The 139,963-nt window shown below is 40.6% G+C and overlaps 12 protein-coding genes across 17 annotated transcripts in view; 8 read left to right on the plus strand and 4 right to left on the minus strand.

The window, feature by feature from the left end:
- The first annotated feature begins 3,277 nt into the window (after nt 1-3,277).
- fam107b (family with sequence similarity 107 member B) lies at nt 3,278-23,777 on the plus strand. Of its 3 annotated transcripts, none has more exons than XM_087797415.1 (4): nt 3,278-3,431; nt 17,923-18,094; nt 21,822-21,978; nt 22,634-23,777. In XM_087797415.1, exons 2-4 carry the CDS (start codon nt 17,967-17,969, stop codon nt 22,751-22,753), a joined length of 405 nt encoding a protein of 134 aa, XP_087653541.1. In that variant the 5' UTR covers nt 3,278-3,431; nt 17,923-17,966; the 3' UTR covers nt 22,754-23,777. The 3 variants fall into 3 exon arrangements, with proteins under 3 accessions (XP_087653541.1, XP_087653539.1, XP_087653540.1); XM_087797413.1 differs by lacking the exon at nt 3,278-3,431 and adding an exon at nt 16,623-16,765; XM_087797414.1 differs by lacking the exon at nt 3,278-3,431 and adding an exon at nt 16,652-16,765 and having other exon boundaries at nt 17,956-18,094.
- Nucleotides 23,778-26,759: 2,982 nt separating this feature from the next.
- LOC148073788 (glycine cleavage system H protein, mitochondrial-like) lies at nt 26,760-29,755 on the plus strand. Its single transcript, XM_087797150.1, has 5 exons — nt 26,760-26,919; nt 27,094-27,176; nt 27,252-27,315; nt 28,740-28,871; nt 29,408-29,755. The coding sequence occupies exons 1-5, from the start codon at nt 26,769-26,771 to the stop codon at nt 29,503-29,505; spliced, it is 528 nt and encodes a 175-aa protein (XP_087653276.1). The 5' UTR covers nt 26,760-26,768; the 3' UTR covers nt 29,506-29,755.
- A 609-nt stretch (nt 29,756-30,364) lies between these two features.
- Nucleotides 30,365-36,177, minus strand: LOC148073789 (uncharacterized). Its single transcript, XM_087798223.1, has 8 exons — nt 35,761-36,177; nt 34,374-34,914; nt 34,013-34,306; nt 32,896-33,068; nt 32,511-32,828; nt 32,259-32,453; nt 31,168-31,393; nt 30,365-31,106 (listed from the first exon to the last, which is right to left on the minus strand). Exons 1-8 carry the CDS (start codon nt 35,977-35,979, stop codon nt 30,577-30,579), a joined length of 2,496 nt encoding a protein of 831 aa, XP_087654349.1. The 5' UTR covers nt 35,980-36,177; the 3' UTR covers nt 30,365-30,576.
- An 8,847-nt stretch (nt 36,178-45,024) lies between these two features.
- Nucleotides 45,025-62,677, minus strand: LOC148073790 (zinc finger homeobox protein 3-like). Its single transcript, XM_087798220.1, has 11 exons — nt 62,204-62,677; nt 58,330-60,049; nt 57,712-58,250; nt 56,910-57,123; nt 56,184-56,285; nt 55,536-55,651; nt 55,064-55,174; nt 53,444-53,585; nt 48,785-53,340; nt 48,053-48,712; nt 45,025-47,988 (listed from the first exon to the last, which is right to left on the minus strand). Exons 2-11 carry the CDS (start codon nt 60,011-60,013, stop codon nt 47,872-47,874), a joined length of 8,241 nt encoding a protein of 2,746 aa, XP_087654346.1. The 5' UTR covers nt 60,014-60,049; nt 62,204-62,677; the 3' UTR covers nt 45,025-47,871.
- On the plus strand, nt 61,127-70,639 carry gtf3c6 (general transcription factor IIIC, polypeptide 6, alpha). Of its 2 annotated transcripts, XM_087798229.1 has the most exons (7): nt 61,127-62,104; nt 69,195-69,230; nt 69,476-69,556; nt 69,783-69,846; nt 70,124-70,168; nt 70,248-70,352; nt 70,444-70,639. In XM_087798229.1, the coding sequence occupies exons 2-7, from the start codon at nt 69,207-69,209 to the stop codon at nt 70,518-70,520; spliced, it is 396 nt and encodes a 131-aa protein (XP_087654355.1). In that variant the 5' UTR covers nt 61,127-62,104; nt 69,195-69,206; the 3' UTR covers nt 70,521-70,639. The 2 variants fall into 2 exon arrangements, with proteins under 2 accessions (XP_087654355.1, XP_087654354.1); XM_087798228.1 differs by lacking the exon at nt 61,127-62,104 and having other exon boundaries at nt 68,646-69,230.
- Nucleotides 70,640-72,143: 1,504 nt separating this feature from the next.
- calub (calumenin b) lies at nt 72,144-75,880 on the plus strand. Its single transcript, XM_087798227.1, has 7 exons — nt 72,144-72,191; nt 72,835-73,078; nt 73,277-73,470; nt 73,557-73,723; nt 74,018-74,078; nt 74,654-74,853; nt 74,954-75,880. The coding sequence occupies exons 2-7, from the start codon at nt 72,858-72,860 to the stop codon at nt 75,056-75,058; spliced, it is 948 nt and encodes a 315-aa protein (XP_087654353.1). The 5' UTR covers nt 72,144-72,191; nt 72,835-72,857; the 3' UTR covers nt 75,059-75,880.
- A 1,760-nt stretch (nt 75,881-77,640) lies between these two features.
- Nucleotides 77,641-83,439, minus strand: LOC148073793 (uncharacterized). The gene is made up of 14 exons (XM_087797773.1): nt 83,179-83,439; nt 82,309-82,365; nt 82,124-82,216; nt 81,971-82,057; nt 81,785-81,895; nt 81,526-81,696; nt 81,351-81,441; nt 80,303-80,409; nt 80,029-80,229; nt 79,811-79,942; nt 79,060-79,138; nt 78,798-78,988; nt 78,704-78,724; nt 77,641-78,567 (listed from the first exon to the last, which is right to left on the minus strand). The coding sequence occupies exons 1-14, from the start codon at nt 83,413-83,415 to the stop codon at nt 77,641-77,643; spliced, it is 2,505 nt and encodes an 834-aa protein (XP_087653899.1). The 5' UTR covers nt 83,416-83,439.
- A 5,221-nt stretch (nt 83,440-88,660) lies between these two features.
- Nucleotides 88,661-112,523, plus strand: kcp (kielin cysteine rich BMP regulator). The gene is made up of 45 exons (XM_087797539.1): nt 88,661-89,234; nt 90,168-90,700; nt 91,622-91,694; nt 92,592-92,884; nt 92,965-93,133; nt 94,967-95,040; nt 95,116-95,209; nt 95,956-96,038; nt 96,105-96,198; nt 96,256-96,335; nt 96,404-96,489; nt 96,557-96,647; nt 97,448-97,547; nt 97,733-97,818; nt 97,938-98,031; nt 98,134-98,354; nt 98,418-98,511; nt 98,601-98,774; nt 98,837-98,919; nt 99,001-99,094; nt 100,579-100,761; nt 100,843-101,013; nt 101,080-101,253; nt 101,320-101,402; nt 101,475-101,565; nt 102,422-102,504; nt 102,578-102,751; nt 103,430-103,609; nt 103,720-103,984; nt 104,040-104,122; nt 104,187-104,280; nt 105,413-105,586; nt 105,697-105,779; nt 106,607-106,727; nt 106,798-106,880; nt 107,633-107,732; nt 107,813-107,901; nt 108,661-108,763; nt 108,830-108,972; nt 109,033-109,205; nt 110,163-110,274; nt 110,339-110,440; nt 110,494-110,658; nt 110,721-111,021; nt 112,032-112,523. The coding sequence occupies exons 1-45, from the start codon at nt 89,150-89,152 to the stop codon at nt 112,250-112,252; spliced, it is 6,252 nt and encodes a 2,083-aa protein (XP_087653665.1). The 5' UTR covers nt 88,661-89,149; the 3' UTR covers nt 112,253-112,523.
- A 1,586-nt stretch (nt 112,524-114,109) lies between these two features.
- Nucleotides 114,110-121,448, plus strand: LOC148073795 (uncharacterized). The gene is given in 16 exon segments (XM_087797774.1): nt 114,110-114,241; nt 114,303-114,395; nt 114,449-114,618; nt 115,510-115,685; nt 115,754-115,892; nt 115,987-116,094; nt 117,072-117,191; nt 117,264-117,384; nt 117,422-117,530; nt 118,102-118,271; nt 118,331-118,499; nt 118,556-118,860; nt 118,917-119,192; nt 119,270-119,368; nt 121,152-121,243; nt 121,379-121,448. Coding segments are annotated over 16 exon segments (2,349 nt in total).
- A 30-nt stretch (nt 121,449-121,478) lies between these two features.
- On the minus strand, nt 121,479-126,427 carry dnaja2b (DnaJ heat shock protein family (Hsp40) member A2b). The gene is made up of 9 exons (XM_087797430.1): nt 126,139-126,427; nt 124,733-124,792; nt 124,422-124,648; nt 124,233-124,313; nt 123,443-123,576; nt 123,181-123,377; nt 122,970-123,114; nt 122,774-122,901; nt 121,479-122,630 (listed from the first exon to the last, which is right to left on the minus strand). The coding sequence occupies exons 1-9, from the start codon at nt 126,214-126,216 to the stop codon at nt 122,442-122,444; spliced, it is 1,239 nt and encodes a 412-aa protein (XP_087653556.1). The 5' UTR covers nt 126,217-126,427; the 3' UTR covers nt 121,479-122,441.
- Nucleotides 126,428-127,225: 798 nt separating this feature from the next.
- Nucleotides 127,226-137,793, plus strand: ppp6r2b (protein phosphatase 6, regulatory subunit 2b). Of its 3 annotated transcripts, none has more exons than XM_087796824.1 (24): nt 127,226-127,610; nt 128,851-129,006; nt 129,078-129,176; nt 129,522-129,708; nt 129,837-129,974; nt 130,034-130,099; nt 130,174-130,286; nt 130,350-130,463; nt 130,542-130,662; nt 131,684-131,845; nt 131,907-132,095; nt 132,166-132,230; nt 132,302-132,417; nt 132,480-132,565; nt 132,628-132,705; nt 132,771-132,868; nt 132,935-132,989; nt 133,548-133,675; nt 133,735-133,889; nt 133,958-134,111; nt 134,260-134,324; nt 134,402-134,591; nt 135,012-135,116; nt 135,179-137,793. In XM_087796824.1, the coding sequence occupies exons 2-24, from the start codon at nt 128,879-128,881 to the stop codon at nt 135,213-135,215; spliced, it is 2,649 nt and encodes an 882-aa protein (XP_087652950.1). In that variant the 5' UTR covers nt 127,226-127,610; nt 128,851-128,878; the 3' UTR covers nt 135,216-137,793. The 3 variants fall into 3 exon arrangements, with proteins under 3 accessions (XP_087652950.1, XP_087652951.1, XP_087652952.1); XM_087796825.1 differs by having other exon boundaries at nt 133,551-133,675; XM_087796826.1 differs by having other exon boundaries at nt 127,227-127,610; nt 135,036-135,116.
- Nucleotides 137,794-138,939: 1,146 nt separating this feature from the next.
- The window catches only part of LOC148073798 (MOB kinase activator 2), an 8,190-nt gene continuing 7,166 nt past the window's right edge, over nt 138,940-139,963 (plus strand). The window contains exon 1 of the mRNA XM_087797660.1: nt 138,940-139,355. Within this exon, the coding sequence (XP_087653786.1) occupies nt 139,273-139,355 (83 nt within the window). The 5' untranslated portion in view covers nt 138,940-139,272. The remainder of the gene's footprint in view (nt 139,356-139,963) is intronic.

The raw sequence follows: 139,963 nt of genomic DNA on the forward strand, positions 1-139,963 counted from the left end.
CTCTTAAAAAAATTTCTGAGAAGAATAAGAATCAGTGGAATGTTCTGCCTTTTTTAAATCTCAATGGAAAAAGTTAATGACGTTGTTTCCAGTAGGTCGTTTGATGAGATCTACTCCGGCTTAAAGCTCAGCTACTGTACGCCTGGATATGAGGGTGACATGTCACTACAAGAACTTGGGGGGGCTTTGATGAGCCGATTTAACAGAAGGATGGTGGATAAGCAGATGCACCACCACCCTTGATCAGTAAGAAGATTACTCTTTATCACCAAGAATGCTGGGGATGTACTGTCCACGGCAACAACAGTGATGTGATTAAAGTGAAGAATGACCCGACTGACCTTGAAACAATCAAGGATGGAGGACTTATCTGGTGGAAAATCTCCACTCTTCTAAGAAACCGTTAATTATGAAACGCTACTTTAAAGATCTGAAGAAAGAATCCATCAATCTTCATATGTTGAACGGCACTCCCGTTATTATTATTAGTTGTATATGGAAAGCTGACATTGAACGTCTTCCACTTCTACATTGTTTACATCCTGCACTTCCTGTGTTTCTAAATATGAACGCGGCGTCCAATAATAATTTAGCCTTGCAGGGGGGCACACAGGAAGCAGCATAGAAGGCTGAGGATATTCCAACCGCACGTATAAGCGGTACTTTCTTAAACCTCGGCACAAGTACCTGCATACTATAAGTTGAAAAAAAATCCAAAGATTATTGAAAACGTTCTCAGGCAGATGTGACATGCTATCAGTTGCATTGTAAGTAGTAAGTAAGTAAGTAATATTTATTTATATAGCGCTTTTCGAGACCAGGGTCACAAAGCGCTTAAACAATCAAAACAATACTCAAAAAAGTACATACTTTAAAGATCAAGATAATACTGAGAACAACACAGGAGTTCGAGAAATTCAAGGAAAAGCCTGAACAAATAGAAACGTCTTAAGATGTTTCTTAAAGGAGTCAGTAGACTCCATCAAGCGCGGAGAGAGAGGAAGATCGTTCCAAAGCTTAGGAGCAATTGTATTAGTTAGATTTAACATTAACATTGCAGAACTTGATTTGAATTGTTCGATTTACAAATAAGACCAAAAAAAGCTAAATGCTAACTGTTAGCCTAGTTAAAAAGCTAAAGGACGGGAAAACAATTCTTAAGTAAGTAAGGAATTTGTATTCATATAGCGCTTTTTCAGACCAGGGTCACAAAGCGCTTAAACAATCAAAACAATATTCAATAAAGTATATAATTTAAAGGTCAAGATAACACTGAGAACAACACAGGAGTCTCAGATAATCAAGGAAAAGCCTGAACAAATAAAAACTTCTTTATATGTTTCTTGAAAGAGTCAGTAGATCCATCAAAATAAAATCTAAAAGATAAAATAAAAGGACTGTAGTAGTAAATATCTTCATAAAAGAGCTTGGTTCGCATGACTTTGTCAAAAACATGTAATCGAATTGAATCTTTGATGAGAAAAAAGTCAAGGATTGAAGAATTTAATCTTTTAGGGCAAAACAAGTCATGTCGAGACATGGACTCTACTCAGCGTAAGATAAGACATTCCTTAGTCCCACCAGGGAAAATTCTGCTTACGCCACAAAAAAACAGAAACACAACAGAAAAAGAGTACAAATGTGAAATGGTGCTTTCAGGCAATAATAAATGCACAAATGTGAAAAAAAAGGATACCATATAGTGAATACCTAATGGCTATGTACATTAGCTCCACCTTGGTCGACCAGCAACCAACGGGTCCTTTTTTTGAACAAGTTGGATGTTTTCCTTCATAGATCTGCCTTTAAAGTGTAGCAGATAAATACAGCAGATATAAAACAATCAGTTGCATCCCTTGTTCCCAGTAAACATGTTTATAGCTAATTCTGTAGGACAAAATCATGTTTTTACATATTATTTTTTGTGTACTATTACAAATGCCTAACATTCTGGGCAGCAGGTATAGGACCTATGCTTTTTGAGTGAGCAAAGCCAAAAGCCATAAAAGTGAATGAGGATTTCTTCAAAAACATCTTAGATCCTAAGACCAAACACAAGCATTTCCTAAAAATCAACATTGCCTCTGTCAGAAGCAATAATAATTTGAATTGAATTTTCACAATAAACAAATAAAAAAACGTCAAGTCATAGTTTGAAATAAGAATGATCTTTTCATTATTATTTTTAGAATTATAGGAAAAAATGTAAGTCCACTTACTAGAGCGACTAGAGCTCAGTTGTCGTCTTCATCTTCGTCACAAAAACACACACTTAAAAACATCCAAATATCTCAATGGTACTTTTCTGTAATGTCCATCTTGTATTGAAGCCAGGACATCAATTGTTCCGGAAAAAATTAAGTCATATTTCAAGCTTGTTGTTTAGCGGATGCTGCTAGGCTAGCTGCTAGACCAGCCGCCAAAATCTTGAGCGGCCGCTCTAGCACTTGTAGTTTGTTTCTATGAGGAAAGACGTCAAGATGAGAGACTGATAGCGTCCTCTTAAAACAACCTCAATATAAATTAATTTAAGTTTTTTTTTCAGGACAATTCCTCATGTTCAATTACAATTTCAGTTAATTTAAAAGGAAAATGTGTAGTTACATAAAAAAAAATGACTGCACCAGATTTAGCACAATACTACTTTCTATCTGTAGTCAATGCTTAAATATGAGATTGACATTAAAGACGGTCACTATGGAGTAAGTAAGTAAGTAAGTATTTTTTATTTGAATAGCGCTTTTCCAGACCAGGGTCACAAAGCGCTTTACTAATCAAAACAATATTCAATAAAGTATATACTTTAAAGGGCAAAATAAAACTGATAACGCAACAGGAGTTCTAGAAAATCAAGGAAAAGCCTGAACAAATAATGGTATTTGGATGTTTTTTTAAATGTGTCTTTTTTGGACTAAAATGAAGAAGACTATGAGATCCAGTTGCTACGTTAGCATGAATGTACATTTTTGTAGTTTAATGAATTCGAATTTTATTTTTTAAAAGTAGCTTTTCAATTCTTTTTTTTTTTTTTTTTTTAATATATATATTGAAAGAGTATTTTAAATATTATTATTTTTTAAATATACCGCAATATAGTATTTGTGTAAAACATACTTTTACTGATACACTTTATATCCGGGTTCACCCCGCCCTGGGCTCGCCGGGGCTGCTGAAGAAAAGAAGAAGAGGGGGGAGGGGCCGCGCTGTGACGTCACACAGGGCCGTCCCACCCCAGCTTAAATTTACATTTTCTATGAGTCCCACTCAGTGTAAGGGAGACCAAAGCAAAGCCCACCAGAGCGAGCTCGCAGGCACAACCTCGACCCCCCCCCCCCAAGGGAAGTGAGACCGGGACCTGCGCCGATGTGTTGTGGACCACTTTAGTCCCTTCAACGGTTCTACACGCGGAGTTGGAAAAGTCGACTTTAGAGGTAGGTGTGTGTGTGCGTGGACGGGGTTCCCACTAACAAAAGCGGTCCACGCTGGGGCTGTGTGTGTGTCCACGTCGCTACGTGCAGCAGGTTATTTTTATTTTTTTGAAGGTTTAAACAAAAAAAAATGAGGAGAAAAGAAACTTTAAAGGGTAGACGAGGGTGACGTTTCATGGGAAGTGTAGTTTCATTGTGTGCTTTTGTTGTTGCGCCTGTGATAGTGACGGGACAGAGAGAGAACACACAGCAGCTCCTGCTGCACGTCCACTTCCATTGACTTCTGTCCGGTTCTTCTGCCTGTGAGAACAACAATATCATGTTCCTGGGAGATGCTGAGAGTACAGCAGGACACGTCTAGACGTCACCTTGGGAAAACCATATTTAAAGTCATCTTCATATTAGAGAAGATTTTGTGACTCGTCACATGATGATGTTTATGTTTTTTTTGCATTGAATTTAGCTGTTGGTGAATACATCTTTTCAATTATATATTTATTTGCTTTAGTCTTTTGTTGTTGTTGTAAACAGTCATCAGTCACATGACAATTTCATCACCACCCTTTGTTTATGTCAATATTGCTTTAGACTTAAATTGTTTTTTTTTTTTAATAATAGTTCACTATAGCTTATGGCTATTTGACTTTAATCTATTAATGAAGTGTAAGTAAGTCATTTTTATTTGTATAGCGCTTTTCCAGACCAGGGTCACAAAGCGCTTAAACAATCAAGACAATATTCAATAAAGTATATACTTTAAAGGTCAAGATAAAACTGATAACACAACAGGAGTTCCAGAAAATCAAGTGTCATTTATTTCCTAAAATGTCGTTTATATGTGACTATATAAAAGTACATGAAAGAAATACTCAAAAGATGTTGAGCTTTAAACAAATCTGTTGGACCATGTGATCAAGTGTACTAGCTTCTAACGGTAAGTATGCAAACTGATCACCACTGATGTGTGAAGCGACCACAGGGTGAAACTTAAGGTGCGGTGTGAGAAAAGGGTGGCAACGGACTTCCCGTAACACAGAAACCTGCTCATTTCAGTATTGTACTTAGTCACTAAAGACTTGTTTTTTCTCTCTATAGTTTTGCTTATTGAAAGTTTTGAGTAGATCTTCCTTCTCTCTTTGTGCTTGATGGAGTCTACTGACTCCTTCAAGAAACATCTTAAGACGTTTTTATTTGTTCAGGCTTTTCCTTGATTTTCTGGAACTCCTGTTGTGTTATCAGTTTTATCTTGACCTTTTAAAGTATATAATTTATTGAGTATTGTTTTGATTGTTTAAGCGCTTTGTGACCCTGGTCTAGAAAAGCGCTATACAAATAAAAATTACTTACTTACTCATAGGCAGGTATTGGTGTGCACACTAACGCCCCCCCCAGGCTAACCTTCTAATACTTTGTTTGTTTTTTGAATCGATAACACAATGTCCAACCTGTTACATAAGACGTTCAACTGTATTTATTCTTGATTCTTACTTCAATCTTATACTGTTTTTTTGTTTTCTTCGATGCTTTGCTGTTTAAATGCAGAAGAAAGTGAGAATTGACTAGGAATCAAAACCGGTCTTGATCTTGAGCACTAAACCATCTCTGTTTCAACACGCATCAGATAATTTAAAAACAAGACCAACAAGTTTGTTTTTTTATTTATATATTCTTTTTTTTTTTTAGATTTATTTTTAGAAGAGGCGGTTATTGGTTTCACTGAAACACCTGGTATTCACACTTATTTTGTAATAACACTACAGCAATATGTATTACACACTGCAACACTTACAATCAATGACATTTAAAAAAAAAATGTTTTCTTTGTTTTCTGTGTCAGACGTGTTTTTCACATGCGGCTCGATCGGAGAACATCTTTAATAGATGAGCAGTTGCTGAATTTATCATGTGTGAGTAAGACTGCGAGTGCAACAGCAGAGCAATGACTGTGTCAGCGCAGCACATGGCTTTACTCAGAGTTGACGCACACACAGGCTGTCGTCAGAGTCCAGCAAACACACATGCCTATAGATATACGTTCTGATTGTGTGTCCTTTTTTTGTCCTGTAAGAACTTTCATAAGAACCACTCGAGTGTGTGCTTTACTGGGTGGAGGTGAAGCAGCTGCTCGGTAAATAGAAAGCTCTTGCATGACCAGGAAAAAAGTCTGCATCAGGTGTGTTTAGCTGGCGATTGACATTAGCAGGTGGTATGAGTGAAGATCTGCCGTCGTAAGTCCAGAGTGCTTGTGTAAGTGTGTGTACAGGGAGGGGAAAGTTCTTTCACATATGTTAGTCATTTAGAGGGGAGTTTGCTGAGCATTTTACATCTGTTTTCTGATCTTTGAACCCCCCCCACCCACCCTTACTGTTTCTCTCACTCTGTCTCACTTGCTGTCCAGTGTTTCCCTGAAGAGTCAAAGCTGTCACTGCATGTGTACGCTACAACCCTTAATAATACTCTCCGGGGATTTAAAAAAAAAAAAAAAAAAGCAAGGCAATGTCCAAGTTTCCGTTATAAACTAGCAATGTTATCACTGGTGGTTCTGGTGTGTTTCTCCAACATATTATTATGGAATGTGAGACTTAACCTGACCTCGGGAAATCAAGGTATTTTCTGACAGAACTGGGTGTGTGTCCAGGAGGGGCACCAGATGTGTGTCGACAGAAGTTTGTCGAGACAGTCGAGCCGGTCTCGTCTGTGGGCACCAAAACAGAGATGTCAGCAGAATGTACTGATCCTCAAGGCCCCGGTCTGCACGAGAGTCTGTTCTTCTGTTGAGTTTCGTGACCCCCTTTTTAAAGTTGTGAAGTAACGCCTCGGAGCAGATGTGTTTTCATAAACTCGCTACTCTTTGATGGTTGGCTAAATGAAAAGTGCGTAGTAAGTGGCATTCCTCTCTGTTTTTATGAGGAACACAACCAAGGGTGCAACTGCAACACCAGATTAATGTGTAGCTAGCTATTTAAAGTTAATATACTGTGAGGATGGAACTTTCAAAGGGACCAATCCTTGTAATATTTGTGTATTTATAGGATTCGGCATGAAACATTTGAAAGAAAAAACATCTCAAAAAGTTTATTTTACTGTAACGACGGCACTTTTAAAGGGTAAATCCTTGTTATATAGGTGTATTCCTATATGATTTAACATGAAATGTGTAAATCCCTGAAAAAAAAGGCTGTGTTAAGTAGCTTAGTCACCTTGATGGTCATAATGACATGTTTAATACCACATGTTAGCAAGCAGAGGTAAAGAAGAAGAGTACCAACTTGACAATACACTGTATTTTGAAGCTCCAAAGAATTGTACATTTTGCCAAAAATTGGATACACGTTGATTTTTTTCAACTGTGCTGTTGTAAAAGTGTGTTTCCCCTCTGGGGATGAATAAACATTTTCTATTCTATTCTATTCTAAAAGATGGACCCCAGACGTCACATTACTTTCAGTTTATTAATGGAAATATCTGTAGGTTGGATGTGCAGTACTGTGCAAAAGTTTTAGGCAGGTGTTGAAAAATGCTGTAAACTAAGAATGCGTTCAAAAATATCAATAATAATTGTTTATTTTTATCAATTTACAAAATGCGAAATGAGCGAATAAAAGATAAATCTAAATCAACTCAATATTTGTTGTTACTACCCTTTGCCTTCAAACCAGCGTCAATTCTTAAAGGTATGTTTGCACAAAGGGTAAGATTATAGTGAGGTGTATGATCAACCAAGTATACCACATGGGTGCTAATCATCATCAATCAATCTTCATGGAAAAGTTGCAGCCAAAAAGACAAGTAAACAAGGCCAGGTCAGGATTAATAGTATCTTCAATGCTGAGAAATACAGGCAGATACTTATCCATCATGCAATACCATCAGGGAGGCGTATGATTGGCCCAGGATGTATTCTGCAGCAGGACAACGACCCCTAGCAAACAGCCAATGTCATTAAGAAATGTCTTCATCGTAAAGAAGAAGAATTCCTGGAAGTGATGGTATGACCTCCACAGAGCCCTGATCTCAACATCATGGAGTCTGTCTGGGTTTACATGACGAGACAGATGGGTTTGAGAAACATCAACAGAAGATCTGTGGTTAGTTCTCCAAGATGTTTGAAACAACCTACCAGCCAAGTTCCTTCAAAAACTGTGTGCAAGTGTACCTAGAAGAATGAATGCTGTTTTGAAGGCAAAGGGTGGTCACACCCAATATTGATTTGATTTACATTTCTCTTCTGTTTATTCACTGCATTTTGTCAATGAAAATTAACTATTAGCGCTTCCATTTTTGAAAGCATTCTTAGTTTACAGCATTTTTCCACACCTGCCTAAAACTTTTGCACAGACTGTATATTTGAAAAATCACCAGTAAAGTCATTATTTTTCTTGGGTTATTAACACTCTTTAAATGTAATTATTGGAACAGCTATACTTTAAAATATATATATGCTAGTGCATCTCCAGCTTGAAAAATACTTTTCCAAATGCACATTTATAGATTATTAAAAGCAGAACTGTGTTATTTAAGAATTTCAAAGGTAAACTGAGTGTAAATAGGCTTGCTTTAGTAGCATACTTCCTGAATGTAGCAGCTGTTGTAACCTCTTTTACTATGTTGCAACCACCCTTTTTTCTTTCGTGAACCCCTTGAATTTGTACCATTTCCTGTAACTGCATAAACCAAGCTTTTAGGTTTCATCTTTTTCTTTAGGGTCCCTTTTTTTTAACAGTCACAACTGTACCTCCTGGAGCTCTTTTCTACGGAGGCTTGTTCAAATATTATGATGTGATGCAATTGCAGACTTCCCCCCATACTATAAAGGGAGCGTTTACGCTTTGCTTCTGTTGCTATGCTTTGACATTATGACATCAGGATTAAGGTATTGAGTTTCCCTCCCAGGCAGCTGGAGTGGTGTACTCCATACGTATTACAGGAATGACCACGTGTGGGACAGCGTCCAGCTAAGACTTCAGTCTGACATTTATTTGAGTTGCTCAGTACTTGATGTTGGTTTCCCTGAAAGAAGATAAGATAAGAAGCACACACAAAGGATAAAATGCTCAGTCCCCACCTACATACGAGGGCCTTCTCGGAGAATATCATTGATTTTTTTTCTGATGTCACGCTCGAGCTTCAATCACAATAAAGGACCATTACTGTACCGACCACTCTGCAGAGTCGTGGAGAATAGATGACACAAGCAAAGAGACTCTCAATCTCCTCCAACATCCAATTGCTTGATTTATTGAGTGACTGAAATTAGAATTGAATTAAGTTCCTTGTAAAGCGGACAGAAGACGTATATGATCTCTTGTTATCTTAAGAAACATGCATGTCATTTAGTTGAAGACCTCTCAGTACACTCAAGGTTGACGGACATTGTCACATACATGTGCTCTTGTAAAATGTTGACAAACAAATGTTATATTATACAAGTCGACTGGTATTGCCTGTCTACATTTTACTACCATTTTCAAAGGCTAACTCTGTAATCCTTTAGACTTTAAATTGAGACAATATCACACCTAACACTGTTGTGTAAAACAAAAAGTATTTAAGAAGTTACCAGTTTATCTGTAAACTGATACACTAATTTGAGTGACATAATACTGTTTAGAAAAGCTGTATTCTAGCTTATATTAGGTACACTATATAATGCCAATGACTCTAGATGCAGAAAACACTTTTTAAACATACTTTTAATACACAATCGTAAACATTAAAATAATATTGAAATCACTGATCTAAAGCCAATATTCCTTTTGATATTGTTTAAGTTGACAAATAAAACCGGCTTAATGTATTCAAACATCAAGACTCTATTTACCTTTTAACAGCCTTTCAATAAAAAAAAATCCACTTGATAAAATTGTTTTTCTGGCTAGGAGACTAAGATCGGTTGAACAAAGACGTCTTGTCTATTTGTGTGCATGGATCCGTCCCTGGTGGTGTGTGAGAGTCTGACTGTAGATCTTACGGTTGCCCAAGGTAACGCTTGTTGTTGGGTTTTCTCTACAGGCATGTAAACAAAGGAGACCCCTTAAATCTTTTCCAACGTTATTGACAGCCAATGAGATCGGAGCTGCCAGCTGGGCTCAGCCAGTAGACGGTGAGGGTTGGGGGGGGCGGGGGGGTGCTCAGCACGAGGAGGAAAAACGGCAGGCGAGCACAAAGCTACCGATCTGAAACCATAACAAAGAACCTGCGTTTATGGCCCTTTCTTCACCGACCGAAAGGACATTTTGTAAAGGAGAGATAACTGCAGTCCAGTTAAAAATAAGTCAGGAATTAATGATAAGTGCTAATGGAATCTGGTGTCCGACCCATTTATCGCCTCCTAAATGTCGGCCCACCTGTCACGACCAGGTCTCACGTTGGACGTATAGTACATGTGTCATGGTCAGCTGGGAGAAGGGATAGACCCGCCTATTGTATACGACTGGCAGGTGCAAACCCCAAACTGCGCCCCTAGAGCAATTATTCCACACATGTGTTCAGAAGTGAGTCTGACTTGGCACTTTGGTTTTTTACCTTTTACAGCGACATGACCTCGGTGTTTATCCAACTGTTGCCGTCACTTGGAGAGTTCGCCGTGTTTGTCCGTACATGTTCTGTGGCTTTGAGCGTCCAAAACTGATAATCGCTTTGCAGGTTCATCACATTCCCACAGAGTGACTCAAAGTGTTGTCTCTGCTTTTTCAAACCGTCCCATTCATTCGGTAATCTGCCCGGAGCTCACAGCGTGTGCTAACAGGACGACGCAACAGCATTCGATGACTTTGCTGAACATGTGAGCAGCACAAGAAGTCATTCACTGTTATCGGACCCACAGCCCGCTCTATATAAGTGAAGGAGGCAGGAGTATTGTTAGATTAAATATGGAGACCTTGCATACATTTATTTAGCAAAAACGTTTTGCATAATTTCATCAAGTTTTTAAAAGTAAATAAACCCAATTTATTTAATGTATAATCCAAGAGAAAAAAAATGTTCCCCTTTCATTCGAACAAAATATGGATGTCACACCAATGATAACTCTGGCAAAACACTAGAAGTCTTATATATAGATATATATATTGGTAAAGGGCTTGTGCGCTGTATAAAAGTTTTATCTTATTATATGTGGCTCTTGACAAATTAAAAAGTTGGTTTATTATGATTAAGAAGTAACAGAAGATTAAGTGTTAACATTTTTCAGTCGTTGTATAAAATAATATCTTACGCAGTAGTTAGAAACATGTATGTTTGTCATTGGCACTTTCTTATTCTTCATGGAAATGCGTAGTTAAAGATTCATATAAATTAATTATAACAAGTAATGGCATATCTTGGTGGGTCTTTTCAAATGATGCCAACTTGAGTTTAATTTTAGGTCATAATCCTATGAATTATTAGTCTATTAAGGGCTACTGTATTCATACCGTAGTCATATTTTGTCCCTGGTCCAGGCTTTGGATATGCCTGCTGGTTTCATAATAGAAATGGAGTGGAATCGATTTACTTGTTCAGGAATGCTATACAAAGTTTGTTTTGTCAGACACGGCAAGTCTTCAAAAGCCTCAAATCTTGCATGAAAGAAGGAAGTAGAATGCCCTCGTGACATCGCAGCAGCACGTCTCCCTCACATGACACCCCACATGTATCCTTGTGAGCATCAGTTCAGTGTTTCCTGAACCCTTATGAGCTGGACTGTAACTTCCCACACCCCCACATCTCCCTGGTGGCGTCGTGTGGTGAGAGCCGAGTGGGTGTCACACAGGGTCAGGACATCATGTCGTATTCTATATAGACGGTCGCACAGGAAGCGGACGAATCAGGCATGTTGTTGATGGATGCTTGAATATTTCTTAACTTTCCCAACGGAGTCAAAAGTATTGGAAGTACTGGCGACAAGCTCTGTGGGAAGTTTGGCAACATTTGTGTGGCCTATACAGAGACTTGTTTTTGTGTATTTAATAGTCTGCGCATGTTTGGCTGATTGGCTGCTTCTTCCCTTGGATTTCCCTGGCAGGCCAGTTTCTTTCCTGAGGGTAGCTCGGGGGTCATTTGTGCTCCCATTGGTTCACATTCATTCCCTGCCAGCACTCCACTGAAGAGGAATACTGTGGGAATCTGGACTGCCTTTACTCCTGGCCGTCTTCGGTTTGCCGTTTTTCAGGACTCCTTTTGTTTGTGTCAAAGCTCTTTAAATCTGTAGAGTACGTCATTGTGCGTCCCACTGTTACGTGTCGTCACCGAGGAAGGGTTTGTAAAGAAGCATGTGCGTTTCCAGGCAGGGCAAGTACGGGAAATGAGCTCATTGTCGGTAGAAGACCCCCCTCCTCCCCTTTTAAAGTCCCTGCCTGTCTTTCACTTTTTCTGGCACCCCCGACGCCCCCTCGTCCATCCCTGTGTTTTAATTAGGGCCTCTTCTGTTTATAGCTGAATGGACGCTTCATTAACAGAAAGGCTAGAAGAGGAAAACCCAGATCTGTCCCGCTTGTAACACACAGGAAAGGGTATAGTGTTTTGGGAAGGAGAATTGGGTGTGGGGGTTGCTCAAGGGGTATTGATGACGCAAGATCCCTTGAGGGGTGGACCTCCCATCTGTGAGTGAAATGGACAGAATATGGTGTGACATTAAAATGTGACATTTTTTGCCTATGTGGGTCATGTTTATCAAGTACGATCAACCGTTAATTTTTTTTTTTATCCTTCTATAAACACATTTTTAATCAACAATATGAGACAACATGTTGCGCAAGCCCTGGTCTCATATCTTCATGTCATATCTTCGTAGATTTTTAAGTAGTCGAATGTACCGTCGGATTACAAAGACTGATTTACTGGTAAATCCGACCCTTTGCACTTTCCTGCTGAATCCTGATTGGGTGGGTGTGGTCAGCCATGTGTTCATAGACAGTTGACAGGCCAAGCCCCGCCCTCGTGGGCTCGCTCTGGATGCTTCACATTGGTCAGATGGTGATGCAGACCCCCAGCTGTTAAATTCATCCTCTCTTCATTTCTAGAAAGCAGCTGGAGAACGAACTCTTGTTGACGAACAATTGTGACTCATTCGTGTTATTTAAATCTGTACTTTGGCAAGTACTCATTCATCTATGTCAGTGGGCTTTATATAAGTTGACTTTGATTGACCGTAGCTGGCTTAGTGTAGTGGTAAAATGTATTTTCACTTCATGTTACTATTTTGTACCATTTTATTTACAGAGTTCGATATTAATTTGTTGTTTCTAAGTCAACAAAACACATTAGTCTCTGAGCGAAGAGACGTTCTAGTCACAGCTCGATTCTAGCTTCTGGTATTTCACCATAAAAAGATATAAACTGTCTTCTGAAACCGAAACCTTTTTCACCTCCAAAATCAACACAATCTTTTAATGTGACTCATAATCATAATCTTGATATGACTGGAGGACTTTTGCGGGTTTCAGTTGCAGTATTTACTTTAAACTAGTTCTTCAATCACTTTCTTTCTTGGCCCCGGCAAGGACATGCACATAACAAGAGACGGGTTTTGTTTGTCTCATTTCCTACATTTTAAAATATCTATTAACTTACTGTTCAGCCATGATGGTAATGAAAGCAACTACCGTCTCCAGCCAACTTCTTGTAAACGGTTGGTGGACAATCAACGAACCTAGCTAGACTAAAAATATATGGGGGTGATATTGCAAAATCCTATTTAGTGGTGCTTTTATATAAATGTTTGTCATAAATCTGCCTGAAATATTTCTTAAATAGATAAACAACAATAAATTAGAAACTGATTAAGTCGATTTAATAGAATGTGTTGTTGATTTAACTTGAAAATGGTCTCATTATAGTTGTTTATTTTTGTTGTGTCATTTCTTCCATACGGTTTGAGGAGCGGCTTATAAGCAGACGTGCTGCAATCAGTGGTGAATATTAGATGATGTTTCTGTCCGAACATTGTGTTTCCATCCTTGGTCGTCTTTATCTCTGCAGCCTGTTGTAGGCCTTTGATTGTCAGTGTTGCATCAGCTCATTCCACTTCCTGAATGCTGTGTCACTACAGCAGGCTAAGTAGGCGTGCTGGCAGGTCTCCATGACGACCATGGGAAACCGACGGATGACGAGTGAAAAATTGAGAAATGAATTGCGAAGGCAACTCTGTTCATGGCGGAATGCCCAAAATATACACTTTAGCTAATTCAACTTACTACATCAAACACACACACACATGCTCGCACACACTCACACAATTAATTGATTGTGTTTCATTATTTATGAGAAATATAATTTTGCACATTGTGTTCCTTAAATAAGGACATTCAGAAATAATATTGAGAGAAAAATGTAGGTGTTAATATGATTATGTTTGTGATTCTAAAACAGGGGCGTGGCTAAATTTGATTTTGGTCCACATTTTAAACTATGACTTTTGTGAGGGGCCACCAAGCCAAAAGAAAGAAGGGACAAAGAAAGAAAATGTTTAAGTTGTGTATATATATATATTAAGTTAAACAAAATGATAAAACTGGTTCGTTCCAAAACATAATAACAAAATAAGCTAAATGTTGTCTATTGGCGATCATTTTATTTCTTAAAAGAAATGTAAATGTGATCATAAAAGCAAAAAACAACAACTCCCTAATGTTCCTTTTTCATTTTCACCTCTTTGTTTACTTCCACTTTCTTCTGTTATCTGTAACTATACGACTGGCTGCATATATGGGTCAACTTTTTGAGTTGAAAGTATCCAAGACCATCGTTAGGAAACTCATTACATTTCTGTGCGTACGTGAGGTCTGTAATATGAGTGTGTTCCCCAAAATCCAAACAATCTGCTTTAATGGGTTTCCTGGAAAACAGTAACTGTTGTAGCCAACAGTCTGTTGCTGAAGAAATGGAAGTGAAGGCGGGAAATGATTACGCAAATATTGAAGTGTTGTCTTGAAATGAGGAACATTCGAGCTTTTCAGCGGAACAACAATTAGTCGCAGTGTTGTTGAATGTATTAAAAGGATGGTTTTTAAATGCATTTTAGTTTGATATTTTTTGTATTTGTAGTGCTGTCATGGTCGTTTGTGTCTTGTTAACATTCAGCCCGGATGTTTTCTTGGTTACAGCCAGGGCATCTCGTGTCAGACCTCACCTATAAACTAAATTCCCCCAGTCTTACTGCGATCCAGAGTTTACCAGCAGGTTTTTTAAACAGAACCAGGACAGACTTGGAATAAAACGAGGAGAGCCTGCAGTGATGGGTCCTTAAACCGGGCTCCAATTTGAGGTTGTAGAACCCGTTTGAACTCCCTATGTCACTTCCCCTCTCCCCCCGGGGCACACAGGAAGTAGGAGCATATGTGTTAGACTAACGGACACTTTTGACAACACTACCAGCCTTTGAGTCTCTCGACCCCCCGGAGGACTGGCGAGAACAAGAAGCACCTTTGATGCAGCCGGCATGTCTGTGTTTGCAGGAGGGCTGTTGCCTCACCTCTGCTGTCACACAGTGACTTATTTCTAGTAAATCAGGAATAAACTGTCTTTGTTATTACAAGTGGAATAATATGTTTTTGTGCTTTTCAAATGTTGTTTTGATGCTGGGTTTGTGATTTAATCCCATTTTTAAAAATTGTGATAAATCTCAGATTAAGTGGGATTATGCCCTACTTAATCTTATGAAAACAGACTTATTCTTGTCAACATCGGCATCGACGTGTTAAATCTTTCCGAGGTGGAATTTATCTCTTTGTTCTGCAGTCAAAGCGGCATGTTTATCTGAGGGTTCTTTGTTATGTAACGGACACGCGAATGTGTCGACCTCTAGTGGTGGACGTGGATCATTGCAACACGAGAGGATGTTTTGATTTTGAGGACCCCCACCGCCCCCCCTTCACCACCACCTTTTGTTTCCTGCACGTGTTGTGTCACGCTTTGTTTTTGTTCCAAATCGTCAAGGATTGAGTTAAATATACATTCGGCTCTTGTTTTAAAGCCTTTAACGGGAAAAGAAAAATAGAAAAGAGGCATTTTTTTTAATCATGATTTTTATTTGGATGTAGTGTTTATATCTATGAATATTTATTTCCTGTCATATGAATTCAATAAAACACAGACAAAATAGGAAATTTCAAAAATGACCACAAAACAATACAGAAATTTTCTTAACACATAATTTATCGAATTTTAATGGATTTTGCTATTCTGGCTATTTTTGATCATCCAACTGTGTGATTCAAAATGATTTATTTCGTGTTACCTTTAGCATCGGTTTCATCTGAATTTTTTATTAAATTATTAGATGTAAATGCAATTTTTGGGGTTTAATCTTTTTTATCACTGTATTGTTTTTATTTTATAACATCTCTAGTTGTCTTGTTTTGGTTCTAGTTGTCCTTTATTTTTTTAGTTAACTTGATCTGGGCTTTGTATTTGATCTCAAGTTGTTTCCTAGTTATTGTGTGGTTTTTATTGTATAGTTTTGGTGTGTTGTTTTACGTTGTCTTTTCGTTTTGAAATTACGTGTTTTCTTTAATACGTGACACGAAAAGCGAGAACATTTTTCAGTATTTCTCTGTTCAAAATTCTTTTGATGTTCACTGAGACGAATATTTAATTTGTATTTAAAATTGTCTGGTTGTGGCTACAAAGGCTAATTTTAGGTTTACTATTTCTATTATTATATCAGTAAAAATATCATTTTTGTGATTCTGATTGTTATTTTATTTTTCTTTTACTTCTGAGAGAGCTTATAAAAATGTGTTTTATACCTTAAACTTTGTTCACTTTTATAATTTCATGTGCCATATCTAATTGTCTTGTTTGGTCTTATTAAGTTATGATATGTCTCGTGTATGTTGGACAAAAAATGAAGTAAATGTACCAAAAAATGTATGTAAAATTGAAGTGATATTCTTTCCTATTGAACACTGTTTATTGTTAACCAGCAGCTTTTGAATTTCCTTATTCTCAAAACAAGTTTTAAAAGGACTTAACCTATGATACCCTGACATCAAACACACAAATACTTTCAGATCAAGTATATATATTTATGAATATAGAAAAGCAATCCTCTTATTAAGTCAAATCCGTGACACGCAACTTGACTCTGAGGCTCTTTATTATTTATTAAAAGGGGTTATTTTTGTTATTGAGGTGGAGTCAGTGAGCTAGAGGTGGGAGGGGGCTGTGTGTGTGGACGTAAGCGGAGCTATAAAACAGACTTTGAACTCCCACTAGCTCAGAAGACTTCTACAGTCAGACGCTCTGCAACATCTGACGCTCTTTAATAGTTCTTCTCTGGAGGGAAACCGATTAAGAGACAAAAAGAGCAGCGATGGCTACAATGTTCAGATACCCCGTCTTTCCTCATCTGAAGAGTGAGTTGACATGGTTGTTATTTAGAGTCGTGTGTGTATCTGTATGTATAAGGACCTCTCTTTATGAGGACTTTTTTTTTGTTGAAATCTTTTTATATTTGCTCTTTTTTTGTCTAAATATAAGTTTAAGCCAACTGCTGCTATTTTCTTTCTTTTTTGATATAGCTTTGATACTGTAAATGCTTAACTTAAATTGTAATATTACCTTGATAAATTACTTCATCAATCATCATTCATCATTTGTATATATAGTGTATATTATGTATTTATATTGATATCTGCTTAGTATATGCATATATTATACTATATCATATTATGTAATATAGACAAGAAGAAAAATATGCTATAGGTACTTGTATATATGTTATATATTTATATTGCTATTTGTTTAAAAAAAAAAAAAACTTGGCAATCTTCCACAAACTAAATAATACTTAAAAAGGGGTAGAAACATTTAGAAATATATATTTTTAGTTCTTCCTACTTACTTACTACAGTGTTTTTGTTATGATTTCTTTTTATTTGGCTTTATTTTCATTTGTATTTCTACCTTTTGTATGTACAAATACTACAGATGTTATACATGTTCAAAGTAAATGGTTTCATTTTTATGAGCCCAATTATGTTTGTATAATTTACTTTTATTTGTTTGTTTATTTCAATTGTTTTTTTTGTTTTTTTTAGCAAAAACCTTCTAATTTTAATGATCCGTTATGTTTATTTAAAATGATGTGTTGCTCATTTTTATTTGTGCAGGCTTTTCCCTGATTTTCTGGGACTCCTGTGTTTGTTTTATGTGTCTTGACCTTTTAAAGTTTGTATTTTAGCTGTGTATTTTTTTTATTGTTAAAGCGCTTTTTTAACCTGGTCTAGAAAGGCACTTTACAAATAACCTTTACTTACTTAGTTACTTACTTAATTTTGTAATATATTGTTGGAATTTGTATTTGCACATGGTGTTCTTTCTCTGAAATCATAGAACAATTATGTAACTCCAGCGATGAGCCCACTCATCACTGTTCTGTTCGATAACTTTGTTCCAGACTGTCATGTTGATCCTCCTCATGTCGGTGATGTAAACTTGTTACATCCCAACAGGATAATGTGATCCACATGATTCCAGATGTTCGATTTAATGACATCACTTGTTCCCACAGATCCTTGTGACCCAGGTCTGGCGCTCTCACCAGGGAGGAGCGTCATGGCAGAGCCGGACTATCTGGATGGAGACTGCGATGAGCTCATCAAACCCAAGAAGTTGATCAACCCGGTCAAGAACTCGCGGAACCACCAGGACCTGCACCGAGAGCTACTCATGAACCAGAGGAGGTCAGAGGGCTTTTTCCACCCCCGTTTTTTTCTTAGTTAATGTGTAAAAAAGCCTGCAGCGAAGATCAATGCACAACTTCAGGTGTTCTTTTAAGCAGACCTCAAACAAGGAATTTATATTAACCAAGACAAAACCGTCTAAACCCGTTATTGAAGATACGACACAACTCCAGTTTAGCCAATGAAAACATCTGTGTTTGTATCGAGGCAGACTTTAGGTCAGACCATCAGTGGCGTTATATAAAAGTCTGATGATAAATCATTCATACCAGCTCTTATATGTCCCTGCAAATGCATTTGTGGGTCAATAATTTGTTATGTAAATGTCCGATGTCAGATGGAGGTGATGGCAGCGATGGTGGGGGGTGAGATGTGGGGGGTGAAGGGCCAGCTGGCCATCACTTTACAACAACAACAAACATGGGAAGACAAAGAGGCAACTGCAATGTGGGGAGGATCAATATAGCAGATTGATTTGGAGTTATTTATTTTAATTTTATTATAAAAAAATAAATATTCTTGCTGCTGTTTATTTACTTATTTGTCATTATTATTAAATTACACTTCAATCAATTGTAAATTAAAATCAATTTTAGTTATTATTATTTTTCTATAATGTAACTGAAATTATTTCTTTATATTTGTATGTATATATTTATTGATAGCCCTGGTCTAGAAAGGCGCTATATAAATAGAGATTATTATTATTATTATTATATATATATACACATACATTCATACGTACATACGTACATACATACATATGTGTGTATATTATGATCAAAATAAAACGTATTTCTAAAATAACTGAACTAAACAACAAAGAAAGTAAAGCATGGTTTAATATTGAAAGAAAAAAAATTAAGAAAAGTGGTAATGAAAGGAACAACTCTGGCAATAAAAAATGTTGTTTATCTTTTTATTAGTGGGACACGATGCTCTACATGGATCAGCAGTAAGCTCTGATCTTCTCTGCATTTAGAACTTTGTATTAAAGAGCTTTAAAATCAGCTTTAAATTGTGCTTTTTTTTAAAGAATATACTTAGGAGGATTATTATTATTTTATAATACAGAGCACCTAATTCCTTTGATCTTAAAACTAAATGTTACTGTCATTCATCAGATGGTCTTTAATTATTTAAGTTTCTTTCTTCTTTTTTTTTTGGAAAAATGAAAATGGAACTCTGTGATCTTATGAGAATTAAAATTTATTTCACATTTGTATTGGAAAAAACAAACAACAAATGGCCTTAAGGAACACCTTCTGCCATCTAGGGAGATGAGAGGTTCCAGAGCCAGACTACTTTTCTCGCTACTGATCAACTCTCTATGAGCAGAGTGTTCTTCCAGAAGAACTTGTGCTCGCCTCAGCGTAACCCCAGAGAAGATCTCTGTTGTGGCCGCCCGGCCTCTGACCAGCACTTTTTGACACCGAACGTGTTCATTGTCTCTGACTGACTGCGGCCTCGACCCCCTTTGTGGCGACGCTATAAATAGCCGGACAAACATGCAGACGCTGACACTCGTTACATCACACCGAGATGCTCTCCGCAGGTCAGTCTTTTCAGTGATGGACACTTAAATGAATTATAGAAGAGTGGACGCAGATGCCAGGAAATAAATATAATAAAACAAAGTGTCTGCTGAGACTCACACGGACGTCTAGACGCTGGATATTGCAGGAGATCCAGTGGGTTTGATGGAGGAATGAGCTTGTTAGCAGAGGGATTTTTCTTTCTTGCTCTGTGCATAGTGGATTAGTCACGATGATGGCGGGGAAGAGAGGAGAGAGGGGGATGCATGGAGGGATGGAAGTATGAAAAAAAATGGTTATGTAATCAAGATTACAAAACACTTTGTTGCTGAGAGCATTTTCTCTGCTGGTTTGCTACCTTCGCTGGAGCGTCCTACACAAACACGTGCGCAGGAATTTGAGAAATTCAGACGCTGAACAAGCGAGGTGCGAGAACAGAGGGAGTTTCCGGGGGTTTATTCGTACTCATCGCCACCGCTGCAGGGAGGCGTTGATTATATAAGCACAATATAGACACAGGGACGTCTTTTACGACCCGCCTGGAGACCTTCACCCTTCCTCCCTCTCCTGACTCCCTTCTGCCGGCCCGAGTGCCTCCACGAGACCTTCACAGTCAGAGTCATAGATTGTGTAGCTCATTTTTTTTTTTTATGAGGAGCCAGTTATGTAATGCACACCATTAAATAATGTATTTAATTAAGGGCTTGTTGTGTCAGGTGGGCACATTGTGCGGCGTTTGAAGGAGCCTACGCAGGCTGCTGACTAATGGAGAGTCAAATTCCTCATTATCTCTTCTTCCAAGGGAAAACTAGTGTGGAGGAAATCGCAGCTTCAGACTGAACGCTGCTTTTTCTGTTTTAAGAAAGTAACGCATTGAATAATGTAAATACAAAAACATTAGTAAAAGGTGAAATATTTTTTTAAATGAAGAAGTTCAAGAGATTTAAAGTATCGTTTTTGAGAACATTTGTATTCTATAATATGTTAATATCATTTCTGCCAGTCAAGATTATGACAAACCTAAAATTGTAAATTGAATACACAATCTTCTAGACAAAATATAGTGTAATTTAAAAAAAACAATTGCATGTATAAATATATTCCCCTCCAAAAAGGTATAATGACGGTCAGCCTAACAACAACAATGTAGTGACGTTGAACAGATGGATCATTTTACGGCGTTAAAAATCGTTATTGTCAAACACCCGGGGGAAAAAAGCAGACACCATAGAGTTTAATGACGGGATCTGATCTATTTCAATGTCTATCACATTTTTAAAGCATTGCATATGAGTAAGCATTACAAAAGTCCTTGAATGCACCATCACTCACCTAAATGTTTAAACGCATTACTAATATGTACTTAAATTTGATTCTGTATTTTACACCTTTTATATACAGACCTGGGGTTTATAGTCAAAATGGGATTTGATTTGGTCGGTTTTTTTATTTTTAAATTCATTTACATTTACATATTAGTTACTAACAACCACAATATAATGCTTATGTTTAAAAAGATAATGGCTGTTTATAGTTTAGTTAACGTAACGTTCTGCCACATGTGTCTCAAACACTGCATGTAGGTTTAATAAATAGTTTGTTTATAAATGTTCCACTTTGCTGTATTACATTTCCTTCAACTACATGCTTTCAACTCCTCTTCTCTCACTTTGAGCCTTTTTTTCCTGCCTTTTCTGCTTCAATCTCAATTGGATTAAGTTCTCCTAATCTCAACACTCCTCCTCGGCTCCCACCCTTCTGAAGTTTTGGAAGGGTTTTGCATTGCATAACATTTTTTGTCTTGTCTTTGCGAGCCACTAATATGTGCCTGTCATCTGGACTCTGGAGGGTTACGTCATTCCTTTTCTTAATGTGTGAGCTCATCTATTCGGGGAAAATATGGGCGGTGATGGTTTGGAAAAGATCGGATTTTCCCCCTTATTTCCCCAACAGATTTCTCTATTGGCAGGCGATTTGTAAGCAGATGTCCTATTGGCTCATTTACTGCCCTTTCTGAACAAGATTGACATATTTAATCCAGTCCAGGACTGTTGAACAAGGTCACGATCGTCATCATCGTCATCGGTTACACAATGTGGATATGGCGTGTAATGTGTGTGTGCCACTCCGGCTGAAGTTGTTATGTAACCTGTGCCTATGTTATCATCGGCTAACATTGGTTCTCTCTGCAGGGGTCTGGCTCCTCAGAACAAACCAGAGCTCCAGAAGGTTCTGGAGAAGAGGAAGCGGGAGCAAGTCCTGAAGGCTCAGAAGGAGGAGCAGGAGGCGCACAAGAAGAGGAGCGACTTGGAGATTGAGCTCATGAAGAGGCAACAGAAACTAGAGCAGGTAGCGAGTTTGTTAAACTATATTAAGTTATTGTCATGAATAACTCTAGTGATGAAGCTTCATGAAACAGCTGATGAGGTATCATGATACAGTACATTAATTTGAAAGGCCACTAGATGGCACTGTGTGCTCTATAACATTTGGCTCTGATCGAAAAGAAATCAATGAAACCCTGTCTTATAAAGTGATGACACTGCATCATGATACCTCATCAGCTGTTTCATGAAGCCTCATCAACCCATCACTAAAAAGTTCTGTATATTTTCACGTTTAAACGGAAGAAAGTAAAAGAAACATTTATTTAAGCAGAACTACAGAAGTTTAACATAATTGTTGGGTCCCCTAGTGTTGGAACAGTGTAACATATCTTTTGTTGTCTTCCTTAGAGTACTTTTTAAAAGCTTCGTCCTTAATCCACGATGGAAATAAATGCAACCACCGTCTTCCACCCACAGTGAAGATGTTTGGTAGTCATGTGTTGACTAGGCTGGTTGTCTTTAATCTGTATTATTACTGGTGTTGGTAGTGAAGTGAAAAACACAACCTGAATGAATGATTAATCCTTATGATTTATTATATAAAAGAAACGTGACACTGTAGTGAAGCATCTGTGCCTCGTTCTGGATCTAAATTCTCGTCACCATGTCCGTTGCAGCTGGAGTTGGAGAGCCAGAAGATCGAGGAGGAGCAGGAGAACACCCCGGAGTTTGTGAAGATGAAAAGCAACCTGCGCCGGACCAAGCAGGAGGCGGGCGGGGAGGAGAGAAGCACCTAATCACCAGCAGGGGGTCTGGCTGGCACAGCGACGTCCATGTGCACGAGTGCGTGTTTGTTGTGGGCGGATCGACCGCGGGTCCGAGATGAACTTCCTGGCTTTTTTTTTTCCACCTCGGTTGTTCCTACCTTGCAGTGAGGAGAGAGAGACTTTACAGACTTAAAGACCCCCCTCTGTCTGCCTGCCACGGACCAGCCAGCGCTCATCTCCGCTTCTCGCACCCAATCCACGCTGCACACGAGGGTCCGCATGTGGACATGTTTCACCCCCGGAACAGGAGCTTCCGATGAGCTCTGATGAGACAGTACCAAACACACACAGGAGTTGCACCTCCTCCTCCTCCTCCTCTCTCTGTTTTCTCTCTTCCGTTGTCTGTGTCGTCATTGTTGTTGTTTTTGTTTCTGTGTTTTCATCTCCAGAATCAGATAAAGTGGACACTGGATGGACTCTTGAAGCTGTAAAGAAGCCAAACAAACTTTTATTATTTATGTTTGTAGCCCAGATTTAGGAGGACCACTTTTAGTTCGACAGTATAGTTCATGAAGCCACAACAGGACAGTTGAGAAGCTCTCATTTCTCGTTTTCCTCTGTTCTTCAATTCATGTCCTTTTTTTTGAGCAATAGCAAAACTCCCAGGCATGAGAGCGATCTCTCCTCTTTTTTAATGAATAAAGTGTTGCTAAATAAATCATCTAAGTTCCGATGGCTCGTTGAGGTTGTTAACGTTAGATCAATGTCGGGGCAATAATGTGACACGTCTGTTAAAGGTTCTCTTCGTTCTCGGCATTTATTGTTCATAACAACTTTTAATTTAACGGTCAAGGCGTTCAAAAAGTGCATTTTTAATAGTTCTGTGACAAAGGAACTGTCCACTAACTCAATCGGCCTTGCTGGACTTTATTTGTGAACTATCCTTTCTTTTGCATTTATCTTTTAATTTTATTTGAATAGAAAGATTTTAAATAAAATCAATCCTGTGTCTTCCTGATGCAGAATCTTGTAAATAAACTTCAATTTAATGTTACTATTTGTCTTTGTTTTCTTTCTCTTGTACACAAACGGACACAAAGTCCTCATCATAACCATGTTTTGAAGTTTCTACTTAATAAAGTTCGCAGTCTGAAATCTCGGCGAATGAGAGGTTATGAGAGTGACGCCCATTATGATGTAACAGCTTCACTTCTCCAGCCAAATGTAATCACACCCCTCTTTGTTTATACAATGAGTGCCTTGGAGGTGAAGGCTTCCAGGATGGATGACACACTGTGACAAACCTCAATGATTGACCAATCACAGCAGACTTATGATAACCAAGATGTAATCTCCAGAAAAACAAAGTGTTTTCAGTGGGCGGGGCTTAAGAACATTTTCTAATGTAAGTAAGTAATTTTTATTAATATAGCGCTTTTCCAGACCAGGGTCACAAAGCGCTTAAAAAATCAAAACAATATTCAATAAAGTATATACTTTAAAGATCAAGATAAAACTGATAACACAACAGGAGTTCCAGAAAATCAAGGAAAAGCCTGAACAAATAAAAACATCTTAAGATGTTTCTTGAAGGAGTCAGTAGATCATCAAACACAGAGGAAGAGGAAGATCGTTCCAAAGCTTAGAAGCAACAGCCTAGAATGTATATATTTCAATGTAAAGAGAGTCTTGTACAAACATACAGATACTGATGAGTACAAAAGAGTCCAACATCTATTTAGGATTGATTTGTGTGGCTGCTCAAATCCACACATTAGCTGCACTTTAAGTGACCATAATGTATGAAATAGAAGCATCTTCCTGAACCACAAAGTGCCTTTGAGAATTGTATCTACTCTCAGCACAAAACACAATTGGTGGTGTGAAAATAAAATGTTTTTTTCTTCTTTAAGTCATTTAAAGTGAGAAATACTATGATAAGTAATAAAGAACTCCCTTCTAAATATTCACTCGTCTATTTTATAGAGATCGTAAAAGATAAAATCTTGTTGTTTTTTTTTTCCTTCTCATCTCATTGTGCTCTGTGGACATCTTAGAATCTTGGCTTCAACATGTTGAACTGGCAGTAGAAATATAATATGTGATTAAAAAGGAATTACACGTGAGGAAGAAATTGCAATAATATCATATACAGCATGTTCAGCATGTTTTAAAGAGTTTAAATAGTACAATGTGTTTGACAGATTCGCACACGATGATGACAGTTAAGCAGCAAAGGTGGAGAATCCAACGACATAGACATTTTAAAGACGTAGAAACATAAATAAGAAATAAATGATTATTTAATAAGAAATAAATTATTATTTAAGGTATTAACAATTATCCAGGAGTTGTGGAAATTGTATTGTTAAAAAAACTTGTACATTTGATTTTATAGTTGCTCTTGTAAACAGAGTGTTGTGTGATGACCTCACTAGGGTGACATTGAGCCCTCAACAATGATCGACTTGCAATAATGGTGGTTGAATAACGGCTGTAATATCTATTCGACCTCTCACTGGATCAAAGTCATTCTCAAGTGTTACGGGATGCTCCATTAATAATCCTTTATTCATCTCAGCGATCTTCTCTTTAGGTCTTACAGACAAAAAGTCATATAGTTTTATTTGTGATTGATTGAATTTATGATATAGTTTGTTTTCTATCTTGACTCTTTTAACTTTGATCACCAGAGCTGCTGCAAAGACGGAGCCATTAATGCAAGTGAAAACCACAACAAAGACCATTAAAGATATGTTCATCATTATATACACTGTATATAGATTAAGACCAGATGCATTGACTATGGGTCGTAAAGATACTGTATACAGAATTACAACTCAGCCTGATTAAAGTCATCTTTGTAACCAACCTAAGTTCTACTTCCTTGATTTAGAAACGTTGCTTTTTAAATCTACAAATTCACTTAAATGCAAAGATGTTAATTCCCTCAGACCTGAAAATATGATATAGACACGGAGAGGACCAACAGTTATTAGGAATCTGTACCTCCTCCATTTCGGCTGGTAGACTTTAATTAAATGTTATATTGTATTTTTAGACTCTGAACACAGAGAGAAGGCTGCTATATTAGTAGTAGTAGTCATAGTAGTAGTGGTAGTAGATTAAGTAGTAGTTAATTAAGTAAGTAATTTATATTTGTAAAGTGACTTTCCCAGACCATGATCACAAATAACAAACAACAGAACAAAGTACATACAAATGTAAAAACTTTAAAAGGTCAACACAACTCTTACTTTCAGAGCTATTCATGGTCAGGCTCCTCCTTACATCACTGATCTGATCCAGCCTTACACCCCAGCTCGGGCTCTGAGGTCTGTGGATCAGAATCTACTTATGGTTCCACGCACACGACTCAGGACCAGAGGAGAGAAATCTTTTCAGGCTGTTGCTCCTAAGCTTTGGAACAATCTTCTCTCTCTTTGCGCTTGATGGATCTACTGACTCCTTTAAGAAACATCTTAAGACGTTTCTATTTGTTCAGGCTTTTCCTTGATTTTCTGGAACTCCTGTGTTGTTCTCAGTATTATCTTGATCTTTAAAGTGTATATACTTTTTTGAGTATTGTTTTGTTTGTTTAAGCGCTTTGTGACCCTGGTCTGGAAAAGCGCTATATAAATAAATATTACTTACTTACTTACAACACGGCAAACATAGCAGCTCTAAGATCATTAAGAAAAATCCTTCACAAATAAATAGGTCTTAAGATGTTTATTATAATTTTATTAAAGTAACTTTAATCAATTGTTAAAAGCAACACATCAAATTATAATACTATTTGGTATTCTCAATGAAAATATATTTATAATATAAATATATTGAAACAAAAATTTAAATACGTTGTTATTTTTATCCTGCTTGATTTACAACCGAATCCTGTAGATTTTAATCATTTAAATTCAAATTAGAACGTAAAAACAACTTCCTTTATAAACACTTGCATTGACACACAGAGCCACCAGGTGGCGTAAATATGCATTTATGACAGCGGGTGAGCTCACATTGACTCGAGAGAAGAAGAAAGATGGCCGCCTGTGGTCTACTCCGCTGCATGACTTCTAACTTTTCCACAGTTCTGCCTCTCATACGGCGCTCGGTGCCGCTCGTATCGTCGCGGTTTGGTCCACATCCACACTTGAGAAGAACTTTAGCAACATCCTGTAGATTTTCAGCAGGTATTTCCTCGTTTTTCTAATGTGTTTAAACATTGCTCGCAAGCTAACGGTTTAGGCTAGTTAGAGGACATCAAAGCAGCCGCTTGTTTACCTAAAATGATAGCAGACGCTAAATGTATTAAATACATTTAAACTTTCTGTTTATGTCCTAAATATTTCTTTCTCATCCCACAGCACTTAAATTCACGGATAAGCACGAATGGGTTCGAGTAGAAGATGATGGACTGGGAACAGTTGGCATCAGCAACTTTGCACAAGTAAAAAAAAACAAAAAGAAACGGAAGTTCTGTTGAGGTTTGAGTTCTGACACTTTTCTCCTCTGGTTCCTCCAGGAGGCGCTGGGAGATGTTGTCTACTGTGGACTTCCAGAGGTGGGAACACAGCTGGCTCAGCAAGGTAACTGTCAACGTGGGAATCTGGACCCTCGCCATTGTTAAACATGTTGTGTCACTTTTAAGAAACAACAAAACATGCTCACTTCAATATCAGGAACTCATCAGTTTATATTTAAAAATAAAATACATTTAAATGAGTAAAGAAAACTGTCGCGGAAATGCATTTAAATGTTAATTTGTGTTAATTTGTGTCTACCATCAGATACAACACACTTTTCTACTTAAAGTTCACTCAAAATTCACTCATTTTCTACTCGTTTTCTGTTTATAGCAGAAGCTTAACTTGCTACACGGACAGGAAGTACTCTGGGTAAATATAGCAAGTGCTTCCCGTTTAACAGTAGAATAGAAACGATTCCTATCCTTCGATGAAACGAGGCTGAGTAGAATTAATTTTAAATTTTGGGTGAACTATCACAATGTGTTAGAAAAATGTTTTACCAAATAAAACTTCTGTGTAGTGCACCATCAGGTAGGAATGCTAACTGAATGCTCGTTGAGATGCAGAGGAGTTGTTTCTAGAAAAATAATGGAAAAAGAAACCAGGTTGATAGTAATGGTAATATTTTTTAAATATTTAATATAATCAGTATTATCTTATTTCAGTCTTTTATTATTTACTGCCACCACTAAAAAAATCCTGTGTTGTGTTTACAACACTGGAAATTAAAATGTTGAGATTGGGTGATTAAATTACGTCTAGTTTACAGTACAGTAAATTTTTGAAAAACCACGAGGTAACGGCTTTCATCAAAAAGTTGTCTGTGGTGATTTTTATCGAAGGGCAATGTCAAAACCCAACTCCCCAGAGTCACTCTCTTGTTTCAAATGTTGAAGTCTTTCTCTCCAAGATGCAGTAAGTATCTCATCATGACCATGTTTGAAGTTATTACTTTATAAAGTTCTCCCTCGTCTGAAATCTCAGCGAGCGAGAGGTTACGAAAGCGGAGTCCATTATGACGTAGTAACGGCTTCACTCCTCCTCCAGCCAGCTTTAGTCATGCCCTGCTTTGTTTATACAACAAGTCCTTTGGAGGTTGAGACTTCCAGGATTGATGAGATTGGTTGCAAACCCCCGATGGTTGACCAATCACAGCAGAGAGTGTGGTTATGGTAAAAAAAAGATTTAATCTCCAGTACATATGTATTTCATAATCTTTTCAGGGGGCGGGGCTTAGGAACATTTTCTAATGTACATATTTCAATGAAAAGAGTGTTGTACAAACAGACGCATACTGATGAGTACAATAGAGGTTCAAGGTCTGTTTAAGACACACTTAAATCAACACATTAGTTGCCATCTAAAGGTGCTGTAAATTGTCTCGCATTATGGATAGCAGGGATCGAATCAACTCAGTGCAGTGCATAAATGGTTAAAATGTCAATTTTTTACATTTTTAAGACACTGTGTTTTCTTACCCACAGATGAGTTCGGAGCACTAGAAAGTGTGAAAGCGGCCAGCGAGCTCTACTCGCCTCTCACAGGAGAAGTTGTAGAAATCAACTCGCTTCTGGAGGACAAACCTGGGCTGGTTAACAAGTCCTGTTACAAAGACGGTAAGACGTTTTGAATGTGTTTCAAACACCACAGCACATCTGAGGTTGGAAAGTTCATCCCTCTTATCCTATCATTTTCATCCAAATTCTTAACTAATGTATTTTCATTATTTTCTTATTACTGGATTTAAGGATTTGTATTATTCCATTCACAAATAATGGAGCAAATTTCACAGTTTTCACTTTTTGAACTGACATCAGCAGTAAATTATTCCTTTGTGGAAAACAAACTGCTCTTGCACTTTTATGCATTTTGGCATTACATGCCTAATTTTATTGTTTGTGATTAGTAATATGTTTTGAAAATGTTAAAATAATAACGAGAATCACGTGACACTGTGGGGTAACGTTATGTTCGTGAGCAGCGACCCTTTAGGGGTAATGTAAGCATTGATGCCATCTAGTGGTCCATGAGAGAAGTTACCTGGAGTCGTATATTAAGGCTACATCTAACTAGAGATGCATTTTTTTTATTTATTGCTACAGATCTCCATATATATGACACTTTGATTTCTTACTCACGTTCCACCACACAGGCTGGTTGATGAAGATGAAGATTTCTAATCCCACCGAGCTCGACGCGCTCATGGACGAAGCAGCATACGAGAGATACATTCGCTCAATTGAGGAGTAACCTCTGATGCCCCCCGTGACCTTTACTTTCAATGGCCTCCACATGGGTGTCAAACATGCCCTTTATAGAACTGTGAATCATGAAAGTACTTTCACTGGACAAATACTATTGAGGCTGCTGATTCACTCTTCAGTATTTTAGTAGAGACACAAATGTCACGATACTGTTAGATTTGCACTTTGTTCTCCATGATGATGTCGGTCGCCACCGCATGCACTGCGGACAAAGGTCAATAAACATCCTAAAATATTGTAGCTTCTGTGTCATTCTGAAGCCCCCTTGATGGAATCGCTCGCCAGTTTAACCATTGCTGTGTCTCAAATCGCATACTAGCGTACTCAAAGTTAGTATTTTTAGTGCGTAAGTGCGTCTCAATTCTTAGTATGCGAAATTTAAACAGAAGTTATGTCATATATATATGCATATATATGCATATACTTACAGGTGCATTTTCAGCAACAGTAGGAGGATGACGCGTCTTCGCTGCTGATACCAGCTTAAATATCTCGCGAATATTTCGATTCTCATTTTTTCTTTATTTCTTTTTACCAAACTTGCAAAACGTGCTGCCAGCAGGTGGCGATAGCGTTCAAACAGCTGGTTGCAACCATCGTTAAATAGAAGTAGAAGAAGAAGCTGTCACCTCAAGTCCGGTTAGTGTGTAGCAGCAGAGTTTGATTTGAGACATACTATCCATTGAGAATTTGCGTACTAGTTAGTATGTACACTATCCTGATGCATACTAACTTCTAGTATACTAAGAGAAGTATGCGATTTGAGACACAGAACATGTGTCAGGTTCAATGGCGTCAAGTCTTATCAGTATTAACACTCTAGACCTCCTTTATAAAAACTTTTATTGGTTAAAAACAAGTGAAACCTTTAGTTCACTTCAAGATGATCCCTCTTTTCCATTTGACAATGTCCGTGTCATCGTCCTTTTTTTAACCAAGCTTACTGTGAGGTAGATCAAAGGCACCGTGGTAGAAAATAAATATTAATGTCATGTGTAAACAAAAGGGCGTTAGTCTTAGTCTATTTGAAATCCAACAACTTCAATATGTCCCTCTGTCACCTGCGGGAGGACACTGCTCCTCCAGGTACGATGGAGAACCGGTCCTTGGCGGTGGGGGTTCTCCTGGCTCTCCCCCGTGATGCAGGAGGAGGAGGAAGCCCCTCCAGTCTGCGCCGGTCGTTCTCCAGCCTCTCCCTCCTCTGCGTACCTTCGTGCACCACGCTGGCGGCGAAGTCTCTCTCGTTGAGGAAGGCGATGGTCTCGTCTCTCTTGCGGCTCACGTAGCCCTTGAGGACGGCGTTGTAGGGGTTGGAGGCGGAGTCCGTGTCGGGGTCGTCGAGCTGATGCTTGAACTCCATGCGCGTGATCAGAGGCAGGAGGAAGTCGTCGTCTTTGATTTTATTGGACGAACCCAGAGCTTCAGACACCAGGCGGGGGGGCAGAGGCACCAGGTCGCAGCCTGTTCTTCTGTCCACGTATTTGGGGAATCGTTTCCGGACCAGAGCCACATCCTGCAGAGACTGGGTCCTCCTTCCTTCCAGGTCTGTTACGACTCTCTCTGGATAGTTCTTGCCAAACATGACACCTGAAACAACCACAAGTCGATCAACTCAAGTTGATAATTCACTTTAACTCTTGAGACCCACCTGCACGTCGCAGCATGGGGGCGGGACATTTCCACGGTCGGTGGATCAGCTCATCGGGCAAGTCTGCCAGTTCAGGACACCACCTCCTCACGAAGGCGCCGCAGGGGTCGCAGGTCATCGCTGCGTCGACCGGGTGCATGACGAAGTTCCAGTGATCCAGACCGCACATGCCGCCGTTCTGCCACATCATGGCATCGATGGCGACGTCCGCGTCGACCAGAGTGTCCTGCACCGAAATCAGGTTTTTTCAATTGTAAGACAATGAGGGATTCACGTCAATGGCTGTGGAAAGAGTTTTGCACAGGATATTATAATGTAATAAAAATTATTTTATCAAGATTTTTTAAGAAGGAAATTAATGCACAAAATGGAGACCAGTGATGTTTTTGATGAGGCTTCATGAAACAGTTGATGAGGTATCATGACACAGTGTCTTCTTTTTGGAAGAAAAATAATGACAGGTTACATTGAGTTAGAAAATCTGAGATTTAAAGCAAAAAATACCACCTAGTGGATCAAAGACACTGTATCATGATACCTCATCAGCTGTTTCATGAAGCATCATCTATACATCACTACTTCTTCAAGGTTTTTTTTCCAATTAAACTGCAATTAAAAAAAAAAAAATCTGAATGCTGAATATATTCTCCTTGGCATCATTTTAAACTTAAGAGCGCCATCTAGAGGCAGCATTATATTAGTATGTGGTATTTTCTGTCTAGTATATGCAAAAGAAAATTAAAGAAAAAAGGAAAATCAAGCCCTTGTATAAACTTCTTAAATAAAATTTTAAATGGAAAAAAGGCCACCCTTTGTTCAAGTCCACACTAAGAACCAACTATTTCAGGTTCAAAAGCTTTAACAAGTTACATGTGGACAAGATTCCATTTTTAACCCTTGTGTTATCTCAGGGTCAGGCGACCTCCCTGGCTTCCAGAAATACATATGCAGTTGTGGAGGTTGTCGACCCAGAGACAACACAAGGGATACCACCAAAACATTTGTTTTCGGGCCTTCGGGTCACCTTGACCCAGAGGTAACTCAAGGAAGCATCAAAAAAGGTTATGGTGTTCCATCCCATTTCCTCTCACCTGGAACCAGCGGTAGCCCTCCTGCCAGGGCAGGTGGAGATAAGCGATAAGAAAAGACGCCACCACGTGTCTCATGTAGTTGTTCATCCAGCCCGTCAGCCACAGCTGCCTCATGGCCGCGTCCACCAGTGGGTAACCCGTGTGACCCTTCTGCCAGGCCTTCAGGTGCCTCCGGTCTGTGCTCCAGCGTAGAGCCTGAGAGCGAAACCGTCAGATAATGACGACGAGACCGACTGAAGTGAGTCGTTTCACCTTGTATGGAGGTCGGAGTGATTCCCAGGGGAGGTCTGGGAAGAGGATCAGCTGCCAGTAAGCCAGGTCCCTCCATGCAAGTTTTCGCTGAAACTTTAGGGGTCGACAACGAGCCCCTTTGGCGTCCCATAGCAGCCAGCGAGGACTGAGCTGACCGAAGTGAAGGTACGGGGACAGAGAGCTGGTGTTGGCGGCGTCCGCTCGTCCGGCCTCCTTGTCGTACTTGTAGACGCCATCTTGAAGGAACGCTTCCAGGCGGGCATGAGCGCCGTCTTCGCTGAAGTCCCACGATCCACGGATGTTGGCGGCCCAGTCGATCTGTGAAGAAAGAAGGATGATGGTTCATGACGTAAAGACGAGGACACTCGACCGTTTGCTCATTTACCGTAGAGCCGTCCTTCCTGCGTGGCATTCGTGCGAGTCCCAGCTGGTCCAACGAGACTCCCTGTGGCCAGTGAACCGAGGCGGGCAGAGTTGCCGGTGCTTCAAGTGGGGCCCCCAACGCTGACCCGGGGTTCTGACTGCAGCAGCTCATGAAGTGAGACACTGAACCGATTCCTAGAACGAAAAAAAAAAAAATGAAAACATTGATCCATGAGACAAACTTCTGTGTGGAGTTTGTATGTTCTCCCCGTGTTCCGTGGGTTTACTCCGGGAACTCCGGTTTCCTCCCACAGTCCAAAAACGTACAGAGGTTGATTGAGAACTTTGGGAAATTGTCCGTGGGTATGAGAGTGTGTGTGAATGGTTGTCTGTCTTTGTTTGCCCTTCGACAGACTGGCGTCCTGTCCAGGGTGTCCCCTGCCTCTCACCCTATGATACTGGGATAGGCTCCAGTCTCCCCGTAACCCCGACCCCGGGATAAAGCGATAGAAAATGAATGAATGAATGAATATTGCAGACCTGAGCAAAGTCACTTTACTTGATAACTTTCAAGGACATTTTATCACGTGTCATACTAATAAAAAAATTGAACATTAACATTTAAGTGCATTAGTTTCATTTGTACATGTACTTTTTTGTCCACAGTTGTGATTTATATATGAATAAAAATGTATTTAAATGAATTGATATACAATGAAACAAGATTATTCATACTATGTAATGGCATATTTAAACTTGGTCGTTTACACTGATTTACAGCATTTGATTTTTTTCATTGGAAATATGAGAATCTTCAGTAAATATTTGTCTCTCGCAATGAAGAAAAAGCTTAAACAAAAGAGATGAGATCAATTTCTACCTGTGGCTGCGTACAAATATCTGGAAATTGTATTTAAAATCCGTCAACCTTGTACTTTGACTTGTTGTGATTTAAGGTTAAGCATATTTTTACATCTGATTCTACGATATACTTCCTTTGCTTGGTCATCTAAACTAACAACTATTTAAAACATTACAATCGGAACATCAGGCTTTTGTTTCCAGATTACAAACGCAAAAATATACAATGCTGGGTCAAATGTTTTGACTTCACAACACACATTTCATAGACCACTGACCTCGTAAACCCACTCCCACTGTGCTGACGGTGTAAGGATCTCTCAGGCAGTACGAGTGGAACATCTTCAGCGCGATCCCGTCTTCGTGCAGCGCCGATGCCACCGTGTCGTCCCTCTCTTTCAGCCACGGCTCATACAGAGCGTTCGCCAGCACCGTCCTCGCTCCCGTCTCCCTGGCCAGCTCCTTCAGGGAGCAGAGAGACGACGCAGAACCTCTCAAGAACACCAGGTGGCTGCCGAGGCGCTCCAGGGAGGAACTCAGGCAGGACAAGGCTTGATGCAGCCAGTATTTACCTGAGAACAATCAGAGCGTGGAAGTCAAAACCTAGTTAAGGATATAAACCAGCCGTTTTAAACTTACAAGCTCCGCCCATCGCCACAGTGACTCCAGGCCCCTCCTCCTCTTCAGGAGTCCAGATGAAGACCGGTATGACCGGAGCGCCCGCCTCCAAGGAACCAATGAGAGCAGGGTTGTCGCAGAGTCTGAGGTCCCGGCGGAACCACAGCAGAACCGGATGTGCCGCGGAAGGGGAAGCGGGGAGACCAACCACTTGCTGCTGAGAAGATGCTTTACGTCGCTGTCGCCGGTTCTTGGAGCGCTTCGGTTCTGGATCCAGGGAGGTTGAGACGGAGGAACTCTGGTTCCCTTCTGATGCCTGAAGCCCGTTTGAAATGGAAGGCTGGTTCTCTTGAGGATCAGATCTTCTGCTTATTGGTGTCTTTGGTCCTTCACACAGCTGGACTCTGGGTTGCCATGTGAGGTTTGATTCCTGCCACGGCTGAGATGTGGATTCATGGCTCAGGTTCGGTCGCTGCTGAACGTCTGCTAGAGAAAGAGTCAGTGCCAGCTCCAGCTCTTCATCCAAAGCTTCATCCAGTTCTTCGTCCAGAGATGTATCCGACTGATCAGCAAAAAAATAGAAATTGAAAGCGTCAATCAATATTTTAAACAATGCTTTCACGTAACGGCTGCAAAAAGTAGGGTTTTGACCAAACCAAGTCAATATTCAAAAGCACTTTATTTTTTGTTATATTGTGCTTCCAAACTAGTTATTTTATCGTTTGTATTTCAATAAAATGTGTAATTTAAATTATAGCATTTGTTTACAAGTAACATCCAAACATTCACTGATTTGTTCATTTTTGTGTGACAATTACACACCCCGTCGCTACATGGTTGCATTCATCGTCAAGTATGAAACCTTGCAAGATCCATGCGGTGACTGAGGACGAGAGGATACGTTGGACTCCAGCAGCTTTTTAAGCTTATGTTTGGCCATATTTTGGCTTCAAAACAAGTTAAAGCTGTTAAGAATTCTTATGCAGTCTGTACTCGGCCAATACTGTAAAGATAAGGTAAGGTAAGGTAAAACTTTATTGATCCCTCAGGAGGTCTCCTTCGGGAAATTGTTCATTAAGTATCACAATATATTGTATCGTCTCCCCTGATATATACTGTATATATCACCAGATTATTGTCAATACACACCCCTTACATTGTTTTGAATGAGTTCTTATTTTTCTTAAATGTTATTTAAGTATCACAGATTACCTATGGGGGGCGCTACAGACCAATAATGATGCAAACAAACCAATATCAATAATACAAACCAGGCGTTTTTAACTTTATTATTATAATTATTTGTTTATATACAATTGAAATAACAAAACTTTTGAATATTTTTCTGATTTCTTTGGGGGAGTAAATGTTATTTATTTTACAGTTTATAGTTACTAGTAGCACTAACCTGGGGGAAGTATTCCTCGTAGATGGAGGCGAGCCTGGCGTGTAAGGTCCTGTTGGCCGAGCTCAGCGGCTGGATGACGGTCAGGAACTGGGACCGGGTCTCCTGGTGTCCCAGCAGCGAGACGCACATCGCGAAGAATCCTTCCGGATCCTCTCGACCCACCAGAACCTCCCTGAGTAGCTTCCTCACCTCGGCTTTGCTGTCGCCTGAAGAAGTCATGTCCGAACCAAAACAAAAGGTGACCGTTTACTCAGACCATGCGACTCGGACGGACAGAACTCTAGAAGGTAGAGTTGGTTGTTGGTTTAAAAACCGAACTACCGGTTACAAAACGGCTATTTTTACGTTACACAAGCCGGAGTTTTGTAACACGTGGCGTAATTACACGTTTGCGCCACTAGGGTGTGCTAAAGTCAAATAAATTGAAGAGTCCCTCCCGGTAACTACAATTGAAAAAAAAAAAAAAATCTCGATTTCCAGCTGTCGTGTAAACATTATTAATTTAAGTTTACACAGCAAACAATATAAATATAGATTGGAATTTAATCCTAGAATCGACTTTTGCGTGGCTTAACCACGTGATAATTCTTATTATAATTCTCTACAAACGTTTTTTGCTCCCACAGTGAAATATGTTATAGAAAAAATGTGTTTTCACATAAGCGGACACTACAGGTCAAAAAGTACTCAATAGACATGATGCTTAATCGCACCTACATTATAAAATGTATATGAATATTCTCCATACAGAATATAATAATACCTGCTTCTTTGTTTTGGAATTAACTTTCTTCTACATTTTCTTTAGAAAGATTCCTTTGTGTTGTATGTGCTACACATTATCATAGTCAAAGCTTTATTTTATTTAACTTGTGAATTCATCTCGTCTTCAAAACATGGTTTTAACCACTGATGATGTGATTTTTCAAACTACAAAAGATAGGTGTTGACAAATAACACATTCAAGGGGCGGCTAGATACGTATAACATCTTTCTGCAAAACCTTTTTAGACACACAAAAGCGTACTCTTGCAAAAGCTGTGACCGCATCAGTCTTAAATATTAATGTGTCGCTGAATCCTCGAGCACTAAACCTGCGGCCACGCAAATCGAATAACGAATAAATGATTTGAGGAGAGGAAACGGGGGGCCATGTTGAATGAAGAACGTTAGCGATGGAGGTAGAAGGGGAGAAAAAAAAAGGGAGGCGACCAATGAGCTTCGTGGATGTGGTAAATGAAGACATGAGGAGGAAAAGAGTGGCTAGAGAGGAGGCTTAAGATGGGTTCAGGTGGAGGACTTGCTGTAGCAACCTCTGATAAAACAGGTAAAATGTAGATCTAGGATCTTATAACTGTATCCCATGTAGACCACATAAGAAATAAACATAGCGTGTTCTATTCAACTCTATCTTGTGACTTCAGTGTTAGCATAAAAGCAGGGAAACTAGGGAATAGTCTGACAAATAAATGTCCCTAACTCTGCTTCATTGTGTCCCCTGACATTAAAACCAAGCTGATCCGTCAGTCGGTTTTATTTTCTGAATCTTTCTATTTTATCTGTCCTTTCGCTCCACTCTCCGCCGCTGTACCTGAGAGACCGATAAAGGATTATCCATAATCTTTTCACCCCTCCCTAATCCAAATATGATCAAATGGGGGGCGAATCGCCTTCATCTCGGCCTGAATGTGATTCTTTTAATGTGAACCCTGTGATGTCAGGCAGGAAAACAAAGCCAAAAACGTAGCCACCAAGCCTTGATTCCTCTTCTAATCATGGGGCGCATTCACAATAAGGAGAGGTGGCTTCTCTTTTTTTTTTTAATGAGACCCAACATTTGCCTTTGAGTGTGCACAGCAGGGATTGATCATTTGAGACACTTGGGTGGAAAACTCTATATTTTCTTGTCTGGTTGTCTCATTACCGACGCTCCCAGCGTTGATTTAGATAATGACTTTCTCTCCGTCTGCGCACGCCTCGACCGCGGCGTCGTGATGTCAGCTTTACGTGGAGACGGGACGAAAAAGTTGCGTTGAAAAGCCGGGAGTATGTATGGAGGGAGCGCCTGGTCAGAGAGAGAGAGAGAGAGAGGACGAGATTGAGAGAGAGAGAGAATCAATAGTGTTTAGACAGAGAAGTGGAGTCTAAGTGTGTGATCAATAGAGAGCAGAGAGGAGAGATTAGCTGCTTTTCTCTCTCAAACTAACACTGACAAATTGGTGAATTGGTGTATCGGCCCTTGGGCTAAACGGATTGACCCGCTGTTTCCATGTTCTAGCGTGTACTGTCAATAAAGATCTCGCTTCATTGTGACTCCCGATGAGAAGAGTGAATGAAGCAACCGGAAGAGGGGGGGGAAAAAAGAAAGAGTGAGGTCGAGCCGTTGGAGAGGTAAACGCGTGGAGAAGGTGCAGCTCAGGTGTGTGTGTTCGGCCTTGATCCTTAAAATAAAAAACAAGCGTCCAGCCTCTCCGTCTCATTAACGCGTCCGCGCACACGCAGGTGCACGCCGCTCTCAAACCATAATAACGTCTCTGGGAAAATTAATGGAAGGACAGATTAAAAACTAAGTGAGGAGAAACGGGCCACTGGTGTAGCTATTTGCAACTCATAAATCATTCTGACACACCCACGCGCATGTACACACACTCGCGCACACACACACACACACACGCTCACGTACTGTAATTAACCACAGGCTATTTACTCTCTCCTGCTGTAAATTAGACATGCAGACACAGTTATTACATTAGGGGGCTCCGCCATGCAGAATACTAACAGGAGGAAGGGGGAGTGAGGGGGGGGGGGGACGCACAAACACAACCTACTCACAAAAACATAAACACACATACATACATGGACACAAGAAAGAAGGGGTTGGAAGAATCATAGACTGACGGCAGTAAAAAATGAAGCTGCAGCCCCGAGTATAGGGGCCCCCGGTTCTTTGTTCCCTGCTGCATTTCATTATCTGAAGCGCCAGCCAACACACACACACACACACACACGACACACACACAAAACGCACCTCCCCCTTCCCTAAAGCTGTCTGCCTCCTCTCCAAGCACACACGGCACACAAAAAAAGAAGAAAATAGAGATACTGCGTCAGTGCCATATGCTGGCATCCTGACTTGGTCATGACAAGCATGTCTGCACGGTCATCACGAGCAGATCACACACACACATCCGAAAACCCCCTGCACCTCCATTCACCAGAAGTCGACAAGGACTTGATTAAAGCGAGTATCGATGCTCTGTCTAAAGCCGCCATCCAGTTCATCTTAAGTTTTTTTTTTTCCCCTCCCCAGAAGCAGTCCACCTCTCTGTTTGTGTTATCGTGTCCTTTGCTTCCCTCTCTTGCCTCCCTCACTCCTCTCTGTCCCTCTGTTTTCCCACGGTGATCAATAGCTCATTACAATCATTGACTGCGGCTCATCAGCACCTGTTAAGATCCGGGGAGACGGAGAAGTTGCATGTGTGCGCGTTGACATAAGAAGCGATGGCGTGGAAGGAGAAGTTTATACATTTTTGAAAAAAAAATAATTTCCGGATGCCGTCTCATGTGTCGTTTGTCACCGTCTCTGGCGCTCTGTGGTCTTGGGGGGAACTTCTTATTATGCAACTCACGTGGGTACGGCGGTTTGTTGCTATGGTGATCGCCAGGGGAGCCGCCGTGTGTTGTAGGTGTTTATCGTAGACCGAGGCGGGCGTCGCGTCGTCCATCAAGGCGCACTTCAATTCCGACGCACATTTTTTTCGGACCACACGTCCAGATCAACAAAGATACGACAACAAAAAAGGATACAGTCGGAATTAGGAGCCGGATTGTTCAATATCCCTGGAAGACAAACCTTGTTCAAACAATGGGTTGTTGGTTTTCTGTGTCACTGCAGGGTCTGTTATGAAGAGCAGGGACTGGGGAACAGAAGAATCACACCTGGCGCTATTTGAAACTAGAAACATTGAGTAAAAATACGCTTTTGCAAAATAAAAAAAGGTCCCTCGTGGTTTTCATCACAGGAAGGGGTCCAATAAGAAAGCCAATTTAGGGTCGGATTTTAAAGAAAACGTGCTGTATAAATAGAATACAAAGGAGGATTAAAAAGAGAACAAGGCTCTCAGCCCATGCATAAATTACTCTCGCCATTTACATATTCATTATGTTTGTGTACTAATGAGCATTTGCTTAATAGCTTCGGCTTTCCACGCGCGGCTTTTGTTTGATACAGGATATTTTAAAAGGGAGGAGGCGTTGAAAAAGAAAAACGAGAGCGCCGGGGTCATCTCGCTAAAGTGGCCGAGGTCAATGACTCACAATCGACTTGTGCCGATAATCGCATCAGTTGTGTTGCTGTTTGTGCGAGCGAAGTCAAGTCGAAGACACGCGTGTGCGTGGGGGGGTTGGGGTTGCGGAAAGTTAATTAAAACAACAGGCTTTCCTTTTTCGAAACTCATCTTTCCTTTCCCCGTCTCCGCGGAATAAGGAAGCGCTCGCGCTAATTAACGACCGGACGGTCACTCACGGCATTCCGTCAGGTGCCAGAGAAAGAAAGAAAAAAAAAAAAAAACGTCTCATTTCGACGGTAAAAAATTCATCATCGCAACCGTTTTTTTTAAAGTTGCCACAGTAGTTAAGCGATCTACAATTTAGACTAACGAAGAGGTTAATGATTCAGAAAAAAAAAAAAGGGGGATGAATGAAACGGGGGAAAAAGAGAGCGATTTCACCGGGAGACAGGGGGAAGGGCAACCGAGGGATGAGCTACAAATGAGAGCGATGGCGGTGGCAGGTTGGCACAGTGCCATCCAGTCAGGACTTGAGCAGGGGCGGGCATGGGCATGGAGGCGAGTAGAATAAGAAAAAGAGGGAAGAGGAACAGACGTCCATATACTGCTACACCCGATGCCACCTTGGCACAGACGCAGGCGGGCGACGGCGGAGCGGCGGAGACGATGCCAGCAGAAGGGACAGCTTGGATATCGACGCATGACGACGAACAAAATAGGAATAACACAAAGGGGACAAAATAGGCGAGTATTGATTTGACGATCGGGAAATGCCAACGGGAGACTCTACGTTTTTTGTTTTTTTCTTATTCCATACCATATGGCAAATGGCGGGCGCCAAAGGCTTCAAGAAACGTGACGGTGGCGATTGTGCCCGTTTTTTTTCACTGGGCAAAGAGAATCGCCCTCGTATAGGAATCGGTGGCGGTCGCGACATTTTGGAGAGACAAAGCCCTCGGCGGGTGCCCGGGCGGCGGGTTGCCAGCATTTCACTGTTGGCATCCAGTCGCTGGCGCGAGGCAAACGTGGCACGCTGCCAACGCCATCCCAAAGTACACGACGACAAACAAATCACCATGCGGCGAGCAGGTTGTTTCGGGGTGCCCCTGTGTGTTTTTCGCTGATGCGATGGCACACCCCCCCCCCAAGGGGTGAGACCCAATACAGAGATGGCACCATGCCAACACAAACGGGGGGGGAGGCGCCAACCATGCTCCATTAGTAGCTGTTACAACACTATTAGCGGCTAGGACAATAGCAGCAGAAGGACTCGCTATTGAACCCGGGCGTTTATTGATGGATAAAAGACACAACGCTTTCCCGTGCCAAGTCTGCACGCTTGCCAACGGCTAAACGGAATCTCTGCCCACATCGTCTTGTAAATCCGGATCCAACAAAAGACGGATCATTTGGACGATTTCGGAGCCCGAGCGATACAGGAAATGGAAGGAAATTTTGGCGCTTAATGAACAACCGTGGGAGTTGGGAGGACGAGGATGATGGAGCGCCTCTTACCAGCGCTCGCACACCTGGGATGTTCTTAAAGGGATACCCCACCCACCCCCGCCTCTTAAAGGGAAGGACCACGTTGGCATCGTTCTCCGGTGTCAGACCGTGTTGCTGTATTGCCAGTCAGGGAGGGCGCTGCAGTCGTCGGGGGCGGGAAACTGTCTGGGCATCTCATCCGCCGCTAATTAACAGCCACACACTAATTCTAACAGCCGATCATAATTAGCGATTAAATCGCTCGTCAACGCTCCCCCCCCCCCCCCCTTTAAACTGCGCCTCCGATTTGGACACGTGCGGATAAGCTATGGAACGCCGGATCCCTCGCTCCCCTCCTCCTCGTCCTTTTTTTTTCCTTCATACTCGGCTCCAGACTCCAGTGGGATCTTAATTAAGCCTGGGCTACATTATGCAAATGGAGTACAATAAACGACAGCGAAAGGTGGAGCTGGATACAGACTCGGGGAACTGTAGGCGGAGATCCCTGGAAGCGGAAGGTGTTACCCCCGGAATCCTCCGTATGATTTTACAAACAATTATAGATCGGTGTTGTTGTTTTTTTTTTGTTGCTATTCCGCCACCACATGCTATCGAGAAGAACCAATCGGCGACGAGTTTTTTTCGGCTTCATCTCTCGCCGCCAAAAAGTAATCACTTGTGATATTGCACGGTATGCACAACGTCCACAAAGAAAAATTCATAAGGGAGCCGCGACAATGAACATATTAATATGAGGCGCTTCGACTGTAGTTTCGAAGATGTCGGCGATAGCAGGAAAAAAAAAGAGAGGGGACGGGACGGCGGTTGTAGCATGGCAGCTAATGTCATCTCGGGTTTAATCATCGCTCGGGATCACGGGGTTCATGAAAATTCATTTGCATATCATTAAATAGAGAGAGGTTATTTGGTGCGGGCGGCCAAAATGGGATTGGATGAAAAAAAAAAAAAAAAAGGCAAATGGAGGCGCCCGTTTATTAAACAGCAATGTTTTATAGTCGGCCAGCGCGATTCATTTAATTTGGTCGTAATTAAAATGTGTCAGACTCAATCAATCATCCCAACAGGGATACCATCAATGTTTCAGACGCAGGGTCGGGGGTAGGTGGGGGGGGGGGGGGTGGTTTAAAAAAAAAAAAAAAAGTGTCATCAGTCAGACATTTTCCAATAACCGAGCAAGTGCGTCAGTCGACTTGTGAGTTTGACCCATGTGCTCTTTATCCAATTCATCCGAAGTATAGAAGCCACACGTCCGTCCAGAGCGTCCAGTCAAAGACGTATATATCGGTCGCTGACAGGTGGCGACGCCAAACCCACGCATCTCGTCAATGAGTGGATAACTCACGCTGGGCTCCTGACCCCGGATAGTGAGCCGTCAATGGCGTATGCGTGTGCACGCTTCCCGTGCGTGGCCCTGCATTTGCATAAGTGATGTAATTAGACTGCCTTTTCACATGCAGATCAGTTTTGACAACACGGCAATCACTCTCGCACACAAACACACTGGGGGGACGGCGCCACACTTTTTTTCCGCCCGTGACCACCCCATATCATGCCGGGTCTGTTGTCTGCGAGCAGAGGGTGTAAAGATTAACATAATCCAGCTAATAAGTGTGAGTAATATTCACACAGTGACGCGTGGCGTAGACATTGTCCTGCTGATGCGTATTTGTATCTCATTATAGATGTAAAGTACGAGGGGGACGCGTGTGAGGGAGGGGGGGGGGGGTTGGCGTGGAGTCACAAAAACTCAAAAGCCTCCACCCGGGCAACCTTTTTTTTCGAGATTTCTAAAATAGCTTTCGGTGTTATTGATGGTACGAGCAAACCCTTGTTGTTGTGGAGGATATGCTGGAGAGCTTTTTTTTTTCTTGAGAATCAGATTTACATGTTCCTCTGTTTCGTTCTCAAGTACAGCAAAGATACAGATCATCAGGTTTTCACCCGAATGTAGGAATTATAAATAGCGTGTATTTGCTTGCAGGCTAGCTCTGCCTCGTGATTGATTAGGGTGGCGTGACGACCATTAAAAAGTCATTTAAAAGATGGATAGGGACCACATTTCCAAATAAAAACCACTTTATACCTGATGAAGTGCTGAACAAACTCTCCTTCAAAGACATGTACTGATTACTTTTGCTGTGTGACTGAGTGGAATCGAGGATTCTCTGCCGGCGCCGCACGTATTTCTGTGTCAGCTCGTGGAAAATAAGTCGGCGAGGGGGAAAAAAAAAAACCAGAAGCCGATAACAAAATAAACGTCATATATTTGGCGACGAACAAGGGGACGGTTAAGTAGTCGCGGTGCATTACGAGCGCCACCATCAGATGTGGCGTGATTGAAGCGACGTCACGAGCCAGACGCCTTATCGTCAGAAGCAGAGGCTGTGGCTGAATCTTATTTGGGCTTCTGTCTCTTTAACTCTGGGCTGCACCAGCGCCGCCGCCGCCGCATGCTTTGGGATTCATGCATAAACATGAGCTGGCCTTTCAGCTCTCTCCTCACATAACCAATCTAAATCTAAATGAGCCCCCACTACAGATACACCAGCAGGCAATGACATTATACCCCCTCCGTCACCACAGCCCCGGCCCAACCCCCTACTCAACCATACTTCCCCCAGCGACACATATACACCAGCAGGCAATAATTTCACGCCATCCCTCAAAGCCCCCCCCCAAACCCCCTCGTCCACCACACCACCTTCTCTCAACACACACTCGTACCCTCTTTGCTGCAACCCCACCAGCTGCACAGTGCTCATTTGATTAAGAGGGGGGAGGACAGGGAGAAGGAAAAAAAAAATGGTGGGGGATCACTTTTATCAGGATGACTTTTTAAGATGGCTATCATCAGCTGTGAGGTTCCACCATCTAAAGACCACTTCTGGGTTTTCTGCTGTTTTCTGTGTATCTCTGTCATCTATTACCTCTTCCTCTGGAAAAAACCCTCGTCTGGGGGGGAAAACATTCCTTGGCACGAAAGTTTAAAAAAAAAAAAAAAGCAATAAAATAAACTCTTCTTTGCCAATCTTTCTCTGTAGTTATTTGAAAATGTTGCAAATGTGCTGCGCTGTGCAATTTTCTTCCCCCCATCCCCGAGTCGTAAAACACATTATCGTCATCATCACCAGCAGCGGCGACGGCGGCGGCGGCGGCCGCGGCGTAATTCATCGGAGGTCGTTAATATTCATCATATCATTTAGTCACAAAGGAAACTCATCTGGCTGAATGTCACAGATGTAATTAATGAAGTGACCCCAGAGGTCACCGCTACGTTCACCAATCAGCTTCGACACGATACTGCATTGCATACACATCGACGCACATAAAAAAAAGAAAAATATCTAGACGCCCCCCCCCCCAGCTCCCCCCACAGCGAAACATGCTACCTGAAAAATAAGGAACAGGCAGACACCATTGCAATGCACAAAATGGATTCTGAGGAGACCAAAGAGATGAGGCGGGAGCGTGCACCAAAGCAGACTTTATTTAGCTCAGTGGAGTACGGGAGGGGTAAGGAAGAAAAAACACACCATCGGGGGGGAAGAAAGGGGGATGAGGAAGAGTATAGAGACACATTAAACCACTGGAGCAGGACATAAGGACAGGTGCACATCACAGGTATCTTTTTGGTCATCACTATGGCAACAACATATCCAGAAAAAAGAAAATAGTTTTACCTACAATAAGGATGGCGGAGTCCTTTCACCATGGGGGACCCCCCAATATGTACATCTTACAGTCACAAAGAGAATACAAGAGAAATGAAAATTTTTAAAGCAATTGGTATACAAAAACTGCCTTTGTGGTTTTTGGAATGCACATTTCTGCGCAGACGAAAAAAGTTCATTGGTATTGTCGTAAACATTGGTTGAATTGAGGAGGAAAAATAAATAAATAAAAATGTTCACATCCTTTGGAAAAGTTGGCTGTAATATCTACGCCTGGAGACCAAGCGATGGGTATTTCGACGCTGGTCCGCGGGACTTTCGAGACAATGCAGCACGGAAAGCATACCAGAAGGAGACGTGGGGCTTAACTCGTTTTCAATGAGCCGAGAGCGCATCCGATCACTTGGGGAAGCGGAGTACGTCTTATTTATCTTCCTGGAATTTTCAGCAATTTACGGGCAATTAAAAATAATCCGACGGAATTAAGCCCCACATGCCCGTTTGTTTTGACTGAATAACAGTAGCAGTTAATCGACAGCATCACAGGTATCATTACAGTTTGTAGTCATTAAAGCCTAGTGGTAAAGCGATCAGAGCATGCATTTTTCTACAGTTTTGTTAGAAACTACAGTACATTAGCAGCAAACTGGACATCCTTAAGGGCTGGAGTTCAACACTATGGTTTAACATAAAAAGAAAAAAAAAGAAAAAAAGAATTAAAAAATAAATAAACGGCAACATTTCTCAAGAGAAGTAAAACTCTTCAACCGCTATGTTACAAACTGCCATGGCTCTAGTTTGGGGTTTTGGTTACAGTCTCCAGTGTGCTATTGAGAGGCAGAAACAGTAGCTTAGATACAGGGACTCTTTCCTTCTTTAAAAACAGCAATACATCGTCAAGTAAACAGTAGCGCTTCTTTTTGTAGGTCACATGGTTAAAGTATTTTCACGTCTTTGGATATTTGTCTTAAAGCATTAATTATTGTTTAGCTATTATTGTTATATTATTATTATTACAGTTAGAATAAGGACCGGTTGCAAATGAACACAGGGAGAAGGGTAGCAAGAACGAGGAACAAAGATAGGGAGGGAGAATAAATTAAAGAGTACAAAAATAACATCAATAACATAGTTTTTTTTCTGCTCCGAGCAGTAGCTCCATTTCTTTTTGGAGGGAAGTGAAGCTGTTTAAACATCCAATGAAGTCTTGAGTCAACCATACAAAAGCTAAATACTGTACATTTACCCCTCACACAATTTTAACACTTCAGTTTCAATAAGGTTTTTTGTGACAATCTATTACTCGGTGGTGAAAAGCTCAGATCTTTTAAATACAGGTGGTTTTTGTACACGTCTTGGGAGTAATGCAAAGGTAAACCATGTCCCTCCGTTTCAAAAACAGGGGTTTGTTGGGATCGGGTTTGAAGTGGAGCCATGTTCCGTTGTGGACCTGAGCACAGAAAGCTTTATATTTATTACACAACATTGGTGAGCCATTGGTATATTTAAGTAGGACAGAAAGGCAGTGAGTCCTTGCCTGAACATATCAAAGCCGTCATAATCTTTTCATAATCATGACACTATTATATCGAAGCAAGACAGTTATTCTCAATTCATAGGATTTATATTAGGAAAACTATTACTAAACACACACAACGTAAATTCGAGTTTGGTTAAAATTTCCATATACAGTAAAATGGTTGAGTGCTATAAAAATAGTTTGTCCTTTCCAAGACAAACCCACCTTTATGTTTCTGTGCTATTTGGACTATTGTCAACTAAGAGGACATAGAATGTGTACATGTACGACAGAAGACTCATCATTGGCTTGTGGCGGGTGAAGCTGCGGTCTGGCGCTGGATCAGTTTATTGGTTTTCAGCTTACTGACGCCAGCTGCAGTTCACACCTTTCACCGTACAGACGTCAGCTCTGCAGTTTGATACTAAAAGCAAAAATGAAAAACAAAAGTTCACAGACGTGTAAAATTTTGGTTACGAGCTTTGGAATCTGAGTCAGTCTTTACAAAAGCTCTTTGCAGATACCTCAATCTATTTGAAGATATTCTGTTTCTTTCCCCTGTTTGTTTGTTTTTTTTCTTCTTCAAGTTTATCTTTTGGAGTTCTCTATTTACACTAAAATCTCTTTGACAATTTTTTTTTCCCGGCCACGAAGGGACTGGTACTACATGCTACACAGCTAGTCATCTAGCACTGTCTGGTGGAGGGCCCAACGTCTGTCGTGCAGACTGAGAGGTAGACTGCAGGTCTAGCTGGGCAGTGAGGTCACATACTTGGAGAATGCTCTTTGGCCTCTTGTGTTCTTGGTTGGTTGTTTTTTTTTTCATCAAGGTGGCTTTTGGTTGTAGTAGGTTATCGGACAAAAAGAGGGGAGAGGAGTTCTTTGCAACAAGAAAGGACAGACCAGACAAGGTTTGGTAACAATATGAAAAGAACAAAGTTTGTAGTTTAAGAGACTCTGTTACTTAAAACAGGTTCTCTTTGGGCCACTACGGCTTGTTATCTTTGGGGTGTTCTGGTAACATGTTTGGCAGCGAAGTGTGACACTTGGCCTAGAAGCTGACAGGAGGTGCAAAAACAGTTTTGGAAATATGTATAGAAAAGCAAAGTGAATCCAGTCTGTCCTTCTAAGCTCTGTCCCTCTCCCCTGCCACTGCAGTCAGCTCGGCCTGTTCTCTCTCTGCAGAATCTGAGGTCATGCTCCTGGCCCTCTTCTCCTTGGCCCTGGCATTCTGGAACCACACCTGAAAATATTGAAGGTATTAATTACACGCTCTCCATGATATGTGGGATTTGGCCAAGCTTTACCTGTACGACACGGTGAGGTAGGCCCAGCTTTTGACCAAGAGACTCGCACTCATGCCTGTTAGGTGTACGGTGGCTTCGGTAGAAATCTCTTAGCTGCAGGACCTGGAAGTGGCTCATCTGTGTCCTCTGGCGCTGCTGCTGCTGATGGTGGTGTTGATGCATCGCCTGTGTATCACCCCAATCCACACTCGGGCCTCCAGCACCTTCTGGGCTTAGACACCCTTGATCCCCCATACTGGTTCCCTCCTCAGACTGAAACTCCTCCTCATCCTCCTCGTCATAGTCATCCTCCTCCTCAGCATTGTTCAGATCGGCAGGAGAGGAAAAAGGCATCACAGTGGGCTTCATCGCCAACTCGTTGCTCAAGTAACTTGAGTTTAGGTTGCAGGAAACCGATGGACTTGGCCTTTCCATTGGTGAGGACATGGACATTGTAATCTGACCATGCAGACCATTAGCCATTGACAAGTTAAAGCCTGCTCTTTCGGCATCAGCCCAATGGCGTGACCTCATATGGGCATCAAGAGCGCTCTTGACTTTAAAGAGAGCCCTACAAAATGGACAGCGTAGATGGTTCAAACCCAAACTGAAACTGGAGCCTGGTCCCATTGACCGGAATTGTCCTTTTCTCTCCCTGGCTCTTGTATTTTGAAACCAAACCTGTAAAGAAATAACAAGAAAGAGAGTTTAGAAATGTTCATTTGTTTCTTTAAAAATAACTTGACAAAGTACCTGAACTACTCGTCTTGTGAGGCCCACGTCTCGTGCAATGCCCTCAAGCACTCCTCTTGTAGGGTTAGAGTCCAAGCTGTAACGCTGATACAACACTTCCAGCTGTTCTGGCGTGATTGTTGTTCTCTGGCGTTTATCCCTACGGTGCTCTTCCTCTGCCTCTTTTGCACAACTTTGATCAAAGCTCATATCTGACATCACCTTGGGACATTGCTTCATAGGCGTCATGGATCCTTGAGAAAGGCTTGTGAGGTTGCTGCTTGAGTGATCAGGAAGTGAGTTTTTCAATTGCATACTGTTTAATTGTGAAATAAAGGGATGTGTGGCATTAGGGTTCATCTGGGAGATAGCACCAGAGAGCATTTGGCTAGCCATAAGAGAATGGTTGGGGTGAAGCATCATATAAGGCATAGTTCGATCAGTAAAGCCAGAATGGAGAAGTTGAACTTGGGACTGAGCCGCCAGCAGATGTCTGGTCTGATGTTCCTGCCAATGTTGAAACGTTGTGAGTGACATTGGACAGAGACTGCATTGAAATTGAGCCCGGTTTGCAGGTTTATGTTGGGGTTGTAGATGACCTTCAGAGGGAACTCCGGATTGCCAACCATGGTTCGTTTCAGACTCAACTGCAGTAGGTAGACTGGGTGATATATCTGCTGGTTTTTCGACAACAGGATCAGCTGGAGGACTATGCATAAGCCCAAGGCTGGCATTTGAAACTGACTTGATCTTAGGAACCGTGTTTTGTGGGTATGAGGAGTGAGACTTGTTTTTGGTGGGTGTACTTTCATGAGATGTTTGAGAAACAGGATCGTGCCTCGAGACTGGCGGGGATTCCTTATGCTCCTTTTTTGCCGTTTCCGGAATCTTAGCATTTTTTGTTTCAGTGGGGGTTTTGTTATTTGGTGAGCTTACTTTACTTTCTTGCTTCTTTTTAACATGAAAGCTTTCCTCTCTGGCAGTTAGAGAACTTTCTGCACACTGTGAAGAATCAGGAGCAGGGGACTCTGCATGAGTATAATACTCATATGTTAGATCCATTGAATTCTCATTGTTTGAGTCATTGTGTCCATCATCTCCACAGCTGTTATCAGCATTACCGTCATCATTTTTGTAGCCGTCGTTTTTCCGATTTTGACTGCAGTCGTACTGTTTTTTTCCCTCAGAGTCATCATCAGCCTCTCTATCCTGGCTTTTGCGGGCTCTCTGCCTGGCATTTTGGAACCATACAACAATAACCCGGTTAGGAAGAGACAGAAGTGCAGACAACCTGTCATATTCTTCTTCTCTAGGGTACGGGGTTGCCTCAAACACATCCTGTAAAGTTTCCAACTGTTTCTCCGTGAAGCGAGTGCGAGAGGACCTTCTGCCCCTATTAAGCTCTCCTCTCTGGAAATCTACCATCTGGGCCTGTTGAATTGAATTGGTCGGTAGAGCTGGTGAAAGCGATGCTGGCGAAACAGACGCATTTTGAGTTTGAGACGTTTCATCGCTACACTCCTCAAGCTCTGTTGTGGGCGGGTTGTTAAAATTGTAGGGTGAATCCTTGTCCCGTTGTCGCTCTTTGAATAGGGTATTCCGAAACCAATGTTTAATTACTTTAAGTGGCAAACCAGATTCAATGGCCATTTTGTTTATTTCTTCATCACTAGGAAGGCTGTTGATGTCAAAATTTTTTCGTAGAACAGTCAACTGGTCTTCAGATATCCTTGTACGGGTCCGTTTACCCTGTTGTTCAGGTATAGATGGGCTAACTTGGGGTTGGTGTCCAGACTGGATAAGACTTGGTTGAGATGGTTGACTCAGTAATGCAGGATTTAGCTGTGGAGACTGACCTAGCAATGAAGGGCTGAGCTGGGGCTGCTGATGAAGCATAGCTTGACTCATCTGGGTCTGTTGACCCAAAAGGGCCGGGTTAAGTTGGGACTGGAAAAGTTTTGCAAGTTCTGGACTCATACTTGAATCTAACCAAGGTTGAGACTGGAGAGCCATGGACTGCATCACAACAGGTGGAATAAAGGGTAGCTCCATTGGAAAAGGTAGATTTGCTAAAGGTAGTTGAGGAATTTGTAGCTGGGGCATAGGAAGAGAGATCATCGGCATTTGGGGAAGTGAAAGGGGCAAGGCCTTCATTTGTGGTGCGTTCTGAGAAGTGGAAGAAGAACTTGCACACATATTGTCAACCTCCTGTTTAGGACATTGTGGAGGTTCAGGTGTAGAGGGAGGCGATTGGGCTGAAGATTTGTCGATTGGGTACGATGCATCAGAAATAGAGGATGCACGAATCTGTGTGTTTGTTTTCACTTGGGCTTTAGTATCTTCGACTGGTTCTGATTCTGCAGCTGTGGATGCACATGAGGGTTGGCTAGTGGGAGTTGAAAGTTTGTTGTTTGAGTTTCCAAGGGGGTACATTTGGTCATACTGTAGCCTGTATTCTTTGGAGAATCTCTCCAGTGCTGCAGTTGGAAACAAGGCCCTGTGAAAGTACTCTTGATGGCTTTTCAAAATCATAGCATCGGAAAAAAACTTGCCACATTCCTTACACTTTTCACCATTCTTACAACATCCTTTCTTTTTGTGGGACAGTACATCCTGTTCACTGTTCTGCTTTTGTGAGGGGCTGCCTTCATCCTGTTGAGATTTTTTCTGTTCACTGTCCTTTTCAAACAGCTCAGATTGTTCCATCAGTAATCCTTTCAACTTTTCTTTTTCCTCCTCTGAGTTATACTCCATGTTGTGAATAATAGATCTCTCACTTTTCTCCTGTCTTGGCATTTGCTGCTGGTGTCTATGTCTGTTCTGTATATACTGCAGCGCTAACTCATAGCCATAACTCTGCAACAAAGCTCGAAGAGATTCTCCATTCACAGCAGCGAAGGGCACTCTGGGAGGAGGGCACGGAATTCCATTTGTTGAAGTAGCTGTGATCTCAGTTTGAATCATACTCTTATCAAGCATTTCCTCTTTTCCATCCCCTGAACCAGAACTGGGTTTAGCCTCCTTCTGATTAGGAGAGACATTGTTGGCATTTTCCACTTTTTCTGTCATTTGTTTTGCATCGACCTCATGTTGGGGATGACATTTTGCCTTTGTTTTGACATCTTCTGCCATTGTTGTTTTACCAAGCTCCAACTTGCCAAGTTCTGGTACATTTAAAGAGGAATCAGAATTAGGCGTCATGTCTCCAGATAAGTAAAATGGTAGAAGTAGCTGTTGTTGCAGCGCAAGCAGGTTGTCTGGTCCTAAATTCAATTGCTGCAGAAGGTTTTCTGCCCCGATTGGAAGGTGCTGCAGTATTTGAGACTGGAGCAGGGCATTGTGTTGTAATTGAGCTTGTGCCTGGGCCTGTGCCTGTGCTAAATGTTGCTGTTGTAGCAGCATTAGCTGGTTTCTGGATGCTATCAGTTCCGCCACCTTTGCTTTGCCATTCAGATGTTCACCGTTTTTGCCAAATCCAGTTAGTGAAGACATTGAATGGGTTGACGCATCCTGCTTCTTGGTTGAAGTTGGATACTTGGATCGCTCATCGCTACTGGTCATCTTTTGAGTCACAGAAGAAGCATTAGTAGGAGCTATTCCAGAAATCTGAGTAGTAGGGTTCTGGGAGGCCCGCGCTCTTGTTTGGTGAAGGACTGATCGTAAATGTATGTCCAGAGTGGAACTTTGACTGTAACCCACTCCACACAATTTGCACCGGTAAGGTCGGGGGTCTGGGCCACGAGGGGTCTCAGGTGCTGAAACACCCGTGCTCGACTCTTGCAGAGCTCGTCTGGCTCTGTGAAGGTGGGATACAGAGTTGTAGTGAACAAGAAGAATTGTTTTCTGAGTAAAGGATTCAGAACATATGGTACACTTGTAGGGCCTTGATGGATCAAGATAGCGATCCATGGTTGGATTAGAACCCTTTTTCACAACAGAAGCGATACAAGGTTCAGTGGTTGACTCTATTTGTAACCCCTTTTCTGCTTCAATTAAACTGTCCAGAGCGGTCTCCTTCCCACCAGCTAAGCCACATTCTTTTATTTCTTCTTGTTCCTCCTTGCCTTCTGAGCCAGCTTCTTCCTCCATTCCTTCGTCATCTTCTACTCCTGCTTCTTGACCCACCTCAGGTGATAAGCTAAGGTCATGTGGACTTGAATTATTCTCTTGGTTCAGACCATTTTCAGACGGTAAGGACAAACTCTGACCCTGTGTGTCCATCTGTGAATGGGTGTTTTGGATGTGTCTCTGCAGGGCCTCCTGACTGCGACACTGTCTAGAACAGAGAGGACACTCTGTCGCCGCCCTCATGGCATGGTACTGCCAATGCAGCTGGAGCTTCTCCTGAGTAGGAAACGCAAGGCTGCACCTGCTGCAACGAAACCGGTAACCATGGCGATCAGAATGGGGAGGAGGATCACTTGGAGGGGAAGTTGGGGGTGAGGAAGGAGGGGTCTGAGTCGGGGATTGAGGTGCCGGTCTTTCATTTGAAGGGTGACCAGCATTTTCCTCGAGGGGTGGTGTAAGCAGAGCTGTGACATCTTTGGGTGGGACTACATCTCCATCTGCTTTCTCCCCTAAAATATGAAGTGTAGATAGACAATGAAAAGATGTGACACCAGATTAACCGAGCTCAAACATTAACCACACCAGTTTAATAAATATATACCATCCACCAACCTTTTGTGTTCAAAGTCAGGCTGTTGATCGGCGCGTCTTCCTTTTCAGTCTTTATCATTTCATTTCTCTGAGAGTCGTCCTCATTTACATCAGTTTGTTGCTCAGTCTCCAGGTGCTGCTGCTCGTCTGGTGGGGGTTTTACCTAAAAATAAAAAAAAAGCATTTAGCTGAATATCTTCTTCGTACAAAATATATATTTTCCTCAACTCAGCAGTTTTAGGTAATCTTACCGCGTGATTCACAATTGTTATGAATAAAACATTGTGATTGCACTGTATAATAGAAAGCAATTATCACAATGTGTGTTCTTGCCTGTCCTAATGTCATAAAACATTAAAATGTTAAACGAGAGTATTGCTACACCCCTGTCCCTGCATGCATGGCAACATATGAAGCAAGCCACGTCAACTTGGTAATAAGAGAAACGCAGCGGAGATGGGTTGGTTTGCCCTTCAGCTCCAACGACACCCTCCCGCAAGCCCCAGGGGTTTAATAAAACTTTAGTGGGCTGAATAATGAATTTATTCAGAATCATTCTTCATATAGCCAACCTCCATCTCCACAGCTCCGAGCACCGAGAGCAAGTGCTCTATCTACATGAACAGCTAGGTACCCTTAGGAGAGGATGGACAGCCAAAGATGAGATTTAAATGACAAGACTTTTTTTTCTGCTTAACCGCTCCACATGAAAGAAAGAAGGAACAACCAACCCCAAACACACACACACACACACACACACGTATGCACAGGCTGCAGAGAAAACTGAAGGTCAGGCTTAATCTAGAAAGCGTAATTGGAAAGCAAGGTACATAATGGCCATCATCACCTCAGTCTGAATTAATGAACCTCAATTACTATCAGAGAGAGTGAGGGAGGTGTAGTGGGGGGGGGGGAGGGAAGATGATGAAGGTTGGTGGGGGAAAAGGGGTGAAGAAAATGAAAAAGTGAGAGCAGGGACTGGGAGGGAAGATGCAATGGGCAGTGACAAAAAAGGCTGTCTTGGAGAAGGAGAGAGCGACAGAGTGAGAGAGAGAGAGAGGGGGCAACATCAGAAATTAAAAGACAGGAAGGGAGGAGAGATTGTAGAATAGGAATATATAAGTGTAGCTGGAGGGGGGAGGGAGGGAAGGCTGAGGGGAAAAAGGGTGAAAAGCAGTCGGTGAAGTGGAGGCAAAGAGAGCAAGAGACAAAGGCCACTTAGCATATGGGCCAGGGAGATGGAGGATGGTGATGTGGATAGATGACCAGTCTTTGTTAGTTGGAGAGACACAGTAAAAAGCATGGGGGCCCCTTTTTAGCTTGACTGCACTTCTGGTAATAGAGGGCTACTTAAACATGCATTATAGAAAGACTGGCTTTTCCCTCACTCATTCGGTCAAACCACTCTAAAAGACACATACACAGAGAATGCACGGCTGCATCAAAGATGATAGCGAGTAGCTACTTAAACATGCATTAAAAAAAGCGCTGCCTTTCTCTCTGGTGCCTTCTTAATGGAATTGTCTCCCTACATTTCGCCTCCCCTCTCACCCCCACATCTCGTTGCCTTATCATTTTCTTTGGCTTTTCAGAAAAAAAAAAGAACACATAAAAAACAAATACACACTTGCATACACTCACCACGCTGATGAGTTTGTCAACACAATCCTGCGCTACACTGTGGATGTGCGTGAGATGCTGCCGCAGCTGTGGGTATTGGACCTTCACTTGGCACAAGGGGCACTGGACAGTCTGGAGGAGAGAAGCAAAAACATTGAGACAGGTTGCAGGAAAAGCCTGAAAATGAGGTCTTAATTTGGAGAAAAAAAACGAGATTAGTTATTTTGGTCAGCCAATTAATCACCGGACTGAGGTGTTGCTAAATTGCAGAGGGGATGATTAATGATAAGCAAAGGATACACAATGGGTACAAAAGAATAGCTTGGATATATTCGGTTATACACAGCTTAACATAAAGTCCTGTAACATTAATGAATGTACATAATTATTAATTCTAAATATGAACCGGCTGTCGCAGCTAAGATGATTAGATTAGTTATTATAAACTAATGCAGTAGGACACAGACACCGTACATAGTCCTCCTTGGCTTACCTGCTGGTTCTCGTTTTGCTGGTGTGTTCTGGCCCGTTTGGTTTCAGTTTCAGTATCATCGTGTAATGGACGCTTTGTCGAGCACTTCTTCTCCTTCTCCGTCGCCATAGAATCGCCTGGAAAAAAGAACCCCAGAAGCTTTCGACGCTGAATTTTTCATGTCTCATTAATAAGATTCACTTTCTGTAGACTTTACTGAATCTTGTTGGAAAACCACGTTGACATCAGGCTAAGAGGTTAAAACCTGAAGAGGTCTTCAGTTCATCTCATTTTTATGGGTATACGGTGTGTTATTCATGGCCAGAAAAGCCAAGAGTACATTATCTCAACAGTGCTGATTCGCTCAACAAAAGAAGGCATTCATGAATGCCTGAGAAACGGGAGTAGTCTTCAAGATGTGCAGGTGAATTTCATCATCTGCTTTTATCATTTTTCAGCGCATCTGAAAATAGCAGATGCCGTTGAGTTGCATTCATTTTCACTCCATCTAGGAGGTTGCGAAAGTGCCAAAACAATCCCTGCTCTCGCTGTTGGATTTCAGACTAAGTGCAATAACAGTTGTGACACCTTGCTTCAGGCTGATCGGCAGAAACTAAACTACAAATGGACAGCTAAAAAAAGAGAAAAGGTCTTCCATAATGTTGTTACCTGACTCCCGAGAGATCGGCTGTACTCCCAACTTGTCTTTGGCATGGTCAAGAAGACCTGGTGTTGTCTTACAGGGCATTTCCATATCTTCAATGAGCTCATCTAGGACATAGGAGACCGTGTTATTATTCACGCACAGACAATCACAACCTATTAAAACACCGGGACTTTTCTATCCTTCTCTGAAGCAGCCTGTGGAGTGCACTTCTTTTCCTCTTGCTTTTATCAATAGCGTATCGATCCAGTATTGATTCCCCATTAGTTTCCCCCCTCAGAGGTGGAGTAGTGGTAATGTGGACTTACAACTCATCAGTTCACCTCGATAAGTCTTAATCCGGCTCCGGACAAATTGCGCGATGGAGTTAATTTAGAAGTGTGTCAAGCTAATGTTCAGCCAGCAGAAGTGACAGTTCACACACCTAGCACAACATAAAACTGCCAGAAGAGTGAAGCCCACCCGTGCACCCCCCCCCCCACAACCGCTCCTCGTCTTCTTGTCCTGAGGATTTGTATTGAGCCATTGATTAGCAGGTGCTAGTTAGCTGTTGTCAAGGGTGATTGGGGATATAACAAGAATGTGTATTGACTAATCAATTTACGTGATCAATATCGCAGCCACAGCCATTACTCATTTTCTCACACTTTTCATCTCAATTGGCCGCTGCCGCACTCCACTGACAGCGAGCACGTGCGGCGTGAAATATACACGACCATTCATCTTCTCACCTGTGACGCCGTCTTGACTCTTCCTGATGGTAAAAATGGCAGCCAGCTCCTCTCCGTCCATCGGCTGTAATTGGAGGAGCGCCTCTCTCTGCTGGTGTGTCGGGGTTTGACTGTGCTTCAGAACCTGAAGCTTCGAAGAGGACGAGTGGTTACACAAGAGGCAGTGGAATAACCACGACCCTCCGTCCACTTCGCCGTCATACTGCTGCAGAAACTTGGGGAGGAAAAGAGAAAAGAATCAAACATTAGTTCCATCCCCTTATCTTTTAAATCCTTACTTACAAATGGGAAAAATTGTTAGTATAAAACAATGTATAATTCTACTGTCTAGCTTTTTATATACGCATGTAGCTGTGTTACCATTACCCCTTTAAAGCAATGCATTTTAAAAATAGGCACTAATGGAAACACCTGAATTTCAAAAAACCTTAAAAATAACATCTTCTCTGGAGATGTTTGGATATTAAAATACAACATAAAAAAACCTTCTTCTGCTATTAAACATGCCATTATTTTTAGAAATCAGTGTTCAAATCTTTTGAGGCGTCCGTACAAAATAAAATAAATTGAATAATTGGGTTAAAGTGCAAGCTCTTATTTAGTTTTTAAATATAGAGAAACATGGCGGAAAAAAATACATATTTTTAATGTTTTTCATCAAGCATGCTAGTTATTTAGCAATTATTGGAGAACAACATTAAGACTTGATAAGAGTATAAATAATAGGATTGCACTTAATACGCTTTACCTGATGAATACATGTCTCATTTGTTATTTTTTTTTGTAATTTCTCTATACTCACTCTATATACTCTGACACTGGCCTCATGGTGGGAACTGTGGGAATGTCCTCTCAGCTTCTCAAAACTGCTGGTTATATAGTCGCACAGGTTGCACCGCAGCTGGACCGGATTTCCTTTGGCAATGATGGCGGAGCCCTCTAGACCTCTGTCGCCTCCCTCCTGAAGATGAGCGGCGAGCTGGTATCTGGTGCGGTGTCTATCGGTCTGGCAGTGCAGCGAGAAGTTAGCCCTCAGCGGGGTGGTGTAGCCACACAGCCTGCAGTGGCATCCGCCGGCAACGAGGGAGCACCACTCCGACTGCGGCAGAGAGCGCGGCGTGTTAACATGCTGCTCTATTGACTCCAAGCCGTCTGTCGAGAAGCAGGAACAGACTAAACACTGGAACACGGCATGGGAGAGCTGTTCGGTCGGGGATAAAGATGGCACTGGAGGAGGGGAGGGCGAGGGGGAGGGGGAAGGCGTAAGGGTCGCTCCTAGGGTGACCGACTGTTCTGTGGTTGTTTGGCCGGTGAGTCGCATATTCAGTGACAGCTCCGTACCTGAAAGGGAAAAAAAAAAAAACATCCTGAATGATTTTGCCTATTTTGAAAAATAAAGTACAAAGAAAGGTGTTCTTACCAGAGTTCTGAAGATGTTTTAGCTGCGGAGCGAGGCTTCGACAATGGGAAAGGTAGTATCCTCTCTGCAAGCGTAGCATGTTGTGCGTGTGTTTCTCGCTGGTGGTGTGTATACGCAGGTTTCGAGCGATGCTCGTCTCGTAGTCGCAGACGTCGCATCGCCACCTTTTTCCGTGGGAGTGGGCCTGCAAGGGTGGCGTGGACTTGACGGGCAGGGCTGCTGGAGTGGATGAAGAGAGTGGAAGCTTGTACGCCGCTTCATCCAAAGTGTGACCGTTCGATGAGCCGCCGCCGCCGCCGCCGCCGCTGCTGTTGTTGTTGTTGTTCGCTACGTGAGCGGTGTGTATCTGGCTGTTGGCGTGTCCCCCGTTCTGAACGTTATTAAGGTGTTTATCCGACTGCATGTGTATGCTGAGGTTGCCTTTTGAAGAGGTAGCATAGTCACAGACCTCACAGCGGTAAGGCTTGTAGCCACAGGCGTATGTCTCCCCACGGGCCAAGCGAGGATGGGGTTTTCCTGAACTGCAATACCCACACACACCACGTGTTGCGCTGCCACACACACACTTCCCCCCGGGGACCCCACACACACACTGCCCTCCGTTCTCTGGATGTTTTTCTTTCATGTGGAGCTGAAGTGTATGCTGGGACTTATAGTGCCAGTTGCACTTTGGGCATTTCAGTGTCTTGCAGGAATTGCGCGAGTGCATTATAGTCATTTGACTGGTCAGTGAATTAGGCGAGAGTTCTTGGTTGAAGTTTTTAAAGACAGAATCTTTAGGTTCCCCCTCTTTGTCGCGGTCGTCATCCACGTCCGTGTCGAGTTGGCCTTCATTTGGTTCTGGAGCTTTGGCACCATCTCCGTTGGAAATGGAAGAGTGAAGAACCCCTGCTGTCCCGTCCTCCTCAGCAGGTGTACAGGAAGGCTCTGCGTCTGCCGGTGGAAGTGCCGGCGCTGGCTGCTGGGATTTAAAGCTCTTGGGAGACCCAGATATCAACCCCTGATCCCCCATAATGTATTTTGCCTCTCCTTCACTCAGCATGACTGAAGAAAAGGATGGACAATTGAAGTGCTTTGGAGAGGTGGAAAGAAAAGGGGAGGGCTTTGGGGAGGCGGCTGTTTTGCTGTTGAGGGTGCCACTGGCCTTTGCAGTGCTGGAAGAAGAGCTTTGCTGGCTCTGATGAGGTAATAAATAACATTTGGATTTGGTTTGGCTTTGGTTTGAGATGGCCTCTTCCCCTTCCTCCTCCTCCTCTTCTCCAACGCTGCTGGACGCGGTGTCGAGAGGAAGGCCTGGTTCTAATGCTTTCCCCGCATTAAGCTGCGCCTCCCCAACTTCTTTTCGCCCTGACAAAAGTCCTCCCCCAAAGTCCGTGTCCATTCCCTGCTCTTGACACACTTTGTTTTCTTGGTTACGCTGATGGTGATCGCTGCCCGGCAGCTCCTCTCCGTCGTCGGTCTCCCCTCGAGCCTGGGACCCCTCTGTTGCCTCCTCCTCCTCCTGCTGTGGCAGGGTCAGGGGCTCTTTGGCAGGGGCCACGGCTGAGGTATGAGAGGATGACCCTTGCTCTGAAACGACCGCATGGGTCAGGAAAGGAAGAGATAAAGCCTGGAGACTGAGGTCAGCATCTCTCTCCTCTCCTCCCCCTCCATCCCCTCCTCCTCCTCCCTCACCGCTGTCCATACCGGAGACTACAGCAGGCACGCATCATCACCCCACCTGTAAAAAAAGAAAGAAGGATAGGAAGCGACAAGAGAGACAGAAGGGGGAAAGAAAAAAAAAAGAGAATAAAATATGAGTCATGTAAATAACATTGCATAACAGCAGAGACCATTGATTGTAGTCCCTGGATAGCATCTGTTCAATACAGATTTCCGAGGGTGCAACGGGAAAGGCTGGTTACTGAGGGGTTAGGCGTTAGGCCTTAATGGGAAAATCAATAGTATGAGCGCTAAACTAGGTAGAGGAATGTGGGTAAAGGCTACGCAGGAGGTCTATAATATTCCTTGGGGGATAGGATTAAATAAAGAACTGAACGCTCGAGCTAAAGGGCTTCCACTAAATTACCACACTCGAGATAGAGGCGGATAAAACACTTTTCCAAAGCCAGTGTGCGTCGGTCCACTTCTTTGGTCATGCATACGCTACAGATGTGTTAAGTAAAGAATAAATGAGAGGTCCTTCATTAAGAAGACCAGTTCCCTTGGCAGGTTCATTTCACTTTCTTCAACTTAGATAAGAGCCGTTTCTACAATAAGGTGAAAAGGGAGCCAATGTGGGCTGAGTTCAAGGGTCAACTTTGACTTTAGGGATAAACATTTCGCCACCATCCGAGATTACGCTTCTTTAAAGAGACACCTGGCAACAAAAAAAACTAAAAACAATACAAAATCCTAATCCCAGGCTAAAATAGAACCTCATTGTTGTTAAAAAAACGTATTCATTGTCGCACCACCGTAATGATGCAGAGCCTCAAACAATAGGCATCGCGATCATGAAGCTTGTATCTGGGGAGGTTCCATTTCAGCGTTCATGTTTTCCCCGTAATCACCCAAAGAGGCGAACCTCTTACTATTCATGGTGACGCCATTTGTCATTCCTGTGACTACAACGTTCAACTCAACAATTGTAGGCTAGTGGTATTGTGTGCGGGTGTTTTATGCGCCATACCATTCTTTTTTTTTTAACTTCTTTTTGTCATTATAAGTTGCTGTCAATACATTTGCTTACAATAGATACTAAAAAGGCAGGAATATATATTTACTAAAAGACAGGCATGAATTCTTTAAAATCCGGCCTTGAAACCCCAGGAGAGATATATGTGTCAGTTCATCTAATTACTGACCCTTTTTTTTTTTCTTTTTTTTTTTTTAAATTAAAGAAGCAACCTCAACGCACCCTTCCACCTTTTTTTTTCCTCCAACCAACCCCCCACCTTTTTTTCCTTGAGCACCCTGAGTGGGTCCTGCAGCCACCCTCTCCCCCACTCTGCAGCTCAAAGATATATGGCCCACATCGACACTCTGATAGTGCTTTAATGTACTGTGTTTATGTCACAGGCCACAGACCCTTGCCCACTGCAGCTGTCCGGCGTTCCATGGGACAGCAGTGAAGGAAGGGGGCTGAGCCCTGCCAGCCCCCGACAGCTGAGAACACTCTCTAATCTGATAAAGATTTTCATTTACAGTGCGATCAATAACACCAGCTCTATCGGCAACGCAACTATTTATACAAGCATTCCTGGCTCTCTATTGATCACAAGTGTACGGGAAACCATAATTTAAGGTGTGTGTGTGTGAGGATATTAAAGAGTGTGTGCATCCAGTCGGAATCTAATATTGCCAATTTAATCTCGCTTGGATTATGTGTTAATTGAAAAATACATACAGTTTAAGCGTATATATAAGAAGAAGTATATAAGAGTGAACCCCTATTTATTTTGGGGTGTAGGTGCTACGAGAGAGAGGGGGAGAGAGAGAGAGGGGAGACAAGGGTGAAGGAGAAAGGAGGACATGGGTTTCTGAAGAGACTTTTTTTTTTTTTTGGGGTGTAAAAATATTTTCGCAATGGATTTTTTTTTTTTTTGGAAGCTCGACTCGCCCGTTCTTTTTACTTTTTAGGTGCACCGGGCTCGCCTGAGACTTTCTCGCAACTGTTGTCCAGCGACTCCGGACTACTTCAGCCTTTTGTTTACACTGGGACTGCAGCAAAAAAATAAACTGAACTACAATCCGGAAAAAAACGCGACCTCGTTACAGGTGACCACACAACACGGTAGGTTTTGTTTTTTTTTACTCTTTTTTAAAAAAGGCAGCAGCACCGATCACCGCCCGCCTGCCTCCAGTCAACATCGTAAACAAACGGCACACTTACATTTCCGCTGCGGCTCTGGTCCAAAGCTCCGTGCGCCGAACGTGTAGTAGTCCACAAAACAATCGAGAGCACACGCATTCCTTTTTTTCGGGGGGGGCGGAAGATCCGATTTCTTTTTTTTAAACCGGAGAGAGGAAAAAAAAAGCGGTGGAGAGAGAGAAGGAGAGAGGGAGCAGCAGCAGCGGAGAGGGTCCGAGTTGTTAGCAAACAACAGTGTAATTTAAAGCTACATAGATGGCGTAGTAAACACGAGATGGAGGGGGACGGAGGGGCTTGTGCTGGAGCTCCGGAGGTAGAATGAGTTCTGATCACTGTGGGGGCAAAAACACTTGGCTCTTTATTCCTGCTAATTAGTTTTCCCTTCAAAAAATGGCTGAGATTACGCCCAGTGCGCATGTGCGTAATTGCGCAGACACCGCTAATTAGCCCGTTTGGATCAATAGGATTCCGCGAGAGAGAGGAAGAGAGAGAGGGAGGGGGAGAGAGAGAGAGAGAGGGAGGGGACACGAAGAAGACAAGGGCGAGAATCTTGAGTAAAAAAAAAAAGTAAGAATAGCGACATGAAAATATGTATATTTTTTTTCGTCAAATATCGCAAGAGTTTCATTCCTAACGATAGTTTTTGCTTAAATATTTTAAAAAACAATAATCGCAGTCGCGACTTTAGTATATAAAATAAATATTTACTAAATAAAAATATAATAATAAGATGAATACCGTATTTCGTGTCAAATAATTTCCGCGTAAAAGATCGAATAATTCGACGTAATAAAGCAGGGCGTTCACAGAGGCCTTTTCCCTTTAAAATAAATATATATAGGATGTTTTTAAATATTATTCTATCTAATTTATTCCGCCTCAAACCACAATTGTGCTGTTACATAAATAACAAAGAGTCTCCGTTTGAACAGCTTCATTAAAAATATCGATTTATGCAGAGGGATATTATATCATTACGTCGCCCTCGATACGTTGGGATCGATAACAAATAAATAAGGAAACGTGTCGTTAATGTATTCCATGCAAACGTGGAGATAGTTCAACATTAAGTTTCAGGTCAACAAGAATTATTCCATATTGCTAGTTTGTGAACAAAACAAATGAACGTATAGGTTTTCTGTCCATCCTGATGTTTCCCTCAAGATGACTTCTTGCATTATTCTAAAGCCGTCCATCCACGCAACTCGCCTCCATTGTTATGATAATACTATTGTGATTTTAATGCTCGATGTGCAATCTGTCGATCCTCCTTGTATGGAGACTGCTTTATTTCATTTTTTACCCTCGTTTATATCATTATTTTTTCTCTCGTTACGGCTTCTTTTATTTTTTTTATTTTTTTTTAAAAGCTTTTGAATTTTAATAAAAAACAAAAGTTTAATATCATAAATAGAACGGAGAGAAAATGTTGAATATAAAGGGAAGATCACGTGATTAATTTTATATTGTTAACAGTAAGCAGAGGCTGATTTTCTTAAACGTAAAAAATATATATATGATTTGTAGAGGTATGTCTATAACACATACACACACAGGCACACACACATACATATAACTATCAATGTATACAAACACACACACAAACACATTCAGTTCACTCATGATTTCATTTATTTTCATTTATTTATCATCATCATCATCAACATCACTATCATCATCAACAACATCATCACGTTTGGATGATATGTTTGATCATTTAAAACCTGCAAAGACATTGAACGCCAAAGTGTGCGTGTGTGTGTGTGTGTGTGTGTGTGTGTGTGTGTGTGTGTGTGGGAGTAAACATTCATGCATTTTTGTAGCCAAACATCTAACCAGTCACATAAAGACACCTTTTTGTGCACAAAAAAATGTAATTTTAAATTGTTTTGATACCACGTCCTGATATTTAATTCAGTTTCATTGTCATGTTGTGACGCGGTGATAAAAAATAATTCAGTGACACCTTATCTACCTTTTCATCATTTAGAGTATCATTTTCTGGAGATACAAAACCCAAAACACTAAATATATATTTTGTATATGATATTTTAATAAATCAATGAGGCGTGAGGAGAAAATTGTGTTCCTGTGACTGTTTAATGTTACAGCAATTGTGATTGCAATGGTGGATATTGGTGAAATGATAATTGCTTATAAATTGAGATTTTAACAACAACTAAACAGGCGTTTGAGTGCAAAGAAATAAAAATCGAATCCCCTTAAACTCTGTTCCTTGGATAAAGGAGTTGAAAGAAGTAGTTGCTCTTTGACTGATGATAAATACAGATACTGAATATTTTATCCATAATAAAGCTCTTATGTAAATCATTTATAATTCACACACGCTGTTCTGCATATACAAACATGCTCCGGCTTCACCCTTACACATTCTGATGCCCTTAGGTGTTTGCCAGCGGTTGTTGTTCACACTGTAATATATAGTTAGCCCTCTCAACAATTTACCCTGTCAGTGCTAATGGGTCAATTATCCAATGTGGTAAACCCCCCCTGGCCAAATGAGGGCCAAAATCTCCTCAACTCCAAACTGTCTTTATGACATTTATATGACAAAATATGGGGCGAACTCTGGGGCCCATCTGACACCTTTGCAGGTCCTTAATGTCACTCCCTCCCTCTGTAGACCCCCACTCCGCCCCGGGGTGCGGCACAGAGCAGGAACTGTAATACATCATGTACAGGAGTCAAGGAACTGGTCCCGGGGAACTCTGCGCCCCGTGTCCGGTTCTACATAAGTTTATTTGCTGCCGAAAACATCGACACCTCGAAAACTCTTGACTTGACCTCTGTCTTCCTTCACCCCATTTGTCACTCATCAGTCTGTCCGTCTTTGTCTTTGCTGTCCATCTTGCATCCCCAAGGAGGCAATAACCTCCCAAGCAAGTGCTTCCCCTTGAGCCGTTGTCATAGTAACTTGTGGGCTGGTCGACATGACAACCCCGCCATGGTCCAGAGATAGATGATAGGCCAGAAATGGAGATGGGGGGTGTTGGGGGTAAGACACCCCTCTCCCCCTCTAATCTGGAATGCTGATTCAAAATGTTTTTTTAATATTATTTTCCCCCGTTTGCACATTCAGCGTCGACCTGCTTTACATTTAAACAGGTATTTTCGGGAGGCGCTGTCGGCCTCAGATCTGCCACAGATTCGTCAGTTCGGGGGTAAATGTCGGACCCGCTGGAAAAAATATTTTTGTTTTGTGTTAATATAAAATGGATTAATAAATACAATAAACTGATAGAAATTTAAAATAAAATAAGGAAAACAGTCCTCAGCAATTTACATTCCCAGATTAAATAACATTTTACAACAATTGCTCTTCTTACTCATCATTCATTCTATTATTGATAAAAGAATGAATGTTTTGTTTGAATACAATACATCGGTGTAATATTTTTGTCAAATTTCACGCGTAAAAGATTATATTTTACCAGTTAACTGTGAACTGTTACTAGCTGAGACACTGCCAGGCCTGTGACGTTGATATTGGTGTATTGTTGTACATGCTTCCTAAAACACTGCAGCTTTTTTGAAGCATTTAAAAATATATTAACATAAATCGACAATCTGAAATAAAAGACGTATTTATTCATTGAAATTATTGATCACTTTAAAAAAAAAGTACATTTATTTGTCTTATATTTTTCATTGACCTTCTGTGCTTTTGAAATTAAACTCTCAGATGTTCTACCAATTTATTTTTTTTAATTTTCATTGTATAATAAAATAAATGTAAGAGAAGCTTATAATATTTATGAATTTATTACAATAGCAAAAACTGTTTTTTAATTTACTTTTTTTATATTTTTAATATTACGAGTACAGATTCACATTTTTGATAAATTGCCCCTTACATTCTTTAACATTTCAGCGGATAACAATTATCCATGTAAAAATCAAATTGTTAAAACTGCAGGTTCCATCATTGGACTTCGGTTGAACACAATCCAGCAAATGTGCATATTTAAAACAGAAACTAATTAATTATAGGCGTTTGAAAACAGTGATGGATGGCAGTTAACCCGGAGGAATCACATTACACATCATGTTTTTATTGCAGCTGTCATGATTTTTAAAGGATGGAGGAGCGAGCGAGATGATAAATTCAAAAACAGATCGGGGTTGCAGACCTCCAGCTCTCCCTGATCTTTGACCCCGGATGATACGGGACGCTGGGAATAGTGTTACGAGAAAAAAAAAAAAAAAGGTTAAATGACCAATCGCAACTAAAGTAAATAATAAATATGATACATTAGCCTGTTATACTGTTTGGATTAAAAAAAAGGAAAATTATAACAATACAATGAAGGAGGAAATATTTTTAAAATGTGCGTTAAATATTGTATTGTTGGAAGATAAACTGAAACAAAAAAAAATAAGTATAATGAAGGAATTATGGAGATTAGTTATAAGTGGGACGAGTTGTTAGAAAAGGGGGTGCCTGAAAGCAGGCGTCAGGTGGAAGGGGGGCCTTATCATCCTTAAAATTTCATTGGACACTCTTGGGACCTGCCGAGCGTTGTTTGGTTTGCATTTTCAATCATCAGAATTGTCATTTCATGCACCACATTCTCCCTATAGAAGAGGAGGCAGCATTGCATGATATATAAATACGAATACGTACGAAACAATGCGCTCTAACACATCTACAATCTTTACAAGATCGCTTGACTGCTCAAAACCGTGGCGATAACAAAAGCTGAGCTTGCAAAATCCCAAATACTTGATCATCTACAGAAAGCGATATTGAGGATTTATCGTGTCTGGGAAAAAAAATCGACTTAATGCAGTGTCCTGTTGAGAATGAAATATTATTTTGGTTTGACAATGGTAAACACAAGCGTAGAAGTTTAATAAAAAAAATTAAACCTGCATCTATTTTTTGAAGAGATAATGGCTGTCTGTGTTCAACTGTGTCAATGGCATTCGTTGTAATACTATGAATAAGTAAGAAAAAAAATAAAAAATTTAGCAATCTTAAATACATATATAAGTAAGATAAGACATTAAGAAAAGATAAATAAATAAACATTAGGTAAAAATATTTGATGAAGAAAATCATTGACAAACTCAACATTGTAAGTAAAGTAAAGGTTATTGTAGCTCAACTTTGACCCATAACCATTAGTATTACAATAATTTAATAAACCCCCCAAAAACCCCACAACTTCAATTCCATTATTTAAATGAAAACATGTAGATGACCAGGATTGACGAGGCTCCGTAAACATGTTCACATCATTTTTCATGTTAAGATTGATCTGTCAAGTCTAAATAATGACATAAATATTTATGTTTCTTTCCATTTTGGATGTTAAAAAAAAATGGCAAGAGAAGATCAAGAATTAGGATTTGTTGCACGATCAGCAGACATATTGAGTTCTCCTGCCCTGTGTTCGGAACTTCTCAGATGAGAATAAAGACCATCATGAAATTAGATGGAAAGATGCTTGAAGATAAATGTTTTACTAAAATGTATTAAGATAGATTTTCATAAGTGGGAAAAACAAAGACACTCCTGTTCAGTTTGAGCACAAAGAAATATTTTTAAAAAAGGATCAACGCACTTAAGGTTGTAAGCACAGAAGGATGAAAAAAAGACACCTTGTTACAACTAAAAAGCTTCATGGTTTCCTCTTGTGCTTCTTCAGTTCTTCATCAGCGACGCACTTTGATCAAGATTCATTTGTGTTCCTCGTTTGGCCTTTTCTTTTTTTAGTTGGCGTGTGTTTGATGTGTTTGCTTCATTTCATTTTTGTTGCCTCCACTTCTGACAGATGAATTTCCACCCTGGGGATCAATAAAGTGTGTCGTCTCATTTCATCTGATCTCGTCTCATCACCTCAGATACGACCTCCTGCAGGAGATTGTTAATGATGTCAATCTAGCGGAGTTTGCCCACAGGTAGTCAATATTTATAGATGGCAAAACACAGACATGCCTATTCATGTATGTTAATACACATGGAGAGGTGAACCGACGATGTAAATACATAGATATTCATTATATAATTCAATTATAAAATTCAATGTTTCCAATGTACACTATTTTATCAAAACTTTTTTTTTAAACAAAGTATGAATAAGTAGAATTCACACTGAATATAAAGTTTTACATTAATATGACCCATTATATGATTTTTGTCAAATTCAAAAAAAACATTATGTTAACAAATTATATACATTTTTATTCACAAATTGATATAAAAAATGTAAATATAATAGTTAATCCAGTAAAACTACCATATACGCCATAACCCATACATCTATTTCATATACTACTAATCCTGTGGAATAAAAACTGATAACATTATGACCACCTTGTAGTAAAGGCCCCATTTTGTAGGCCATTGTTTCCAGCACGCAGCAACCACCCAACCGATAATCTTGGCTCTAATTGACTGCTTCTACGTCTTTGGAGGCCTTTTTTTTAATAGCTACTAATCACAGCATAAAAAGAACACCCAGCTAAAGGTTCAGTTATAGTGGCAGCGCACAATTAAAGGCAGGTGGTTACCATGTTAATAGTTTCATTGTGCGTCGGGGGTTTCCGCCTTTTCATTTTTTTTTTTAACTCGTTTTATTTTCTTCCAGAACCTGGTTAAATGTATTTGCTGAAACAGAATCATTGTGTTTATTTATATTTACTTTTCCATTATTTTAAGATGCCTTTTTTAGTTAAATACATGTGTCTCGGGTTAGACATTTCACGGTAGATAAAGTAAATGTACATTTTAATCGCATGAGGAAAACAACTTTATTTTTTTTTGCAAAACCAAATTGGAAACGAAGACAAAAGGAAGGATGGACTTGAATCAAAGACTACTCAAGTGCACGTCGTTTATACTGAGCAACAGCGACACTTACTGGCAAGCGGTAGAAGTGAACGGACAACCTCTCGGCCACCGTACACATGTCAATTCAAACAATGTGACGAGAGACGGTTTATCTGGACTTCAGTTACAAATATCTATACTTTTCTTCATTTTCAGGGCTTCATAAACATGGACGATGACTGGGAGGAGGAAGTACGTCTTTAATTTCAATAAATATGTCAAAGCTTCTGTGTTTGTGATGCTAACTAGTTAGCCACCGTGGTCATAAGAACGTAGCATGCAGTCAAAACAAGAGATGTCATGTGGCTTCGATTTGTTTCTCTTCTTTTGAACGTTTCTTTTTTTTGCATTCAAGTGGGAACTCTTGTCCTGCTTCTGAATTCTGAAGTTTGTCTGACTGTATAACATATAGGATGTTAAAGTGTTCTGTGTTTTAGGAACAGCTCGTTGTAGTGGAGCTCTCTGGAATCATAAACAACGACTTTCTGGCCAAAGGCACAACAACATGTAAGATATTGGTGAGTTTTGCATCTCTTTATCCGTACATCCAGGCCTTGGTTGTTCCAACTGGTTAAAACTAGGCGTTTGAATGCCATCCAAAGCAACTTAGGAAAGTTCTGTGGCTGTATTTCACTTGGAAATCAATACATCTTAATTTCATTTCCATATTCCTGGTGAAGGCAAATAAATATCTACTGACTCAACATCAGCAGCTAAAAAGACTAAAATTGTTTTGTGTTAAAGGACATTGACAGTGAAACACCGATGATGCAAGTGGGAGAGTATGTGTTCGCTGGAGAATACGAAGGTAAGAAACCTATGCGATGCCTCAACAGTATTGGCAATGGGCAGTGTATTTAATTTAAACATGCTCTTCCCTTAAAAGGTCAAATTGTCTTTTCCATATACTTCTCAGATACCTTTCAAACATTTAAAATATGTGTTGTCTCATTATTAATTTTGAAGAATTTTAATACGTTTCCATTGGTGATTGTATACAGTATTTACATGTGTTACAAAACTTTACAAATCTTACACCTCAACTTTTAAAAGGTTAATATTTTTTTTTTGTTCTTTCTCTCAAGATGCTTTGGGGACTTGTGTGCTCTTTGAAGAGGATTCATCTCATGGTACAATCTACACAACCATAAGCTTAAGTTTTTTCTTTTTATTTTGTAAAGTGATTCTTCATTTTTTGTTTACTTCCAGGGAAAGCAAAGAATGTTCAGCTCAATTACACATGTAGTACGACAAAGAAACTCATGATGCAGCGAATCTTCCTTACAGAAAAAAGGGAAGATAAAACTAACTCAGGTGAGCTCTAAAATCTATTTTAAAAGTTAAAAAAAAAAGTTAATGAAAAAAAATGATATCAAGGCGTTAACTAAATATGTCTATGATGCAGGGAGCAGTGACGTCGCCGGGACAAGTTGTGAAGGTGTAACAGAAACGGTGGAAGAAGAGATGCACAGTAATTCATAATTCGTCACAGACACATTTTTTCATGTTTGAATTCATTAAGGAAATATTGTCCATAATTTATTATTTTTCTTGTAAGTATTTTTACAATGTTTTTTTTATAATAAAACACTTTCAATCTATTCATGTCATTTATGATTTTACAAACATGCATGCATCACACATATATATAAATATATATTATAGCTGCACTCAAGCAAGAATAAACAACAGCTCAAGCCCTATCACAGAAACAATTATTCTTCATAAGACCGAGACAAAAAATGGCAACTAGTTTGGTGATTTGAGTGCCTCTTAATTGATCTTGGACCTCTATTGTACTCATCAGTATGTGTCTGTACAAAACTCTTTTCATTGGAATATTTACATTAGAAAATGTGCTAAAGCCCTACCTCACTCCAACCACACCCACTCTGCTGTAATTGGTCAAGCATCAAGGTTGGTCTGCATGTGTCATCAAACCTGGAAGACTCCGCCTCCAAGAGACTTGTTGTATAAACAAAGTGGGTTTTATTTCAGATTTATTTGAGGAGTGAAGGCCATTATTACGTCATAACCTCACAATGTTATAATCTCAATCCTCACGTTAGCCGAAATTTCAGATGGTGGAGAAATATATATATATATATTATAATGTATGAAGTTATAAGGCTACAACTTCAAAGGGACATACTGCATCTTGGAGAGGAAGACTTTAACATTTGAAACATGTGAGTAAGTCAGGAAAGTTGGGTTTTCATATAAGTGGTGATTTAAAGTAAGTAAGTAATAGTTATTTGTAAAGACTTTACAGACCATGAACACCCTATTTTCCTTCATATAAATATGATTTCTAACTCACTGGATTAGTTCCAGAACACTTGGACTGGACTGATTTAAATAACATATCTTTCACAGCGCGTGAAAAGACCAGTCATGCTCTTGTGAAACCAAACATTCAACAATAGTCTATCCATCTAGTCTTTGGGTCACTTGTTACTTCTACCACAGCTATTTAATTTAATGTATCATCACCAATCTGGGTCAAATAGAGATTCTTATTATATATTTATTTGTGTTTCTTTAATCACATATGACCATGAGTTCTGTGTAAAGGAGTGGACATGCTTTAGTTTTCTAAATTGCTGTGATGGTTATATCCATAAGAGACAGGAAGTGCTTTTTTCATGTGGTGTTCCAGGTATTTTGTTGCTGTTAGGAACTTCCGTGATGGAAGATCCTCAGTCGAGGCTGGTTTAATCGACTTGTCTCTGGAGAGACTCCATCTATTATTGTACCTGCGGAAAGAAAATGAGGTCATTGGGAGGTTTGCCGGATCGATCTCAGGAAGTTCATTAGGGAAACTGGCCTCACGGTAAACCTACTGCTGCTATATAAATAAACTTAGATTGATGGATTTTTCCGTAGCGTAAATAAGTATTTCATTTAGACGTCGACACGACGTTGGGTCAAATTTATGAATGAACGACCGGGCGTCTGACGGTGAGGACGTGGCGCTTCTCGACCAATCAAATCACAGAGCTCGGTGGCGAAGTGGACCAATAGGCGCGCGACATCGCACTGTGGCGCCCGCGACCTGATTGGACGGCGGGTGTTTCAGCACCGGAAGTGTAAGGGTGTGTTTCCGGGAGGAGGGTTCGAAGCTGCAACGTCCAACTTCCCCCGAAGACACCGGTGAGTTTTAAAGGAGATTCTCGTACTTAAATGTTTTTATCTTGAGCAAAAGTGGCGCGTAGAAGAGAGGCTTGTGTCGTATGTGATGTAGAATTAGATGTAATGGAGTTTGTATCGTGACAAGAGGGCCGGGCTATCATTAGCTATAGCGGTCTTGCGTTCATAACGGTTCACAAATGTCTTAAAAAAATGTTTGTTCACTTAAATAATAAGTCGATGTCAAACAACGATTAAAATGTATACAATTGTGTTTTGAGATGTAGAGACGTTGAACTGGGTCACATTAATAGTTGACGACGGCGTGTTGTGTACAACAAGTTAATATTTTTGTTTACATCGTCGTTGAGATTTTTTTGTCTGTGCCTTGTTTAACATGGATTCTATTTGGATTTAAACATGTCCCATTCACCTGTCACTTTTTGAAATTGGTGGACGGGAACGACGGAAGAATCTGTAGACAAAAGCATATAGAGTTTCAACACTTAGAATAAGGATATTTTCTCACAGTCATTCTAGAAGGGTAGAGTTGAACTTTTTTTTAAGCAGTGCCTGTGACATGACCTAACATCTCGAATTTTTAGAATCGTTATTAAAAATGATGTAATTGTACTTTTTAATATGTGCAACTCTTTTGTTGGTACAGATAGTGTCTGCAAAAAAATCACCATGGAGCTCCGGCCGTTTTTTATGTGCTTTGCACTCTGTGTGGTTTATGCCACCAGCAAACCCACAGAGAAAAAGGAGCGTGTTCACCACGACGAACCTCTCAGTAACAAAGAGCACGATGATGGCGATAATTTTGACTACGATCATGAAGCCTTTCTGGGTCAAGAGGAGGCCAAGACCTTTGACCAGCTTACACCAGAGGAGAGCAAGGAGAGGCTTGGGTAGGCAATTATGAGGCATATTGAAATTGTTCTAATGCAATTATGACAATTAAAACTGTTCTAATGCAATTAGAACAATTACGATTGTTGTAATGTGATTCATCATTTATATTATGACCTTTATTAATCTCAGTGGAGACCATTAAAGGTGACATCTTAAGTCATAATTGAATAATAATAAAACATTTCTTCCCCAAGCATGCTGGTGGAACGCATTGATGACGACAAGGATGGATTTGTCACTGTTGAAGAGATGAAGAAGTGGATCAAACATGCACAGAAGAAATGGATTTATGATGACGTGGATCGCCAGTGGAAGAGTCATGACCTAAATGGAGATGAGTTTGTGTCATGGGAGGAATACAGGAACGCCACCTATGGATACATTCTTGGTAGGGTTGAACATCCGAATACTTTGTTGCATATAGGCTGATTTATTTCCTTTCTATAACATATGTTGTTTTTATTTGACCTTTAGATGATCCAGACCCTGATGATGGCTACAGCTACAGGCAGATGATGGATCGTGATGAAAGGAGATTTAAAATGGCTGACCTGGACAGGGACCTGAAGGCCAACAAAGAGGAGTTCACAGCTTTCCTTCACCCTGAGGAATACGACCACATGAAAGACATTGTTGTCCTGGTAAGTTCTCTATGGTCTCCTGTTCCCAGCGCATCTTCGAGGTCTCCACAATTTCAGAGCAGCTCAGGAATGCACCAGCTGTAAACACTACCATTATTTTTGCCAGCTGTATGTTTTTGCATGTTTTGACATGTAAGTTTGTTGGAGACAAAATTACTCGCCCTCTTATTAACCTGCTTATTTATTATCCTATTCGGTTTTCTCAACCTGCATCCACAGACCACCCATGTTTTTTCTTCAGACCCAAAGTTAAGGCTTTCATTGTTACATTGTTGGTCTTTCTTTTACCTGTAGGAAACGATGGAGGACATTGACAAGAACGGAGACGGTTTAATCGACTTGGATGAATATATTGGTGAGTTTATCAATTCACAGAATTAAAAAAATTGACATGATAAATCCAAGCGCATCAAAAGAAAAAGAAAAACTAGTTATTATACTCTGTCATAAAAGCAGAATTACTTAATCCATTTTTATTCTATTTCAATGATTCACGCTCAATCTGTAAAAAGAGTATATAAAGAGTAATGTTTTTAATCAATTTATCAATCAATATATTTATTTAATTCATTTAATATTTTTTAATATTTTTTATTTAGTTATGACTTTATATAATTATGGTTTTTATTTATTTAATAATTTTCTACTGTATATTTTCATGTGTATGGATTTGTGACAACTCAAAATCCCCTAATGTGGGAAGAATAAGGTATAACTTATACTATAGTCTTTTTTTTAGCACCTTTCATAATGCTGCTCTTTAAGTGCGTTAGAGGCTGGAAAAAATGTTCATTGAATTAGTTCACCTAGTCACAAACAAAGGACGGCAACAACACATCTTAAACTTGCTGTCATGTTGAAGTCTATTAATTTTTTAAAATCCAAGACCACCAAGTAAGTTAAATGTGTTCTTGACTGCTCTTGTTGCAGGTGACATGTACAACCAGGACGGCGACGCCTCAGAGCCTGAGTGGGTGAAGACTGAAAGAGAACAGTTCACTGAATTCAGAGACAAAAATAAAGATGGAAAGATGGACAAGGATGAAACCAGAGACTGGATCCTGCCCAGTGACTATGACCACGCTGAGGCCGAAGCCAAACATTTGGTCTACGAGTCGGACGCAAACCACGTACGTCTTTTTCTTCTTTTTTTTTTTCTTTCCAATTGTTTTCACAGTAACAATGTTCTTATGTTTTTAATTAACTGTCTCTCTTTAAACTTTTCTCCAGGATGGTCATCTGACCAAAGAAGAAATTGTGGAGAAATATGACCTCTTTGTTGGAAGTCAGGTCACCGACTTTGGTGAAGCTTTGACTCGACATGATGAATTCTAAGCAAACTTCTGCCTCCACGTGTGGACTCGGTGCTTGTTCCTACATCCATGTCAAAGTCCATGAGTTATTTATTTTTTTTCCCCGAGAACGTTTTCTTGAATGTGCTCCCCTCTATACATCAAGTCTAACCTCTGTCCTCTGTGTCTTCACACAGATGATTAACACATTTATTCTTTTGTGATCCTTGATTGGAAAGAAATGTATTTGGGACAAGAACAAAAGCCTTTTGTTCTGTTCTCGTTTCGACGCACTGGACTATGCTGATATGTTTTCCGTCTGATAACTGACATGGTTGATTTCGTCATCAGCCTGCAGTAGTGGGATGATGATGATGATGATAACATTAGTTCATTTCAGTGACAATGAAGACTATTTGGACAAGTGCAATAGCATCATATTTTGGTCCACAATGTTACTATGGTAACACAAGGTTGTGTACTTTTGAAGGAGTTGAGATGGATTTGGTAATTGATGCTTTGTTTCTCTCTGTGTGTGTACTGTGTTTTCGGGTATTATTCTTGATGTGTTCCGAGTTTCAGCTACTTCTCTGTTTTGCCAAGTAAAAACGTTTTTAAAGAAACTACACAGAACACAGGGAGCTTTTTTGTTATTCTAGTCTCATCATTTATAACCACTGTCAAGCTTTTATACAGTAAACTATAATGAACATGTTTTTTACACGCTCACGGCAGCCATGAGACTTTCGCTAAAGAGATCACTGTAAATATGTTGTGGTGTTGCAGCGTGAGCACATGAATAATCAGGTTCTGTTTTTTTGTTGAGTGAGAAATTGTTTCAATAAAACAAATGGAAACGATAGTCTGCAAACAGTGTAATTTTTTTGAGTTGGTGTAAAATAAAGCTGCTCTCTTAAGTTCAAATATATATATTTAAATTATCATAGCAACCTAAAGATGGTTACATTTTGTAAGTCAATGATAATATAAATTTAAAAAAATTTATTGGCAAACCTGTGTCCTCACAGACCAAAAACTGCTTTTGGACATTCTGTGTTTCCTTACTGTGAGATGCACACGAGTCGGTACTTGATGGTTTAACCATTGTTATCTCATGGTCAAGGTGACCCAAAGATCTGAAAACAAATATTTTTGTTTTATCCTTTGTGTCTCTCTGGGTCAAGATAAACAACCTTCCTGACTTCGATAAATACATATGCAGAAGGTCATTCATCTTGTTTTCGGGCCCTCGGGTCACCTTGACCCTAGGATAACACAAGGGATAACCATTGCTATCAAGGGTGGTCTCATTTTTTCCATGGCCATATTACATTGTTATCTTAAACAACAACTCAAATATCCAGTTACACATAATATATACTGGGTTTTTTTCACACTACAAACACTTCTATTTAGAATGTACTTCTTGAAAAATAAATTTATGAAAATATAAACATTTTATAAAATGATTTTAACACCTCAGGCCTAGATTCTTATATTAGATTCCAATCGTAATTTAACAAGGGTGTTAGGTTGTTAAATCTGACCCCAACATAAACAGCTAACACTGTTATCAAGTGTTATTCACTAACAAGTATTCATGGGTTGCTGAGGCTTCCTGAAACAGATGATCAGGAATCATGACAGGTATCATAATACATTGTCTTCATTTTTGTAGTTTGAAAATGATGTCAGGTTTCACTGAATTATTTGATAGGAGCCGAAGACCATAAAGCAGAAAGTGAAATCTAGTGGTGTTTCAAAATGTAGACCCTGTATCCATGATACCTCATCAGCTGTTTCATGAGGCCTCGTAAACCCATTACCAGCCAGAACATATAAGCCATATAATGTGATATGTATCTGTGGAATCCGCATAAATCATTATTTATATAAAATAAATTAAACTTTTACTTACACAAAACATACCAAGTCTTAGATGAGGAAATTAATGAGAATTGAATTATAAAAAGTTATAATTTGGAATTTATATGTGAGGTATTAATTCTACAAGGTATGTTCTGTATGTAAGGACATTGTCTATATTCTTGTAGATTAAATAATAAGTAATCTTTTAGTGTTGCGTTTGGGTAATATCATTCATAACGGCTGCTTTGGTGCTTGGTTCTGTTTTTCTATTTCTTATTCATTCTTCTATTCTGTAGTGACACCACAAAACATTTGTATGTGTGTATGTGTGTTTTATTTTATTGCCAGTGTGTTCTGATTTTATTTATATGAACATGTTTTTCCTGATGGCAGGCAACCTATTCAACTCCCAAACAAAACCATGTGTGTGGACTCGTCAATAGAAGGTGAAGTGGATTTAACAGCAGGAGGTAAAGAAATCTTTTCTAATCTGGGCAGATCTGCTTTAATGGGTTGACCGGTGGCAAGTGGAACAAACACAGGCGACAAGTCTCAGTGGTCTTAAGCCACAGCACGCACTCTTTTCTCAACAATGTGAGATGAAGTAAATTCAGCAGCTCTGACAGATTTATATAAAAATCTTTTATTTAGTTGTTGAAGAGAAGAAGCACTAGAACAAGTGGAGTGTTTGCAGAGGCTAAATAAAACATGTTTTCTATGTTATTTTGTTGAGAGAACATATTCACTGTTTGTCATTCAGTTTCCCTGTGGCTTTTTAAATGTCATTAAAACAGGATTACACCGAGCCATCACTCTCAGCAACTCTTCTTCGTCTGATTCCAATTCACTTTCACTATCATTCCTCTTCTCTTCTTCACCTTGATTCCCTTCATCATCGTCCTTCACCGAGCAATCGTCCTCCTCTGCCGAAGGCCTGCGCTCCACGGATGGACTCTTAGCTTCTTCTGATATGTCTGGTAGGTCCAGTGAAGTTGATGGTTCTGTTTCTTCTATGCTTGGATTTGAGGGAACGCAAGAAGGTGTCAGTGGAGGCGTTTCCCCTGGAGATGTATCTATCTGCACCAGCGTGGCCTTCAGGAGAGCGTGCTCCGGGGTGGTCGGGGGGCTGGTTTCGTGCTTCGTGACGGGCGAGGACAGCAGAGGCGAGTACGGGCGACTGGAACGAGGTTTGACGAGAGGTTTTTCTTTCTCTGCTGCTCTTGTCGTCGGAGACGCTGGAGCCGAAGCGCTGGTAGAAGGACCGACGAGGTCGATGATGGAGTTTCTCTGTGAATCCAGACACGTGAAAGGAGGAGAAGGGCTGGTGTCGGAGGTGGGGCTGGCGATGGTGTTGGTTGGTGTCCTGGTGGTGTCTGGCGGCGAGTGGGAAGAGCTGGGCAGTGCTCTCGGTGGAGGTGGAGGTGCTCCTTGTATAGAGATCTCTTCCACTGCACAGAAAGGAAGAATGGATGCGGTGCCCTTGTCCTTTATGGGGATGAAGACTTGATCAGCCGGGATCACGCTGGCCTCGACGGCAGGGACCGAATTGCCGGATGGTAGAGGTTGTGGTCGGTCGAAGCTTGAGGTCTTTTCCGAGAAGCTGAATGAAGGGTTACAGGTTCCATAGTCTTCATCGCTGAAGGGCAGGTCTTCCATTTGTGGCATGGCACTTTGGGGATTCACCTGAGGGACCGGTCAGAATCGCAACAGTTCAAGTTCATTAATAAGAATTATATATGAAGTTTATTTCTGACTATAACATGTAGTTGAAATTGACAAACTAGTAAAACACATTTGTCGGAAAAGAGTGATAACTTACAAGTTGGAACCACTGAAGGCTCTGTGAAAATATAGAAATTATTTGACGGAAAGTTAAGTAGTACAATTGGGATTCTAAAAAGTATATTCCTCACCACGTTTGGGTGTTTCCCCTGAGCTACACACCCTCTCTCCAGGGGGTCTCTGTGCCCTCTGTGCTTCTTCTTCAGCCACATCAGCATGGACAGGATGCAGCCGAGGATGGTGATGAAGATGGTGCTGAGGAAAAAGGCTTTGCCCACCGTGCAGCCGATCGCTCGCTCGTCGGTCAGCGCACTGTGTGGAACTGCAACGCAACACGTTTGTTGTTTTAAAGACCCGTTGAAAACATGTGAAGCAAGTGTGACTTGTGTTTACTTGATTGTCCTTCAGGTAAGACCTCCACCGAGACTGATGCGTGAGCTACTTCACCCGACTCCTGGTCCACAGCGATCACCTTAATGATGGGATGATAGATTGATTTGTATGGGTTTTTTCAAAGCAACAGGAAGACTAAAGGAAGTCACTGATATACAAACAAAAGGTGGAAACTGAGGCACTTCCTCATCATATGTTCCACAATGTTAAGCAAAAAAACTTTAAAAAACAAACAAAAGCATATATTTTTCTATTTCCAAAATTACAACAGTCAAAAAGAGGAAATATCCAATATTCTTCACTTTCTGCTCTTTAGTTTTTGTTAAAGTTCTGTAATAAACACATTTTAACATCTGAGTAACGAATGTTAAAAAAAAAAAGTGTTAATTTCAAATATAATATATGATAATAGTACTTTTAATGGGTAATGTCTTGTTTCAATTAATAGATAGATAGATAGAAATTATTTTTCCAAATAGCAATACACAGCACTACAGACAATAATTAATAAAAAATAAAAATAAGAACAAAGTTTCTGTTTAAAGTTTAATGGTATTTGGATTAGATTACTTATTATGTAAAGTAATAAAATATTATTACATTTTTAAGTAAGTTTTCTAATTGTGAATTAACGTAATTTAGATTTTAATCAGGATAACTCGCAGTTCAAGATGTCCTTCAAATAAGAAATTAGAAATTATAAGAAATATTATATTTAAGAACAAGGGGCAGACATAAGCAAGTAAAGCACCTTGAGGAAATGTTTCTGTTTCGGTTTAAGCTGGTTGGTCCTCGCAATAACAAGTCCATCCCTGGTGATCTTGTAGATGTCGGTGTGATTGGACGATGGACTGAAGTGGAAGTGGATCATCTGATTGAAGCCCTGTACATGTTGGGACATTTAAAAAAAAGGAGCATGAATTACGAAAGGAAACAATACAACATTAGGACATTATTTTTGTGATTTACGTTGTGAAAGTCCTCGTCCTGCACATGTAGAGTCAGGGCTTTGCCTCCATACGTGTTCACCAGGGAGAGTGGATTCTTCCCAGACAACACAAAGCCCGTGTACTCGGCCATGCTGAATTGTGGGTAAAAGTGGTTCACGGCCAAAACACGGACCACTAGTGTTGTCACGGTGTATTTCCTGGTGTCATCGTCTTGATACGCCTGTGTTAAGAGTTAGAGATCGAACACTCAAGAGAAGAGTTTTCAAACTAATCAAGCTCAGAGTCTTTCTCACCATGATCTGAAGAGGCAGTGTCGGAGTTGTGAGTCTGTCTGTGACGGCCTTCGTGAGCATCATCTCACCTGTCTTTCTGTCCATGAGGAAGTGACCTTCATCGTTCCCTGGCATGGACAACAACGTTAACAAAAACAAGTACTGAAACCAAAACAATATGATATGCAGTAATCCAATGCTTTACCTTTAGATTAAAAATTAATCTTGGGAATTTTAAAACAGGAGCTATAGGACATTTTTTAAGTTCACAATCCATTTTAACTCCTGGTAATAACTTTAAAAAACTAAATATGTTTAAAAAATAAAAATAATCAAAATAAAAAAAAATAAAAAATGATATTAAACTATTAAATGGAAAACTAAACAAAAAAAGAGGAGTATCCTCCAGATTGTAAAATATAAACTTGTTTTGTGTATGAAAATTAAATTAGGTTTAACTGACGATATAGGAACTATAACAAACTGACGTTAAATCAATTTAAACACAATAATAATAATCAAATAAAAACAAGATAAAAAAATGCTAGCAAGCTACGCTAGCTAATAAAGGCTAACAGAGACAGTAGTTAAGCTAACCCCCCACCGGTCTGCACGGTTAGGTAAGTTTGTAACTTGATATTTTCTTCTAAATGTTTTTATTCCGTATAATATCAGGCTAATGTGCAGGAAAAATCTTACATTATTAAATTCACGACCTGTGCCTACATAAAACTATTTTTGATAAATCGTTTACTCCATGTTTGTGTACATAATGACTTTCCTTTTAACACAATTCTAGTTTTTAAAAATAACATTACAACGTACTATCTAATCTAGTTTACAAAAAATAGAATGAGTTGAGTATACACATTAAAATGAACGTTCATTGAATTTGCAGCTTCATTAATTCTTTAAACAGAAAAGCATTTTTTATTTTTCATTACTATACATCCCTTTGCCCAGTAGATGTCCCTGTATAGCACTAGTTAATTCACCTGTGAATAAATGCATGGAGTTGCATTTAAAAGGCATTTCAAACTTATAGTACAACTACATGCATTTTCTTTACCAGAGAGAATGGCATAGCTGATGGAAGAGTTGAGTCCAGTGTCTCCATCGACAGCATGGATGGGCCCCGGGGAAATATCTAAAACAAAATCCTGCAACATGACAGATGCCCTTCATTCTCTTATCAATTCTTAGTTATAATAGGAGTACAATAGAAATAAGAGGGTAAAACGGACCTGTTCCCCCTCTGTGATGTTGACAATATACTCTGGATTAATGCAGACACGTGCAGTTTCATTATAAAAGAGCATGGTGCAGGGCATGAACTGTGGATACTGGTCATCTCCGTCCTGAATGATGACGGTGACATCTGTGCTGGTGTTGTAGCGCTCCTCTGTACTCATTTCCTGAGAAGAAAAAAAGCAGATACAGTTACTTTACCACATAGAGAATATTGTGAGTGTTTACTTAAACATGATCATTTAAATGTCTTACAGAGGCGTAGATGGTGACAGACAGCTGGGACTTGGTCTCAAAGTCCAGAGGTTTGGCCAGGATCACCTTACCACTATTTGGGAGATCAAACTTGAAGTAATCCGCATCAGGCTGCGAGACAAACAGGTACAAGTATGCAGATAAATTGTGTGTTCTTCCTCTGTTTAGTTTGAGGTGAAAACTCACGGATGAACTGTCGATCGAGTAAATTATCTGGTCATTGTCTGCGTCAGTCGCTTGGACAGTGAACACCAGAGAGTTCACTGATATTAACTGGAAGTTAGCAGAGGATTAAAAGGGAAGAATACGTGAAGTCAAAATGCAATTGTTTCAACCTACCTCGCTTACAACAAGAGACTGAACTGTGTTTTCAACAAACTGTGGTAGATTATCGTTCTCGTTGACGACTTCCACCATGACCCTGTACACACTCTGGGAAACAATACACATGTGTTTAAAAATCAAATCCAATCCAAAAACCAAATCTTACAGATGAGCCATACACCTTTGAAAAAACTGTTTACCTGAAGTATATCCTCTTCATAACAGGACAACTCTGCCATGAGAACTGGTCCTTGGACCTGAAACAAGTTATTATATGATGAATAAAATAATAAATATCAGTACAAAAACCTTATTTTTAAAAGATATAATAAACTTTCCGATTGGAATTCCAAACTGCAACAACTAGTGGCCTTGCAAAGTGAGGTCACTGTATCATGATACCTCATCAACTGTTTCATGAGACAACATCAACCCATCACTACATTTTACCAACAAGTGCTGTTGAAAATAGTTTTTATCTCAGGGTAAAGGTGACCCGGTGGTCCGAAAACTAACCTTCACCACTGCGTATGAATTTCTGGAAGCCAAGAGACAACAAAAGGGATACCACAAACACGTTTATTTTCTGGCCTTAGGGTGTTGTTGACCCTGAGATAACACAAGGGTTAATGGTGTCTGTGATAGGAAGACAGATCTTGACAACAGAATATGATTGTTTCAGTTTAATAAGCTGCATTTGTCCCTCTCCATTCATTATGGTTCTTGTTTGTTTTTTGTTTCTAATTTTCATTGTGTCCCTTTATTGTAGGAGTGATAGAGAGAGAGAAGGATTGAAGCCATTAATCTTGTTAACCCTACAGCTGCTGTGATGTAAGACAACTGATTGGAAAGACAGATTGTTTTCTGTCCAAGCCTGGGGTGGCTAAGTTTAATCTGGAAATAGTTGAAAGGGTCATTGAAGCTCCATGCTATTAAAATCGTTCCTGGAGATAAAACGTTGTGTTCCTATTTAACAACACAAGTACGATAAACCTCGGGTTCAAGCTTTTAAACAAAAAGTTTGCCAAGTAAAGATTACTGATTAGTGCCTTGGTGTGGTCTTAAAATACCTCTCGGTCAAGAACTTTCTGTGCTGAAGTGTTGATTCGAATGTACTTTCCGTCCAGCATGAACCAGTCGGCATCTTTCCCATCCAGGCTCCAGTGAATCCCCTCCACTGACGTGTCGGTGGTGAACTCACTGATAACCTCTCCGGGAAGACTGTTCTCGCTGATGGATGAAAATACGTTCTGACCATCCAAACATCCGCCCCATCCGGACATCCCTTCGGGTAAACAATCACACATTTACAGAGCAGAACCCAAAAGCGTTTTGACTTGGGACAAATGTACCTGTGACGGAGTAGAGATGCAAGAGAAGTATAACAGCACAGAGGAGCAGCTTAGCCTGAGAAAGAGTCCATTTTACTTCCATGAGTGCCATTCCTGACATCAGTCAGGCCTCCGGAAGTCTGGATATCTTCAAAAAAAAAAGGGAGAAATAATAAAGTATTTAATTTAAAATAATTGCAACATTTAATCCAAAGCTTCACAATAATGAACTTTTTATTTTCATAATGATTTCATGAGTTGATGATTCTTTTAAAATAGTTAATTTAAATTATACCCAGCAGTTATGCATGGATCTTGATCAACCTCGACCACTTTTAAAATTTAAAACCTTACCTTGACTTCTTAGCAATTATAGTAAGTAAATGAAATGGATTTAGACGTATTTTATTTGTGTATTTTGTGCATGTCCCATTATCTGATCCGGACATAACTAGGGGATAAAGTTGAAATCTTTTGAAAGTCACTTTTCATTGCAAGTCACTCAGTGGAGTTCAGATAGAAAGTTTGACCCAAATAGAAAACTCCAAATCTGAGCATCATGTATATATGGTTAATGTTTTAATTTGACTAAATGAGATTAAAATACTGTTACAAGATCGTATTGGGTATGCATATATGTCCACTTAATATGACGACAAGACATGTGTTATTTATTGTATATTATCCAACGACTTCTACTATGTTTGTGAGTGCGCCATGGTCACAAAATAACACTTGGATCAATTTTATTTGTTTTGTGGTAAATAACCAAAAATCCAACTTGATGAGAGTCAAAGAGGGTACACTAGATATTAAAACAACAACATCTTTTTAGTCATTCACATTGTTTTTCCAAATATGCTGCACCAAATATAGTATAGGCTATAAATGTTTTTTTATCATTGTTGTTATTGTTGTTTCTGGGAAAAACGTAATAATAATTTGCACCTTTTTTATAGCATCAAAACAATTTATTTCTATCTGATGAAAAATATTATTAAACTTTGAAGCGACTCAAAAGGTTGTATAATACATTTTTAAATAATAAATCCATCAATCCAAAAGGAAAATATATTCAGTTGCTGTCGTCCTGAAAGTAATCATTGCTCTTTTGAACTGAAATAAGTCACTTTAAATACCAGACGCACCTGTTTATCTAATGGGCCTGTTGCAGTCAAATGGTCTGCCTCGTGTTGTGGCTCTGCTTCCATATCCTCTTGCCATGTGGTGAAGGTATCATCGTTGGTCCCCAGACATAATAAAAAGGGCAAAACACTTGAGGCACACAGACAACAAATGGAAGCGGTGAATTAAAAAGTAGTTAACAGCTTAGGGGTGTGTGTCTTCTTGAGGATAAACGTCAGCTCAGGGACTAAACCTTCAGGGCGGGACTAACCTGGTCAGGGAGGGAGACAGGACCAATCAGATTAAGGATGGCTGACTAGGAGGTCAGAGACTGGTGTCACAAGTGAGTTGAAGAGATTTGTCTGGAGTCACTTGGTATTCAAGATTGTGTGACTTGATGTGCTATGACGCAAAACAGGACCCTTCATGTGTACACTGCTGGTTCTATGAACATGATGCATAGAGTATTTTAAGGCTCATGATCTACAGCACAGCTGCAGCAGGATTTATTCTAATGGTGATGTGAGACAGCTAATTGAGCCTGACAAGGGATTAGGTATCAAACATCGACCGTTCACCTTCTGGAGATTAACCAACATCTCTCTACACACAGCCCAGCATGCAGAGACAAACACACCTTGTTGTGTTTCTCAAACACCTCCAGGGCTTTTTAAAAGATGAAAGCTTATATGGGTTTTGAAGACGTGTGAGGTCTTTTTTTGTGCATCGAGATTCAAAAGTTTCCTGGAAGGTTTTGACATCCAAATGAATGCAAACCATGAAACATATTTGATGTTTTAAAACCTTTTAGGCACATGTGAGAAATAAGGACTCAATTGTTTCAATGTCTCTTCATATGAAGCATCAGGTTGTTTCTAACATGTATAGCGTCACATGGAGCATACTATGAAACAGACCAAGTCCCTGTACAGTAGCACTTATTTGTAATACTGTGGAGATGCAGAGTGTTCTTCTAGATAAGGTCTTAATCCATTAAGTAACTTGAGAACTTGGTTGATTGTCAACCCTTTATTATACAGGAGGTTACGGTCAATGCAGCCACGACAACATGTTTACCAGACAACGGCCACGGTAATTCAATATTGTGGCTTGTTTCTGTCCTTACTGCTGCCGGCCTTTTGACCGTCCTGGTTCTGGAACAGGTCTAGACCCGTCAAAAAACTGTAGGATAATAACTCATGAGAGCACTTTTTAAAATAACGAATCAGCCTTTTGTGACCTTGAATCTCTGTTGTGACCTTTGACCTCTTTTGTGATTTTATCTATATTTCTAGATGTGGGGCTTTTATTAAAATGAAAATAGTCCAAATAATCCAAAACCAAAATACAGTTTGAATTTTACTGCAGTTACCTTGGACGTTCACTGGGTGGCACCAAAGTTAAACCATTTAACAATAGCACTTTTTCATTAACCCTTCCCTAAACCTTGACTTCACAAATGTAATAATGCTATTATTGTTGTTATTATTATTATTATTATTATTATTATTATTATTATTATTATTTTTATTATTAGTAGTATGAGTAGTTGTAGTAGCAGTAGTAGTAGTAGTAGTGGTAATATTCCTTGTCCCTTCATCACCTTTTTCTGTTTCCATGTGTTATTTTGTTAGACAGACATATACCATATAGAAAAACAAACATTTCCATGTTAAAAAATGCATTAAAACCTGTAGCCAAATACTAGTCTTTTAGCATTTCCCATAAGGGGTTTCATCAGTAAGTCATTGGTGGTTGAACAAGGCCAACATTTTATTGTTCAATCCTGTATTGATTTAGCAGCATTTAATTAATTGACATATAATATACATATACATGACATATTAATATCCCATTCTTTGAACAAGATAGTAACAGAAAAAGAAAAGGTATCAGTTAATTCAGGAGACAGTCTCACTCATTATTATGCCTGCAGAAATCTGACATGCTCTTTCTAGATCCACAGAAACTGAATCATGACACTGTTTTCAAAACATACACAAGTTCAAAGTCTTTTGTTCCATGACTGTTACACCTGCCTTTCTTGGCTGATTATGAGGTTATACAAATTGGTCAGATCTCCAGGTCAAACACTGAGGTGTTTCCGCTCAGGGCTACGATACTCTTACCTGCTTTTCTTAACAGCACCCACGTTTGTGAGTTCTCGCATTATGTTCTCCGAGATGAACTTTGGTGCCAACAAAAACACTTTCCTGCTTTTGTGTTGCCTTCGCCAAAAAACTAGTGTGCAGTCCCTCAGGTCATTCATTTCTTTCCAATTGTCTTTTGTATTTTTATGGACAATATGTCCATAAAATTCCGCCTTGTGAAATGAGAAAATGTAATGTCACGTTGAATTGTGTTCTCATGATTCTGTGCAGCTAATGAAGTTAACAACACAGCAGCCCTCCATCATTATGAAGATTACATTTGGCCCTGAATAAAAACAATGATATTCCAGGCTGTGGTGAATAAAAAAAATCCCAGCTGCATCTAGGCTGGTTTGTTTGGGCTTATTAAAGTCGTCAATAAAACAGTTGGATGCAGACATATGCCGACCAAGATCAACCGTGAAGGAGCCTCGGGGTTAACAAATTATTTTCATATTTGTGTCATAAGTAAGGGATGTGCTTTGATGTGGTGGCTAGCATTAAATGATCAGGTCCAATAGATCATACTGACATTCATGAGGGATCAAATCTAATCACCACACAAGTGAAGGATCACTGTCTTTCCTCCTGTCTCCATGTTGCATTCTGCGTCAGCACAAACACAGGGATTCTTTTTATGGAATCTTTTTAAATAGAGGATTGAAATACAAACACGTTGTGAGGGGGGAAATTTTGGGGGAAAGAAGGAGCAGAGGGCTGGATAGCTCAGTGTCAGAGTAGTTTTGTTGCCAAAACAGTGAAACATGACATCTTCATTTTAACCCTTTCCTCACTACATTTCAAGTACACACACACAAACACACACACGTGCATGTTCAGTCCAGTCTTGTCCGGCCTCAGCAAGTGAAGCATTTTAAGACTGAGTGGTATTTTGGACTCACCAAAACAATATGTCTTCTGATCTTTAAACAAAACTAAATAATTACTTATGAAATGCAAAGATTAAGAGTTCAATGGAATAAATAAACATTCCTTGATTGAATGGGACATTAGATATCCTAAATACTCCAGACTGGAAAATCCCTGAAAAAGACCAACACTCTGACAAGGAGCTGATTACACTTGACTTTCTAAAAAACACAGCATTGATCAAATTACTTAAGTAACTGTACTTCTTAAGGAGTAAGACTAGGATTCAAACCACATGCTCCAGGGTAGAGATCACTAATCTCAACCCATATACTGTAGATCATGCATGGCAGTAGCAAGTGAGCAATTTAATCTGGCAAGGCAGCGGCAGTTAGAATCCATTCAAGTGAAGGACTATTACCTTCGAAATCTTACTTCGTCCAAATGAAACTCGAGAAAAGCATCGAAATGTAATGACCAGTATCTGTTCCTCATCCCATGTCAACATTGTCTAAGTTATTCTCATATCAGAAAGAAAACTGCTGACAATGTAATGCTGTAATGTTAAGTAAAGTTATTGACCTGCACTTACTTACACACACATACCTTTTTTAGCTTTAACTACTTGGATTTCATATTTGGTTTTCAATGTCCAATCCCTGTATCACATAATTGTGAAGTTATGGTAACTTTGTACAAAAGCAACTATTTTAGATTATTTTCACCACCTTAATTTATGTTCTATTTCCACTACTTTAAACTTCCTTTATCAGGATCATAGTATGTATGCCGGTTACCTCGGTTTGCCACTCACAGTGTGACCAGATGATCCTCTTGGTAAGAGAATAGTGTGTATACTAGGCTGCTGGATACTACTACTACTACTATGTATTTTCATAATAACGGTTTTCATGATAAATATTATATAACAATTGTAGACTAGCATGCTTCAGTTCCACATTCTCATGCAGCTCACAGTAATTGCTTCTCCAAGGTATGATAATAATCTGAAATGTCCCCACAATACAGATAAACCTGTTATAGCACTCACACACACATATTTTGGCTGTCTCTACATGGCTCCTCTCCAGTCTCCAGACCAGGTTTTAGCTAATTTCCAAAACGGCGGGGGTCTGTGTGAATCAACAGCAGTGTGCAGTGATGGGTGGAGAGTTTTGTTCCAACAAAAAGAGGGAAAACAGAGGAAGAAAAGAATCCACTTACATCTAAACCTCTGGGACAGGAACTGTTCAGGAACCAGTGACCTCATGCCTTCTGCACACCTGAACTATTTTTCACACGGACTATATCCTTTTCCCTCCACTTGCTTGGAAGTTTTGCTTTTTGGAATATGATAGTAATAAGGGAGTGAAGATTGAACATTTCCCTTGGGAGTGTGAGAAGAGTGATTGAGAAGGAGGAGTGACTCCCTGTTTGCATCCAGATGTTCTGTGTTTGCCTGCGTGCACTTTGGCAGGAGCACACGCTCTGGAGTTAAGCAGATTCCTGGAGATCCTGTGGAAATCATGTTCTTACTATAAGGTGTTGAACACTGTGACTGGAGAATGGAGAAATTAAAGACGTTGTTTATTTTGGAGATACTGTGGATCTTGACTGTGCAGGGTCAGCCTGGAGCTCTTGATGAAGCGGGTAAGTTACAGTGGAATTTTCAATTTCTCTTTAAATTTTCCCCATTAAGTTGACTCAAGTTTATGGGACAGTTGTTAAGTTTGCAAAAACTGGTGCAAAAATGCATAACAAAAAGGCTACATTTTAACTAGTGATTCTGAGAAATCAATTGTTCTTTAGAAACTCTATTGATGTTATAATAAATACTAGTGTATTATTCTCATCTATCTGTTCTTAACACTTTCTGGCTCAGATCTAAGCTAATATTAATTCCATTAATGATCATATATCTGTACACTATGTATGGTGAATATATTGTTATACATCTTTACACTCCTGCTTTAATATAAAAGATTTGAATTGAACAAACCACAAGCGTATATCAAGCAGAAAAAGTACTTTTGCAAGCACATATCTTATGATTTATGTACTGGATATAAAAGAGGAATTTGAGTATAGTGCAGAACATGTGTGATCTCAATATGACAGAAACATTTCTTGGATGTACACAATTATGCTAAAGATACTTTCTCTGATAAAAAAGTTGAGTTAGTTAAACTGTAAGAGAGATGCTACAAGGCTAAAGCACACAAATTGTATTTATTGTATTTATTTATTGTGTAGTAAGCACAGTGTTATTATATTTTAATCTTAACAATTCATTTGTTTTTATCCACTGGTTTAAGGTGTGACAAATTAATGATTTTCTTTTTAGCAATTTTGCATGAGAAACTGAGGTAGATCAATAAATTAAAAGTTCTTGCATTCTGGTTCAATACATGCCACTCAGTTCGGTCAACACACAAAAGGAAGCAATTATTTCATGTCCCACAAAAATGTTGATTTTCTTTCTCTGTTGGATTCACTCTTGCAGATTGTGGGTTTTTCTGTAAACAAAGCCATGTTTATGTGATTACTTTCTGGAAACCCGACTCTGTTTTCTCTCCGACACAGAGATCGACCTGCTGAAAGCTCTGAACATGTCCCGACAAATAAGTGGAGTGTCCAGACTCCACAGTCCTGGCAGTGTCACGTACAAAATACGTTCCAGAGCGCCCCACCTGACCCTTCCTCCAGAGTATTCCCACTTCCTCTACGATCACCAAAAGGGTAGCTTGGGGGTGCATCTGGTGGGGCTTCAAGCAAAAGACTCCGAGGCCACACTCCTGTCTCTCTCCTCTTCCTCCTCACCAATTCTCCAGGTCTTCTCCTCCACCCGTAACAACAGTCTACAAATTGAGTACCGGGGGAAAGAAGGAGGTCAAGGTCACGTCTACTTACGCTACCCCAGTAGAAACCCCTTCTCCAAGGAGGACTGGGTGAAGCTGGCCGTCAGCTTTAGGCCAAATCAACTGTTGTTTTTCATAGACTGTCAAGAAGCTGTGGTTGTGCCTCTAAACAAAGGTAAAGAGGTCAACATGGAGTTACCCAGGGATATTATTGTCACGCTTGCCAGTGCACCAGGGAAGAAAGAGAGCAAATTTAATGTAAGTTCCCCCCTCAATCCCATCTTCAAACATCTTCAATTGTGTGTGTTGCCTTTGGGACCCTGATCCACAGGAAGTGAAGGGAGTTACTCAAGTGTTATCTTTGCTATCAACGACTGCTAGTCTTATCTCAAAATGATAAGTTCCATCATTGATCTGTTAATCTATGACTTCCTTTCAAGTGGAGATTATACTTTTCTTTAACCTCCAGTTAGTTTAACCACTCCTTATCTGCTGATATGAGACTTAGTTGTGTTTATTATGAAGAAGTGAATACTTCTTTGGTTGAAAAGAGAAACGTTTGGCCCAAAGAAATGGTAAATAAAAAAGGGAAAAGGAAAGACTTTTTATTGAAGTCATCTGGACATTAGAAATTACGGCCTTTACTGAGGAAACATTACGTTAAAACTGCAATTTTGTATCTACAATAACATATGATTACAAACTCAGAAGGTTGCTGGTATTTAAGGTATGTTTCAGCTACCCCTTTTCGAGCAAACGAACAAATCCTGGGAACTGGACCTTTCTTTGGCAGGTGTCAATTACAAAGATACGGACTTAAAAGTGCATCAAGTTAATTGAAGACCCGAAGTTGTACCAGGTGTGCCTCTCCTGAAGTGAACTGCCCACCAGTTTCTATCGTCATCTAACACTGTGACAGCTGTCTGGCATTAGGGACAGGCTGTTTAGCACCTTTATTACCTCCGCCAAGGAGGTTATGTGCTCATCTGTTCGTCTGGTGAAAAACTCAAACACTGATCATTAGATTTCAATTCATTTATTTGGGTTTGTCATATGTCTATTAAAAAAACTTGAATATAGAATACTTTGATAAACTTATAAGCTAATATTTTTAAAAATCAGATGTTATATTAAAAATACACTTAGTCAAGACATTAGTTCACTTTTTAACTATTGCAGGGTCAACTGAAGACCGCCAGGATGTCAATGAAGGCGTATCTGAGGCGGCCATGGGACTGTGACAACGTTACAGGTAACTATAACCTCAAAGAAAGTACTTTGTTGAAAGGACATTCAACTGTGAGCATTGACGACTTGTGATTGTATTTTTTTTCTTTTCAACTTTAGCTTGGTTTGCTTATTTATTCAAGCTGAGTTGATTAAGGCCCCAGCAAGGATGTAATTAGTCCAATTATCTAAATAACGTTACCACCGCATGCTCGATGCTATGTCGGGTTTTTCTTTTCCTGTGAATGGTTTCTGTGTCACGTGGTGTGTGATCCAACTAAGAATGAAAATTCCTGGAAGTTAACCTTGGTTTTCAGTTTTCAGAAACAATCCAGTTTGCTGTCTAGCCTACTGTGGCTTTTCCAAAGTAACAAACAATAAAATAAACACAAAAGCTGCTGGTTTAATTATAAAAGGTCAAACTACATGACATATTCTTGACTTTTATGCACAAAGCGTATATAATGGTCCTTTGACCATGCTACACGTGCGTATACAAACCACAGTTGAGAATATTTACAGTACGCCGGAGGTAGCACTGTCATTTCCTCATTTTCATTTCAACCTTATGACGAGAATTAGGCACTGCTTACTTTTAAACCCACTGTCCTTCACCGCAGCTGTACACACAGCTCGGTGTATGTAAATATAAATCACATTATTTTACAAGCCTGTCTCTGTTATACTTTCCAGACTCTACTTATGGTTCTGATTAAAGCTAGAAACAGTGAGCAACGGGCCGGAGTTGCTTTTATCTTTTTACATTCATGCCGTAATCTCCTGAATCGTGCGTTACTCTTAAGTTATTTACACAGGATGTTTGTGGAAGAAAACAGTCTAATCTTGATCAATCAAAGAGTTATTAAAGGATGTAAGTAATCTAAACATTCCTTAACGACATTGTCCCCCTCCCTCCCTTTAGACTCCTTTTCTCTGTCCCCGGAAAAAAGTGACCCAGATCCTCAAGCTGATACCGGGCTAAAACTGCAACAGGATGCGTCCTCTAATCAACATCAAACAAGTCATAGGCCTGTAGACCAAACCAGCCATTATCCCCCCGATGTACAGAATGACCAGCATCAACGAGGCGGGGTTCTGGGACCACCGGCTTTTCCTCACGGGCCCAAATATTTATCTCAGAAAGACGACAGCTTGAAGTTACTGGAGAAGAAGGTGGAGGAGCTGGCTAACATGCTGGACATGGTCAAAGTGCAGGTCAATATTTTCTTCAAATGCGTCTCATTTAAAAACGTATGTAATCTTTAAACATGGACTTTCCGTGTGTCTGGTTACAGAATTTGGACCTTCACACTCGAATACAGAAGCTGGAGGAATGTGAGTGTGTGAGGCAGAGATGTATTTGGGAGGGACGTGAAGTCGAGGATGGCCACCAATGGCAGACCGACCTCATCACTGTTTGTACCTGCACATCTGGAAAGGTCACATGTCAAGCTTATATCAAAGGTATAATGTGAAATGTCCTTTCTTTAGCGGCTCAAAAATTGTGAATTTCAAAGAATTTAACCTGACAACTGAACTCTGTGATGAAGTTACTGTCAAAAAAGCTTTTGTTTAGTGTGTGTTTTCTGTGTCTTTCCTACAAGGACCTAATAGGTATAATACAAAGAAGGGTGTGTTTACACAGAGGCTAGTTTCTGCCAAAAGGATATCCCTGTATATCGATAGTTGGCTTTTAACTAGTGATGGGTTGATGAAGCCTCATGAAACAGCTGATGAGGTATTATGACACAGTGTCTTCATTTTAAAATTCCACTAGATGGCACTCTCTGTTTTATAATCTCTGGCTCTCTGATCTACTAATTATATGAAACCTGGCATCGTTTCAAACTAAGAGTCATCTAGTGGACTTTCAAAATAAAGACACTGTATCATGATACCTCATCTGATGTTTCATGAAGCCTCATCAACACATCACGTCATGTTATTATTGCCCATTGATTACATTCCTGCTGTTGTGTTTTGACTAAAATGAATGTTATATTTTGATATCACTACATCATGATACAGTTAGTGCCCCTGAATGTGTCTATTAGGTTAAAGTAAAAAAGAAAGAAAGGTCTTTCTGAGGGCAGGGTCTCATGAGTTAAAGTTGATCTTTATTTCAGTAGGAAACTGGAATGGTAAACATTCACAAATGTACGACATTAAGAGCAGAAACTGACACAATTATGTGGTCAGTAAAGTCTCTGTTGACTATCCTGTTCAAAGTGTGTTTGCAATTAGCGCCACTTAAACGTTTCAAAGTTGCTCATACTCTTCTTTCCCAAGACTGGGGTTTGAATGTGATCTATGATGGTGTCACTACTGAGCCTTTATTTACATCATGGAACGGCCTTAACCAAAGTTCCATCTACTTCAGAGACCCCCTCATAAAGGGAAATCTGTGTTTAGTGCCAGAGTGTTTGTTTGAACTTTTAAAGCTCTAGAAAGATGTGCTAGACAGTTCATGTAAAGCAGCCTTGTTAAGAACCCCACTGCTGGCCCTTTTTTTTTCTGGCCTCAGGCGACTGGCAACATCTCCAAACTGAAACAGTGCTTTGTTACATCTTGTCCATGTTTTGGTTTTTTTCTAAAACCATCTGACTGTCCCCGTCCCTGTGTTTGATCTTCCACTTACTGTCCCCGAGTAAAGCAGAAGATTGCAACCAGTTGATAGAGTCTCATGCTCTCCCTACTTTGATGTCATGTTGCTTGTCTGAAGGAAATGCCTGCTGGTTGCTGGCGGAGTATGCAGGCTCGCTAGTCACTGGTTCACCCTATGATTATTACCCCCCGCTCCACACATACACATCATCATTAAGATAATTATCTCCTGAAATCCCCAACTTGAGCAGAAATCATATTTGGTTACTTCCCCATGTATACCAGAGTGAACGAGCTAACCAGCTATTATCATCGTAATCACTCTGAGATCCAGAGGAAGTCATTAGGTCTGCCATTGATTTGTTTTACTGGGAAACTTCAGAAACCCGCAACCCTCTGCTCTGTTTTCCTACTTTTCTGTCAGCGTTAATAGACTCTTTGGTAGTCTTTAACACCTGGAAGGCCGCAGGCACTTGTGTCATGGTTACAGTCTATAAAACATTGTGTGTATTCGAGAAGACGTGTGTGTGTGTATACAACATCAAGAACTCCTAGTTGCCGATGGAGAAAAGCAGATGCAGATGTTAATGGAAGTCAACAGACTGAGAAAATGGAGATCAACTTGAGTCTCGGTGTCTGGACTCTTAATTCCACTGAATGAGATTCAGGTGCTAACATTCGACTTGCTTTCAGACTGTGGTCTGGACGGGCAAGTGCAAAACGTGTCCTATGGAACTGACGACGGCTGCCAGACTTGTACTTGCAGGGTGAGATTGTGACGCTTGACATAATCTTTCTTCACTTTGTGGATGTTTTCATTGAGGATCTCTCTGTGGAAGCAGGGTGGGAACAAGGTGTGTGTTCCTCTTCCTTGTCCTCCACTGGAGTGTACACGAAAAGAGACCATTCCTGGAGAGTGTTGTCAACGATGTAGAGGTAAAACCGAGCTTATTTCGTTTTTTTGTAGCAAAAAAAAAAACAGACGTTAAATTACGCTTCTATTGCTAAAACTTCCACATTTTAAAGCCTGATACTTACAGAATTCACAAATTCTAAATTTTCCAGTATTTCATTGGGAATTATTATATAAAAAAACAATGTGTTCTATATTTATGTTGTATTTTTTTTAAGTCCATTTCTAATACAAATCGATCAATTTTAAATTGTTAAAATACAGATTTCCCATTTAATCTTAATTGTGTTCGTTGAACATTATTCTGGATTAAATAAAATATCTAAGAAATCAAGCCAATTTCAAACACATTTAAATAAACACGTCATGTATTGTTTGTTTTGTTTAAATGTTTAGGATGAGGTAAATGTATTTTATATTATACAGGTTTGAAGATATTTGAAGAAGTGAGATTTCAGAATATTTTATTGTTTTCAAAGGGTTTTTGATTTAATTGAATCCTTGTTGAATAAACCAAAAGTTAAATTAGGTTAAGATGTTTACAGAATTGCTTCCAGATCTAAATAGAATAAGTGTTAACAGTGTTAAACAAAAAAAAACTTATTGTTAGTGAAGCAGAGAGAACCGATGTCTGTGGAATTTGTAGATAATTGTCTCCATTTAAACCCAAAAAAAAAAGTTTTTTGTCACAGCTCTTACTCAAGTCTGAAGTACAAAGTCTTGTAAATCTATAAAGATTATCATTTGTTAGGATTCATTTTGTTTTTAGGTTGCACCTATTCTGGGATTGAATATGATCACAATGCCAAATGGAGACCAGCAGACAGACCCTGTGAAGTTTGCCACTGTTTGGTAAGATTATTAATTGATCCAATAAAAGTTCCCAATCATTGTTATTGCTTTACGTTCTTCAACCAGGAGGGCCAAGTTCACTGTGAAAGGGAACAATGTCATACACCGTGTACAAACCCGACCAGCCCTCCTCCCAACACCTGCTGTCCTGTTTGTCAAGGTAGGTTTTGATCAAAGGTGAGTTGACTTCTGACTCACAGAGCATGTTTTCTTGCAGGCTGCACGGTGAAGGGTTACGAGTTTCCAAATGGAGCCGTGATCCCCACTGGAGACAGATGTCAGGAGTGTACATGTGTGGTATGTGTTGTCTTACTCGCACTTGCTGATTGAATATTTGATTATTTGTTCTAATAATTATCCTACAGGATGGGAATGTAGCATGTAGGTCAGCTCCTTGTCCTGCCCTGTCGTGTCCAAACCCTGTGCATCGTGCCGGAGACTGTTGCCCACGGTAACATACAGGCAGCATCTCCGGAAAAGAAATTCAGACTTTATGAAATTGCATTTCTCATCATTAGGTGTGAGCAATGTGATTATGAGTCAACTGTTTATCAGGATGGACAGAAGTTTTCTTCAAGAGGTGACCCCTGTCTTCACTGCCGCTGCTCAGTAAGTTGACTCTTGGCGTCGTTTTTCAAACTACTTTAGTTTAATTAAAGTCACCGAAAACACGTGACTTTTTTTCAGAGAACAAAATTGTGATTGTGAAGAAACAATTTATTTTATAAGCATACAAAGTGTTATGTGGTGGTAGATTTAACCTCAAAACTGATACTGTTGATAAGCAAAGGTTAACTACTAACTACCAGGCTCAATACTATTTTTTCAGGCCATGTTCAAAATTTGGGTGAATACAACAAGTCATTTGATAACCATCTTTGGTCTTTCCAAAACTAAATTGCAAAACCTAAAATGCAGCACATCCTACATTGTAGATCCTAGTGATGGTCTGATGAAGCATCATCTAGCACTGTCATTATTTACAGAGACCACTAGATGGCGGTGTCTGCACTTTTTTTCTTATGTCGTTTTTAAACTGATGGCGCCACCCACCGACCTCTAAAACACATGACACTGTTTCATGAAGCTTCATCAGCCCATCACTAGAAATAACCATTTAACAATTTGCATATGAAGGCCTATTGTATTTTTACACTCTTTTTTGGAAGTATGTAAAAATGTAAAGAATATGGTTGTATAAGGTATCATTGTAGAGCGTCTTCATTTTGGATATTGGAATTTTGAATTTTAGATATATATAGATTATAAAGCACAGAGTGACATCTTGTGGCCCAAAGACACTGAACCATGAAACTTCATTAGCTATTTCATGAGGCCTCATCAACCCATCACTCAATGTACTAAAAGCTGTCTTTTTGAAATGCTGTTGACACGGTTTTGTGTTTCAGGGAGGTGAGATCACATGCGAGCGGATGGAAGCCTTGTGTCCTGCGGTTTCTTGCAGTCATCCAGTGAAGCGTAAAGGGGAGTGCTGCCCGACATGCTCTGGTCAGTCTACAACACATGTCTTGAACTTAACTTGATCATACAGAGACTTCTTATAACGTGTTTGGACAACCTTAGAGATAGTTATGATAGATCGAGCCTCCAAGAATTGAAGACAGTTTAACAGACAGTCTAAAAGTTTTGTTTAATCTTTGCTGTTTAAACTGAGGTCGTGTGTGATCCAACAGAGTGTGAGTACGACAGTAAAGTGTACGCAGATGGGAAGGCGTTTGTTCCGCCAGGTAGTGGACCGTGCTTGCAGTGCAGGTGTAAAGTAAGTCCTTTACATTGTTCTCTTAATATAGATGAAGATTTATTGATTTCTTAAAGTGATTATTTTGTGTTTAGAAGTGCTCAAATGTTTATTTAATTGATGTACCTTGTGCTCCTCAGGGAGGAAACGTGATTTGTCACGAAGAGAAGTGTCCTCCAGTCCAGTGTACCAACCCAGTTATAGACCCACAGCGCTGTTGTCCTGTCTGCAAGGGTACACACACACACACCTACACACAAACACACTCACACACAAACACAGACACACACTTATCTACCAAACGATCACTTCATTAACTGTTCTGTGTGTCCAAAGGTGTTGATAATGAAGATGGGAGGCAGCCAGAGGGCCCATGCTCCCCCTGCACATGTTTGGACGGCGACACCAAATGCACACAAACCCAGTGCCCCTCCGCGGACTGCCTGGACCCGACCAGGACCGGGGTTTGTGACAGCTGTACACACAACAATCGTTTCTACAGCAGTGGCCAGAGATTTGTGACGCCAGATCAGCCCTGTCACGTCTGCGTCTGTCAAGTGAGTTTGCAATCTGAGACGAGTCGTGACCTCCGTGCATCCTGACGATCCATCTCTCCACAGCATGGAAGCGTGGAGTGCAAGAGGCGGTCGTGTCCCGCACTCAACTGCACCAACTCCTACACACCACCTGGAGAATGCTGCCCCAGGTGTCCAGGTAAATAGCAGTTGCACGAAAGCCAGTTATAAAAATAAATAATCCACAGTTTGATTAATACGTTTTGAATTTTTGTGTTGTTTTCTCAGATTGCCACTTTGAAAACCGTGTGTTCGTGGACGGTGAGGCGTTTCCTAACCCGGTCAGTTCATGTGAGGAGTGTCAGTGTGTGAGCGGCAGGATCGACTGCCATCAAACTCAATGTCCACGTCCTCACTGCAACGCTCCTCGTCCTGGAAGCTGCTGCCACAACAACTGCGATGGTGAGGATTGGAATCCTTCTCCTGCTAAATATTCATCTGACAAACATGTTATCGGGCTTCAGGGTGCAGCTATGCCGGGAGGGAGTATCCCAATGGTCTGGAGTTTCCTCATCCCACTGACCCCTGCAGGACGTGCAGCTGCATTGTGAGCTTACATCATTCTTTTGACATGAGACACTTGTTTTTCTGCAGCAACAACTGAAGATTGTTTTGTTTTTTTAACAAGAATGGAAATGTCCAGTGTCTTAAAAAGAGGTGTCCACCACTGCCGTGCTCCAACCCTAATGTGCTGCCGACCGACTGCTGCCCCCAGTGTCCAGGTAAGAGTCAGCGGTGAAATCAGTACAGTAACTCTTGGAAAAAAAGATATTGGTGCAGCGATTAGTTCACTGAGAGGGGGCCGGATGAGGGCCACAAGAGGTAGTTTAGAGAATAAGACTGAAAGTTTTTTTATTTAACTTAAAAGGGTATTTATTTTTGTGAGTCTTACTCAAAACTATTGACAGTGAGAAGATCACCAAGGCTGCCCAGTCCTACCACACCTACTAAAAACATGTGAATATTGAATTTATCAAAATTGGCAGAAAGACTGGATAATAACCGGCCATGAGTAAAACTGTTAAGATGGTTGATCTTTAATTTAATCTCAAGTAATGTTGAAAAACTGCCTGATACTGAAAATCTAATTTATTTTGAAAAAAGAACAAAAACTGCACAAAAATAAATATATGACTTAAACTTTACTTAATAAAAACAAACATTTTATTTAATTAAATCTTGATTCAGGTCAGGGGTGTCAAACTTAAAGTAACAAGGTGTCAAAATATTTTAGCAGACTTCACAGCAGGCCAAAGAAAATAAATATTTACCAAACTGACTAACTTTGAGGAAAGGAGAATATTTAATAATAAGTAAGTAAGTAAGTAAGTAATATTTATTTATATAGCGCTTTTCGAGACCAGGGTCACAAAGCGCTTAAACAATCAAAACAATACTCAAAAAAGTACATACTTTAAAGATCAAGATAATACTGAGAACAACACAGGAGTTCCAGAAAATCAAGGAAAAGCCTGAACAAATAAAAACGTCTTCAGGTGTTTCTTAAAGGAGTCAGTAGATCCATCAAGCGCAAAGAGAGAGGAAGATCGTTCCAAAGCTTAGGAGCAACAGCCTGAAAAGATTTCTCTCCTCTGGTCCTGAGCCGTGTGCGTGGAACCATAAGTAGATTCTGATCCACAGACCTCAGAGCCCGAGCTGGGGTGTAAGGCTGGATCAGATCAGTGATGTAAGGAGGAGCCTGACCATGAATTGCTCTGAAAGTAAGAACCAGAATTTTAAAGTTGATCCTGAAAGAAACTGGAAGCCAGTGAAGAGTTTATAGTGTTTATAGTGTGTAGAGTTTATAGTTTATAGTTACAGTGAATAATACCTTTAACTAAAGTCTGGCAAGGCCGGCAATGCTTTAAAATATCAGAATCAGACACTTTTATTGCCCTGTAAAGCCAACATATCCAATTTGTGTGTTGTCAGTTTAGAATAAAAGAATAAAACAAGATGAAACACAAAATCAGTAGAAAAACAGAAACAAGCACCAATGCTGCTATTCTTTGGTCAGTGTTAGGTTAACTTCAGGTGTGTCTTTATGACAACAAGGTTATTGTAAATAAAAAAAAGCAAAACAATTATTATATGGTGTTTAAATTGAAGATATAGTGATACAAATGCTTTAAAGTTGTATATATATATAGAGATTTGTTATACATGAACAAATGTTTAATTATTTTTCAAACATGATTTTACACAGTGCCCCCTTCAGACTGCGTCTTTGAACAACACCGTTTTAGACACGGAGAACAATTCTTCCACCCGACTGATGGCTGTCGCTCATGCAGCTGCACCAATGGAACAGTTCATTGTCAACGGAGACAGTGTCCGTTTACCACGTGTTCTCACCCCGTCACACGAGACTGCTGTCGGAGCTGCGATGGTAGGAGCTCTAATGTAACTGACGTTTTAAAGAAAAAACCTCAAATTTAAGTTTTCTCTTCGTCTTTATTGTCCCTTCCAGGATGCGTCCATGACGGTCAAGAGCGAGCTAACGGGGCGATGTGGGACGACACGTCGAACCCTTGCTCCGCGTGTGTGTGTCGTGATGGATCTGTGCACTGTACCGAGAAACGCTGTCCGCCTGCTAACTGCAACCACCCCGTGCGGAGGCAGTGCTGCATGTTCTGTGATGGTGAGCGACCCTTGCAAAAGAATCACCCATTCAAGATGCATATAAGCTCTCATAACCTTCCCTTAGGCTGCTCTTTCAACGGCAAGGAGTATCCTGGCGGAACTGAGTTTCCCGATGAGAAAGACCCATGTGGAGTGTGTTACTGTTATGGAGGGGACGTCATCTGCTCCAAAATACCTTGTAACACAAACTGCTACCACCCATACACACCACCGGGGCAATGCTGTGGAGAATGTCAACGTATGTAGTCCAAACAGACTAAAAATATCTATTTTATTTTAATCAATTTTGTTGATCTTTGAATAGGTTGCTTTTATAACGGAGCTGTCCTCGCTAACGGGCAGTCGGTTCCTGACCCAGGTGACTCTTGCTCCGAGTGCACATGCCAGGTGAAAACATGCACGTCTACGTTCACGCTGCTCAACCACTTCTGACAAAGTCTCCTGCTGATCCCTCAACAGTTGGGATCTGTGCGGTGTGTGAAGAAAACATGTCCTGCAGCTCTCTGTCCCCATCCCACCAGAGACCCCTGTGGTTGTTCAGTCTGTGACGGTGAGACCTTTAAAAGGAGGGGAAAATGTTCACTATAATCTCAGTTAAGAAGCATATTAAGTAGAATATTTCAAATTATTAGTTATGAAACTTAACTGATAAATATAGTCATCCAGTAAAATCATCCTTCTCTCATACTGGACTGAAACATAAACTTATTTTGGCTCAATAATATGTTAGTATTTGCCAGCATATAGTATGGTTGAATTGAACATTTCAAATGTTAAAATAAGATTTTATTTCTCTAGAATGCCACATACATATTTTCCACTAGATAATACCAATTAAACATTACATTTAAAAGGCTAAAAATGATAAAAAATACTGATTATTTGTTTCATTATTATTATGTATGTGTAAAAAATTAATTCATTTGGAATATGTTCCAAAAATGCTGTTAAATTATTAAATAATATTTTTTAATATACAAAACGTGGAATTATTTTTACAATTATTCTTTAGAAAAAATTCAACCTGTCAATATAGTAGTATTGAAATAATATAATTATTTATTTAAAATTATTAAAAAACACTGTAATAAAAATTCTGATTCAGTTTCAATGTTTGAAATGTTTAATTTAATCATTGCGATGGTTCGGATTTACTTGCATCTTTAAAGTCATAAATCCCTTCATCATTTTTATTCTTATAGGTTGGAGGTCTGTTATTTTCTAAATTAGTGGTGATGTCACTTTACGTTTGAGAGCTGTGTGTGTTTTCTCTTCAGAAGCAACCACTTTGTTTTTAAAAGGGACCTAGAAAGTGTTTAATGTTTGTTTTAAATGATGGCCCCGAACAAAAGTTTCCAATTACTGTTCCAAGTGAGTTTTTAACAGCTGGTCTGGTCCGTGTACAGGTTGTCATTTCCAAGGCGTTAACTACGTGGACGGTCAGACTCTTCCAGGTGGAGAGAAACACTGCCAGGACTGCACATGTTCAGTGAGTAGTGTTTAACCTTCACTCGCAGACTAATTACCACGTAAAGACTCAGCGTTACGACCCTTTCACACAGAGAGGCGAGGTGGTTTGCGCGCCGATGAGATGTCCTGCCGTTTCCTGTCCACACCCGGCGTTGGATGGATGTGCGTGTGGAGTGTGTGATGGCTGCAACTTTGTTGGGCGAGACTGTCACAATGGAGAAAGATTCCCACATCCAGCCGATCACTGTCAGCTCTGCTCCTGCCTGGTACAGTTTCTCTTAAGACAAATTGAATATTCTTTGTAAAGATCGTGTTGTTGACCAGTTTATTTCATTAATCTTCAAAGTACTAAAAATTGAATAACGTCATATTTTTGGTCAAGAAGATGAATAATTTCTCATTTCAGGACATTTCCTTATAGAACGGCTAACATATCAACTTTTGTTTTTACCATTTCCCTTTTTTAAAGTTACAAAACGATTTCCCTGACACAAAGAAAGATGTGAAAATAATTAAACTATAATATTAAAGAAAATGTTTTGCCCTTAGTGTAGATGTACCCTATTGATGCTCAGATGTTTTGGCGATTACAAAGACACTGTTTCTTTAGATTGTGTCAAGGTCTCATGCAGGCAAATCCCCACACGATAAGATATGATTTATTTGGCCTTTTTTTGGTAAATTCGTGGTAAGATAAAGTCCGATAATTAGATCTTATGTTAATAAATAGATGAAGGGATAATGAACACCATTCAGAAGACAAATGGTGTCTCTCAAACTGTCATTTTCAAAAATACATTTCATTTAAATAAAAAATATGAAGCTATGTAACTCTAATGGACATATTTGTTCCAAAGAATTTGAAAACCCATCATTTATTTTTGATGTTTTTGTCAAATAATGTAAATTCATAATATTGTGTTTGTGTGTGTTTGTGAGCGCAGAACGGCGGTGTGGTGTGTGTACGCCTGTCCTGTCCGAGTGTGACCTGCCAGAGTCCGGTGACCCCTCCAGGAGAGTGCTGCCCCGTCTGCACCGGCACTTGCTATCACCTGGGAAACAAGTACGAGTCCGGCCTGTCCTTCACGTCGCCCTCTGACCCCTGCTCTTCTTGCTCCTGTCTGGTCAGTCTGGCAACTCTTGCTGAATTGTAAGAAGTCGCCCAAAACTGTGTAGCTTGTCCAGCTCTGAATGGTTCTCGAAACGTGACGACGTCCCTGGTCTGTGTTTTAAGAATGAAGTGGTGAACTGTCACAAGAGGCCGTGTCCAGTGCAGTGTTCACACCCGGCCCTCTCGGACACCTGCTGTCCCGTCTGCGACACCTGTCTGTACGAGGGCGCCGTTCAAGCTCACGGTCAAACCTTCACTCCGTCATCCAACCTGTGCCAGCGATGCACCTGCGCGAGAGGAACCGTGACTTGCGTTCCTCTGGTCTGCCAGCCAGCGCCGTGTAGTCGACCGACAACGAAGCCGGACAAGTGTTGTCCTGAGTGCACGGGTGAGGTCGGAACCCTTGTGTGGAGATGATCTTCTGATGCTGCATTTTCTTTCAGTGTGTATGCTTGATGGACGGGAGTACAGTGAAGGTCAGACATGGACCCTCAGCTCCAACCACTGTTCCACGTGCACATGCCAGGTCCGACTCTTTGATTCATCCTCCTGTCATCATCTGCTGCATATGAACTGACGGCATGTCTCAGGCAGGGGAGGTGCAGTGTGACTCTCCAGAGTGTCCCAAACTACCCTGTATGCACCAGGCGACCGACCCAGGAGCCTGCTGCCCTCGCTGCAGAGGTAAATGAGAGTTTGTGTTTCTGAGGAAAGAGAATAAATTGAAGCGTTTCAGAACTGTCATCCTTCAAGTACATTCTTAAAGTAGGTTCCGGCAGTTTCATTTCTCAAGGGGCAGAAAAATATTTTCAGACTGTTGAGGCTTTCCAGTCAAACGTACAAACTTAAAAAACATGCTTAAAATTAGGGGGGAAATACACAACAGTATATTTCAAAACTGTGCTAAAGATTGAATTAAATTGTTTCTTATTTTACTGTATGTATTTTATTTTAAAAATTCAAATATAAATCATTACAAATCATTTAAGGACAACAAAAGTTTCTAATTTCAAAATATTTTTTATATATAATTTTTTTTTTTTCAGAAAATACTTAAAGGAAATAAGAGATTTATGAATCAAGGAAATGTATTAAGTCAAAGTTGAACCAAATATTTAACAACAACATTTTTTATTGGGCCTCAGGGTCACCTCGACCCAGAGATAACACAAGGGATAATATAAAAAACAAATTCAAGTCAACTGTCAGATACATTTTACATTAGTTTAACATTTGCTTTGTTCTCATGATCTATTAAAACAGTCAAAGGCAAGGATTTCAAAATCAATCACACAAGGGCCCAAATCTTTCCACATATTAATCACAGTATGAAAAGATTGTAAATTTACCAAACTTTCTGTGACAGGAAGTGCGAGTCTGATCGTGATATTGTCATTATAGGAGGCTTGATCTTTTAAAATGATCTTTCTGTTAATTCTACAATCAAATTCCTTTTGTTAGACGTCAATTTTATTCTTATTGTAAATCTGTATAATTGTTGACCTTAAAAATATCTGTTCTTTATCTTATCTGGGACAATTTTTTTTAATACCTCACAATATCAACATGAACATTTATTTTCTTTAATTAGAGTCAACCATCAATTAAGCAACAACTTGCTATTAAAATAAAACAATATAACCCAATTAATTTAATGTCAGCCCTATTACATTCCATTCATCTCACCATATCATAGGTTCATTTGTTTTCTTTAAATAAAAATAAAAATAAATGAAAGAATGAATACTAAATTCAGTATGTAAAGAGCCAAAGAACTTTAGATTCATTGAGTTTGTTCAATCATATGCATGTCCAGGCTGCATGTACAGTGGAGAGGAGTACTTGGAGGGCAGCACCTGGTTTGACGACTCTGCTCCATGCATGACCTGCATGTGTGTGGACGGTGTGACGACGTGTTCGGAGGTTCGATGTCTCTCTCCGTGCCTCAATTTCATCTCCGTGCCGGGCGAGTGCTGCCCAGTGTGTGCAGGTGAGGAATGGTACTCTTGTAATAACATCTTGAGAGGACACAGCCTGCATATTATTTGTTTAAGTTTTTTTTATTTTGTGTAAATTAACATTTAATTCATGGCGTGGAAGACTGCATATTTGAGGGTCGAGTGTACGGCGCTGGAGAGAGTTTCCAACCAGCCAACGATCCTTGCCAGATCTGCACCTGTGAGGTAAGACAAGAGCTTAAACCAGGGGTAAGAAATTCAATTTAACCTTAAATATGGTGGTGATTTGTAAGAGTAAGTAAGTAAGTAAGTAATATTTATTTATATAGCGCTTTTCGAGACCAGGGTCACAAAGCGCTTAAACAATCAAAACAATACTCAAAAAAGTACATACTTTAAAGATCAAGATAATACTGAGAACAACACAGGAGTTCGAGAAATTCAAGGAAAAGCCTGAACAAATAGAAACGTCTTAAGATGTTTCTTAAAGGAGTCAGTAGATCCATCAAGCGCAAAGAGAGAGGAAGATCGTTCCAAAGCTTAGGAGCAACAGCCTGAAAAGATTTCAGGGGCCAAGATAAGAGATTTAAGATTTTAAGATTTAAGATTCTAAGAGGCCATCAAGCCAAAGGCGAAAAATGATTTTTATACATATCTATATGATCAAGAAAAATACTTTGGTAAGCAGGCAAGAATGGAAAAAAGAAATATGAACATTTTTATTTTATTGACAATCATAAAGGAACTTGAAAAAAACATTTAATTACATTCAGAAGCAGTATATTGGAAGGGGTGACTAAGGGACAAAAGATAGTTAAAAAGGAAAAAAGGTCAAATTAAGATTAAAAAACTACTTTATTCAAGATTAAACAATGCGTAAATTGTTTCTTAAAAGATCAGAAATATCTACTTTAATCAATAGTTTTACTCTGACCTGGGGTCATGGGGTAAAAAGAGCCACATCTGATCATTAAGTTTCAAAACCCTCTGCAGATAAACTCGTAGCGTGACTATATCAGGATGAAACTGATGTCAGAGTCGTCTGGTCGCAGGTCATGCCGGACGGACAACAGCATCTACGCTGCTACAGGAAACAGTGTCCCAGTCTGGTGGACTGTCCGAAAAACAACATCTTGTTCTCGGGACCAGACTCTTGCTGCCCCGTCTGTGCACGTGAGTAACGCTCCCTCCTCCAGCACCAGAGTGTGTGATCTCACTACAGGTGTGTACGCTTTTCTTCCAGAGCCGCTCAGCAACTGCACATCTGCTCTGATCGGAAATGAAGTTCTGGCCACAGACGATCCGTGTTTCACCTGCCACTGCAAGGTGCAGCATTAAACCTCTGATATACAGGAGATATAGTTCATTTTTTAAATCCATATTATTGTGGTCTATTTTAGATAGTTTTTGTTTCAATCTCATCTAGTCCGTTAAATCAGTTTAATATTATTTACTGTTTCACTTTTTAGGTTCAATCTTACCCAAAATATTTGTTTCATGTATATCATACATTCACATTCATACATGTTTCAATTACAATCAAAGATACAAACATTTTCATCTGTTGTAAATTTTTCAACTATCTAAAGTTTTTGTTTTATAATTGTAGAATTCTCAAATACGATCAAACATTTTCTACTTCATGTAATGAAATTATAAACTAAAAAAGACTTTTGACTGACATCAAACAATTTATTGCCAAAAACAAACAACTCTCAGCAGATCAGACAAGATGTTTTTAATATTTTCAAGAAGCAGAGATAACAACAGTTCTATTTAAATTTGCTTTTTTTTATTTATATATTTTTTTACAGAACATCATATTAACTTCATACTTGATAGTATGTTCTTTAGTTATTTAGTTCAAATGGTGTCTCTAACAATGTCTTATGATAATTTATGTGATTTTTAATGACCTATTTTAGTGATTTATCTTTATATTCTATTTTTATATATATTTATTATTATCATATTCAAATGTTGCGTGTCATGTGATAATGTATGGATGTCATGTAAACAGGATCTTTAAAATCATTTACACATAAAACGACTTATAATAACTTTTTTTTCTCATGCAGGACTTGACTTGGACGTGTCTTCATCGGCTTTGTCCTTCTGTAACCTGTCCTCGAAATGAACAGTTCACTCCTTTAGATTCGTGCTGCCCTGTGTGTAGAGGTGATACGACCTGTCGAACTACATGTATGTCAGTGTGTAACGTTTTCTTCTTACAAGTTTTCCATTGTTTGGTCGGACAGATTGCTTGATCGAGATTCAGAAGAGACGCGTGGCCAACGGCAGCAGTTGGACGGACAGCGACGACGATTGTGTCACATGTACATGTAACGTAAGTTTTATGCGAAAAGTATTAGTGAAAAAGGTTTAAAAAAAAGGATAACTATGACGGGAAGGTGTTTGGAAATATATTGTTTTAAAAATTGCATTGATTCCTTAAATTGATTACTTTCAGAGCTATTCATTGTCAGGCTCCTCCTTACATCACTGATCTGATCCAGCCTTACACCCCAGCTCGGGCTCTGAGGTCTGTGGATCAGAATCTACTTATGGTTCCACGCACACGGCTCAGGACCAGAGGAGAGAAATCTTTTCAGGCTGTTGCTCCTAAGCTTTGGAACGATCTTCCTCTCTCTTTGCGCTTGATGGATCTACTGACTCCTTTAAGAAACATCTTAAGACGTTTCTATTTGTTCAGGCTTTTCCTTGATTTTCTGGAACTCCTGTGTTGTTCTCAGTATTATCTTGATCTTTAAAGTATGTACTTTTTTGAGTATTGTTTTGTTTGTTTAAGCGCTTTGTGACCCTGGTCTGGAAAAAGCGCTATATAAATAAATATTACTTACTTACTTACTTACTTACTTAAATAAGTTCTATGGTTGGTACTAAAACATTATAAATTTGGGCTAAAAGCTCAAAATACGTTTCATTTTTGAGTATTATATACTATATAATATGAGTATTATTAATTTTAGAAAATAAACTGGATATGAAGTAAGAAAATATAGGGTATGTAATATTCTCTGGGATTTACTATAATGATAATTATAATGAATATTTAATTTTTTGGGGGGGGGGGGCTGTTCCTCAGTTGGGCCAAATCGAGTGCAGCATCGAGGAGTGTTCATCTTTGATCTGCCTGTCCGGTCAAAAGCCGGCGAAGGTTGCTGGGAAATGCTGCTACGAATGTGAAGGTACTGAACCCGCAGAGTCGTGACTCGTGTGTGTCGTTCTGTCCAGTTACACGTGTGTGTTTGCAGACTCCGGGGCGTCGTGTTTGTACCAGGGAACAGCCTATCAGTCCAATGAACAGTGGGAGGTAGACGAGTGCACTCGCTGCACCTGCATTTCAGGAGACGTCCACTGTTACAGCGAGCGTTGCCCGCCGATCACCTGTGCACCGGTGAGCAGAAGACAACGGTTGTTTCTCCAGCGACGCTCAACTCACGGCTGGTCTCTGCAGGACGAGATGCCTTCGGTCATTCCTGGGTTGTGTTGTGCTCACTGTATCCCTCGTCCGGCGACATGCATCGCCTTCGGTGACCCGCATTACCGAACGTTTGACGGGCGTATGCTGCACTTCCAGGGAGCGTGTACTTATGTTCTGGCTCAGGACTGTAACGGAGGAGATTTCAGGTGAGCAGGGAGGCAACAGTGATTAGATGTCAGGACACATTTATTACTAGTAATGGGTTGATGAGGTCTCATGAAACAGTGGCTTCATTTTTGCAGGACCACTAGGTGTCACTCTAGGTTTAAAAATGTGCCAGGTTTCATTTAAGTACTAGAACAGAGCCAAAGATTATAAAACAGAGAGTGCCATCTAGTGGTCTTTCAAAATGAAGACACTGTATCGTGATACCTCATCAACTTTGATCTCACCGAAACATTACTACTTATTACAAACAAACAAATGTATACAAGAAACGTACACACATGGACAAACTTGTTTATCTTTATTTTTCCTTATTATTATAATTGGTCAAAATTAACATTATGAATGAATGAATTAATATTGTTTATTTCGGGCATCACAGTTTAAATCATCAACATCACATTTTATCGTAATTCACATATTACATGCACGTCCCAAAAGGGAAATATTATTTTTATTTATATTGTTGCTATTATTATTGTTGTTTGTTCATAACATGATCATTATTATCTAATTATAATCATCAGTGAAATATTCCCCCCTTAAAACATTATATGTTTTTTAACTTTTAGAAATGCATTTTTATAGAATATTATATATTTTATCAAATAATTTTTAAAAATCGGTTTAAATCTACTTTTTTTTTGTTACTTTGAGTTTTTTTCAAATGTATATTAACAATATCAGTAAATGTATTGAGCTTTGGAATAAACGCGTAAAAAATATATATATATATATATATGAATTCTATTTTGATGTAAAGAAAAATTGAGAAATGTTTAATTTTCCTTTTTTGTATAACATGTAGATTGAATTGATAATTAATTTAGATTGTTTGAACTCCTAACATGATCTTCTTTAAGAAATTAAAAGTTATTGTTTTTGTTTATTTACTTCACAACGATGAGTATTTTTGTAACGGTCTGTTGTGTCCGCAGCGTTCACGCCACCAACGACGACCGCGGACGCAAAGGCGTGTCGTGGACCAAGGAAGTGAGCGTGTTCATCTCAGACATCTCTGTGCAGCTGCTGCAGGACTGGGTGGTGAAGGTCGGTTCCTCGTGTTGTCTTATCAAACGTCCTGCAGCAGTTCTTCTAAATTCATCCTCCCCAGGTGAACTCTGAGGTCGTCACGCTGCCGTTTCTCAGGGAGCCACACATCTACATCGAGCGTCAGGCCAACACCATCCTGCTCAACACCAACATCGGCCTGAAGGTGGCGACACGTTCGCCTCCGCACGAACACCGACTCACACTCTTGTCCTTAAGGTTCTGTGGAGCGGACGCTCCCACCTGGAGGTGAGCGTGCCCGGGTCCTACAAGGGCGACACCTGCGGACTCTGCGGAAACTTCAACAACTACTACCAGGACGACCTCCGGACGCCGAGCGGCAAAATCAGCCAATCGGAAGCTGAATTCGGCAACAGCTGGAGGGTAAAAAAAAAAGTGTGACCACGACCAGGATGAAAGAACGACTCAACGTTCGATCTTTTCAGGTCACCAACGGGAGTCACTCCCTCTCGACCTGCCGCCCCGGACAGGATGTGGACCCGTGCAAGGATGCGGGCTACCAGGCCAAGAGGAGCGCCAACGCTCGCTGTAAAGTCCTGAAGTCTGCCGTCTTCAGAGCGTGTCACCGCGTGGTCCCTCCTGAACCCTGGTACGGCGCCTGCGTCTACGATCTCTGCGCTTGCGGCGCCAACGCCGACGAGTGTCTGTGCGACGCCCTGGAGGCCTACGCCGGTCAGTGCCGCGCAGCAGGAGTCGTTCTGCAGTGGAGGAGCCCGTCGCTCTGCGGTGAGTACGCTGGCGAAAATAAGTACTTTAAGAAACTTTATTGACACAAGTTAAAATAGTCATCATTGAGGAAATGTCATGAGAAATTTTTTAATAATGTGTAATTTAAGTTTTTGTTAAAGAAACATTCATGAAAATTAAAAATAATAATCAAAAGAATGTATTTTCTTTAAATTAATTTATCTGTTTCGTTTTCAGGATCACTACTTAGTATCGGTAATTATAATAAACCTGGACATCAAACAAAAGGCCACATTAAATATTTTCACAGCCCCACAAATGTTAATTTTTAGACCTTTGTTTTAGAGAATTTATATAAAGTTTGAAAGACTGTAGGACACACATAGAAAAACACATTTTCTGTTCTGTTTTTATACATAGTACTATATTTATTTTCATTTAATATTAAATATATATATTAAATATACTCTTGCTTTCAAAAATTAGATAAAATAACGTGTTCAATCATATTAACAGTTATGTAGTTTTTAGTAAATAGCAAAACAATGAAGCATTTTATATGCATGCAAATCTGTCATAGCTTTGTTGACTTTAACATCACACAACCAATGACGGAAATAAAGACTTGACATATATCTTTTGACTGCTTAATCGATAAATTATTACTTATAATAAAATAAATATATAGAAAAAAACACTCAATTACTTTGGTTTATACAGCTGAATTCACCTTCTTTTTGCATATAAAAGTCAAGCAGCGAGAGACATCTCACAAAGAGTTAAATATCAAATACGAGATCTTTATTCCAAGTGGTATTTCCAACCATATAACTTCCCCATATTTGTCATATTAAGCTTTCAGTGCTAAAGTTAATTTTTAGGTTTTCTGTCGTCTTCCCCCAAACTTTAAGAAGCACTAAGACCATTGAATGCATCAGAGAGTTGGTGCCAAAGACAAGACACTGTTACACTTTATTATAATACACAAATATTTTTACAACTACAAGTCTATGTCGACATCTGATGTCTCGCACTGTTGTCTCCCGCAGCTGTGGGCTGTCCAGTGGAGAGGGGCTTTGTGTTCGACGAGTGCGGACCCCCGTGTCCAGTCACCTGCTTCAATGCCGCCGCGCCACTGGGGGTGCTAGAGAGCCACTGCTTTAAACCCTGTGTCCCGGGTTGCCAGTGTCCTGCGGGTCTGGTGTTGCACAACAGCCACTGCATACATCAAGACAAGTGTCCCAAAATCTTCCACCAAAGCTCCTCATAAACCCGCTCACACTGACACTTGAACACAACACTCATGCACTGACCCACACCACCTCATAACCACACACACACACAGCACTGAGTATTTATGTTGTGACTGACATTGTTTGACACGTTCATATGAGTATTATTCAACATTTATATGATGGTATCTACTTGTAAATAGACACATGGCTGCTGTACAGGTTCACTTAAGCCACGGTGCAATGTCCGACTGTTAGCCTCATAATCTCAGGTACTCTTGTTGTTTTCTAATAAACTACCAAACTATATCTCTTTTTTACTCTTTGTTGTGATAGTTTGAAATCTCCAGAGAATTGTCTTTAATCTTCGCAGAGGACCCGATCAATTGAATGTGTTTTACAGGAATTTGCAAAAAAAAAGTTGTTTTTTGAGGTCAGTCAGCATATATTTGTGTTATTGTTCCTATTATTATTGTTAATATCACACGTTCAACTAGATTGTGCCACATATGAAGCTAGATAAATATTCTATCTTTATTTTTCCTTCAACGATCTCCTGCATATCTTTCGCTCACTCGCACTGAAACGACTGATACTGTGTTTAGTCACTGATGTGTTGATGAGGCTTCATGAAACAGCTGATGAGGTATCATGATACAGTGTCTTCATTTTGAAAGACCACTAGACGTTACTTTCTCCTTTATTATCTTTGGCTCTGATCTATTAATTTAATAAAATAAAAATGTAATAAAGCCTCATCAAACCATTATTTGTGTGTATTAAATATTTTTTATCCTCATCCATTTGCTTTTTTATCTTATCTATATCTATTGGGAACTTGGGTCTCAAGATACGTTTCATTATTCAAAGTTACTCGCTGTAAAATTTGAAAGTGTGTTTCTGGCTCCCCCTGGCGTCGAAATAATTTACTGGAAATATTTGTTTCACGTTGCAAATTTTCTACAAATACATTTGTTTTCCAAAACAGGATAAATACTCTTTTTCTGTCAGTGTCTGGTACCATCTTCCTGGTAAGTTCAGAAAGTCTGTCAGTACTTTATTACAAAAAACAAGATGGATAAAGCAGAGTAATTGAGTAAGTAATTTATATTTCTAGAGCGCTTTTCCAGACCACAGTCACAAAGCGCATAAACAATCAAAAGAATACTCAAAAAAAATACATGCTAAAATGTTAAAGTTGATCCTGAAAGAAACTGGCAGCCAGTGAAAAGATTTAAGGATCGGAGAAATGTGAGTTCTTCTACTAGAGCAGGTCGTAAAGATCACAGTAAAAAGAATAGCTAGAGATTTCAATTACATGACAAGAGCTTCACTACAGTACTCAACACTTCTTGTATTCTTTCCCTTTTTCTTTTGCGGCGTTTTTGTCAACAAAAATAAAAACAAAAACATATTTTAATGCTTTTGTAATTTTCTATTGTTAACTGTATTTGAATATAATGTATTTATAATAAAGAATATACAACAATAATAAGGGTTATTCAACTTTTTTTTTTATCATTCACCTCCTATTCATAGCTAAAGCCTGATGAAACTTCTTAAAATAAGGCATTTTCAACATCTTAACTGTTTGTTATTTGACTGTAAAGAAAAGTTATAGTTAGACTTCAGTCATAGAATGTCTATTGTTTATTGATGATTGTTGTTTCACTCACACTAGAACGTGTCGCGTTTCGACTCACTGTCACTCTCACTGTGGTGAAGTCATTCAATCCAGCACTTGTATGCAGACGTGTGTCGTCATAGCAACCGCCTGTATAATTCATGAAGCCTGGACGGTGCAAACATGGATCTGGTAAGTTGTTGTATGACCTTGTATCATCTGATGGATAAAAAAAAAACACGTCATGTGACTGTTCTCTCAGCAGGACTGCATGTCTGGACTCTACGCGGCTCTTGGGAAGTCGGTGGGAAGTGAGTTTTCTCCCGAAGACGTGAGCTTCTTGTTTCAGCGAGTGTTCCATGTTCGCTCCGGCAGAGATGAGGCGTGTGTGGCCATGAAGAAGGTAACGGTCCTTCAGCAGCTCCTCACCTGCAGTGATGGACGTCCATGCATGATGTGTTCAGGTGTCAGCCAGAGACAGCAGCTGGTCCTGTGCCGGTGAAAATGTTCTCGATGTTCTGGTCCAGATGGAGCGAGAGAGGGAGGAGAAAGAAAAGGTGAGAGGGCAATAGAGAGTTGGTTTCGGAGCTTCAGTGAGTTACATCCGCAGATGTTCTGGGAACTTCAGCTGGTGAACGCTGGGAAGATGAAGGACGTGTCACGAGGATCTGAGACGTCCTCTCAGTGCAGGAGTGACAGACGGGCTGAAGACTCACAGAAGCGATGGACCATCAGAGCTTTGAGGAGACTCAAGAAGTCCACCAGGCAGACCTGGGCCAGGTGAGCAACAACTGAAGAAGTATGGAGGCAAAGAGAGAATGAGAGAATCTGTCCATCTGTCCATCCCTTCTTCTTTTCTATCTATCTATCTGTATCTGTCCATCTACTTTATACTTAAATCCATCTACCCAGCCATACAATCATCTCTTCCTCTCTCCCATCCATCCATCCATCCATCCATCCATCCATCCATCCATCCATCCATCCATCCATCCATCCATCCATCCATCCATCCATCCATCCATCCATCCATCCATCCATCCATCCATCCATCCATCCATCCATCCATCCATCCATCCATCCATCCATCCATCCATCCATCCATCCATCCATCCATCCATCGTTCCATGCCTCCCTCCACCTCTCACACCAACCCAATACTTCATCAGTCAATGCATCTATCCATCACTCCCTCTATCATCCATCATTCAAATCCTTCATCCATCCATCCTTCTTTCTATCCATCGCTCTTTTCCCCCCACTATCCTTCCATCAATCAATCTACCCCTCCTTCCTCCATCAGTCAAATCATGTATCCATCCTTCCTTCTATCCATCACTCCTCTCCTCTATCCATCAATCTTTCCCTACTTCCTATATATCCATCCCTCCATCGATTCATCTTCCTCTATCTTCCCATCCTCCCTTTATCAATTGTATGTCAAATATTCGTCCAACCATTAATCTATCAAATCATATGTCCCCCTTTTCCTCCCCTCCTCTCTCTATTATTCATCCATCCTTCCTTCCCTCCTTCCTGTCCTCTATCAATCTATCAATCCAACAACCATCTCTCCCTATTTCCCTCCCTCATCTCTCCCTCCTATCCCTAACCCAAACTATATCCTTTTATATTCCACTTTTATTAATGTGTCTTTTTATCTCATTTCAGACTGGTGTCCGAAGGTGTTCAAAGTATCTTCGCCTGCACTTGTCAGGACAGCAGTCTTGGGGTCATAGGTCAGGCCTGGGGATGGGTCACTCTGTCAGACGTTCTCCTGCTGGTGGAGGTGAAGTACGACGCGGTCACTCACTTGCTTTACACGGAGATGCTGCGGGAACATCACAGTGAGGACGGTTTTCAATAACAATCAGCAACAAAAATGTTTTCTAATATCTCGTCTCCATTGTCGCAGCTGCGCTGATCTGGGAGACCATGTCGCCATGGCAACGAGAGACCGAGGAGGCAGAGTTGGAGGACTGTGTGGAGGAGGCTTTGGAGTCCAGAGACCTGATTGGTTTGGCGCAAGTGCCCGGTTCTTTGAAGATACACAGGTAACAGTGAAGAGAGGTCAGGGCTGAGATCAGCCAGCTCCACGCCTTAAGATGAATGTATGTAATAAACATCAAGTTTTTTCATGTCCTTAAGTTTTGGTCCAGAATTTCGACGAACCCATTGGTCCACCGTCTCCCTCTTGTGGCGAGTAAACAGGTCCCGACAGCAGGAAAGAGAAGCCTTGTCTCCTTTGGGCGAGAGGTGACGGCCATGTTTTTATTAACCATCCTACTTGTTGCCTGAGAAACCTGGGTGTTGTATTTGATAAAGACATGTCTCTAGTTCAACACTGCAGAAAACTGACCAGAAACCGTTTCCTTCAACTGAGAAAAATCTCTAAACTTAGGAAAATGTTGTCGGAACATGATCTGGAGCTTGTAATCCATGCGTTTGTTTCTTCTCGTCTGGACTACTGTAACAGTTTGTTTTCATGTCTTAACAAGAAGGATCTGTCTCGCCTGCAGTTCATACAAAACTCTGCAGCGAGAATTCTGACCCGCTCTAGTAGAAGAACTCACATTTCTCTGGTCCTTAAAACTCTTCACTGGCTTCCAGTTTCTTTCAGGATCAACTTTAAAATTCTGGTTCTTACTTTCAGAGCTATTCATTGTCAGGCTCCTCCTTACATAACTGATCTGATCCAGCCTTACACCCCAGCTCGGGCTCTGAGGTCTGTGGATCAGAATCTACTTATGGTTCCACGCACACGGCTCAGGACCAGAGGAGAGAAATCTTTTCACGCTGTTGCTCCTAAGCTTTGGAACGATCTTCCTCTCTCTCTTTGTGCTTGATGGATCTACTGACTCCTTTAAGAAACATCTTAAGACGTTTCTATTTGTTCAGGCTTTTCCTTGATTTTCTGGAACTCCTGTGTTGGTCTCAGTATAATCTTGATCTTTAAAGTATATACTTTTTTGAGTATTGTTTTGATTGTTAAAGCGCTTTGTGACCCTGGTCTGGAAAAGCGCTATATAAATAAATATTACTTACTTACTTACTTACTTACTTACTTACCTACTTGTGATGCACTTTGTAGCATAGAGAAAATAAAAATAGCTATGACTGTCAAACACTATAATACCTCAAAAGGACGAGAGCTAGAGAGATGAATTCATGTATTATTGGGATTGACGAGGAAATGGATCATCATCGATCGTTTGAATTATTGTTTCGTCCAGATTGGACACGAAGAGCCTTCGACTCATGTGTCTCCACGTTCGCTGTGCGACTCTCAGAGCTCAGAGAGAGAAGAAGTCCTACAGAGCTCTTCTAGCCGCTCAGCAGTCCTGGGAGTCCTGGTGAGTCCTACGCTGACTCAGCAACAAATCGTAACCTTGAGACTCGTCTACTGCTTTCTGCTGCGTCTGCAGGCCTCGAGTCTCCTGCCCCTGCAGAGAAGATCTGGCCGCCTCCTGTCTGCACGGAGAAGACGACCACCACGGGGAGGTTTACTCCTTGTCGCCGCAGCGGGTGTGAATTGATCGCTGCATTGTTGCTGTAGCACTTGGTAATGATGTGTTCCCAGCAGGCAACGCTGCAGTCGCTGGTGCTGAGTCAGGAGGAAGAACGGAAGCAGCTGATCCGGGTGCTGCGGGACGTCTCCCTGGAGGACCTGAGGACACCAGGTGACACTTCTGGTAAATCAAAGACGCTGAGAGAGAAATGTGTTTGTGGGAGACTGTGGTTTGTATATTCACATCAACGCAGCAGTGTTACGACTAATGAAAACAGTCTAGAAGGCTTTTTTTTAGAAACACACTCAAATAAAAATATTGAAAATTCTAGGACAGTTAAGTATTTTGAGCACCCTGACTGTGGGGCTTACAATCGTCTTATGTTAAACAAGTATGTAATTGGAACTATTTGGGTTTCCCAGGGGATCACCTGCTTCTCTTAGTATTTTCTGCCCCCATTCTGGTCATCTCTATTCCTGAGTATATCCATACAGTTTAAATAAAACTTGACATATTTGACTTAAATACTTCTGCACTGAGATATTGAGACATAATAGATTCATTTATTTCACAACCTGATTTAAAAAAAATACGTTTGTACTTCTATTGGAGATTATTAAGATTCTATTATTCTATAAATACAGTTCCAGAAATGTTGCCGAAGGTTTCATAGAATAACTGAAAAAATATCAGTTCATCTGTTGTTATGTTTCATTCATGCACCGTTCTCCTCTAGAGAAAGATGCTGAGTCAGATCTGAGGTCAGGTTGTATGAAGAAGCTGCTCCGGGTCCACCAGCAGAAGCTTCCAACAGACTCCCCGCAGAATGAAGAGCAGCTGGAGGACGTGAAGGTGAAGCTACTGAGTCTGCTGCTGGAGCTGCAGGAGCAGGAAGCTTCAGGGCTGCTGCAGTCTCTAGTGACGGTGAGAAGACCAGCTCAACTGCTGCTGCTTCTAAACCCGCTGACTCGTGTTTCCTTCAGAGTCGACAGAGTCCTCGCAATCGTCAGTTCGAGACTCCGGTCTACAGCAAACTGCCACACGTTTCTAGCTCTGACCACCATGAAGTCCCGGCTCCTACATGTTCTACTGATGGTCAGCAAGTCATGGTCACAAACCAAGAAACCTCAAACACTGACGTCGTCTGCTCAGGTACAGACGAGTCACTTCGAATGTTGAACCGTTTTCATCCGTCCTCCGTCTTCCAGGCTGTGGGCTGGTGATGGAGGAGCTGCCGTACTTGGAGATCTTCTCTCCTCCTGATGTTCCTGGTTGCACTCAAGCGGTTGCTGAAGGTCGCCCTCTAGAGGAAGAAGAGTGCACAGCAGCGGCGGAGGAGGACCTGGAGAAACAGGCCTCACTGATCCCGCTGGCGTGGAGCAAACCCCCCGAGGAAGAGTCAGGAGGGTGTGCTGGAGACCAGACTCTGGTCCAGATATATGGTCCCAACTCACCTGAAGAAGGATCTGAAGACTTGTGCGGTCCTGCTGGTGATCCTGCTACGTCATTTCAGGTATTTCACTCCTGCTTGTGAGATCTTCAGCATCAACTGTGGGGTTGCTTTCCTAGCTTTGCATGGAGGTGACTCAGGGTCAGGAGCATTTACCTGCTGTTGAAAAGAAGAAGGAGAACATCTCAGCAGAGGAGACGCAGCTGCAGGAGCCTCCTCAGCTGACCCCAGGTCAACAACACCAACCTGCTCCAGATATCAAGATGCCACTCCTGGAGAAAGAGAGAGAACCTCAGTTGTTCCTGGAGCGAGAGCTGACCGTGCAGAACCTGGTGGACATGCAGAGGAAGGTGGAGCAGAAGCACCGGAGAGACAAGGAGAGGCAGCTGCTGAGGGTGAGAGAAGCAGGGGGGCGCTGAAGATGGAGGCCTTGCTCAGATCTGGACCCTTATCTGTTCGGTCTGCATCTCAGGTGCAGGAGCGTCTGTCCATCATCCAGAGCAGGAAGTCAGAGGAGGACGTGCTCGGACACAGAGAGAGACTCAGACACCTCACGCAGGATCTGGAGCAGGTACGACAAGGTGTATTGATATTAAAAAGTAGGGAATAAGTTACATTATGCAATCACAACAAATGTACCAAATATTATTTCCAATGATCTAACATAAAATAGAAGAATAAAAGTTAAAATTGTGTGAAAAATGTGTTACAACATAATGCAGTGAGGGTAGGGATGAGGGTAAAAGGTCAGTTTAAGTGATAAATGGTAATAATAATAATCATAAGTGTAACTTTGTGCACTTTTAGTAACGAATTAGAGGACACAAACACCTCAGGTTATCTATACAACCGTGGTTCTACGAATTTGTTCGACACCCTCTACAGCAGGGGTAGGGAACCTGGTCCAGAAAGAGCCGCAGTGGGTGCAGGTTTTTGTTCCAACCGATCAAGCATGTACAGTTTAACCAATGAGGTTTCAGCTGAACAAGCAACACCAGACTGACAATCAACTGATTACACTCCTAAGACACCTGATTGGACAAAAAATGTGTCCTCTTGAATGGTTGGAACGAAAACCTGCACCCACTTCGGCTCTTTCTGGACCAGGTTCCCTACCCCTGCTCTACAGGCTGTCGCTGACGGTCACCTTGAGGCTCTAGATGTTCATGGAGAAAGATCAATGCACCCAGCAGAGAGGAATAAGGCGGGCACTAGTTCTGACCCTCCTCAAAATGGCTGTATCGGACCCTCAGTGAGTTGGGCTGCTGATTCACAAGTGAATGGGTGTATAGGCTGTTGGGTTACCCCTCGTGGAAGCAGCGTGGCAAGTGTGCTCCAGGAGAGCTAAGAGAAAGAGACGCTCATCTCCTTACTTGAGACTCCTCTCAACAAGCTGTGGATGCTGCAACAACCCAAGACCTCGTAAACCAGGATGTGTTTAGTGACCCACTGCTTCATAAGCAGACACTCTTGCTGACGTGAGCCACCGTGAGAGACGCTATAAAGATATCGGAGACCAAACATGACCACAAACACACTAGCAAACTGTCGCCATCATCCCCTCCAAGACTGATGGCAAACACTAGCATTGTGGTGAGAGAAAACACACCAAAACTGAAAGTTCATAAGGAAAACCCAGAAGCGGACCACTCAGGAGATCAAGGAAAAGGTCAGAACCTCATACAGAAAGCAGGGTTTAGACAAAGTTGACCAGATATATCTCAACACCTTCTTACATTGACGCCATCTAAGAGACAGTTGGTAACAATTTCGTTGGTTGACATTACTGGGGCAGACCCAATTTTACGGCTCTGGTCCTCTCATCTGCATGTGACATTAGGAACCTGGACCTAGAGGTCGCTAGACCCCAATACCAGCTGCAGACAATAAGAGGTAAAGAGTCCAAGCTCAGGAAATTCTTGGTGCAGCCTCCTCCTTGACTCTACCAACATGCTGGCCATCACGACAGAAAATGCAAGCTCAATACATCGGTCACGAACTTCTTGTAAATCGCAAGCTAACGTGCATGTCGAGTGAGCTTAATTTAGAGCTACAAAGAAAATACAAAACTGAGATCAATATGATCAGTTCAGGAAATGCATTCAAGCTGCAACATCGGTCCTCAAAGCTGCAGCACCATCGTTCAGGGAACTTCAAAAAGACTCACATCAGAGCAGTGGATGCAACAGAACAGCAAGTGCACTGATCTTTTTCAACGACAGCCTGTTGAGGGCAGAGTAAAGTAGAAACATGTTTAAGATCTCAGAACTAAGATTCTATCGCTGCATTGAAAAGTTGGTGGACAGCTGTGGACGCAACTTCCTGTTTATGAGGCTGCTGTGGCGTTTGTCCAGGAGGACAGAGACCAGCAGAAGACTCTGGTAAGAGAACATCTGGAGCAGCTTCGGAGAGAACGTTCATATGTGATGCAGTCGAGAAGAGACAGGTGAGTCAGCAGACTACTGCGGAATCATTAAGATCCTTCATGTCCCTGAGCTTCACACATTTGGATCATAAGATCTAGAACTTGTAAAATGGTATCAGTAGCACTTAAGATAATTCTTAACTCCCTCTCTTTCAGGAACACTGCAGGATTGAAGGAACTTCTGAATCCACTTCAGAGAGAAGGTAAAGATGACGCAGCAGTTTAATAAACCTTAAAAACACAAACACTCACAGAGTCATGGTGAATATTTATTATACAGATTTATAATCTTCACAAACATAAGCATTAACATTATTTATCAATGGACCCTCCTCGGCCTAAATTACACGCGAGGGTCTCGTGTCGGCGGTCTGCAGCGGCTCTGGCGGCTCACAGCGACATCAACTGTGTGGTAGTGTCGCGGCTGTGGACGTGCAGGAGAGCCCCTGGAGACCGGGACAGTATTTACAGGTGTGGGACTATGACTTGGGCGGGACGAGGTCTATGATGAGGAGGAGGGGGGGGGGTTTATACAGCGAGAGCAAGAGTCGCCCCCACATTCACGTGTTTCTCTTAAAGTGAGCGTATATACACACACCGCAGTCCAACACAAGCCAAATAATATTAAAACTAATAAAACTAGAAAACATTCCACTGCAACTCGCACAAACTGAGCTGCACGACAAAGTTTGCGTCCTCCGATCAACGTAAAAACAGGTCTGAGCTGCGTGGACTCGAACCACAGGGACTTAAGGACAGCAAAGCTTGGACATGAGCGACACGCGACCAAAACCGTCTCCGAGGCTGTGGTAAGTTGGGGCGGGGGGAGGAGGGGGGGGCACTTCAAGAAGCAGGTGATGTTCGTGACACGTGTCCCCGTCGGGGGGGTTTTGAACCAGGATCCCGGTGCGTGAGGACATACAGCTCGAGTGACTTCACGTACAAGATCAACAATATTTGCACTTTATACATCTCATGAGGTTGAAATGAAGAAAAGTTAGAAGGCTCGATTGACCACAAGCGGACCCCGGGTTTCGGGTTCAGTCTCTGACCTAATGGCGGGGGAGAGAAATCAGTGCGGCGGCGTGTTGGAGCGCCAGAGACCTCTGCAGCGGTGACTTAAGAACACGGAGGGATGAGGAGTGCACGTGTGTGTGCGTCCAGTCTGGAAATCGTGTTAGCGTTGGACTGGCTCATGAAAGGGGATTCTAGTTTCAGTCTATTGATGGGCGCACTGCACCCCGGGGCCGTGGTGGCCGCCCTCCTCGTCCGAGCTGTCGTTGTACGCCTCCCGTCTGCCGCCGCCGCCGGACCCTTGGCTTTTGTCGAAGTCCGTCAGTTCCACTTCCTCCGCGTCCGCGGCGATGACGGGAGAGTCGGCGCGAGCCGGCAACAAACACTCCAGCTCCTGAAACCACCACAGGTTAGAGAAGTGAAGACGAAATCATTTAAATAAACACAAATATGAGATGCTACAGAATAACTGAACAGAAATAAATAAGGATAACAGTTTGTATTTAATTTAAAAAACATGACCACACAACGACTCACGTTGAGTTTCTCGGGGCTGATCCAGTTATTTTCGGGGAATTGAACGTCAAACTTGAGGTAAAGGTCTCCCTTCTCGAACGGGTTTCTGTACTGTGGCATCCCCTCGCCCTTCACGACCCGGATGGAGCCTGGAGAGGCAGGAGAGGCGGGTTAAGTCAAGACTCTGGGGGTCATTTAAACGCTCGGGGGGTCTCACCTGGCTCGATGACTTTGCCGGGCGGGTACTTGATGAGCAGCTGACGTGCGTCCAGGTGCGTGAGCGTGATCTGGAAGCCGCAGAGAGCCTCGACGAGGCCGATGCGCTGGACCACGTGAAGGTCGCTGCCGTCGCGACGGAAGTCCTGAGAAGAAAGAAGGGAAGGGTTGAAGTGGGACCAGGTGAGGGCGAGAAGCAGGTGCATCTGTACCTCGTGTTCCTTCTCCTGCAGCACCAGAACGATGTCTCCGGGCTCGACACCAGGCGCCTGGTCGGCTTCTCCGGTGTACGTGATCTTCTGGCCGTGTTTCATGCCCTTGTCCACGTGGACCTCTAGGAGCTTGGTCTCTTTGGACACTTTGTGGCCCTCGCACTTTTTACAGCGGTCCTTCTCGCTGATCACCTCCCCTGCAAGAGGAACAAACACAGGTCAGCACCTCTCGTGACACCGCAGTGGCGAGTCGGCGTCTAACCTTCTCCGTTGCAGTCCGTGCACACAGACTGCATCTGTTGGACCATCCCGGGAGCCAGTTGTCTGATCATGATCTTCATGCCTCGTCCTCGGCACGTCGCGCACTTCTGCACGGCTCCTGCCTTACCCCCCTGCCTGGAGGAGGACGCACAGTTTACGATGAGAACTTCAACACCGACATCTAACATCCAAGTTAGTCTCAGAAGCTACTCCCATAATTATGTTCAAAACTAATCAAAAAGATCCACATATTGACTTCCACTGACCTATTAAAATTTGAAGGCAACAGGCACGGATGGGCAGGCAGATAAAATGTATTGTCATTATTTAAACTTTTATGATTCAAGCATGTTTAGTCACTGCATTCAAACACCATATCTGTGTCGGTAAAGAGGAAGTGATCTGCCCGTGGAATCAAACCAGGCTGCACGGGTCAATACAGTAAAACCTACCACTTGACTATCGATCAACTACACATCTCACGCTCAGACAATCTTATGAAGCAACTCAAAAATAACGACAAAGGACACATTTTGGCAGCAGATTAACTTAAATCTATGAGTAATATTGTTTGACGTGTTTTTTGTTCCGTTTTGATTCTAGCTGTGTTTGGGGGGTCTTGTTAGAGCAGGACAAATCCTTCATGGATCCAAATGTAAAATCAGAACAAGTTTGCCCATTATCAGCATATACAGAAAATACTATTTAAAAAACAACTAAAATATGTTTGTTTTGGGCAGAGGTAAGTGAATGTTCTTGTACGGATTATAGGTTGTTTTTTTTCAACTCACCCATTGCAGGCGCCGCACAGAACATTCTTGCTGACCTGCAGTTTAGTGGTTTTGCCGTTGTAGAGGTCCTCAAGAGAAACTCTGGAAAACACAATTAAAGATTTGGTCCAAACATGAACACTGGATGTAACAAGGTGTATGTACAGCTGGACAATAACATTTATTTGTGACCGTTTCATGAAAACTCACTTGAGAGGGTGAATCATATCCTCTCCTCTCCTCCTGCCTCCGTTGCGCCCTCTGCCCTGTCCGCCCATAAAGCCAAACAGTCCTCCACCAAAGATGTGCGAGAAGATGTCGTCCATGCCGGGTCCACCGCCGCCTCCTTCCCGTAATCCCTGCTCGCCATAGCGATCATAGAGCTCCTTCTTCTCCGGGTTGGTCAGCACCTCGTAGGCAAAACTAATCTCTTTAAACTGGAACGAGGAGACAGAGTTTAATCAACAGTTAAATCACATACACGTGTTGGAAAGAACATGTCGAGTGGTCAACACTTGTACCTTGTCTCCGGCATCTGGATTCTTGTCAGGGTGGTACTCTTTGGCCAGTTTTCGGTAGGCCTGCGAAAAATCAAAGGAGAAAGACAAATGAGGGACCGTTTTAAGGCTGCGGTCTCTTTCAAGGGTCAACCCTCGACTCCTGTCACAAACAGAAGGACACCAGCAGAACATTACTCTGGGGGGTGCAAACCAACCTACGTTTAAAGTGTCAATACGCATCAGATTATTATTTCTTTTTACATCAAGTCATCGTATTTTGACAACAACAACTAATGGCTCTCTGATTAAATTCTAAATTAACACGATGATAACACTCCCTGTAACCAAAGATAGGTCAGAGAATTTCTTTTTGCACCTCCTGTGTAAGACTTTGATGCCTCTGTACAAAAATACACCAGAACGTGATTGAATATTACAGGACGTTCCCATTTCTCAACACATGAATTGGGAGAATTGAGAAAGAACAGCTTAACACCAGCCGTTAAGGTTTACAGGTAGTACCTAAAAAATAGGTTATTCTGAAATTTAGTTACAGAGTCACAAGTTTTATCTCGTAATACTAAACCTGAAAGTAAAATGAAGTAAAACCAAAACTCTGAGATAAGAACTTCTGTTAAAAGATAAAGTTTGAGAACATTAAGTAGTTTGAACAGATCAGAGTCACTTTACTTATCGATAAGAATGATAAGAAGTTTGAAAGGATGATTCGTGTGTTTAATTCATTCGTTGATAACTCAGGTTAACTTACTTTTATTCAAATAAAGACCGACTTAATCGGCGATCACCATATTGAAAAAACACGAAACATCAATTTCACGTCAAATGGATAAATATCTCCCAAATACCGGAAGCTAAAACATTTTAAGTCAGACATTTTGTTTACCACGCAATTTACATTGTTTGGCGGACAAACAATGAAAATGTAAAATTACGTAACGTTTATTTAATCTTAAATGCAAACCTGTAAAGACAACCGAACGTTTTGATGATAAGGAGTTCATATTTTAATAAGAACCTGGCTTTTTTACCTCGTAATTTACGACAATGGTCGGGTCTACTTGCTGAAACCTTCCGACTACGTACTGGAAAGCTAGTACACTCGTGGTGATTAACTGTCCTCCCAGGTGTTATACAGTAAATATCATAGAAGTACACAAAAAAGACACGTGTTATCTGAAAGTGATAAAGTAAAGCAGGGTTTGTATGCGTTTTTTTTGAGAATGTGGCGCCTTTAACAACCAGGCGGTCTTCAATTGTCGAAAAGCTAAAGCTAACATGACACGGAAGCTATGTAGCATCCGAAGCTAACCTTTAGTAAACACGCTAATACGGTCGTTTCTAGGCCATATTAAACTAATCGCGTGAATGGAGTTGTTGTTCGGCCCTCGCTTGTACGAGTCACCTACCTTTTTGAGCTCATTTTCAGTGGCAGAGGGTTGAACTCCGAGGATGTCGTAGAGCTTTGTATCTACAACGTTCGACATGATGCTAACCGGCGAGCACAGAGAACGAGCTGCTGCGGAGGTTCAGCTGAGAGACAGCGGCACTGCGGGTTGCCAGATACTGGAAAATACACATACGCGACAGAAAAATAGGATTCCTGCGAACCAACCGAATCACTTCCAAGATTAGTTCCAAAAAAAATGATCACGAGTTATTTTTTATGCCTTCTTTTAACTTTCTATTATAGATGAGAGACCTAGAAAAAAAACTGTGTATTTCTCAACACCTCCTTCCTACCTTTGTAATGGTTTTATCTAACAGTGATGCGTAGAGTGAGTGATAAATGCTCAAGTCGACTTTGATCGACAAAAATCTATTATTTTTTTCACCGAAATCAAAGACATGTATATAAAATGTAAATCAATCAAAGGAAGTTCAGAACAGGTTTCATTATTAAATGTTTCAAATAATGTTGACGCCCTAAAATTTGTGGTCAATAACCCAGTAAAATGTACAGTGATAGACTGAGATGAAGAAGAGAGGGTGGAATGGGCGAAAAAAAAGAATTATTGGATTATTAAATAAATCGCATATTCAATTGAATTATATGTCAATTTACTCGTCGCCAGGGCGAGGGCTGTTACTTCACAAAACTAAAGGAAATATTACCTTTTTTTTTATTGTAAACATGTGTATCAACTTAATAGAATGAAGGTACTTTCAGAAATTAATTCTGTTTATATTTAATTTAAATAAACTAGTTTGGTGTGGACATGGAGCTCGTAAATTATCTCAGTACGTGAATTATTATTGTATTTAATTGTAAACATGTGTATCAACTTAATACAATGAAGGTACTTTCAGAAATTAATTCTGTTTATATTTAATTTAAATAAACTAGTTTGGTGTGAACATGGAGCTCGTAAATTCTCTCAGTACAAAAAAAAAGGTTAAATAATGAACCAGAAGTTGTATTTCTGTGCGTGGGTGTGTGTGTGTGAGTGGCGGTCTGTCTACAGTACACGCCTCCTTAACGGACTGTCGAGCTTTCCAGGGTGTCCCCCACCTTCCATTTCAGCGACTTTTTTTTTAGCCTATTTAAGAAAAAGTAATAATTAGATCATCTTAAATATTTGCTTCTCAACTTTGTTCTAGACAGTGATTTAATGTTGGGAGTTGTTGTCACACACGAGGTAAATCACCAGATTTAAATCGACCACATGCGGACAATTGTAGTCTTATTTAAATTACGTTTTCTTTCTATCCGCCATTTTGGGTTTTTTTTTTTCAATCCGGAGTCTTCGGCGAGGACGGGATTATAATTCGAGAGCGTCGGTGCCGCTGACATTGTGGAGGGTAAACGTGAAGCTAACGACGCAGTCATGGACTCACAGCTGCGGGCCCGCATGACGACGGAGAAAATGACAAGTACGAGGTAAAAAAAAAACAAACGTCGGTGAACAAATGTTAATATATTTATTTAAGCTTCACGTTGTGCGTGTGTCGCTGTCATCGCGTGTGAAATCACGTCCGCTAGCAAAACATCCGTCATCCGTCGCCAGCAGATGATGCTGCTCGGCGGGCATTACACTGCGTTTTAGCCTCCCTTGGATCCAGGACAGCGTTAGCCTGACGCCGAGCATCACAGGCGGGATCGTAAGAATGTTCACCTCGAGATGATCGTAGCAAAGATAAATGAACATGGAAGTTGTTGGATTAAAATGTTCAGGATAATTGACAAGAATTGACGTAGCTGTGAAGCTAATGCAAACATCATAAATAATAAACACCAGGTAGGTAATATATCTTGTTTTGTTTGTTCTATTGAACGCAGTTTTTTTTTAAAAATGACATTTTAATGTAAATGTCATGTGTTAAGAAAACAATCTGTGCAGACACCTGTTCATGAGAAACATCTGATATTTAAGTATTTAAAACATGTTCTGATATTTCACCTCCTGATTTATTTGTATTAAAAACGAGTTACTCATGAACTCATTCAATTGTGTAGGTTGTGATTTGATTTTAACAATATACTAATGTTTTTTGTATTATTATTATTATGAGCCACAAGTCTGAAATAAACATTATTATGCTGAATTAATAATTCAGTTGTAATGCATAGCTTTCTTTGATCAGCCAAAATCACATATTACTGTCAGAAAAAAATAGTTTGCATAGAAACTATTAAAAACGAATTCTCATTTCCTGTTAATATTCAGTTTAGAGTGAACCGTTAGTTACCAATAGTTCCAAGGATATTACGATGAATAAATTCATGGTTATTTTTCAATTTATAAACATTAAAAAGTAATTGTTTCTCATTTTCATGCCTTGATGAATATAATTGTCCGAAAACTCGAATTATCTATATTATTTGACATCAATAAAAATATATTTCTCATAATGTCATTAAATCTGTGTACTATTTGTATTTTTATTCATTTAATTTTATAGCAGTAATTCCCAAAAAAATCTTGATGAACTCATAAGGTAATTGGTTATGTGTCCAACTTAAAGTCAACTCCTAAATGCATTACAGTAATAGACATAGGAATATTTCCTTGCTCATGTCCGATATAAATAGAAATAATTGCTTTAAAGACACGGGTCATGACCTTGAACCCTCCAGCTTGATTATGTATATCATCTCCTGACATCATTTAATTCTCCAGCTAAGAATAGCAACCTGTGACGGCCGCCATGTTTTGGAAGTTCGACCTGCACACGGCGTCTCACCTGGAGGCTCTGCTGGACAAGGAGGATGTCACGCTCGCCGAGCTCATGGACGAGGAGGACGTCCTGCAGGAATGCAAGGCCCAGAACAGGAGGTTAGAATATCATGGTGTCTAGTTTAACATCATCATTCTAGTGGTGATACTCAAGCTCTTCTCTCTCTCAGACTTCTCCTGTTCCTGTGTCAGGACCAGTGCATGCAGGAGCTGGTCCAGAAGATCACAACAGAGCCCCCTGCTGGTGGAGAAGAGACCAAACGCTTTAAGTGAGTAACGCATATAAATGGAAGCAGAGAAGATCATTTATATCTGAAGGTGATTTAGCATTTCCGACAATAACACACTTAATCATGAGTATATTTCTTGGCTTCCTTTTACAAAAGAATAAAACACTTAAACAGGATTCACAGCTTTTAAGTTTTACCGGATACAAAGTAAAAACTGTCAATATGTATTAACATTTTAATTGTGTTGTTTAGATCACTTGAATTTACATTTTTATTTTGAAGGTAACTTTATAAAATGAAACACAGTTCCTAATGAATTTAGAATCGGCAGAGAAATAGAATGTGTCAAATTGAGACGTCACTCTTTTCTTTTCTCAATAACAGATATTCAAATATCGCCTGCGAGCTGTTGACAAGCGACGTGGGAGTGATCAATGATAAGCTGGGTAATGAGGAGCCGCTGCTCGAGACTCTGTACGCCTTTCTTGAGCAGCCGTCGCCGCTCAACCCCCTCCTGGCCTCTTTCTTCAGCAAGACGATTGGAAATCTAATCGCGAGGAAGACTAAGCAGGTATCAGACAAAATGTGTGATCTCGTCATTTAGGAGCGTAGACGATGGAAAAGGTGGAGAAACAATTTTCTGTTATTCTCGGATCAACACGCTCGCAGTGATTGAGTCTCTTTCTACTTCCTGTTTAGGTGATTAGCTTCCTGCGGCGGAAGGAGGGGTTCCTTTCTCTGGTCCTCAAGCATATCGACACGTCGGCCATGATGGATGTGCTCCTGCGACTCATCAGCTGTGTGGAGCCGCCGCCTCTGAGGCTTGAGACGCTCACGGTAAGACACGACAGAAGATGTATCTGTGACCTGTGACCAACTGAGATTCTTCTCCTCAGTGGTTGAATGAAGAGAAGTTGGCACAGAGGCTCATTCAGATCATTCACCCGGAGAGAGACGAAGAGGTACTTTTGTGTAACTTTTTTCATTCATCGGAGGTAGAATTCTGATGATCTCTACGTCACTCTCTCGGTCATAGAGGCAGTCTAATGCGTCCCAGACTCTGTGCGACATCATCCGTCTGAGCAGAGATCAAGCCGGTCAGCTTCAGGAGACCTCTCAGCCCGACCCCTTGTTGACCGTGCTGGAGTCGTAAGTTTTGAGCTTTTCATGTCGACCCGGACGTGAACATAAAGCCCGGCCTTCCCTCCACAGACAGGAGTGTGTGGAGCAGTTGTTGCAGAACATGTTCTCCGGAGAGAGGGCGGAGAGCTGCATCATCAACGGCATCCAAGTTCTCCTGACGCTGCTGGAGATCAGGAGACCTGTGTGAGTCAGAGTGGTTTTCAAAAAGCTATTTTTGAAAACCACTCTGTCCTCTTAAGCCTCTGTTTGATTGATTGACAGGGTGGATGGTGTGATGGACGCTCAAGGCTTTGAGAGGAGCTACACAGTGAATAGCAGCATTCTTTTGGCGATTCAGCCACATTTGGTTCATTTCCATCAACTACTTCTTGAGCCACCAAAGGTACGTCCGGCCTCGACACTCACACCTGGAGTTTATATTAGTAATGGCTTAATCAGGTTACGGTGTTCTCATTTTCACAGGCCACTAGAGGGCACTCTCCACTCGCTCAAAACAATAATTCTACTGATTATTTTAAAACTGAGAGCATTACATACTGTTCTCTGATATTTACAATACTATATCGTAGTGATGATGCATCATGAAGCAGCTGTTGATGCATCATGATACAGTCTCTCCATTTTTAAAGACCACTAGATGGCACTCTCTGTTTTATAATCTTTGGCTCTGATCTACAAATTAAATAAAACCTGGCATCATTTTACAAAATTAGTGCCATCTAGTGGACTTAATTAATACACTGTATCATGATGCCTCATCAACTGTTTCATGAGGCTTCATCGCTTCTGTATAATGATCAACCAATCGCTCTAAATATGTCCATTGCTTATTTAAATCTCATCAGTTATTTATCTTTGATGAATATACAGAAAGTCTATGATTTGCAAACGTACATTTTTTAAATGTGATCAAAAAGGAGCAGTGAGAAAAACAGCCCCTTGTCCATACTTTTCCATTTCACTGAACAGGTTATTATTTTAACTTAATACATGTAATAGCTGTTCGATTCATTGATGTTTTTATCAACAGTAACAAGAAAATAACTCACATCCAGTCGTCAGTTTAATGATTATAGGCTAAAATATATATTTTCTTTAGTTTCAGAGTTTAAAAAATACTCTCATACCAGCTATTTTTCACCCTGTAGCACATACAATTTACTAGCTTGCAATAGAATGATTTCCCAGATAAGATGGATTGAAGACATTCATGTCATCTCTATCACCTTCTCCAAGCAGCCTGTTGGACAGCATGGAGTTGTTGGCAGTGTGAGCACAGACATGTGGGTTGATGCTTAAGTGTGATAAATGTATGAGTCGCTTATCTACATTGGTCTGCCCCATAAAGAAATCAATTTTTATTATCTCAAAGTCACTTCTGCTATCACTTATTTATATTACAGAGAAGTCCGATGCTGACCAGCATGGGTGTGCTGGAGGAACCACTGGGGAACACCCGACTTCATGTTGCCAGACTGGTGGCTTCTCTGCTTTACACTAGTTCTGCCAGCCACGCAGTCGTCGCACAGGAACTCTGCCGACTCAACACCATGAACCTGCTGCTGGTGAGATCAGACAAAGCAGTCGCTGCCCGCCTTCATGTTAACTCTCATTTGCTCTTTTCAGGAGTTGTTTTTTAAGTACGTTTGGAACAACTTTCTGCACCTCCAAGTGGAGCTCTGTGTGGCCGCGATACTCCGGCCGTGTGCACACGAAGTGAGACTGCAGCCCGGTCTGGGATCCAAGGACACGGCACAGCCCTCCGAGCTCTCCCCGGCTCCGGAAAACTCACCTTACAATTTAATGGTGGCTCACGTAAGTGTCTCTGCTGGTGTTGAAGTGAAGATTCATGCGCTTAACTTACCATATCTGTATCCTTATAAAGCTGTTCCAGCATTGCCAGCTAATCCAGAGGATCCTGGAGGCCTGGGAGCAAAATGACAGGAATCAGTGAGGATCTTTTTTAAAGATGATTTTGTAACTTCGCTGGACCTTTGAATCCATTCTGTTTCTCCATCTAGGTTGGAGGGGGGTATGAGGAGAGGGTACATGGGGCACCTGACCAGGATCGCCAACACGGTTGTTCACAATCTGGAAAAAGGGCCGGTACACATCCAGATTAGCAATTTAATAAATGGTATGTTTGGAATGAAAATAATATTTAACCTTTATTAACATGGACTTTTCCTTTGGTTAAAGAGTTGCCAGATGACTTTAGACGGCGCTGGGAAACATTTGTGGAGCAGACTCTTTCAGCTACCAATAGAAAAAACACCATCGACCTGGTAGGAATACATCCTTAAATAGGAGATTATACATGAAAGATTGAATTGTTGTTTTTGCTCAGATTGGCAGCGGCAACCCCCGTCCTTCTTCTGAGGATGAGATGGAGAGCCCCTTCCCCAAAGAGCTGACAGTGCAGCAGGTGCAAAATACCTGGAACAAAACCTTTCGCTGATCATTGGATCTAATTCACATTCTGTGATTCAGGCTTTCTCCGACTATCAGATTCAACAGATGACGGCGAACTTTGTGGATCAGTTTGGCTTCAACGACGAGGACTTTGCCGAGCACGAGGACCGCATTGGGTACTCTGACCGACCCGTTTAATCTACAGACTTCATTTTATCCTTAACATTTACATTTTGTTGCAGAGCCAAGTTTGACAGGATAGCCGAGATCAATATGGCCATGAACGTGCAGGAAAGTGTGAGTGGATTTTTCATTAACCGCAAAAGATAAGATATTCCTTCATTGGTCCCTCAGTGGGGAAATTTGTGGGAAGATACAGATCCTTACATTACAGTTTTTTTTTATCTTGTACAAATGTATTTATTTTATCTTTTCCCAAGGTTTGTAAATTAATGTTTAAGTTATGTGGGTTCTGCTTTCTGTACTTTGTAAAAAATGGGCATAAAAAACACTTTAGTTTGTAAATGAATAAGTAAAGATAATAAAAAACTGAATAAGAAACAAAACGGTATGAGAAAAAAAGATAATAGTAGTGCAAAATAATAAAATATACAGTAGTAAAGTGCAACACAGTATAAGTGAGGGAAAGGGAGTAATCTAGAGTAATACGTTATGTAATATGGATATTTTTTATATTCTTTAACAATAGATTTATGCTGAAGGAAAATGTTTTGGAAAATAGGAAAAAAAAGCATGTTCGGACTGACACTCGATCTTAAGCAATGCTTTGTTGTGCGGTTTGTCTAGTTGTGCTAAAAGTGTATTTGTTTGTGATAAGACACTTTATTCTCACAGCAGCCAAGTACAACTGCGTACGACTCTCGCTCCATGGGCAAAATCCAGGTCTTTGACGATGACGACGAAGAGGACATCTGGGAGGAGAACCAGACCAACTATGCAACGCAAACTAAATCACGAGACAGGTCGGACAACGGTTTACATTTTGTTATTATGTTTTATTATGTTCTTACCTCCACTACAGGTTCGGAGCCTCTCAGCCTCCTCCAAGACAAGTGTCGAGTAAATCCCGCAAAGGAGCAGCAGGTTACGACAGCGAAGACTCCGACTCTGAGACGGAGGAGCTGAAGGACGAACTGGATCCTTTCTCAAGTCCAATCCACACAGATACAACAAAGAGTGAGAGAGCTAAAAGAAAAATAAACACCTTCTGTCCCCATTCTTTTATCTCTTTTTCTTTTGCTCAGGCTGCGACTGGATAGCAGACTTTGGCGAGGTCAATTCTAAAGCGCCTGCTGCTGGAGTGGGCTTTGCAGGTTGGGAAAGTTCTGTTGCCGAACCAGCTGCCACTGAGGCGGAGAAGGGCTGGGCCAAGTTCACAGACTTCCAGCCGTTCTGTTGGTGAGTTCAGCTCAATCATATAGAAAAATATAACCAGAACTAGTGACACACAAGGTACATTTTCATGTGTACACATTGAGTTCGCGACTACTTTAAGACAACGTTTACATTTGTACAATTATATCAAATAAATGACTAATATTTCCAGCTCTGAAAGTGGCCCACGGTGCAACTCCCCCGTGGACTCAGAACTTACCAAACTAAATGTGAATGGTAAGTCCCTGCGTAATCTGATGATAAATCATAAAACAAAGTTTTGAAATCAAAACTGAATTTGATTTGTTCCAAAGCTTGTGTGTGGAATGTGTGCGGGTCGAGGAAAGCTCCACTGGTGGCATCAGATGGCTCTTCCTCGAACAGCTCGGACAGCGAAGAAGAGACCAAAGCAGGATCTGTTGCCTCTGAAACAACCAACAGTGCAGCTGCCAAGGAGACCAAGGCCACCGCAGATGCAAAAAACGAGAAGATACTTTTACCCAGGTAGTCCCGCGCACACACTCTTTCACGGCTGATGTCAAAAACATACCATTTATATGTGAATTATCTACAGGGTGTTGAGAAATAAGATTGAGAGTGGTGCCTCGCCTTGTTGTGGTTCATCTTGCACAGTCTCACAATTATTTTTCTCGCACCTCGTACTGCATATTTAAATATATCGGAGCGAGCTGCAGATGGCAAAGATTCTTGTCTTTGTTCACACAGTTAAAAACAGGTGATTAATTAGAAAAGCAGATGAACTTCAACACAACCACAGATCTCAGTAGGAGGAGGTGCTACTTACTGCACCCACCTTACTTATGGTGCCTACAAAGCAGTGAACTCCTCTTGTTTGTGACATTTTCTAATGTTTAAATGAAAGCAGCAGATTCAATGTTAGACAAACGTCGACATCGATTGTAGACTCACACAGGTCGGTGTCTCCAGTGTTGACACTGCGGTGCCAGAGAAAGACAGTGGGAAGGGAGATGTTTCTAGTCCAATCCCCCAACCAGCCGCTGTCACACAGTAAGTGTGAAATTATTAGTAGTAAAGCTACAGATAGTTTCTTATCTGTAATCTGTCGACAGAGAGAAGCAGCCCTGTGCCAACGGACCGACCCAGTGAAGGTTCACTCCGCACACTCATCGACTCACAGCTTCTCCTCCGCGTGTTCCCGTCGCCGTCTCTTCGTCCTTTTCCTTTCCCAGAGGAAGAGGATTGAGGATCATCAGTGTTGAGGTCAGACCGTCTGTTAAAGTGTCTCCTGGGCCCGAGTCCACACGCACACGGAGACACATGAAGACATCTTGTGAAGGGAAGTCGTCATTGTTTTAGAAGTCGCCCGGGTCGAGTGAAAAACGATTGAATAGTGAGAGTAGAGTAATATCAAGTGCCAACTTTACATTTCACTCTAAACTGTCATGAACATCAAAAATAAACACCAAATAATAATCTTAATTATCTACGTTATCCATCGAAGATCCAACAACATTGCAAAAATCTAACCCAGCCATATGAACTATTCTTAAAGATGTCGACACCACAAGACTGTGTTATCGTCTCGATTTAATTATCATTATAAACGCCCAAAATTCCTTTTGTATGGGTGCACTCCAATAATTCCAAGTGCCATCATGTTTGCACAAGTACGCATCATAAGCAGCACTTAAAAAATGGGGCGAATCTCACTTTGCTGATGTCACACTTTCCTCCGAAGGACTCATGTAGACAAGTGTTGGTCTGTCGTGTCTTTATATGTAGATGACGTGCCTGTTTCCATATTCGTGCGACTGAGCTCTGTCTTAAGGTACAGGGCCTTTTCTCAGGTCAAAGGTGATGTATGCAGACGTTGAAAGAAAGCACACACACAGTTTGACACACACACATATGTGATGTAACACACAGCTATATATACCAATACGTGTGCAACAAACACAGACTTAGAGCTGTTTAAATGTACTATCGTGAGATTTGACTCTGTATTAGGTCGTGGCTAATCTTGGTAACATGAATACGTAACATAAATGTAAACAAGTATATACAAATCACTATATATCTATATTTTTTAAATCCAATGTAAGAAACATTGTTTAGCAGCTTCCAACGTGTGTGTTGAAAAAAATGCAATAATGGTTTGTTTTTGTTCATTTTTCCCAGCGTCAGTTCTAGATTCAGAGTGATCAGAAGTCTGCAGCATGTCTTCCATTTTGTTCTGTTGAAGCTGCATAATCGTTCTTGAAACGGAGACTCGCTTGTCGATAAACACCAAGACTACATTATATTAAATGACGGATTAAGACAACTTATTGTTTACACTGAAATCTTGTTTTTTACGGTTAACATGTTTTTTTTTCTGCTGCTATTTTATAAAGCACTGACTATCTAGTGTGTGATCTGATCAATAAATGAGTATTTCGAGTATTTAGTTGCACTTGATGTCGAGGAAGGAAACTCAAACATCATCACTTAAATTACTGTACTTGAACTCACTTAACACACCGGATGAATACAACAAACTACTGAGCATCATCAAGCTGGTGTGTATTCCCTGATCAGTGTGGGGGACTTTTGGTTGCTAATAGTTTTACCAGTAAATGAGAAAAAAATATTTATATTTATTATATATTATCCATTTTGTTCAGCACCTTTAAGTTCAGGCAATATTAAGAACTGACTGAAATATTATTTATAATTCTATCTGAGGGCACACTCACTAGAAAATACTGAATCAAGAAAATAAATCATTGAAAACTAACACGTCTCTTTGTCTTTACTCATTCGTGCTCTTCATAGCCAGTTGCCCCGTTAAGGTAATTCAATTATAAAGAATTAAACAAAAAATGTAAGAGGCAGATGGACCGAAAGAAAAACCAAAATATTTGATAGTATGCATCATCTTGTGTGAGTGTGCCCTCAGTCTTCCTCAGGACAGTAGTGGACAAATGATGAATAGCTTCTTCTTTTGTCCTATACGTTTGCTGTAATATATATATTTCTGCTTTAATAATTGTTTCTCAGATACTGGATTAATTGAATTGAATCTTATGGAAAACAAAGTTGTTTTGTGTCAGGGTGGAGAGAGAAAACATGGACGCCACTTGGCAAAACATCTGACCTTTTCCGTGTCCGTTTTCACTGGTGTTTAATGTACCATTGCGAGCATACGCACATTAGGTCTGCACGATATCTTGAAAACACAAAATAGGCCTTTAAATAATAAACGTGGCTTTACATTTCGTTTACTACTTATCGTTGTGTTCACCTCAGTTTAAAGCAAATAACAATCTTTTATTCATCATTTTGGATGCATTTTAATTGTTGTCGCCGTGATGCTACAGACTTGGGTGAGAAGGTTAGAAGGTTCAATTTACACAGAATAATATTTATTTATCGTGCAGCTCTAATGGCAAGAGGTGCACAAAGTACTCTAACATGCGTCCAAGAGGTGCAAATAAAACACACATTTGTCCCGTCTGTAGTTCAATGTGACTCTAAATTATCTACACCTCTGCTTATTAAAAGTCTCTCAAAGGGTCATGGATCTTCAGTCATGGCTTTGTTGAAAATGCCTTTTTTTGTGAACTGATGCCGGTGTTTTCAAGAGATTGTTTTGATTTAGAATGTACTGTGTATGTTACCTACTGTCAAGTTAGCTAGTACATTGAAATATGAACCCAATAAATAAATATATATATGAACAGAACCTGCCTGGGTTTGTTATTTGACCAACACTCCCGTGTGAGTCAACAACACAATGGATTGAAAAGAGAGAGATATTTACCTTGAGGGCCAGCGAGATTATGTTTCTTCCACGGAAAATGAATGTCTCCTGCACACAGTCTGGATTAATCCTACACCGGCTCTGTCTGCAAACACAAAGCACAAAGATTCAGGCTGCCGCAGGCGGAGGTGAAGATTGTCCAGGACAGAGCGGAGGAGGATCTATACATCCATCTTTCATGACACATTTTTCTATCACCTCTTATAAGTACAACTCACTCGTAGACTTTCAAGGCTTTGTATGTCGATATATTCTTGTATATAGGGAAGGAGTGACCTGACAGACTGGCATTGTTTTTTGTTTAAGACTAAAAGGTGTAACATTTACGATGTGTGTCGTATTATTAATCTTCAAACAGATCTACAATCACAAACACACAACAAAATAGAAGAATAGTTCAAGTTTTGGAAATCAGTTATCAATGTTAAGAAGACTGCACCTACGGTAAGAAAACTGATAACGATGAAAGTGAAAAAGAACTTTCAAAGAACAATCATTTAATTCTGAAAGATCCAAATGTCAATCAATAACCAGTTTAAAGTGTGTCTTAACATTACAACTTTTGAGATAGTTTGCAAACACACAGAGACAAAAACTGTCCAAAAAAATAACCTTAGTTGAGGTAAATCACAGATAGAGTCCTAAAGAAAAGTTTGCACATGAGGGGGCAGAGTGTCTTTTTTTTCTTCCATGTCTTCATTTTCCCCCTATTATTGACACAAAAGGTTTGACAGTTTGCCTATGTCTCCCTTTTATTACTAGTGTTAATGTTTTTTTGGGGGTTGGCACATTACATGCTGGACAGGTCAATAAACAGTCGAAAGTATTTACTTAAGTGGTACATTAAAGATGAAGTATTTATTCTCACAATCACAGACTATACGAGAACACAGCTGCACAAACAAGTGGCTGATCCTTTAAAAAGAAATTTGACTCTAGTGTGATTCAGAGTCAGCGAAAAGAACTGATCATGTTGAGTAGTGGTTGCTTTCATCCCTCCACTCTACACATCTATAAAGTGTATTAGGTTGCAGAGCAGAGAGTAAAAAGAGGAGGAGTTGATTTTTTTTCTTCTGGTTCATGGAGAACCTGCCTGTCCGCTCGGAGAGTAGAGGAGGAGCCTGTGGGTGTGGGACTCCTAACAAAGGAGAAGTACGCTCACCAACGCTAGATCAGTGAAGGGGAGACAGCTGGAAGCAATCCTTAAGTCCTTAGACTTTTCAAACTTTTCCATCAGGGATTCTTCTTATCTGGCATCACGTCTGGCTGCTGTGTCGGTGGATCTGTGAGCTGGCAGATGTGCGTGTGCTCCTGCTTTTTAAGTTTGTGAAGTGTGTTGGTATGTTTGGGATGGAAACGTCGGGCTGTCACGACCTACAGTTGGGCTCTTAGGTCTTCACCATGGGGGGTTGCCATAGCTACCCCTCAGCCACGAAGGCAGACGAAAGCGCGCTTCATCCTTCTGACGGCGGCAATGACAAACTGTGAGTTCAACACTTTTCTCTTGGATCTTGGATGTGATTTAAAGTTCATCTTTGTGGCAGATTTTACATGAAGAGAAAAGTTTCTCATGAGCGTCTCTCAGTGGCCTGCTGCAGATGTTTCTCGGAGGAATGTTCTCCGATAAGAGTTCTCGCTGCATATTTCTCCGATGGCATCAGTGAAGCAGAGACGCTGGTGAAGTCAAACACGAGAGTAAATGTGTAATTGTAGAGCTCCTGTGCAAATGTTTGCTCTGGGCCCAATCTTTGGTCGTCAGCTGGAGGCGACTGTTGATTTCACCCTCATGTCTGTGGAGCTGAAGGTAAACAGAAGGTTTGGAGAGGAGACGCAGGGTCACGGAGTGTTTACACACAAACACGGACAGATCGGGGTTTTGTGTCACGACAGCTAGTTGTCAAAGCGTTGTACCAGAGCATGTGTTTAGTTTGTCGTTAAGTTCTGGCCCGCCGCATATTTGTAGCCCTGTTTACATTCTTCCATACCTCCCGCTCTACCTCTGCTGACCTTTACTTCCAACAAAGACCTCCTGTTAAAGCCATTAAACCAATTTTCCAAACCAGCTCCGACACAGCCCCACACAGCGTTCTCT

This window comes from Callionymus lyra, chromosome 8, assembly GCF_982586985.1.
Source record: "Callionymus lyra chromosome 8, fCalLyr1.hap1.1, whole genome shotgun sequence".
Taxonomy (NCBI): domain Eukaryota; kingdom Metazoa; phylum Chordata; class Actinopteri; order Syngnathiformes; family Callionymidae; genus Callionymus; species Callionymus lyra.

What these genes read in the sequence shown, in the direction of transcription:
- LOC148073790 (XM_087798220.1), bottom strand. Translation starts at nt 60,013, where the DNA reads ATGGACAGCGGTGAGGGAGGAGGAGGAGGGGATGGAGGGGGAGGAGAG. An exon ending in AAAACATCTTCAGAACTCTG is followed by an intron (nt 58,251 to 58,329) that starts GTAAGAACACCT and finishes TTTCCCTTTCAG; the next exon opens with GTACGGAGCTGTCACTGAAT. An exon ending in CCAGTGTCAGAGTATATAGA is followed by an intron (nt 57,124 to 57,711) that starts GTGAGTATAGAG and finishes TTCCTCCCCAAG; the next exon opens with TTTCTGCAGCAGTATGACGG.
- dnaja2b (XM_087797430.1), bottom strand. Translation starts at nt 126,216, where the DNA reads ATGTCGAACGTTGTAGATACAAAGCTCTACGACATCCTCGGAGTTCAA. An exon ending in CACGGACTGCAACGGAGAAG is followed by an intron (nt 123,378 to 123,442) that starts GTTAGACGCCGA and finishes TTCCTCTTGCAG; the next exon opens with GGGAGGTGATCAGCGAGAAG. An exon ending in TGCAGGAGAAGGAACACGAG is followed by an intron (nt 123,115 to 123,180) that starts GTACAGATGCAC and finishes CTTTCTTCTCAG; the next exon opens with GACTTCCGTCGCGACGGCAG.
- gtf3c6 (XM_087798229.1), top strand. Translation starts at nt 69,207, where the DNA reads ATGGACGATGACTGGGAGGAGGAA. An exon ending in CAACAACATGTAAGATATTG is followed by an intron (nt 69,557 to 69,782) that starts GTGAGTTTTGCA and finishes TTTGTGTTAAAG; the next exon opens with GACATTGACAGTGAAACACC. An exon ending in GGAAGATAAAACTAACTCAG is followed by an intron (nt 70,353 to 70,443) that starts GTGAGCTCTAAA and finishes TCTATGATGCAG; the next exon opens with GGAGCAGTGACGTCGCCGGG.
- kcp (XM_087797539.1), top strand. Translation starts at nt 89,150, where the DNA reads ATGGAGAAATTAAAGACGTTGTTTATTTTGGAGATACTGTGGATCTTG. An exon ending in GTGAAGTTTGCCACTGTTTG is followed by an intron (nt 96,039 to 96,104) that starts GTAAGATTATTA and finishes TTCTTCAACCAG; the next exon opens with GAGGGCCAAGTTCACTGTGA. An exon ending in GTGCTGCCCGACATGCTCTG is followed by an intron (nt 97,548 to 97,732) that starts GTCAGTCTACAA and finishes GTGATCCAACAG; the next exon opens with AGTGTGAGTACGACAGTAAA.
- LOC148073793 (XM_087797773.1), bottom strand. Translation starts at nt 83,415, where the DNA reads ATGTGTGATTGTTTACCCGAAGGGATGTCCGGATGGGGCGGATGTTTG. An exon ending in AGAAAGTTCTTGACCGAGAG is followed by an intron (nt 82,366 to 83,178) that starts GTATTTTAAGAC and finishes AACTTGTTTCAG; the next exon opens with GTCCAAGGACCAGTTCTCAT. An exon ending in CAGCTATGCCATTCTCTCTG is followed by an intron (nt 80,410 to 81,350) that starts GTAAAGAAAATG and finishes TGTCCATGCCAG; the next exon opens with GGAACGATGAAGGTCACTTC.
- LOC148073788 (XM_087797150.1), top strand. Translation starts at nt 26,769, where the DNA reads ATGGCCGCCTGTGGTCTACTCCGCTGCATGACTTCTAACTTTTCCACA. An exon ending in GCATCAGCAACTTTGCACAA is followed by an intron (nt 27,177 to 27,251) that starts GTAAAAAAAAAC and finishes TGGTTCCTCCAG; the next exon opens with GAGGCGCTGGGAGATGTTGT. An exon ending in AACACAGCTGGCTCAGCAAG is followed by an intron (nt 27,316 to 28,739) that starts GTAACTGTCAAC and finishes TCTTACCCACAG; the next exon opens with ATGAGTTCGGAGCACTAGAA.
- ppp6r2b (XM_087796824.1), top strand. Translation starts at nt 128,879, where the DNA reads ATGTTTTGGAAGTTCGACCTGCACACGGCGTCTCACCTGGAGGCTCTG. An exon ending in GATTAGCAATTTAATAAATG is followed by an intron (nt 132,418 to 132,479) that starts GTATGTTTGGAA and finishes CTTTGGTTAAAG; the next exon opens with AGTTGCCAGATGACTTTAGA. An exon ending in AAGAGCTGACAGTGCAGCAG is followed by an intron (nt 132,706 to 132,770) that starts GTGCAAAATACC and finishes TCTGTGATTCAG; the next exon opens with GCTTTCTCCGACTATCAGAT.
- calub (XM_087798227.1), top strand. Translation starts at nt 72,858, where the DNA reads ATGGAGCTCCGGCCGTTTTTTATGTGCTTTGCACTCTGTGTGGTTTAT. An exon ending in GAGAGCAAGGAGAGGCTTGG is followed by an intron (nt 73,079 to 73,276) that starts GTAGGCAATTAT and finishes TTCTTCCCCAAG; the next exon opens with CATGCTGGTGGAACGCATTG. An exon ending in CGACTTGGATGAATATATTG is followed by an intron (nt 74,079 to 74,653) that starts GTGAGTTTATCA and finishes CTCTTGTTGCAG; the next exon opens with GTGACATGTACAACCAGGAC.
- LOC148073789 (XM_087798223.1), bottom strand. Translation starts at nt 35,979, where the DNA reads ATGACTTCTTCAGGCGACAGCAAAGCCGAGGTGAGGAAGCTACTCAGG. An exon ending in ACGAGGAATACTTCCCCCAG is followed by an intron (nt 34,915 to 35,760) that starts GTTAGTGCTACT and finishes TTTGCTGATCAG; the next exon opens with TCGGATACATCTCTGGACGA. An exon ending in TGTGGCGATGGGCGGAGCTT is followed by an intron (nt 34,307 to 34,373) that starts GTAAGTTTAAAA and finishes GATTGTTCTCAG; the next exon opens with GTAAATACTGGCTGCATCAA.
- fam107b (XM_087797413.1), top strand. Translation starts at nt 16,723, where the DNA reads ATGGCTACAATGTTCAGATACCCCGTCTTTCCTCATCTGAAGA. An exon ending in CGTCTTTCCTCATCTGAAGA is followed by an intron (nt 16,766 to 17,922) that starts GTGAGTTGACAT and finishes TTGTTCCCACAG; the next exon opens with ATCCTTGTGACCCAGGTCTG. An exon ending in CTACTCATGAACCAGAGGAG is followed by an intron (nt 18,095 to 21,821) that starts GTCAGAGGGCTT and finishes TTCTCTCTGCAG; the next exon opens with GGGTCTGGCTCCTCAGAACA.